This window comes from Leuciscus leuciscus (assembly GCF_965113295.1).
Source record: "Leuciscus leuciscus genome assembly, chromosome: 9".
Lineage (NCBI taxonomy): Eukaryota > Metazoa > Chordata > Actinopteri > Cypriniformes > Leuciscidae > Leuciscus > Leuciscus leuciscus.
This window is the reverse complement of record NC_138733.1, coordinates 25,673,867-25,813,866: the sequence shown is the minus strand read 5'-3', so window position 1 is coordinate 25,813,866 and position 140,000 is coordinate 25,673,867. Positions and strand designations below refer to the sequence as shown.

General features: G+C 38.3%; 1 protein-coding gene across 1 annotated transcript; it reads right to left on the bottom strand.

Moving 5' to 3' along the window:
• Positions 1–33,072: 33,072 nt before the first annotated feature.
• dchs1a (dachsous cadherin-related 1a) lies at positions 33,073–131,226 on the bottom strand. The gene is made up of 21 exons (XM_082179675.1): positions 130,599–131,226; positions 119,020–120,828; positions 56,732–56,920; positions 55,905–56,136; positions 55,212–55,448; positions 53,782–54,822; positions 52,931–53,118; positions 52,015–52,111; positions 50,591–50,748; positions 47,043–47,892; positions 44,036–44,275; positions 42,899–43,024; positions 42,563–42,772; positions 40,836–41,702; positions 40,391–40,504; positions 40,076–40,287; positions 39,596–39,747; positions 39,145–39,275; positions 38,560–38,846; positions 38,027–38,165; positions 33,073–37,538 (listed from the first exon to the last, which is right to left on the bottom strand). The coding sequence occupies exons 2-21, from the start codon at positions 120,805–120,807 to the stop codon at positions 34,954–34,956; spliced, it is 9,843 nt and encodes a 3,280-aa protein (XP_082035801.1). The 5' UTR covers positions 120,808–120,828; positions 130,599–131,226; the 3' UTR covers positions 33,073–34,953.
• Positions 131,227–140,000: the final 8,774 nt, after the last annotated feature.

The window sequence follows — 140,000 nt, the reverse complement described above, 5'->3', positions numbered from 1 at the left end:
CTGTCTCATTAACTATGCAAATTAATATATATGCCTATACACACATATTGCATAAATCAATGTTTTGTACCACGTAAATGATACTTTTTGATTTAAATGAAACCAGTTAATTAATATGGTAGGCCACATGAAGCACATTTTCAAGTAGCCTACCTGACAAAACATTTTTTTACAGTTGTAGGCCTACATTTGATTTTGCTTTTGCTTTATGCATTGGTTTTACATCTCAGAAGTCTCACAAAAAATACTATTTAGAGGCCAAGCTGAAGACGGAAGAAGCAGTTACTGAGACTCTTGGGAATAGATGTTAGGTGGTGTGTGAAACGCCTCACATGCTTCAACTTTACAAGCCAATATGCATCAAGCACGAGGAGGAAGTGAAAAAATGGAAAAGTGTGCTTTTGTTTGACCGTTTAAATGAACATCCTTTGACTTTTAACCTTTGACCTCCACATTCTTGCGTGCACCTAAAAAAATCATGTTAAAGCTAAAAAACTGTTATTTTGCCCTTTTGCACTAAAAAAAGCAGAGCCCTCTGTGTCTGCCAAAGAAAATAGTATTTTATACTTATATTTTTTATACTATATTTTACAGTGTCATTGTTACATGTTACATATGGTTACTACATTAATAACTAAACATTATGCATAATTACACGCAACTAACCCTAACCAAACCCCATAGTAAGTACATGTAGTTACTTAATATTACTCATATAATTACAATGTAACAAAGACACCTTAAAGTAAAGTGCTACTCTTTATTTTGAGGTGTCTGTGTTTAGTTAGCAATATGTATATATGTACTGTATGTATGTATTTTTAAAGGTCATGTACTGGACTTGGCAATCCATTAAATATCTTAAAAATCAAATAACTAGATGTTTATCTTTACTTTAAACATGAACTTTGAAGGATCATTCTGATTGGGTGGTCGCCTGTTATAATACAGCTGGGTTCACCAGGGGCCAACAAAAAAAACAAAAGGTTTAATGTAATTGCAATTAGGTTGTATTCCCAAACACATACCTTACTGAAGTCGTGTCTACGCCACAAGCCTTCTGTTTAGAGCATTTTTTTAGTCTGGGAACCTTAGGTTAAATTTGACAATGAGGCAGACCAAACCAGCCACCCACAGTGGACGTATTTGGATGCAAGTTTACTGGGACACATAAACTGAAAACAAGGCCTGTTAAATCTAAGTTCTCCATGTTTGAAACCTTTGCAAGGACATACATTACCGAACCATTCCGTGCCTTCGAAAGCTCTGCAGCTTCCCACTGTTTTCCTCCCATTCAGTAAATATCCCGTCACGCTTTTAATGATCATTAAATGCGCCTCCAGATGTTGGCCAGTGGTTCGTCCTCACACCGCCCTTTCTAAGTTCCTCGACTGCAATCAAGGCACAGAGACAAGGACCTCAAAGAAAAGCAAGAAAGAAAACATGGCAACACACCATGCTCTAGATGTCTTACCCGCTATGTCATTATTCCCAAGCAAAATAATTACAAACATTGCTCCGTGTTTACACCGTGTAGCATATGGACCTGGTCCTTTTATAGTTTTTGTAATGTGCCATTTCAAACAAACTGTCAACCTTTTTTTTCCTCCTGCTTGCTGTTGAATCAGGCTGAGTGCAATTCGTCACTGTTATGGATCCATAATATGCGTGACTGTGAACATCAAATACTAAACCTCTTCCTGAAAACACAAGGTGAAAAGAAAGAAACAACAAAGTAATCCTTAGAAGTAAGCGCAACATGTTTAAAGAAATAGTTATCATTTATTCACCCAAACCTGTGTGTTGTTTTTTCTTCTTCTCTGCAACACAAGAAGAGAAGTTTTGAAGAGTTTTTTTTTTCTTTTCTTTTTTTTTTGGGCTATTTGGTTACCAACATTCTTTAAAATATCTTTTTTGTGTGTGATCAGCTGAAGACAGAAATTCATACAGGTTTGGAACAACATGAGGGTGTAGACATGATGACAAAATGTTCTTCTTTGGATGAACTATCCCTTAAAGTGAACCTACAGTATAATAACAATAACAAATATAAAAAATATAATAACAAATGTTGATTTTCCAGCTTGCAAATTCTCATAAGAGGAAAGATCACTTTGATATTTGAAGAGCAAAGACTTCTCAGAGCAGCTGTTCTCTTTTTCAGATTTTGGCAAAAAAATTACAGTGATGTTATTTTCCATGTCGCCTATCATCCATTAAGCAACTATATTTCAGGGCTAAATTGGGTGGATTTCAGGCACTGTTTAATCCAGCTGGAATTAGCAAGAGTTATAGCCATGGTGAGGAAGAACCACAGCTGAATGAGTTTATGCTGGGAAGTTGGGATCATTTGACAAGGAAATTATGAAAAAGTATCTAGTGGCGTTCCAGAAACTGTCGAGTGTTTTGGCTTTTCATAACTGATAAACAATATTGGTTTTCCAGTTCTATGTAGCGCCATTTTTTCCATGATAATTCAACTTCTGCCTATTTAACATATTATACTGACACGGTGAAACAGTTTGAATGCAAAAAGTATATAAATGCATTACATTATACGCTACTTACAAGAAGATGGGTTTTGTATGCCACAGCTAGTTCCAAATCCACATGTCTACAGAAGATTTTTCCTCTATGTGAATATTACACTGCTCTCTGGCAGGAATACTTTGTTTATGGACAGCTTTTTTGAATATTAATGAAATTGGTTTTGGCTCAAAGGAAGACGACAGATTATTATCTTAGTGTGTCTTTTTATCTTTTCTTCTTTCTATTCTCTAGAGTCTCTGTAGAGACATACTACAGTTTAATAAAAAAAAAATGGGGGTGTGAAATTGCACAGCTCACTATCATAGACTGGTCTTTTGAAAAAGTTACTTTCCTCCCTAATTTCTAGTCTGGGACTAAAGATACTAAGAAACCACGAAAACTTTCACTTGGGAAAATGGTGCATGACCAGAAAACCATTGTCTCCTGCTTGTTAACTTGAAGCAGTTAACATGTTTTTGCTTGATTTTGTGGTTGTTTTGGAAGAAATGCCACCCACAGCCCTATATAAACTTTCATGTTGTAGACTTCCACATTGTCACAGAATTATTCCATATTATGACACTAAAGGGATTGTTCACCCAAAAATTATTTAAAAAATGCACAATTTATTCAGTCAAAGCTGCATGCTTTTGACAAATGTCTTCTTTCGTTTTTACGCACATGAGTGTGAGTAAAGAATGACAGAATATCATTTTTTTGGGTAACTATCACTCATTTTGACTAAATAGTCAAAAAAGAAACTTGCTTTATCCATTATCAAAAATCCTTTACATTTAAAGTTTCCATTGCCACCGTTTGACCCTGTGTCGTGAGAGCAGCTTGTAAAACCCAATAACAGCTCCACCAACCTGCTGGTAACACTATAACTCTTCCTGTTCATTTCACCTGGATAATCAAAAAGACACCCAAAAAGAGCCCACAAATTTGTATAAAAAAAAATATTTAAGCGGGGTGGTTAGCATAAACTCCAAAGTGTTAATTTAGTTTTCTGTGAATACTAGTTGTGGTTGGCTCCCAGCATCTGCAGACATGGCTTGCACGCAATGGCAGATGCAGAGAATTTAAAGGCCACGTCCTGTGAAGTTACAGGCAGTAATCTGAGCTCTGAATGCCATGCATTTGAACTATTTGTGCTGCTTCGTTAAGATTGCACACAATTGTTTCTTATATCCTTATGGAATTATATAGAACACAATACTGCCTGACTACCCTTTTAGAGAAGTAACAAAGCGAAGAAAGCCTGGATTTATTTTGTTTTCGGCTTATTTAGGATGTCTCTCTGTTATGTCCTTTGCTCATTTTCTCTGGTACTTCAGTGAAGAATCACATTCTACCCTCTTAACCCTCAATTTAGTAATAGGACAGTGCATAGCAATGCATAGCATTTCCCTGCTGATCTTTTCCAGTCACATCTAGAATCCTCACTGGAACAAATTTACCTCAGACCAGATGCAACCTGGAAGCAAAGAGAAAGGATTTTGGAAATGTTGGAAACAAAATAAAGTTATGACATAAAAGGAATAAAACATGATCAACAGGTTTTACACAAACTTGTGAAGTTCATGAAGCCCAAATACTGCTGTCATTATAGATAAAAAAGTGGAAAAAAACAAATATTATGGCATACAAAAAAAAATTGTTTTTATGCAGTCAAAATTTAAAATAAAAATAAATAATGACTTAAAAAATGATTTAAACAAATCAATAAATACATATAAAATAATAAATATATCAATAAATAAGCCAAATATAAATAAATATAGCCAAATAGATTTTTCCAGTCATATATCAGACTTTTTAATGATTAAGACACATTAGTTAAATCTAATTTCTTGACAATGTATGCAAAGATATATGACGTGAGAAGACCCTGTGGGTGAGAACACGAGAACTTTCTCACATTATATGTGTTATATCACACTTTCCTGTCTTGCGCAGTATCACAGCATCATTATCTTTGTGTTAGCAGAGTAAATTACATTACAGCACTACGGCTGATTTATTTCAGGCCATGACCCCTGAAGATCCAGTGCTTTTTGAGTCTATGTGAACATATCTAATATTTATTATTTCTCAAGCGCTGGTCTAAGACCAGTTTTCATTTTTTTCACTAAATCCTAAACCATTAAAAGTGGAAAAAGTAAAAAAGAAGTCGGCAGCAAGGGAATCCCACGAATAACCAGCTCAAGTATATTAATTCCAACCAGACAAAGGCTACATCTCTTAAAGTTCACCTATTTTACACACCACCTGCAGAAGCAGTTCTGTCTTTTTTGGATATTTTAAGATTGTTTCTTGCATGATAAAGTGCTTGAGACTTGCATAAGCATTTGCCATTTTTCACAAGTGACCTTAACAAGCCAAACACATGTTCTGGTGTGGACAAGGAGTTTATAACCCTCTACCTGGGTATGTCTTACAGGGGTGTGCACATGTTGTAGTTCCTTCCTTATTGTCTCAACTTAAGTCGCTCTGTCCACATTACCCTTCAGTTACATAGAACTGCTGTGAAATGCCAAGGAGGAGTATTTCTGATAAGCTATTGGGAAAATGGGAAATCTTTCATTTCCATCTTTTGGAGAGTTTTCCCATGAATGAATGCAAGGCACCCTGACAAGCTATTAATGGAAATGTCTGGCTCTTTCAGCTCAGACATGCATCTTCCTTTGCCTCGGTCACCTCATGCGATTTACATCACGCTCGGCTGTTGTGTTTGGCATAGGAGCACAGACACTTTCTAGACTGCATGCAGATCCAGAGAGCCACAGAGAGGACATCTCATTTCCACAGAACATAAAAGAGAAAATTATTCCTATTTTCAAAGTGGAGGAAAATACTTCACACTATCTATGCCATCTAGTCTCAAAACATGCTGTTTTTCTAAAGGATAGTGAGTGTCTTATGAACTTCTCATGTCCTAAAAAATATCACTTGGGTTGGTTTGTGCTGACTGATAAACACTGTAGATATGTGCAGACAAAGGATATAGAGAGAGTTGCTTACAGTCAGAGGCCAGAAAACTGTCATTATTAGGCTTAAAAAGATCTTTCTTCAAGCATTAATGCTTTGTATGTGTTAACCTGCTAAACATTCACTGAGACGATGCAGTAAGCACACTGTGGCAAGCAGGGCGGGCCGAAAGCAGTGGGGCAATGAAATTGTCATGTTTTGAGTTTGTTTTTGGTCTGTTTTTCATACTCTGTTCTAAGTTAGCTTTCCAGTTTGTTAATTAGCTCAGTTCCCCTCTGTTCTCTGCCCGTTTTGTCTGATTAGAATCATCAAATCCGGTGTACCTTGTTAATTATCTCTTTACCTCCTTTGATTGTATATTTAAGCCCTCAGTTTCTGTCTGTTCCTTGTCCTGCATTGTTTAAGTTCTATGTGTTATGTGGTTGTACATTCTCCTCGATTTTCTCCAATATGGTATGTAGAGTATTATATTGAAAGTCTCTTTGAATATCAATGGAGTCCCTAAAGGGACCTTTACAAAATTTGTGATGGGAAACGCCTCGGTTACGACTGTAACCTCGGTTCCCTGAAGAGGGAACAAGCGTTGCGTCGAGATTGACGCTATGGGAACGCATTGCGTGATTGCATCATGAATCACTTGTAAAATCAGTCCAATGGCGTATAGATAAGATACAGATTTTGCCATAGTCAGCCAAATTTCGAATCGTGTCATCTCCAGACCGTGCAGAGTAAAAGCTATGGATTTCGTGTCGATAGACGAAACCGTTTTCGTATACCAAAGCAGCAAATTTGAGGCATGATGCCAAAATGACTATTCAGGCTTTATATCTGCAATTCCTTGACATATTGACACCAAACTTTGTATGTGTCATTGTCACTTCACTCTGACCACATCACATCAATTTCGTAACTGTGCCACCTGTTGGTCGAAAGTGATAAACCATTAAATCATCTTATAAGTTACTGTATATATGATTTTTCAGCCATTTGCCCAAAATCCTCTTAAAATGTCTTTAATTGCTCCTTGCTGCAGTTGGTCTGACACTCCCAGTCATGTTGAAGTTAACTGCTTCAAGTTAACAAGCAGGAGACAATGGTTTTCTGGTCATGAACCATTTTCCCAAGTGAAAGTTTTCGTGGTTTCTTAGTATCTTTAGTCCCAGACTAGAAATTTGGGAGGAAAGTAACTTTTTCAAAAGACCAGTCTATGAGCTGTGCAATTTCACACACCCATTTTTTTTTTTTTTATTAAACTGTAGTATGTCTCTACAGAGACTCTAGAGAATAGAAAGAAGAAAAGATAAAAAGACTCTTATCATCTTCTTGTGCTTGGCCCCGATAATTGCTGCTTGCAGCTATATTTTTCCATTGTATTTGTCCAATTGTTTGTAATTTGCTTCTTTGTTCCTATTTTTATATATCAAAAATAAAATAAAATGGCCTGCCTTGCTTTATTACAGAAGACTGTGTGTATGATTTTATAATATTGAGTTGACTAAAATGGGAAGAAAAACTCAAATCGAAATTTGATTCAAAATCGAGAATCATGCAATATAAAATAGGCTCTACTGTAATTTACACAATAACCCTAACCCATAATGTCGATTTACACAAGGCTTTGAGAACCATTTCTTGTGACCAAATATCTTGCAGAAACTGTTTAACCCTGAAGCCATCGACTGGCTGTTGTAAACTCTCAGTTCATCCAAAGGATTTGTTCAGCCTTACTGTAATAGTTAAATTGCCACCTACTGCATAGTGTCTGTCGGAGCAGGATTTGTGCTTTGCTGGCATGTGCTCTTTGGAGTAATGGATGTCAGCAATAGCTGGAGAAGCTTTGCTGCATTCCATTCACGGATTCTGTCTGCTAAACCGATTTAACACCTCTAAAAACGAGACAGAATAGAATCAATTACTCCTCATGCAGGTGATGTTTGGCATGGGGTTGAAGAGATGTGACAGCCTTGGTTCTGCTTCTTAACAAAGAAGGACCGTAGCTCTAGGGAATCGTGAAGTGAGAAAGGAAGTTGGTTTAAACAAAACATTCTTGTAATTTCACTAGAATAAAACTATAGAACAAGAACGACAGGATGCCTCCCTTTAACATGAGCTGATAAATTTCATCTGCGTTATTGGTTTATTGGCATAAAAGATATAGCGCTTGGCCCAGTGCCCTCAGCCTTTGATATGGTACATACTAGCAGTGGTGGTGTCCAGGTTTAAAATGAAACAATTGCAAACCACATCTGCACTTCTTTATAGGTCTGCCAGATGCATATCAAGGCAATCAAACGTGGTCTTATGATCCTGAAGCACATGTAGGATACCAGTAACACTGCTACCCTCTGTGGACCACCAGTGGTGTGGAGGGATAAAGACACATTGGTGTTGTACGAATGCATGGGCTGTTAAAGATAAAGGCAACATATCATTTTTCTGAACAGACTCTTTCATTGATTTTGACAGATTTTGGGCTTTCTCTTCAGCTAGAACAAAGAACAGAACACCTTTCGGTTTTGGAGTGTAGCGTGAGAGAGAAAAACACTATGTTAATTGTCAGTTTTGCAAGAACACAACACATTAACTTCTCTTACCACATTATTATGTTTCATCACAGATTTGCCAAGCTTTCCTCTCCATTCATATAAGACCAGCATTACATTTACATTTAGTCATTTAGCAGACGCTTTTATCCAAAGCGACTTACAAATTAGGACTAAATTAAGCGAGTCATCATGAAGAGGCAAAAAACAACAACAACGCAAGAAGTGCTCAAAATACGAAGTTCAGGTATTATTCAGAGTAGCATAAGCCTGATAAGTGATGTTTCAAAGGGAAAGGAATTATTTATTTTTTTTTATGAGGTTAAGTGCTCACGGAAGAGATTGGTTTTCAGCTGTCTTTTGAATGTTGTCAGGGATTCTGCATTCCAGATGAGGGTGGGGAGAGCGTTCCACCAGCATGGAACTGTGAATGAGAATGTTCTGGAAAGTGATTTTGTGGCTTTCTGTGATGGAACCACGAGACGTCGCTCGTTGACCGATCGTAGGTGTCTGGTAGGGATGTAGACTCGTAGGAGTGAGTGAAAGTAGGAGGGAGCTGAGCCTGTGATAGTTCTGTATAAGCGTCAGTGCCTTGAACTTGATGCGAGCAGCGAGAGGTAGCCAGTGAAGAGAGATGAACAGAGGAGTGACGTGGGAGTTACTATTACTACTGCTCACACGTGTGTTTAAGTAAATATTACTTTATATTTACTATATATGTATGTATGTATGTATGTATGTATATAAGTAATTTCATTGGATCTTTGAGGTGTTTCACAGGCATTCTTCAAGCCTTGTTTTACTTTCCACTCACATGCTCTCCATATGCTCAAAGTCTTGTTTTTCCTCATCCTCAGTGCATTGTTTTAGTTGCCTGTCTTCATGTAAAATGATTTCCTTTATCGGGCAGATAATAAACAAATGTTCTGACATTCCCAAGTAATTTGTGAGCCCAGGCTACTTGTCAATGACAAACCAACCACCACCCAGCATTCCCTCACCTTACCCTGTTGCTGGATCGCAGCTCTGAGCTCCTTTGGGAATGGGAACTGTATGAAGCAGTATTAAATGTTTTTGAGAAGGCATGGAAAGGCCAGTGCACTGCTGGAGATGGTTCTGACTGCAATGGTGTCTCATCTCTATGTACACTGCATTGTGTTTGCCAAGTTTTACAAGCTTATGTGAGAGCAGAGTGTGTCTGACATGAAACTGGGATCAGTTAACAGAGTCTAGACCAAGGTGCACTATAAATCTCACCTCTTTTTCTTCTTTGGTGTTGGCAAGTGTGTATGTGTGTCTGTATTTGTGCACATAAAAAAAAAGCAGAGATTACAGATTTATATACGCATATACTGCATATTACATTATTTTGTTGGTAAGGTGCACTTACAATATTACAACTTACAATATTAAAGTTGCAATAATATAATATAATATAATATGTTTAGTTGTCCTGTATCGTTCCCGTGTTTCTGTTTCTTGTGCTTCATTGCAATTTAGTTCTGTTTCCTTGGTTAATTATTAGTGCTACATGTCTCCTATTATGTTTTATTTTTGTTTTGTTCTTCTCTGTTTGCCTGTGTTCCTGATCATTAGCTAATTAACCCACATCTGTTTCTGTTCTTCCGATTCGCTTCCTGTTATTTAAACCCTGAGTTCTCCTTAGTTTTGTCATGATGGAAACACGGAAGCAATTGCAAGTAAAAACTCTCTTTTATTTGAGTAATGTAATGATGGTTGGAAAGTGTCCAGAAAGAAACAGGTTAGTGACGCAGGGACTTCGATGGTCAGATGAGTGCCGTGATGGGAAGTGCTGAGGTGACGTGACAAATCCAGAGTGAACATCCACAGGAACACGAACAGGAACAGGAACGAAGAAGGCACCAGACTCGAACGACGACGGGAACAACACAACCGGGAATCACAGACAACAATCTGACAAGGGAGATGAGAAATGCGTGAGTATATATAGGTGATGAGATGAGCTGCAGCTGGTGATGACAGTGATGAGCGGGATCGCTGATGAGCGTCAATTAGTCGGCACGCCCACACAATCAGCACACACACACACAACAACAGAAACACGAGACAAGAAGGAGGCATAGGATTTATGAACCGTGACAGTACCCCCCTCCCTAGGAACGCCTCCTGGCGTTCCCAGACTCCCTTACCTGCCGATTGTAATCATCGATAAGGGAGTGATCCAGGATGTCCCTAGCAGGAACCCAACTTCTCTCCTCCGGACCGTAACCTTCCCAGTCCACCAAGTACTGAAATCCGCGTCCCCTCCGTCTCGAGTCCAGAACACGATTGACCGAATAAGTAGGTTCCCCGTCTACGAGTCGCGGCGGGGGGGGAACCGGGGCTGGCGGATTAATGCGAGCAAAGAAAACAGGCTTAATTTTGGACACATGAAAGACGGGATGAATCCTCCTGTACACTGGAGGGAGGTTGAGACGGACTGTCACTGGATTAATGATTTTAGTGACAGAGAACGGGCCAATGAATTTGGGTGCAAGCTTATTAGAAATGGAGCGGAGAGGAATGTCCTTGGTAGAAAGCCACACTTTGGAACCGACAACGTATACGGGAGGCCTACGCCGGTGGCGATCGGCTTTGGCCTTGGTGCGCGCCCCCACTTGGAGTAGAGTCTCACGGGCTCTAGTCCAAGTGCGACGACACCTCTGGACGAAGGCGTGGGCGGAGGGGACCGCGACTTCGGATTCCAGACTAGGAAAAATTGGTGGCTGGTATCCTACACTACCCTCAAACGGTGATAGGCCCGTGGATGACACTGGCAACGTGTTGTGGGCGTACTCCACCATAGACAGTTGCTGACTCCAAGAGGAAGGATTCTTGGATACTAAACATCGCAACGCTCTCTCCAAATCCTGGTTGGCTCGCTCAGTTTGACCATTGCTCTGGGGATGGAACCCAGAGGACAGACTGACAGTCGCACCCAGGCATTTACAAAACTCTCGCCAAAATTTGGACACAAATTGGGGTCCCCTGTCAGAAACCACGTCCGTCGGGAGGCCATGTAGCCGAAAGACGTGGTCAACGACTATCAACGCTGTCTCCTTGGCTGAGGGTAATTTGGGCAAGGGAATGAAATGGGCCGCCTTCGAAAACCGGTCCACCACGGTCAAAACTACCGTGTGACCCTGGGAGGGTGGGAGGGCGGTGATAAAATCTAGAGCGATATGGGACCAAGGTCTCGAAGGCACCGGCAGCGGTTGAAGTAACCCATCTGGGGGTCGATTGGAAGTCTTACCCGTGGCGCAAACTGAGCAAGCCAAGACAAAATTGTGAACGTCACGAGCCATGAGAGGCCACCAGAATCGTTGCTTGACCAAAAATTTAGTGCGATTAACTCCTGGATGACAAGCCACATTGGAACAATGTCCCCACTGAATAACGCTGGACCGTAAACCCTCGGGCACAAATAAACGATTCGGTGGACAACGGGCCGGAGGCGTTACCCCTTCTAAGGCCTTCTTGACCTTCGATTCGATCTCCCATGTGAGTGTAGAGATGAATAGAGTCTCTGGTAAAATGCACTCGGGAGTAGACGGGCGTTCGGAACGGTCAAAAATACGCGATAAAGAGTCGGGTTTGATGTTTTTAGAACCCGGGCGGTACGAAAGAGTAAAGTCAAAACGACCGAAAAAAAGAGCCCACCGAGCCTGCCTGGAGTTTAGTCTTTTAGCAGTCCGAATATATTCCAAGTTCTTGTGATCGGTCCAGACGATAAAAGGTACCCCCGACCCTTCTAACCAGTGGCGCCATTCCTCCAATGCTAACTTGACTGCCAACAACTCTCTGTTGCCAATGTCATAATTGCGCTCGGCAGGGGATAAACGATGAGATAAAAACGCGCAAGGATGCATCTTATCGTCTGAAGGAGAACGCTGGGATAGCACTGCACCTACCCCCACCTCTGACGCATCGACCTCCACCACGAACTGACGTGATGGATCAGGGGTTATCAGGATGGGGGCTGAAACGAAGCAACCCTTGAGTTTGGCAAACGCAGCCTCGGCTGCGTCTGACCACCTGAACGTCGTTCTGGGGGAGGTCAAGGCGGTCAGAGGTGCGGCTAGTTGGCTGAAATTGCGAATGAAACGCCGGTAGAAATTGGCGAACCCCAGAAACCGCTGTAGGGCCTTACGGGAATCTGGGCTTGGCCATTCTACCACAGCCTTGATTTTCTCAGGATCCATACGCATTCCCTCAACCGACACGATGTAACCTAAAAAAGGAACAGACTGTGCATGAAAATCGCATTTCTCCGCCTTGACAAAAAGCCCATTCTCTAGCAACCTCTGGAGCACTTGTCGGACGTGCTGCACATGTTCCTGGAGAGACGAAGAAAAAATCAATATGTCGTCCAGGTAGACATATATGAACTGATCGACCATGTCTCGCAGCACGTCGTTGACAAGTGCTTGGAAGACCGCTGGGGAGTTGGACAGCCCGAAAGGCATGACCAAGTATTCAAAGTGCCCCCTGGGGGTATTAAAGGCGGTCTTCCATTCCTCCCCCTCCCTGATGCGGACCAAATGATAAGCATTACGTAAATCCAATTTTGTGAAGACCGACGCTCCCTGCAACCTCTCGAAGGCTGAAGACATCAACGGCAAAGGATAAGTATTCTTTACCGTGATGCTGTTCAGCCCCCGGTAGTCAATACAAGGTCGCAGGGACCCGTCCTTCTTCCCCACAAAAAAGAACCCCGCCCCCGCTGGAGAAGAGGAAGGACGGATGAACCCCGTTGCTAGAGAATCAGAAATATATTTCTCCATAGCCTCCCTCTCTGGAGCAGAGAGTGAATATAATTTGCCCTTAGGCGGAGACGTACCTGGCAATAACTCTATGGCACAGTCATAGGGACGATGCGGAGGAAGAGAAGCAGCCCGAGACTTACTGAACACCTCCTTCAGGTCCAGGTACTCCGCGGGCTCGTTAGATAAATCCACTGCCTCCTCCTGAAACACAGGGACAGAAACAGACGGACAGGCAGACACTAGACAAGACTTATGACAAAAACTGCTCCACGCCGACACAGACTTCAATTGCCAGTCCACTCTAGGGTTGTGACGGGTGAGCCAGGGGTGACCAAGGACGATGGGTGCGAGGGGAGTGTCCAGTATGTAAAAGGAAATAGTCTCTGTGTGATTTCCAGATGTTATGAGAGTGATGTCCTCCGTGATGAGTGAGATGGTGGGAAGTTCCTGGCCGTTGAGAGCGTGTACTGAGATCTTATGTGTGAGGGGTCTGAGGGGAACTTGGAGTTTGCGTGCGAATGAGTGATCCATGAAATTACCTTCTGCCCCAGAATCCAGAAGTGCTCGACAGTCGTGAAAGTGAGTTGACCATCTCAGTCTTACCGGAAGGAGAGTAGATGTGGATGAGGACTTCTCGGCGGAGATCCCACCCGATAGTAGCCTCATACTTACTTTCGGGCTGGGCCTTTTAACGGACAGTTATAGGCGAAGTGGCCCGCTCCTCCACAGTACATGCAGAGGCCCTGGGACCTCCGCCTTTCCTTCTCCTCCCGGGAAAGCCGAGCTCGCCCCACCTGCATGGGCTCGTGATCGCAGACAGGGCTGACCGCGTCCCCGCCTCCAAATCGTTGGCCCTCGAACCCTCCTGTGGGACGACTGGGCTGAGTGCGGCGATCCAGTCGCGATAATCGAGCGTCCACTCTTAATGCCAACGCGATCAGGTCGTTGAGTGATGAGGGAAGGTCCATGGCATAAATCTCCTTCTGGACGCGGTCAGCCAGCCCATGCAGGAACATGTCCCACTGCGCCTCCTCGTTCCATTGACTCTCCGCCGCTAGGGTCCGAAACTCGATTGAAAAGTCCGAAACAGACCTCTCTCCTTGTCGCAGATCAGCCAGCATCCTTGCTGCCTCTCTTCCAGCGACGGCCCGATCGAAAACCCGTTTCATTTCGGCGGAGAGCTCCTGGAACGAGGCGCAGCATGGATCTTGATTCTCCCACACCGCTGTTCCCCAGAGTGCCGCTCTCCCAGTCAGTAGCGTCAACACAAAGGCGACCTTGGCTCGCTCATTATTGAATGTTCTGGGTTGGAGGGAAAAGTGCATGGAGCATCGTGTTAGGAAAGCTCGACAGAAGTTGGGCTCACCTGCATATAACTCGGGAACTGGTAGGCGTGGCTCCGACTGGGAGGGGTTTTCTGGTGGTGGTGGGGGAACCGGCGGTGTGGGGGGCGCAGTGGGAGCTCGCAGTTGTTGAAGCTGTTGGGTGAGCTCGGACACCTGCGTCACTAGAGCCTGAACAGCGCGCGCTGTATCGTTGAGGTTCTTCTCCTGGGAGTCCATTCGAAGTATGCTGCTGTTCACGAACTCTTCCAGTGATCCGGAACTCGCTGCTTCCATTGCTTGGGTCAGATTGTTCTGTCATGATGGAAACACGGAAGCAATTGCAAGTAAAAACTCTCTTTTATTTGAGTAATGTAATGATGGTTGGAAAGTGTCCAGAAAGAAACAGGTTAGTGACGCAGGGACTTCGATGGTCAGATGAGTGCCGTGATGGGAAGTGCTGAGGTGACGTGACAAATCCAGAGTGAACATCCACAGGAACACGAACAGGAACAGGAACAGGAACGAAGAAGGCACCAGACTCGAACGACGACGGGAACAACACAACCGGGAATCACAAACAACAATCTGACAAGGGAGATGAGAAATGCGTGAGTATATATAGGTGATGAGATGAGCTGCAGCTGGTGATGACAGTGATGAGCGGGATCGCTGATGAGCGTCAATTAGTCGGCACGCCCACACAATCAGCACACACACACACACAACAACAGAAACACGAGACAAGAAGGAGGCATAGGATTTATGAACCGTGACAAGTTTGTTCTCCAGTAATGTTTGTGTTTTCGTTAGTTGTGGTTGTAATCTGTTTCCTGAGTTTTCCTGTGCCTGTTGGATTTATTTATTAAAGACTGTTTGCTCTCTGAATCTCAATCGGCGTGCGCTTCACTACAGCCACTGACCATAACAATTGGGTCCTTGTTTGTTTACTTATTAGTTTCATCTATCTAGTTTGGTTTCCTTTGTTCGTACCTTTATATTGCCCTGTATTTTCAGTTATGTTTGTCGATTCTCGTCTTTGGTTATAGTGTGTATGCTTTGTTATTCCCCTACTAATCATAAGTATTCTTCTTTTTCATAAAAGACTATTTGTATTTATTATCCGAGTTGTGCGTGTTGGAATGCAACACTACAGATTCACAACACAACACAACACACTAAATAGACTAAACATGTAATATGCTTGTGCATCCTGTCACCATCTTCACAGATTTTTGTAGTTTACACAGACAATAATGGTATTGTTTTTGAGAACTTGCACTTTGAAAGAATTGCGGTTGTCATGTAAATGAATGGTCAAAATGCATAAAACGTTTTCTGTCTTTAACAGCCACAGCTGAACAGAATGATTAACAAATGAGTTACCAAGGAAACAAACTACAAAGTCAGGCAGGCTTAACAGGAACTAAACAGAACATGTGACCAGAACTCAGTTCTTCCTCATGTTTTATATAGTATATGAAAACAAGTAGGCCAAATTGTGGTCTATTCTACATATAGGTACATATTAAGTGCATATGGATCATTACTATTAACCAATATTGAGTAGAATATTGTTTTAATTTGACCTAATCAACTAGAAAGCTTAGTCCTCAAATGTCCTCAAATATCCTCACTTGTCTGAGACCTCACATTGTAATATATCTGAAAGAGTGGAAAACATCTCAGGAATTTGGCTAGCCAAATGTCCATTTCAACTGCACCCGAAACAGAAATCAGCCCACTAAGGGGTGGGTTTATCATTTTTGGGGCGGATTTGGAAGAGCCTTAGATTTGGGAGAGCTCTTCGTTGTGTCGTTGAGGTGTCTGTCCAACTATTTGACTGAATTATTTTGTAAGTAAATGCCAAGAGCGGTCTGGAATATCCATCTCAACGTATCATCAGGAACCAGGGGAAAAGGAATGATCTGAAAAGTGAAGAGGAGAGAATATAAAACGTATCTGCTTTCCTTGTGAATATTAATTATGAGACATTATTAATTACAAAAACAGCTAAAAATAGCTTAAAAAAAAACAGATGTTTGTAAGTAGGCACATAGTAGAATTACTTCTAACAATTTGCATTCTTTAGTCCATTGCCAACGCTACACTTTAAGCAGACTGTAAAAGGTACTGCTTTCTATTTTTTTCTGTTGCACTCGTCTTTATTATATGCATGCGGGAAGTAGCTCCTGTTCTTGTTTTCAAAGCATAGTTTAAAATTGATTTTGCATGCCATTTGTAGTCAACACCCTATTCATCTTTTTTGAAGCATAAAGAGTCTATAAGTGCTCCTTAAGAAAATACAGCATATTTGTGCAGCTTAAGCACTGTGTCAGTTGGTAGATGGAGAAATTCCTCCACAGTGGCCTTCTCTCCACTGGCTGCACCCTCTTGATTTTGGCTGAGCGATTCCACACATTAGACCTCTGACTCCATGGGATTTCTCTCACAGGGCCTTTCCAAAGACCAATCATATTTGGCGTCTCTCTTCACTAACACCTTTCTTAAGTTCAGCCCACCCTGCCTGAAACCAAGTTATAACTTCGATGCTGTGGTTGAGCCGATTTTTAATCATATTAAATGTTAGCCACCGTGGATACAAATAATTCTCCTTTGAGCCCTTGATTTTAGCGCTATTCTAACCTCCACGTCTCTGTTGCTTTTAAAGTGTCATTAAATGTTGGCTTTTCTCCAGCAGCTATACTGTGAAGTCGGAGCAGATTTATTTTCTTGAAGGGTTAATGTATTTTTTTCCCCTTCATTTTATCGTAAAACCATTTAAATTTTCACTTGTGAATTTGGTAATAAAACAGTCAGGAGTCGAGTAACCTGTTTTATGACTTTCACATGAGCACAATGAAAGAAAGAAAAAAACACCCCAGAGCATGTTTCAGCTGAAATGTGCCTTTAATTCATGAAAGCCATCAGTTTGACAGGCAAAGATTAAGAGCTCGGAGTATCTGATGGCCTTATTAAGATTTAAAGAGATGCAATCAGAGCTGCTACTTTTAGTAGTTTACTAAGTAATTAAGGCTGAAAAATATCATGAAGCATTGTAGTGAGTTTGCAAACATAATCCTATGATGCTGTGGGTTGTTGCCAGGCCGTTGCGAAGGGGTTATGAAGACTTGTGGTCTAAATTAAATCAAATTAAACTGGTTAAATAAATTATATAAAAAGCTGCACAATTTAAGGTATTATTCCAACGCTATCTCACGACCAATTCGAACAAATTCGTACGAGTGATAAAAAGGTGGCTAATTCGTACGAATTCGTACGACCTCACTCGTACGAATTTGTACGATTTGTCTAAACCCATGTGATGGGTAGGTTTAGGGGCGGGGTCAGGGGTAGGTCATTCGTATGAATTCATACGAATTGGGCAATTCGTAAAATATGTAAGATTTAGCAAAAATCGTACTAATTCCTATGAGTGAGGTCGTATGAATTCGTACGAATTAGCCACCTCGTAGAATTCGTACGAACTGCCGTGAGATCAGGCTGATTATTCACATCCATAGCACAAAATGTCAAGGATAAGTTACACGACGAACATTAATACTCAAGATTGGAAGTTTAGAACAAATCATTGAACCCAATTATGAGCAATAACAGACATTCTTGCATTAAAAACACCACTGGAGAGTCTTGGTAATTCACTCCTCATCTGAATATTGGTGTATTGCAGCAATTGAGCTCCTGTTTTTCCTTCTTTTTTTCTGTAGATTAACTACTGACAGTGTTCAATGGTCTGACTGTGATTAAATCAAGTTTGACTTGGCTTACCTTGTTTTATTACCAGTCCAAGTTACATTCTGGCATTGTTCTTAATTTTCCACTGTTGTTTTTCACAGGCAGCCCAGGGTAACTGTTCAGTCACACCCTGGAAAATTAGAATTTCCATAATGAAGATTCCTAAAACAATGATGTTGTGAGTTGAGTTAATATGGATAATTTGTTATCATGCATCTGAGTGTTATCATGTTATCATGGATCTCTCGCTCTCTCTTTCTCTCTGCCCTTTACCTTTTGGGAGGCCAGTGTGATGATAACCACATTTATAACAATGTGGCAACAGGAATAAAAGGCTTATTCTGTGAAAATTCATATTTAGGTTACTTCCAGTCTTAGAGAGTGTCTGGATTAAGTTGTCTGCTGAGTCACATGACCAGCTGTCCAGTGGAGTAGCTGGGATATCAGAGTGTTTAATGTCATCTTTCCTCTCTGTTTAGACTGTTTGCAGCAGCACTTTCTCTGAAGAGAGAACAAAACAATCATTCTCTTGTTTTCTCTCCTCTCTCCACGTCACCGAGGGACTGGAAGCCGTCCGCATTCACTCCATCAATCTCTCTCTCTCTCTCTCCCCAAACTAAAGCTCTGATCCAGTTTGAGACGCAAAGGTCCCATGGAGATAGAACTAAAGAAAATAACCCAACTTTCACTTGCAAGGTTAGATTAACATGGCATATGCTCAAGAATAACAATGCGACAATAAAATAACTTCTTTTTCAGAGACTCCGGGGTTTCATATTTTCTATAAAATAATTGTAATTTCTAAAATTATGCATATGATGCATCACATGCATGATTGATACATATACACAAGTGGGAAATGGTCCATTGGGCACATTGTATAGGACTGTGAAGTTTATTATTCCACTCAGTAATTTGTTTTTGTATTATGCCAATTGCTGATGTATGCAGCGCAGCCTCAGCGGCCTGCCACACGTACCAGGTTAATCAAGCAAACGTTTTTACAAGTCATCAGAGAGTACCTGAACTGAACCCATGGAGTGTTTATGAAAGGAAACGCATTTGAAAAGTTCATTTTTACCATACAAGAAAATTGAGCAGTGGTTTCTATCATTCAGCACAGAGGTTCTCAACTAGTGATTCATGACCCAAAAATGGGTCACAGGTCTGTTCTGAAAGAGTTGTGGAGGTGGGTGAAAAAACCAGTGCTAAATACAAATATCGACTTAGTGAAAATGTTCGACTTGGTAGATGCAAACAGGGCTTAAAAATTAACTCTTTTCTTTAACTTCTACCAACAAAGGATAAAGGTTTGGTTGAGTAACATGATGCTGTTAGACCCTGCTGGTAGATACTGTAACTACACCATTCTCCAAGTTAATTAGGCACAGGACCATTTCTGACCATGTTTGGCAGGAGTGGGGTTTCTCTTTGGTTCTCCTCTGCGGTCCTGGGGTTGGGTGGGTTTAAATTATGGAGTTACGACGCTGTCTCCACACATTGGTGCCCCCTCAGCTGAGGACGCATATAGGCAACCGCTTAGTTTGCCTATGCCTAAAAAGGCCTAGGTTTGCCTATGCCTAGTCACATGGCATTCACAGCTCAGGTGAAAAACAATCCAAAACAACTCCTCCTTTCCATTGAAATGTTAAAGAGATTCTTAAGTTATTTAAGTTGTGCTTATGGTGCCTTCAAGGGCACCTGTGAAACATTTATGCTGCCTTCACGTGATGTCGGAATTATCGTAAATACGAGTTTCCTAGTTAAAAATTGGTCTCATGTCGTATTGGAAGCTCAGGGATAATTTTGATACTCAAGTTCCCGAGATGGGTGGGCCACAAACTTTAAACATGGCGGAGAAGAGAACGATTGTTGCTGTGACGCCTATTCTTTATTAGTTTTTTTCCACAACAGCTACATCGCCTTGTCTTGTCATTAAAGTAGTGCATATTTATATAATCATTAGAATCTTATTGAATGAGTTAAGATAGCATTGTTCTAATAAATAGAAGAATAAACCTGGTGACCTACAAGATTCCTGTTCTTTCCGACAACAAAGCATTTGAATGTGATGAGCTCATAATCCCGACTTCAGAAGTGGGAAGTAGGACATTTCCGATAGCACGTGAAGGTAGCATTGTTATTACAGCAACACACCAGAAACATGTAAAGTCAGAAAAATAACATGGAAGTAGCCTAAACAAAACAATATTTACAGATTATGTAAGTAAATGTTTGTATTAAAGCAAAAAAGTTGAGTAAGTAACAGTTATGAGCTGTTCTGTATATCACACCTTTATTATATTGCATATATAGTAAATAACTTGCATTTATTATAATTCACTACAGACTAGCTTTTTGCTTACTAATCTCTACAGTATACAGATTATATATATATGATATGTATATATATTTATATTAGCCTATATGATATCTATATTATAATGTTTCAACAACGTTTCAAATCAACATTCTCCTTCCAGCATCACAACTCTGCGACTTGCGAGTGGTAAACTTGTAATTTTAGAAGAAACACAACTATGACTTTGCTCTGCTATTCATGTGTTGGAAACTTGTAATCACATTCTGACTCCACTTGAGGGGCACATAAGTTCATGCTTAGGTTATGCAAATACCTTTATTAAAAACTATTTTCTTCGAACACAAAAAGAAACAATGACCTCTTATACTGTTATTTCAGTTATCACAATCAGATCTGTTTTGTTTTCCTATAAATTTCTTATTGAGTGAAACCAAGAAATGCTAGATGAGTAGATATGACCACAAAATAGTGTCTGTGAGTTCAAAATAATAAGTATTGTCATCAATTAGTCCTTGTCAGCTTTGGACCCAGTAGCCACGCCAGACTCTACTTAATGAAAACGAATTGCGAGAGATTGAGGCACACTAAGAATCATATTTTCAACACGGCAAACTCTTTTCCTTCAAAGGAGAGAAACAAAATGAATTAAAATACAGTAAAGAGTGGAAGTCTGAAACGCAAGCAGCTGGGGCCACTAATGAGAACCAGCCGCAGGTGGTTGCTAAGTGACAGCGGCTGAGTGGCAGGCCTAGAGCCTGGGCCGCAATTGCTCACCTCCCGAGCCGGCCGCCTCTCTCTCCCCACCGCAGTGGCTCTCACTCTGGCAGCGCAAGACAGGGAAGCAGGGCGGCCTGAAATGAGAACCAGACCCCTTCAACCCTACAATTGGCTCTCTTCCCCTGGCTGTTTTTTGTGTGTGTGTCTAAAGTTGAGAGAAAAAAGGAACGTGCTCCAAAAATAGATTAGGGATCGCGTGCCAATGGGTTTTGAAGACTTCACTTTTTTTCGCTCCCTCTAGTCACGCAAGTAGCCTGGCAAGACTTTAGAAATCAAGGCAGGAAAAAACAAAAACACGCAAAAAGACAGAAGGAAAGATAAAAGGCCCTCTGGGGGTTGTATCTCTAAGGCCCTGTTTAAGCCTGGTATTAAGATGTGTTTTTGTCGATCGGATCACAAGTGTATGACGCTTAATACAGGTGTAAACGTGGTCTAAAAAGTTTCAGGCTTGTCCACTTTCAACCACTTCCAAAGGTAGTCGAAAACACATTCGACCGGATTGCTTTTGTAGTGTAAACGCTCATGTGGTCGAATGTGTTCGAACGGGCATAAAAGACCGACTACTGACTTAATGCGTAAACATTATGGGAAGCATGCTAGACTTTGTTGGCTGAAGACCCAAGTTTGGTTTGAAGACGAAAAACGTACCAAGCACAATTATGTTCTCTCACCATTCCTGATTTCTAACACTCACTCTCCTCGTTCAGCAGGATCTTGCGGATGTCAGAGCAGAAATGAAAGCTTATCAACTCCGTATGTTTTTCCATCGTCTCCGGGCGTGTTCATATGTAAATGTGCGTAAGCTTATTTTGTCCACTAGATCAAAAGTGAAAAAAAAACATTTACACACCATAGACCCTCTGCTTGAAGAAGCAGGACAGTGAAAGAGGACAAAAGAGACGGATTAAAACACTAGGTGTAATCAGGTAAGTGTCTGCCATGTCTACTTGTAATCCGATCGACCAAAACGCATCTTAATACCAGGTGTAAATAGGTCCTAAGGAGTGCACAAATATTGAAGTGGGCAGGATTACTATTTGAGACCCCACCCCACAATGAATTTACATCACATGACAGATGTAAAAGTGCATATGAAGTCTCATTTTGACTCAGCTCTCTTTCATAGGAGTAAAGAGACTTGAGTTGCAATCGGATGAATGGAAATCTAGACAATATTTAAAGAAAGCACATTATGGGGCCCTTGGCGACTAGAAATATCCGTCTTTGTGGGTCTGCCAAGCTTGGTCGGCATCGTTATGAAAGAACCCTTTAGACAAAGGGCAAAATAGACTCTCTTTTTCTTCCCCTTCTGCTAAAATCATTAAATTCAACAGTCGTTATTGTCATTACATTTAAAGACTCATGCCAGGCCTACCCAGCGAAGAAAGCCAGCGAGCCCCTTGGAAAGGTTGAATAAAAGGTTACTTACTTTGTTATGAAGGGCCACAAGACGTTTTTAAAGCCATCAAAGCAATATGTCAGAATAAATTAGTCTCAGGCCAGTTGTTCTAAGTGGCACCATCACAACAAGGCTTAATGTGTCTCCATTTTGACCCATGCAGACACAACAAACTGACCTCATCAAAGCGAAAAAAGTCAGATGCCATACACAAACATTTAGCAAAATTGATGATGCATCATCAAAAGCCTAACAATTAAATAACACAGTCATTCGAAGGTCTCTCTTGCTTTCGAATGAGAGTTGTTATGACCAGAAACACAGTCCACATGGCCCTGAGTAATTTGACAGTGGTGTTTAGCTTCAGCAAACACAAAGAGTGTGTCAACAGAAACTGGTGTAGAAAAAAACAATCTCTCCAACTGTGATCTTTCCATCAGACATAAAAATTTTTTTTTAAAAACCTTTAAACAGAGTTTCCACACAACTTCTTGTATGTGTGACTTAGCTGATGCACCAAAGTATGAGACAGACTCTCCATCAAACTCTTATGTAACAGGAGCAAATTAATCCTCATTGACCTTCAACAAAACGCCTCAATGAACTCTAAAATCAAAATGAAATAAAGCCTAGCGCAATTGCTGGCAGAAGCATAATATATTTTTGTAATAGTTTACATTAGTGAATATTCATACCTCGTTTGGTGACGTCAGCAAGTGTGGTTCCCGGTCATTACACAATGCCGGTTTAGCACTGCTGATGCAGAACTGATTATGCTGTAATGCTATTTTAAAAGTAAATTAAATGTTTCTCCTTACTTAAACTTAAAAAATTAGTTTCAGAATGCATGAATTTATGAACGAATCCTTGCAGTTTATATAGGCTACAAATATGTTTTTAATGCATTCATGATTTCAGAATGAAACTATCATTACATTTCTAATTTTCCTACTTTCCACAGAGCCCCTAAAGGGACATGGTGGTGGAAAAAATATTAAATGGGAGAAAATAAATATTACAAAACTTTTGCGTTCACTCATAAAGGACAAAGGCAAGCAAAAACAAAGTTTCTTTGCAAACGCAAAACATTTGTGAGTGTCAGCTGGAGTGATTCCCCTCTTGTTCATTGTCATTCCAACATGGACTACATTTCCCAGAACTCCCTAACCAGTCTCATCATCCCTGATTGTTCTCAGCTGTTTCTCATTACATTGTCAGTCCCTGCCAAAATAAGCCTGGTTCATTCAGTCACTCGTTGCGAAGTCTCGTATGTGTGTACACTGCATCTCTGAGCACTCTCTCTGGGTTTCTTTGTCTCATAGTTTGGATCTTTTACCTGATTTATTGTATTACTCTGTGTTTCTTTCTCAGTTTATTTGTACTGCTTGCCTTGGTCTTGACCCTCTGCCTGTTTTTGTACTACAATTCTGGATTACCCCTTAATAAAGACTGTGTTTGGATCCTCAACCCTGTGTGTCAGAGCAGATACAGTACAAGACAGCAAGAGAATGCAAAAGCGTTGATATTTTTTCCTCCAATCTCATATTTTTTTCTATCACCAAGTCACTTTTGGGGCTCCGTACATTTCTGTGCAGACAGAACACCTGCGAGAACTTAGACAACTGACTTGTTGCCATCACGGTCTCTACAGCAAATTGGAGAGAGCTTCTGTGATAACTAAGAAACTATTTAATGATTATAATAGTAATTTCTCACTAGAAACACTGACCACCAACCGCAACTTTTAGACAATTTTAGCTTAACTGTCACAGAATGGAAAGCACAGGATTGTGGGATATCAAATGCAGCAAAGGATCTATGCTGTCTTAAAAAAACAATCAGATTAAGGTATCTCAAGACAGGAAATTAAGCTAACATTGGATTCGGACGTGCCTTGCCTTCCTACTTTGCAGTGCGTCCTCTGAAGGCAGCATTGCTTTCGAATGCAGCCAACGTGATCTTGAGTTTAAAATTGCGATACCCCAACGATAACTTGCTGAGGAATAGAGTGGTGCAGGAATGATGTATTTTTGTAGGCCAACCCGGAAGTTAGCAATAGGTAACCCCAATAGGATTTTTCCATAGGTTTTTGGATTATAGCAGAAATTAAGCTCTGTAACTAACGGGCTGTTTACATGACACCATTTTCAAGTAAAAAAGTAAAACTTTTTAATACGTTTTGGCCGTTCGTTTACACGACAGCAGCGTTTTGGGTGCCTGAAAACGCAAACTTATGGAAACGTGTTTCAAAGTGCAAGTTTTTGAAAATGGTCTCCGTGTAAACAACAAAACAGCGAATCTCTGAAGACGATGACATCATGCACATGCGTATTACGTATTCAGTCTATAGTGTTTCATCGCCATCTAATGTAGATGGCCATCTACTAATGTTAGTAGTTTTCGCGGAGCCGTGTGAATGGGGATCGTTTTGACAATGGTGTTGTCTGTACGAGGAAAACTCAAAGGAAAAACCTCTCGGTTTTAAGCACATTGTTGTCTTTTAAACGTACCCTAAGTACAGCTTATGATTTTTACATGTTTTGTTCATATTCACAAATGAAGACAACTTTAATCAATTTTGAAGCGTAAATACAATCGGCAGAAGTCAAAAGCTAAATGTAGGATATAACCGGACTACACCATGGCCGCTCGACTACAACGTCATCATCACTAAGGCTACGTCTACATTAATCCGGATACATTTGAAAACGGCGTTTTCGTTTATAAACGCTCTCCGTCCACACTAGCGTTTTCAGGCGTTTTCGGACGTTTCAGTGTGGATGAGAAACTTTTGAAAAATGCCTGAAAGCGCTAAATTCACCTTACTGCGCATGCGTAAAACCCCACAAAAGATCACTGATATGATTCAGAGGGAAAAATAAATAATGAAGTTATCGCGCAATTCTTCTGACAGGATCATTTTATTTAATAAAATATCTCACCATTCAGTCCCTAGTCCCATTGTCCCAGTCCCTAGTCCCAGTCCCTAGTCCCATAGTCCTAGTCCTAGTATTAGTCTCAGTCCCAGTCCCTAGTCCCATAGTCCCATAGTCCCATAGTCCCTAGTCCCATAGAATGCAACTGTGCCTGCCCCCTTTTTCAGTGGCGCTGGTTCCGGACGTAATTTATTTAATTCATTTTTTCCCATAGAGATTTTAAAATAGTCTCTGTTAAAGAGTTGTAAGCCATGAACCAAGCCAATCATCTACAAGGTGAATCGCAACACTACAAACTTTGATTTGAAGCAAAAAAGGTTTTGAAAATCGGACAAAAAGATAAAGGTTCAAGACATGAATCATTGCGAACAGCATAATCGGATTAAAAACAATGGAGAAACATAAAACTACTCATTTACGAATGTTGATTATGTGTGTAAAAAAATCATTGAAAAAATAAAAATAAATAAATATATATATATATATATATATATATATATATATATATATATATATATATATATGTACAAACATTTCAGTATTTTGAGAATATAGGTACATCGACTCGATTCCTTAATTCGCAGTGCCTCATGGGAGTGGGCGGAGCTAAAGAGCTATTTTGGAGCGTGTTGCTGTTTTTTTTTTCTTTTCTTTTTTTTCTGTTGCTGTTATCGAGTCTCTTGTTAGTGTAATTTTCTGTATAGCATCATGGGTAACAATTGTTCACCAGGAATACCACTGTTTAACACGATTATTTAAAGTTTTAGAATGTGCTTCGGTACAGTATAAATGTTTTAGTCAAATCCACATTCAACATCTAGTTTCAGGGAGTATTTTGCGGTTTAATCCTAGACGGTTCTTTGTGTTTTCAAGGCAATATACACAATATTCACAGGAGAGTCTGCAGTATATGACATGTCCTGTAATCCAAGCTGTTTATGGCATGGCTCTAATGACATGTTCTGAAAGATCCACAAATCATTAAGGTCTGAATATGGATGAATAATGACTAAATTCTTCCTCTTGTGTGACAAGGTTTGTTACTGCCCCATTTTTTTGCAACTGTTATAGGCTCCATGGTTTAAACCCTTATTTTTTGGCTTTTTAAAGATTTAATTATAAGGCCCCGGCTGCAGTGTCTAGTGTGCTGTATATCTTTGGTCTCTATAGAGACAGTTTGGAAGAGACAAATGATCTGGTACTTCCTCTTCAGGACAGGTGGGAAGATTGAATTTTTCCCCTATCAGCTTGTGCATGAGCTTTGAGACCTGACGGAAATACATAAACATCAGCTAAACTAGGATTCTATGGTCTTTGTATGTCTGCAGTTTCATTCATGAACCACATATTAACTATCTCATATGTAAAGTATTTATTTTATTCAAGGGGGAATCACACATATTTTTATTTGACGTTCTAACAATAAATCTACATCAATATTTCTCCAATTTCTGGCTGAACATCTGGATTCTATTTGGAGTTCAGTTTGTCACTTTGACTTTGCATGTTGAAACTTCAGTAGATGGCCAGACTGCAGCTAGATCTATGCTTTATGAACATTCTTGAAGTTCAAAATACCATTGGCCTTTTTGCAATAACAGTATGTAATGATTCAGGGTCTAAGTGTCAAGTGATATATTTTTTTTTAATCTAATTAATTACATGGTGTGCTGATTAATTAATCACACATCAAATTTGGCAAAGAATTTACCCCCAAAAGATAATTTAAAGTCATTATTGTGATAAATGAGAAAAGCATGAATAGACATTAGAAAAAGTAATTTTAGAAATAAATATTTTACTTGATTCAGCATAGAATTTATAACACAAACTTTTTGTTAAATGTACATCTAAATTGGTATTTATTTACAGACTGTTTATTGCAGCTCAGAGGTCTCATGAATGTATTTACACTGCAATTACAATTGCATAATGCCACAATATTAATGGGTTTTAATTGGGTATCAAAATGTTTAATCACCCAAAAATGAAAATTCTGTCATCATTTATTCTCCGTCATGTCATTTCAAACCTGAATGACTGACTTATTTCTGTGGAACAAACAATACTATACTTACTTTTTTGGTTCATTCAATGGAAGTCAGTGGTAACCAAAACAGTTTGGTTACTAATATTATCTACCAACAAAATATATTATTTTATGTTCTGCAAAAGAAAGAACGCCAATAAGGTTTGAAACAACATGAGGGTGACTCAATAATTTTTTTCAAATAAAATTATACTCTAAATTAGAAATTAAAATTGCCAGTAAGTGGCGGTAAATTTCTAAATGAGTAAGTCATTGAGTCATTCATTTGATTAATAGTAATTTTTTTATGAAGTCTGAGAGATTTCTGTCCTTCCACTGACGGACCATGCAACTACCACTTTGTGGCTTCAAAAGTTCATAAAACTAATTGAAATGAAATGTCATGTCCCTCAAACCCTTCCTGAACTATTTTTGCATTGTGGTAGGGTGCAGTATCCTGCTGAAACAGGCCACTGCCATCAGGGAACACCATTGCCACGGTCAGCAACAATCTAAGGTAGGTGATACGTGTCAAAGTAACATCCACATAAATGCCAGGAAAAAGTTTCCCAACATTGTCCTGACCATCACACTCCCTCCTTCTCCCTGCCTTCTTCCCATAGTGCATCCTGCTGCTGTCTCTTGGTCGGGTGGTCCAGTCCTGACACTCACATGCCCATTGTAAGCAGTTTCGGTGGTGGACAGGGGTCATCATAGGCACTTTGCTGCAAACCAGCAAACTGCAATGTGTCTTCTGACACCTATCATGGGCAGCATTACGTTTTTCAGCAATTTTTTGAGCTACAGTAGCTCTTTTGTGTGATCGGACCAGGCAGGCGAGCTTTTGCTCCCCATGTGCATGTGTTAGTCTTGGGCGTCCATGACCCTGTTCACCTGTTGTCCTTCCTTGCACCTCTTTTGGTAGGTACTACGACTACAGACCGTAAACCTCCCACAAGACCTGCTGTTTTGGAGATGCACTGATGCAGTTGTCTTGCCATCACCATTGGCCCTTGTGAAAGTCACTCAAGATTTTTTCACTTAATCTTTTCTCTGCTTCCAACTCATGAAATTCAAGAACTGACTGTTCAGTTGCTTATATATCCTCTTGACAGGTGCCACTGTACTGATATAATAAATGATATTCATCACACCTATCAGTGGTTTAAATGTTGTGGCTGATCAATGTAATACAGTATAAACCTTGAATTTGTCTCTACCGCAACACAAAGTCTTTACCGCAACACCTAAAAATGCTGCGGTAAAGACGTGCTGTGGAAATGACATTTTTGCTAATATTGCAGATAACTGACAGCTAGCAAGGTCTGGTACATCAGTTTTGACTTTTAGCAACAAATATATGTATATACAGTATGTATTCATCAGTAATATAAATAAATTTTTAAAATGTAATTAAAAATACACAATTACTAAGCTGAATGGTAAGGATGCACAATAAATACTTAAAGGGGACATATCATGCTTTTAAATCGTTCCTTTTTACATATAAATCATACATTTGTGGTCTATATAAAGCGGAACTGCAATGCTTGGGTCTGAATTCCTTATTATTATAGCTCCACAGGCCCCTTTTCTACCCCTGATGAGCGTCTGAGAGCAACTCGTTTTGGTGCGGTCTCTTTAAATGCAAATGAGACACTTCATACCCCGCCCCCTCTCCAGGTTGCAGAGGCGACACTCGGTTCAACTCCACCCCGTTCGGCCATTTTTGTAGTTTGATAGCAGAGATAAGATTATCTAGTGGCACAGACATTTTTTATTCACACGTTATTAACAAAATGTCAACAATGGAAGACTTGTCCATCCAGCCATACATGTTCGAGTCAGAGTTGGACACGGAGCGAGATGAAAATGAAGACGACGAACCTGCAGAACAACGTCTTCATATGGATGTATCGCAATGGTGTGTTACTGTATTTACATTAACTTCTCTATCCATGCCCACTACTACAATACTGCCTGTTTTACACTTTCGCCTGGCTCCGAAGAGAGAGAGACCGGGTCTCTCTCTCTCTGCTCGTTCTTTCAGTTAAACATGCGCCCTGTCACAAGCGCAGCAGTTCATCTACATTACTCACCGATCAAATAAGACTTTGGCGGGACAAAAAAAATCGCTTAGGCGGGCATTAACGTCGAGGGCATACAATATCGAGTGTTCATAAAACTTAGAACCGGTTCTCAATTCCCATCCCTAGTCATGACACTCAACAACAGTAATTCTGCTACAGACGTGTACTTAAACAAACAAAAAAAGGGACAAAGGTACTGCTAAACCATGACCACTGTGTGTTTTAAGAAGTACTTTACTTTTTTTAACGTTATTTACAGCTTACCGAAGTGCTCTGTTTGTCGTCTCCAAAGATAGAAGGAATTGACCCCTCAATCAGACGAAGTCTATTGGCAAATCCTTCTTTACTGGCGGAGGTTGCTTAAGTAGTTGTCCTCGAAGTGCTTCGCGCACACTAAAATGACTTTACCCACAGATGTGGGTACATTTCCATGAAAAATAAAACTCAACCAGACGGTGTAATGAAGCGTGTGGGTTACTACATCCAACAACCGAACATTTTGACTTACTCTCTCGTAACTTTTGCATCCTTGAGCTTGGACTACAAAATCGCAGCGAGAAATCAAAATGGCGGATTGCTGGAAGTGTTGAGCCGGGAGTAGGTGTCCTTATTTGGCAGTTCCGCTGCAAATACTGTGACGTAATTGTTCAAAAAAACGTAATAGAGAATAGAAAAATCCGAACAGGTTGCAAAATATGACCAAAACAGAATATAAGGATATCAACGAAGCACCTGAAGAGAATAATTTCAACTTTTCTGTACTTCTCTAAACACTCCAAATATACAACAAAATGCATTTAAGGGCTAAAAAAGTGGATTTAGCCTGATATGTCCCCTTTAAGAAGAAAATATGATCTTTATCTTATTTTTTCTGGATCTTGTGAGTGACCTAATAGAGGTGGACCAATCTGTCAGACATGTGCTCACATGCAAATTTCTGTTTCCATAGAAACTAGATTTGTTTGGCTTTGAACAAATGTCATATTACGAGTCTTTTTCAGTGTTGCGGTAAGGACTCAAAAGTGTGGGACAGGTTTATTTAGATGAAAAAAAATCCTATAAACAATCAGTAAACAAAAAAATAACTTTAAGATGGTGTAAAGTCATATGTATATAAAACTAATTAATTTGAAATAATGTCATATTGTAAAAGAATGAGCTAATTTTAAGTATCTCAACATTGAAACCATGGGTGTGGGACATGAGCAAAAATGGTGTTTGGACCTATACTGTAAATGCTTCATAATTTTACATAAAATCATATTATTTATTCATTATTTGTATGTCAAGGTGTGTATTGACATACGTTTATATTTATGAAGCATCAAATAACAAATTTTAACATAAATCAAAAATTTCACTACTGGGACTTAAAAGTAGAAACACCCAAATATTCATCAGCGAACATAAACAGAAGCTTAAAGGTCCCATATTGTACACCTTTCTGGAGTTTCATTTTAGGTTTTGATGTCAAATATATATTTGCGGTACAAGTAATATTCATGAGCCTCTCTTCTGATTGGCCTTTTGTTTTCTGAGTGACACACGGCCAGGACAATCACAAGTGACTTTGGTCATGTATGCTACAGCATACTGTGGCTTGGTGATGCTCACAAGTAAGGTAAATAAAACACCTGTAATTATCATGGTGACAAATTATTTGTTATTAAAGCATAAACATTCACAAACCACTGTTCATTTAACATAAAAGCAAGCATAGGCTACTGCGTGCATGGTTTGGCATGACAGAAATAGCGCAAAGTGCGCTTTCTTAAAGTCCGCGTGAACCGGAAGTTGCAAACGACTTTTCTCCAGTGCTGTGACGTATTTCCCAGTGAAAAGGAATATTGAACAGAGGGCAGGGTTTTACTAGCGCTCCTCCTCTCCATCTCTCGCTCATTACAGACTAACGATTTGAGGGGAGTGGTTAAGCGTTTCCCAACCTAAGTCCTCAAACCTACGTCATCAGGGAAGGTCCTCCAATGCAGAGGGGAGGGGCATTTTCAGATTTTGATTAAAGATTACGAAGCCAAAACATTTTTTTGTGTGTTTTAACTTGCACGGATTAATTGTTCACCACAAGACTAGTAATATGCGCTAACAAAGTAAATAGTCAATTTCAGTTGGACTTTAATAATTACTAAAAAGCTGACATCTCAGTTCATCGCGATCTCACAAAGCTCCGTTATTATCAGTGAAGCTGACTGCACAATACATCTTCATAATGTCATCTCTTCGTTTGTTATAATCAGAGGATTTGCCAGCATGCAGAATTCAGCACTGAACAAAAACTCAGTGAGTGAGTGGATTCTATCTTAAATGATCTCATTGGCCATTGCGTTTAAGAAATCAACACATGTCTGTGATTGGCTACATTGCTCAACGCTGCAAATATATTATAAATAGAAACTCGTTCTGGCCTGTAAATCGTTTTGATTTAGTTTTAGTTATTCTTGTTGCTTTTGTGCAATTATGAATAACAATTTATTTGTTTTTAGATGTTTTATTATTAAGATGTTTCTATTTTGAGGGTTGGAGAAAGGACAGAGCCATTGTTTCACACCTCGATTTATTGGGAATTCATCTGATAGGTCACCATCAGATTGAACTCGGCCTTTCATTCCATTATGAAAAGATCTGATGAGTGATAGAAGGTGGGAGGACAGCCAGCCTTTTGCAGGACCATAAAAAGAGCTTCTCTGTTGACTGAGTCAAAAGCTTTGGTCAGGTCTACTAAAGCAGATTCTGTTGTCTTGATTTTTCTTTTAATTGTCTCACAGCAAATATCATGTCTCTTGTGGAGCCGTTGGGAACGAAAGCCACATTGGGCCTTGGGATATTATGACCTTAGCTAGCTGTTGAAGGCCAGTCAGTAAGATGCGGGCCAGGGCTTTTCCTGTGACACACAACAGTGAAATGCCACGGTAATTATCACAATCTCCATGGTCCCCTTTGTTCTTGTAGAGTGTAGTGATCTTTGCATCCTTGAAATCTTGGGTAACATGCTGAGAGCTCCAGCACTTTAAAATGAGTTGATGGAAATGGCTGGCTAGGGGTTCAATTCCAGCTTGGAGAAGCTCACCTGGTATTGCATCAGCCCCAGCGGCTTTACCTCTGCCCAGTCCTTGTACTATGGTAATTACCTCATCTAGCTCTGGTTCTGCATCTAAGCAATTTTGAAGTGGACAGCCTTGAAGGTTAGCTAAGCATGGTGAAAATATATATTGTAACTTATAGCTTTACAACTGAAAAACAGTTCAAATTTACAATGTAGTTCAAAAAAATTATCTTGTTTTAGATCTAAAAAAAATATGTAAACTAAGGCTCATTATTGGAAACACATTTTAATCAGGCACTTTGTCAAATTCACAAAAAAAAAAAAAAAACTCTTCAAAAGGTTTTCTTTTTTCTGGTCATCATTTACGATAAAAACACCACAACCTAACATCAATGCCCTTTGGATTAAATTGGGTACAAACGTAAGACAAACAGCTGGCCATTTTTTGGACCACAGTGCTATTCAAAATTAATGTAAACAGATTTCATTCACGTAAAACTCTATGAACAGTGATTCAAACATTATGAGAAACTTTTTAAATGAACACAGAACAACTGAACGTTATTTATTTTCCTTCAAGGCAGCATGAGTATAACATGTTCACAGTTACGAGTGAGGAATTGTTTGTGTACAAAAGTGAAGTATCTGCCATAAATATAGTATTCTTAAACAAGTAGAGAGATATCCTGTTAAATCAGGCTAACCTCAAAAAATTTATCTGAACAAAGCATAATTTTAACAATCACTCATAAACACAATGTTTTTCTTCAATAGGCACTGTCAATTTTCATAATTACAAGTTGAGCCTTTCAATGGGCATCAGGAAAAAAAAAAAAAGCATGCTGACTTGTTTTCAGCACAGTATGGTCATATGGCAACATTTACAATCATCTTTAAAGTATTAGAAAATACTTTACAAAAAATGATTCACAATCACTTATGCAAATTAAAAGGCTACAAATTAATCCTGTTAGGAGAATGTACAATGCTGCCATTATTTAGTTTGAAATATATTTTCTTTATCTTTTAACTTTAATGCAAACTGTACATTGTAGGAACAAATATGTCACTAAAATCAAATCACCAGTGCTTTTAAACAAATATGGGTGTAATTACATTATTGAGCCATGTAATTTACATACACAAAAACAAAGTAATCCAGCATTTTGTGGTATAATAACTTACCAATTGTTTACCCACTGCAATGTATGAACGATGCTACAAAAAATTACCTATACAGTACCTTGACTAGGGAGTAGTGGAGTTGTGAGAATCTTTTTGGTCAAATTATGTATGTTATTGGATAGCTTGATGTATTTATTCAAACATTAACATCCAGTAAAAATTAGTTTAGCATAAGCCTATTTGGAGCCTATTTATTGTAATAACAACATAACCTTTTCACTGGCCTGGAGGATATCTCTGTTTTCAAAATACCACTTGAGAACAAACATGAGAACAAAAAAGGACAACACGTTATTTCCAGTTACGTTAAGGTGGTTGTAAGTGTCAGGTCTTCAAAGGTGCTGATAAGAGCTGACATAAAAATGTTTAACATTTCTGTTACTGTTAATTCTTTGTAGTTTAAAAACAAACAAAAAACAGATAGCTTGTGTCCTTGTGTTAAAGTTGTTATGCTTCAACACTTAAAAACAATGAAAAAGTCCTTTAATGTGTTAATGAAGTTTTTAGATTTCGAAATCAAGTTTTTTGTTTTTTGTTTTTGATATTTAGCTTCATAGCTACAATTGTGTTCCCATTAGTCAGGCTAAGGGAGGGGAAGCAGCATGTAGAAATGAATGATCACTATGGTCTGCAGCATAACCTTCAAAGACTGTACAGTGGCATTTTGCAGACTGTAACCTTTTTTTATAAATACTGACAGCAAAACATGTTCCCCAAACATTTAAGAGCTTAATACCGAACATACTTAGAAGAACAATTTAGAATGGCAACCGTTAATAAACTAGAACAAGCTCTGATAACAAACATACTGTTACAGCCACAAATATACAAATATAAATGAATGTCAATAAAATCACAGGTTATAGCAACCGCTTGACATATGTCATTCTTTTTAAACAAAAAACATCAGTACAAAAATATAGAATACAAAAGTGTTTTCTCTTACAAAACATTGACATCAAACATAACTGTCCTTTAAAATGTGCAAATGCTGGGCTAATAAAAATGTCAGTTGATCTTCAGGATCATTAGAACAGCATTATAAAAAGTCATTTTTTACAACTCAAGTCAGTAAGTCTAAAGAAGGGTGACAAAAGCACCGAAACCTCTGGCCAGCCAGTGGGGCGACATTACATACAACATGATGTTGAGGACCATGCCAGAGAGGCATTTTTAGAGAACCTGAGTCACGTTGGAATCCTTTCGGGAATCCTTTGCTTAGACTGCACTAAATCCTCAGTTCTGTCTCCTCGTGTTCTAAGGAGTGGTCAGTTGTATTGATAATGGAGGACGAGTGACCACCAAAAGGAGCGATGGCAGGGGAATGTGCTGAAAGTGGTGAAAGCGATGGAGAAAAACTTGGAGACATGGCAATTGAGGAAACAGAGCCATCATGGTCAATAGGAGATCGTCGCAATGAGGAAAGGTGGGGAAATGTTCGGCCTACAGCAGGTTTTGGCAAAACAGTTTTGGCCCCTGGATGAGCTACAGAGGTAATTAGGGGAGGAGGGTCAATTCTGGGCTTGGGATCAGTCTTTGCTTTGGGATGAAATGGTCGCCGAGGGTTAGGTGGTGCGTTCTCATCTTTTAATCGTGCAATTTCTGTGAAGACATTAGCCAGAGGCTGAAACTGAGGGCACCAGTCGAGGAGGTAGTCCCAGTTGTAGCTGCCTCTCAGTTCCTCGTCACTAGCCACGATTGCTGTAAGAGAACCATCGACAGCAGGCTTACCATCCTCTGGGAAAGCATAATCTTTCGGATGTGAGATGTTAAGCCCCCTTCCAACCCCAAGATATCCACCTCCTTCATCCCGATAAGTTGGCAACTGGCTTGATAACATTGTCCCACTTAAACTTCCCAGTTTCTTCCCTTTAAACCATTGGTTTGCATCCATCCCTGGCTCACAGGAAATGTCAGACAGCTGATCTGCATCTTGCTGGATACCGGAGTCAGGCCCACGAGCAGCTATGTGCTCCTGCATAGAGGAGGAGACGCTAGAAACTCGTGGATATTCATTAATCATCCGAATCTCATCATCTTCTGCTGCTTCGGCTTCGGCAGAACCACGTCCACTAGAGTGAGATGGGTCAAGAGACCCACCTCGTGTGTAGGTACCTCCTCGGTTCCCAGTCTGGTCTGTTGCATAACCAGGAAGGGTCTGATGATATAGCTTATCATCCCCTTGAACTTTTGAATCTTCAAGACTCTCCAGAACAATACCGTTGGTGACTATTCTGGTCTCTTGTTTTTTGTACCTATGGGATCTCAAGAGGAATATCACCACAACAACTATGATCAGGAACACAATGGCTGCCAAGGAAGCTGTTATAGCACTGGCAAGTACCACATTAATATCTGTGTTTAAGCCAAAGGATGTATGAGTGACATCAATTGTGATCTGGGCAGAAGCTTTTCGGGAATTCTCCAAAGGACTGTGGGCAATAACATCCAACGTCATCTGACGTGTCTCTCTTTTAGACCGGCTTATATGACGATGATAGGCATCCATCTTGAGGGATATCACTCCAGTAGATGTGTTGACCTCAAAGTAAGGTGAACTGTTTGCGAGTGAATAGAGGACGATGCCGTCCACCCCTCCATCCTCATCATTAGCATTTACTTGGCCGATGCTTTGCCCTTTCTTGGCACCCTCAGGTATATGGAAAGTGAAATCTGAGTTAGTGAAAATGGGGTCATACTCATCTTCACCAGTCACAAAAACTTGCACTGTGACTGTAGAAGAGTAGTTGCCTGCATCCATTGCCATGGCAATAAAATTGAAAGTGTTTATCTTCTCAAAGTCGAATGTAAAGCGGGTTCGCACCTCACCGGAGGTTTGGTTCACTAGAAAGGAATCTTTACCATTGCCGGAATTATACATCAGGAAATATCTCAGTTCTCCGTATGCTCCTTTGTCATGATCAATTGCATGTAATATGGTTACTAGAGCATTCTGGGGCTGGTTTTCACGAATGCTTGCTGTAAGTGATTTAAGAGGAAAGTAAGGCCGATTATTATTAATGTCCTTGACCTCGACAGTTACAGGAGCAAGAGCAAAGTGGCCATGACCATCCGAGGCCTGAATAATGAACATGTAAGACGACTGTTCCTCACTATCAAGAGACCTCCGCAGACGAAGGGACCCAGTCCACCGATCTACAGAAAAGAGCTCAGATTCATCACCAGAACTGATTGAATACTGAACCTCTCCATTAGGTGTCGAGTCAGGGTCCACAGCAAAAAGCTGAAGTATTTCTGTTCCTGTTTCTGCCCTTTCATTGACAACAACTTTGTATTCCGCCCTACTGAAGGATGGTGGGTTATCATTGGTGTCCATTACAGTGATTAAAACTGGAACATTTGAGCTTTGTTGTGGTATGCCACGATCTGAGACCACAATAGTAAGATTGTAGCCATTCACAATCTCAAAGTCAAGCTTATCAACTAATATCAGCGTTCCAACGGTCTGAAATCCATGGCCCTCAAGGAAGCGAACACTGCTCTCAATTTGGAAGGCATTACCGATGTTCCCACTGGCGATGGCAAAATCAAAGCCACAGTTGTCCCTAGACAAGTCCCCATCCACCGCTTCCAGGGTTAGAATGGTCGAACCAGGAACTTCGTCTTCGGATACAGATGCTCTGTACTCAGTCTGGTGGAATACAGGGGCATTATCATTGACATCAGACACATGCACCTGAACTGTGCTAAGGGTGCTCAATGGTGGTGTTCCACTATCACTGGCTTCAATCACCACCAAAATGGAAGGGCGCTGCGAGTCAAACTCAACCTTCTGCTTGATGAACAGAGTACCTATGAAAAGAAATTGCAGGATAAGATTCAAGGTAAGAAAAGGGCTTTTATTATATGCTTCAAAACAGTGGTTCTTAAATGGTGGTTGACAACCCAATAATAATAATGAAAGGGATCCTGGACTGTCATGCATCTAAGTCTAGAGTCTTTAGGCAAAAATATATCTGTCCTTGGTAATATGGGTAATAGCAACACAATATTTGGTGTAGTGTTTGTTGAATGCATTAGGCTAGTAAATCAAACTACTTCTGTTGTTCCTAATTTACTCAGTGTATTCATTCAGTGTTTTTGTTTGACTAATACAATTGATATAGTGTTGGATTGCCACTTGTCTTCCTACAATGTGGGCCCTGAAGAAAGAACATCTGAGAACCACTGCATCAACTGTTTTGATCCTTACAAATAGATTCTACAAGACATCTGACAATGATTTGGATGAAGAACAATAAATACAAAAGGATAACAACAGGAATAAAAGGATAATTTACCATTGCTTGGGTCAATGTAGAACATGTCCTTTGTTGACACGACCCTGTATGTTATCCTTCCGTTCTCTCCAGAGTCCTTATCTGTAGCAGTTACTGTGATAACTGAGCTTCCTGCTGTCGAGTGTTCTGCTAGAGTCACCTGCCAAATACATAAATCGGCCTTAACACTGACTGCTTTGAGCAGAACATAGCATCAATTTATATTTCTTTTTACTTCAAGAAATATTTTTCAAATGTGGTGCTCACAGGGAAAATTTTCTGAATACAAATATGTCTCATTGCCATTTTAAATAAACTGCAAGTGCTTTTAAGGATGTTAACCAGAGGAACTTATTCATTAAACAGACAATAGAGTTTTAAAGCTTACGTAATTTGCTATTATTATTACTCTGGAGTACCTAATTCTGGTTGGTCAAATAACTGTTTACTTTATATTATTCAATTATCTTATATTGGGTTTAATTTCAAAGTAAACTACAGAAATGTACTTTTTCTATCAATGTTCATCCTAAACGTGATCTCTTCTGACGTACCTCGTAAAGGTCCTGGGAGAAGACTGGAGCATTATCATTCACATCCTCCACAAGCACGGTCAGATTTGCGTAACTCTGTTGCTTGGTGTCTGAGGAGCTGACGGTCAGCATGTACCATGTTCTCTCTTCAAAGTCCAGAGAGGCGGTCAAGGACACACCTCCTCCAAAGCGGTGTATTCCAAACTTCCCTTGAGTGTCTGAGTCCAGAAGAAGGGAATAGGAGAGAGCAGGCCCAGAGTCCACATCATTCCCTGTGACCTGAGTGATCACGGTTCCAATCAAAGTATCTAGAGAAAGAAATCGACAATCTTGATAACCCTGTGTAATAAGTAATTAACTTGTTTTAATTTGTGGCTGCACCTTTCAAAATTATTAAGTTTTGCTGGACAACGGCAATCATTATTGGACACATTGTACAACATCAGTGACAGGAAATAACCATTGAGGACTTTGGCGAGAAAAACGCCTGATAATTGAGTCAATCTTTCAGCACGGTGTGCCTCATTGTTTGTCTGCCAGAAAAAATAGGAAATTTAGTTCATTGATTACAGCAATGATATTGAGTTCAAACAGCAGTCAACTTACTCTCAGGGATCCGGACTTCATGTGGAACAGGTATGGTGGGACTGTTGTCATTCAGGTCTACAATGATCACCGTGAGAGTGGCAGAACCTGCTAACCGAGGACTGCCTCTGTCCGTTGCCATAATAACCAGGCTGGAGACACAACAATAAAATTAGTGTCAGAGTCTGGGCATTCTCACAGACTATTTTCATGTTGATGGGAAAGAAATGTAAGATGTTTTAAATGCAAATTCTAAATATAATTAAAACAAAGATAAAAAATTATTTATCAAGGTTTAAGCCACATCAGTGCATCTGCCTCTACAGAAGTGTATAAATATAGAAATATATATATATAAAACAAATTTGAATTTAAGACTACGTTTCAATCACACATTTTTAAGGATCTACAGACTCTTTGTTCTTAGTTAAAAGGAAACAACATAAACATAGTGGAAGGAAGAACTTAGTACTTAGTCTGTGTCCAGATCTCTCTGTCCATGATGGCAGCGGTGGATATACTGCCTGTGACAGGGTCGATCTTGAAGAGGCCACTCATGGATGATGACCTTATGGAGTAGGTCACCTGCCCATTCTGACCCTGGTCCAGGTCATTTGCCAACACCTGAGGAAATTACCGGTGAAATTGGCAATAAAAACACAGGCAGATTTGCAACAGCTGCTCGAACGTAACATAACCCTCTAAGCAATGTTGGCTTTGGAACTCAAATTATTAAAAAAAAAAGTTGAAAAGGGGAATTGGTTGTGGCTATGTTGGACAGCTAAGCCTATATTCTCACCATGGACAATGAAAACACTGTGAAAACGCAAAGGAAACTCTTCTAGCTTGCACTGAAAATATGCTGCATTTAGGCCAAGGGATGTTGTACTCCACAACTTTACACTTTAATGAACACTCAGACATTCAGAAAAAAGACGGGAGATTACTACACCTGAATGATAGGATGATCATAACCCTGGGCCTCACGAACATAAGCAACGTAATTGTGAAGTTGAAAGCGTGGTAAGTTGTCATTGACATCCTGTAGGAGAAGGTTGACTGCCATGAAGGAGCTGGAGGATGCGGTTTCAGCCTTGACCACCAGGCGGAGTCGTGGGGTCTCCTCAAAGTCCAGACCCATGGAACTTTCTACCCAAATCTCACCTAAAATAATGAATTTATTATGATTAATAGTGAAACATCTTTCCCAATATAAAGACTACTATCACAAAAATATTGATGCAAATACTTAGATGTACTATCATACCTGTGTGGGGGCTGATGCTAAAGGACTGCAGCTTGTTGCCACTGAAAATGCTGTAGTTGATGCCACTGCTAGATCCATCAGGATAGTGAGCCTGTATCTGAACAACTGCTGTACCTATGAAAAAGACAGGACCTTTGATGATTAAAGGACATTTTCCATCAACTTGGCATGTATGAGAGATTGTAGTGATGCACAATATTACTACCATAAAGGGTGTCATCCAATATTGCAATTTTTTATTTATCATATCGGACAACATTGGATATTTAACCGTCCAACTCATTTCCCCCGTTTTTATATTACACTGGCATTATGACTTGCATGCAAAATATACATTTTATCAGCTGGGAATCAAACCCATGACCTTGGTGTTGCTAGCCTCATGCTATACAGTTTGAGCTACAGCTGGATATCACAAATGAACAGCAATTAGACATTATCGTACCTTTAGCTGCATTCTCCTGCAGGCTCACATCCTTAGTGTTGCGCGAGAAGCGGATGCCCTGGTAACTCTGCTCTCGGATATACACAACCACCACTCCCAGAGAGGACTGCGATGGGTTACCCTGATCCATGGCCTCCACAATGAGGGTCCGCTGGCTCTGGGTCAGCGCATTGAGCTTCTCAGTGGCCTGGATGTCCCCCGTCAAGGAGTTTATGGTGAAGCCTTTGACAGGATTCGCAAACCGATAAAATACAGATCCATTTGCACCGAAATCCTTATCTTCAGCTCTCATGGTGGCAAGCACTTTACGGTTGGAGAGACTACTGCTGGAGACATTGATGATGAGCGGGTCTGTGATGAAGAAGGGGGCATTGTCGTTTACATCTAAGACCTGGACGGTCACTTCAGCGGAAGTGTTACGGGGATTGGCTGCTGAGGAGTCCATGGCGTAGACTTGGAAGCTGTAGGAGGCCACTTTTTCTCGGTCGAGAGCTGCCGCTGTAATAATGCGACCTGTGTGTTGGTCCACAATGAACATACCTCTGGATTCGCGGCTCAGGAAGTAGACCAACTGGCTGTTGGACCCTTCGTCTTTGTCAGAGGCTGAAACCTCCAAAACAAGAGACCCTTCTGAAGCATCCTCTGATACCTCCACAGAGTAGCTGCTGCTGGGAAACACTGGGGTGTTGTCATTCAGGTCCAGCACATTGATGTCCAAAGTGACAGTGCTGGTGAGGGGCGGTATACCCTGATCTTGTGCCTCCACGGTGAGGGTGTACTTTGCTTTGGACTCTCGATCCAAAGGCCTAGAGGTGGACAGCACACCTGATTTCTTATCCAGGTTGAAATCACCAAAATGGTCTCCCTCTGAGAAAAGAAAGATAAAACAATTATTTTGTCATCTGGCCTGTTCAATTCATCAGCACTGATCTGTGAAGTGTTCAATATTGCATAATCTCTTATTCTCATAATCTCTTATTTAAGAACTGCTATATCCTGTAATGTAATAAAGGAATGGATAAATAAATAAACTTATTTATAGTTCAGAAGATAGTTCACAATGTTTGGCTACCTTTTTGTGGAATAATGAATCTTTTCTGCAAAATGATACACAAGATATTTAACCAAGTGACTAAAAGTACATTACCATTTAAAAATGTGGGGTTGTTTTTGGAAAGAATACTTTTATTCTGCAATTTCAAATAAATTATATTCTTTCAAACTTTTATCAAAGAATCGTAAGTTTTAAAATATTAAGCAACACAAGTGGTTTCAACATTAATAATAATAAAAAATGTACTTGAGCACAACATCAGAGTATTAGAGTGATTTCTGTAGACTGGAGTAAAGGCTGCTGAAAACTTCAGCTTTGCCATGATGCCATCACAGGAATAAATTACATTTACATAAATATTAAAATAGAAAATTATTATTTTAAATTGTAATAATATTTGCGGTTTTCACTGTATTTTTGATCAAATAAATGCAGCCTGGATCATTCACTTCCATTTAAGCAATACTAACCTAGTCAATGTTGTTGTCTAGACAGAGTTCTGATGAGGTTGTACCAAATATTGCAACATTGGGGGAAGGATTAATGGGTATTTGTAGAACTGAAAATGACTTTGGGCATTACAAAACATGTGTGAACAATTAGCTGTTTGTATAAAATATATAATAATATTTAACATATACAACAACAATAATATTGCTCATGGCATTAATACCAGTGATTTTGTAGTGCACCACCCCACTGTCCCCGGTGTCTTGATCTGTGGCTCTAATTGTGAAGAGCGTCACAGGCTCCTGGTTCTCAGGCACCTCCAGACTGTAGTACACTCTCCCAAAAGCCGGCCTGTTGTCATTCTCATCCAACACTGTGACGCGCACTGTGGTCTTGGCGAAATTGGGAGGAGAACCACCATCTCTGGCATAAACTGTTTATGAGAAAGAGGTTATAAACTGGCTAAACAAATGCATGCCCAACCGTGACATGACATTGGCAGAAACCAAGATAATAAATTCTCTGTTGCAATTGAGCAGTTGCATTCTGCCGGAAGTACCTGTCACAGCATACACCCCTTGGGCCTCCCTGTCTAAAGCTTTGGAGGTGGTTATGACTCCTGTCACCGGATGAATACTGAAATCATCTCCTACAATGCTTCCGTACATCACGATTCCATTAGTCCCTATGGAAAAAGCATAAAGACATGACATTAGATGAATCTGCACAGTTTCCCCAAATGCAAGTTCAAATGATCACGTCTGAGGAAAAAAAAGCCATCATTCTTAAGAGGCTATGTTCACTTTTTACAATAGACTTTTCTCACGGAATGAATAAACACGGCAGCACACCCTGTTTTTATTTGTTTGTAGTTAATTCCGCTGTCTAAGCAGTTGGTCTCAATCGCCTTCCCTCTGGTATTGGATGGCAGATCGCGTGCAAAAGGCGAGCAAACTGGCAGAGTGTCACCTGTTTACCTCGCTAATTGTTCATGGAGAGAAAGTTTATGATCCTTCTGTTTTATTTGCCCCTGAGTAAGTCCAAGAGAATGCAGCCCTCCCCTTCCACCACCCCCCGGCTGGCACCAATTAAAACCACACACTTTTATTTGTGATGGGTTTGGCTGTGGTATCCAGTGTTTTTAGGGAAATGTTAGCCGTAAACAAACATTCGTGTCACTTTTAAAGAGGATGGTGTGACCATCACTAATCTCACAAGAAATGAACTTTTCTCACTCAATGCGTGCATTTACAGACAGTACCGTTTAATATCAGACATGTATATCTGAGTTGTAGTGTGGCAGAGATACAGGGGAATGTATACAAAATGTATTATTATCATTAATTTAACATGTACATTTTGTGTGATTAAAAAAAGACCATAACGGGGTACAAAACTACCGTAATTAATCATGCTCCTGACTCATATGTGCATTCTGTAATAAGGAATTTTCCTATCATCAGACTAATTCAAGATTAAAGTACCAACTTCATGTTTTTGTAAGTCTTATAAATGTGGCACTCATGGCGTGAGATGTGACATAACGGCCAAAGACATGGTTTAATTATATTAATTAAAATCAATAAAATATTTATTAATGAAAATTTGAAAATATTTAAGTATACCACCAATAGCCCTTATATATATGTCATATATATACTGTATATATATTGAGAGAGAGAGGAGTATATTTTACCTTGGTCCATATCAGAAGCTGAAACGACCAGCACAGTGGTTCCTGCAGGCTGATTCTCTGCAATAAAAGCTTCATATTCACTTTCCTCAAAGTACGGCGCCTCGTCGTTTACGTCAATCACCTGGATTGACAGTAACTGGGAGCTGCTGTGCTGTTGTAAACCGTGGTCTTCTGCCACTATGGTCAAGTTGTAGAGGTCTTGCTCTTCACGGTCAATTGGTCTAAGAATAGACAAAGAACCTAAAGAGGAAATAAGCAAAAGTGTTAGGCTACCATATGATGAATGTAATAAGCTTTGTGTCTGGTATTTCTTGTGAGTGATCGCCTGCTGAACTGCATTTAAACAATTACACAGTAATGAAGCCATGATGTAAATTGTTTAAAACAAAACCACTCGCGCTTAAGCAAAGCCTCATTCACACGCTCGCACGACGAATGATTTCCATCTTGTAGCACACTTTGATCTTGCATAAGCAACATCACAGCACGAAGAGTTGACGCCTTTCTGCTGTGTTACAAATGAGTGTAAGTCATGCGACGTATTTAAATAATATTTTTTTTCCCATGCGGAGCCCTCCCTACCTGAACACTCGCTGAGCCACTGTAACAGCTCAACTATCTGGCCGCAGTTTATGAGTTTTTTCCACAGCAAACACAAAGAGCGCATAAACAAGCACTCTAGACACGCAACGGCCCTGCCTGCCGTGCCCTGCTCAAATTTGGGGGTGCCAGCGCCCCTGTCGTTAGCCTACCACAAGCGAGCGGTGCTCCTATTGATCCAATCTCAATTTCATGCTTTTAAAGAACCAGACGAAGTGATTCAAAGCAGGCTGTAAAGGCATGATGGGAACTAGGACACTAGAGGGTGTTTTCGTTCTGTCTTGATTTATTTTTCCCTCTCTTCTATCTCCATAACGCTGAGCTAACATGCCTCTGAGGCTTTAATCTGGTTAGTATTACCAGCTTGAATATTTTCAGACAATTTGACTCCTCAACATTTGTGCTACGATAACGTAAGGAGAAACCAAGAGGAAGATTGGAGATGTTTTGCTTTTCTATTCTCATGTTAATAGCTGAGAGCATTAATAATGAGCTTCCAAAGTAAAAGAGTTTGCACAGAGGGTTTGTCATTTACAAAGCAGACAAATGTTATTTTAAAGAGACTGCTCTCCCCAAAATGAACATCCTATCATCATTTACTCAACCTTGTGTCGTTCCAAACACGTTTTTTTTTGCTTTCATGGATTACAAAAGTTTGATGAAAAGTTGATATTTTCTATACAATGAAAGTGAATGCAGACAAGCAGCTCTCAAATATAATTCACCTGTCTTGACTTCAGTTTTGACTTCAATGATGCCTGCCATTGATTCTCAAATCTGATGATCTCAAAACTCTCAGAAGAGAATAATGACTGTAATTTCACTCTGTTTCTCACACAAACCAACATATGACTTCAAAATATTTTAAAATACAATGCACTAGTAGTATGGACTAGTTTTATGGTGTTTTTGGCCTGGTATCAAAGACAGGGCTTGTTAAACTCGGATTAGGCCTTAGTTCAATTAGGACATTTAAGTAGCTTATGAATGTTCCTTAGAAGAAGAAAAAAACATTACTGGTGTGCATCTTGAGATAAAAAAAACAACATGCATTTTAGACTGGGACTAGTTTAAACCTTTTCTGTAAAACCAGGTGCAGCTTGACAGGCTCTGGCGACCATTTACTGTACTTTCACTGCATAGAAAAGAGGTTCAATCTCACTTAAAATCACTTTAAGCTTATATAATATTTGCCTATATTTCAATTTTTTTAATATTTGATTGCACTATATTTTGATACACAATTATTTCTGTAGTCTGTTATTGCAATTACCAGTACAACAGGTTCGAGCATTGTGACCACAAGCTAAAGTACAGACTTGATCTAGTTCAATAAATTTCGGATCCTTAATATTATCGAGTGTGGTATATCAAGCATATCAAGGTCCACAGCAAAGCTATTTGGAACTGAGAAACACAGCTCTTTCTGTTAGTGGCAGAACATGCTGTAAATAGCTACCAGTGTACTGTCTTACATTCCTGCTTTATGTCATGAATGATGCACTAATGCACAAACACACACACAGAGATGAGAGAAACTGTTCAGAACTCACAGCACAGGACAGCATTTCTCAGAATGGATGAGATGTTGAGCTGGCAGTTTTTAGGATTAAGAGAACTAAAGGGCATTTAGAGAATTCTGACTTGGGAGGAGAGGAAAGATGCGAGTCAAGCAGAAATGCAGAATCAACATGAAGGTGCGTTTCGCATGCGATGCAATTTTCCATGGAAGTCTGGAACGACATGAGGGTGAGGAAATGATGACAGAAAACTAATCCCTTAATGTCCTGTTCACACATAAATTCAATCCCTGCTGCATGTCCTAATGTTACTGGTAGGTTGAGTAATTGGCCACAGCATTTGAAAATCACTCAAAATGCAAGACACCTCAAATAACAAGGTTTCAAAAGATAAACAAACAATATGCACAATTATGGTTGCATTAGTGCTAACCTTTCTTATCATTTTACATACCCATCACAGCATCTTTGTGGTGTTTAGCATTGTTTTATAAATTAGAATGAGAAAATGTGCTTAAAACCAGTTATAATTTTGTATTGTTGTATTGTATTGTAAATGAAAAAGTGACAATAATAATTAGGGGTGCAACAATACATGGATATGGATCGTGCATTGATATGCATTGTGTACATTTTTTTTCCACAGAAATAAGCAGCACAACTGTTTGCAACATTGATAAAAATAAGGAACGTTTCTTGAGCACCAAATCAGTGTATTAGAATGATTTCTGAAGGATCATGTGACACTGAAGAGTAATGATGCTTAAAATTAATCACAGGAATATATTCAATTTTTATATATTTTATGTATGAAAGTATGAAAAGGGAACAAAAATATATAGTGAACATCACGCATTTCATTTAGACTGAGTTGCTGATTAGTTTACCTGTATCTGGGTTAAGGCTGAACTTTGCTCCGGTGTTGCCGCTCTGGATACGGTATGTCACTCGTCCGTTCTCTCCCTGGTCTGCATCTACAGCCATGACATAGACCAAGACAAAGCCCACAGGCTGGTCCTCCATCACACTCACCACAGACGGTGAGATGAACACAGGGCCATTATCATTCACGTCAGTGACAAATATGCGGGCTGTGACTGTCCCGCGGCGCCGCTGACTGACATCGGGTGCTGAATCAGTCGCCTGAACCACCAAGAGTAGTGAAGAGGTCCTCTCATGATCCAGCATCATTCCCAAAGAGAGAACTCCTGTAGTTGGATCCAGGAACAGGAGATCTGGGACGTTTGGCCACTGTTGAAGGATGGAATAGTGTACTTCACTGTTGGGTCCACTTCCGTCTTTATCAATGGCCTGGAAGGTGTAGATAGTCGACCCAGGATCTGCGCTCTCAGGGACGACTATGATGACGGGGTCTTCGGGAAACTCGGGAGCATGATCGTTGCTGTCCTCGACATCAATTACCAATGTTACAATGTGACTTTTAGGGAGGGGCATGGAGAAGTCATCCACCTCAACCTGGAGAGTGTATCGAGGAGCTTTTTCAAAGTCAAGCTCATGGGCCAGGTAAACGTCACCCGTCTGGCGTTCTACCACAAAGGTGCCGTCAAAGTCTGTTCCTCCCACCACCGTGTACGTGACCTGGCCTGCTTCAGGAAGGGTCTGAGAATCAGGTGAACGTACAGACCCCACGATAGAGCCGGGTTTAGCTCCCTCCACAGAATTCAGGGTTAATGGTTGGGAGTTAGCGGTGGCCGATCCTTTACTTGAGCTCAGAACCTGTAAAGAAAGACATGTATGTATTAGATTAAGACGCTGAAATGATGAAAGCAAAGCATTGCTAAATGTTCGGCATGTTTATTCTACAACAGGAATGGAGCTTATTGGATTATACTAGATTCAACTTTACAAAAAAAAAAATATATATATATATATATATATATATATATATATATATATATATATATATATATATATATATATATATATATATATATATATATATATATATCTCCTATTTAGCTTATTTGTCAGTTTTGCATCATGTTAGTCCTATGCTGCTGTGGTAAGTCAATAAAAACATTTTTGTAGATATTTTACTATCTGTATATTTTTACTATTTGTACTTTTTCCTTCTGTTATCATCATTAACTAAAACAATAAAAAAAAGTCACTACTTAAAAAAAAAAAAAAAAAAAAAAAATATATATATATTTAATTTCAGCTCGATGACAAGGCAACATTTTTGCATTACAAGTACTAAAATAATTAAAACTTAGCTTTGAAAAGCGAGTAAAATGACAAAAACACACCAGAAAATTACTAAATCTGTAACTAAAATTCAAAAACAGACAATATGAAAATAAAATCTAATTCTAAATATTGACAACTATAATAGTACATCAATGATACTAAAACAACACTGGATCTAAAATTGCGAACACACTGCCAACACTGTTTATAGTACAAATATATACAAAAAGGTATTTTGTTGACTTGCCTAAACCACACAGGACTGATACTAAGCAAAACTGACAAACAAGCCAAATGGGAATGAAAGTAAACAAAAATGTCCCATATTATTTTTTATTACTATAAACCACAAAAGATCTAACTTTTCGTCTTTTGGTTTATTATTAGATTTTTATTTTGAGTTATTTTACTACATATCAGAACAGACCTACAACCCATTAGTCCTGCCAGTTGACTACAAATCCAACAAAACAGAAACATATTGCAGCCCACATTCTCTATTCTTTTTACAGAGAATGAAAAATAAAGTTTTTTTTTTGGTGGGGGGTTACAAGCTCAAACAACAAACCTGCTAGCATTAATCAGAGTTAATTTGATGGGTCTGTGCCTGCCAGGAAAAACAATACTGGATTAAAGTAAACATAATCAGAATAGGAAACTGTTAGAACATTCAAATGTGCAAATATTCTTAATAACAATACAGAATCCTCATAGATGACTCACTTCAAAGCAAAAGAACCTCACTTCCTAATATGGAAGCCTGCACAGTTTCTTTTCATAGATGAGACATTGTTTTGATAGTTACTAGAGCCTGTGCATGTGTGTATGTGCACAGAAAGAAAGAGAAAGACAGATACAGAGAGATGGAAACAAACATTTACATAAGGAAAAACATAAACTCAGAGACATGCAAGTTACTAATCCTTAGAAGTTATGTGTTGAAAGTATGCACTGCAATACAGGTGCTCATGAATAACCTATTAATTTTTTACTATGCCTAAATCATCATTACGCAGCAGTCTGATTAGTATATTGGCAATAAAGAGATTCTTGAGGCCAAGTCTTCTAATGAAACATAATAGGACAGAGGAGTAATTAATCCCACATTAAGCGGTAAATGACACGTCAAAGCACGTTCCAACAAAAGATCAACTTTTTTCCCCTTTTTACGCACAGCTGCTTTTAAATCAAACTGTTGATTTCTAAAAGTATCAAAACCTTGCCAGAGCTCTTTTGTTTTTATTCTAATTAGATAGAAATTATAAACTTCATTATTTGTCTTGGCACATACATAACAATATTAAATAGTTACACAGCATAAATGTGTTTTCCAGGCATTTGCATGTTGGAATTTACTACCGTTAATGTCCGTTGTGTCTGTTTCCACTCTGTTGACTAGTTGGAGAAATATTAATTTGATCACTGGGGTATTTCACAAGGAGCTTTTCTGTTCTTCAAAGGGCTACTGAACTGTATTACGAGACTTTGACACCACATAGCAGAAAGCACAGCTGGCACTTGTATCGGTGCAGCTGGGAGACGGTCACTCCTACTTTGAATGTTTTACACCGTAATATCACGCTTAAAATGTTGCAGACAACAACGGCTAGAGGGAGAGGGGAAAAAAGTCAAGGCTAAGAAATTCATCTTTGAGCACCTAAAATTAGCCAGCTGAGAGTATTTTTCCCGGCATTGCTTGGGGAAGGTTACAAGACTTGGACTAGGAGAGATGAGCTAGCTATGGAAATTTGCAATGCAAGAATGTAAGCCTTGATTAGGCCAACTTGATCATTCCATATTTCCTTCACATGCTGTTTAACCTGAGAGTGGATGTAAACGGATCCATTCCTGTAGAGAATAATCTACAAGTTCATATTTTCATATAACAGTATTAAATAAATCATTTTGCATGTTATGAAAAGGTGATGAGTAGATCCATGTGGCGGAAGGTGTTATTTTTAACTTACAACTTATATGACCAAAGACCCTTGTATTAACTTCCATTTTTGAAGGTTTATAGCCATAACTAATCAAGGTACAATATACATTGTTAGGAAATTTGTCAGGAAACCTGCCAAAGAATGAGGGTCCAGAGGGGATGTTTAATCCATCTGTCTTCCAGTGGATTAAGTTAGCATGATTTGGATTGGTTCACAGACTCTAGGTGTATCTTCACCAAGCCACTGTTTCATATGTCCCATCTGATTCCTGGAGGGAGACTGACCTGTATTTTCAGTGTTATGGTGGCGCTCTGAGGGGGTGAACCTCGGTCCGAGGCCAGAACGATGAAACTGTACTCAGGCCGCTCAGAATGACTCAAAGGGGAAGAGGACCGCAGCTCTCCGGTGTTTGGGTTCAGAGTGAAACGTTCAGCTCTAGGACCTACGGCAAAGACAGGATGGAACGGGCAATCAAAGACAAGTTTGTGTGCATCACTGTATGTTCTAACCAGTGTGGGGAAAAGTTACTTTTAAAATTAATGCATTACAATACTGCTTTACTCCCTAAAAAAGTAACTAATTGTGTTACTTGGTTACTTTTTACGGAAAGTAATGCGTTACAGGTACATTACTTTCGCGTTAACAAACAAACACTTACTTCAGCAATAAAAAAATTAAACACAAATATGGTGTTTATCTAAAAGTCATTTTTGCCTATTCATATGGTTGAATTTGGCCATCAAAAGTCAGCAGCAAATACATTGGTAAATAAAGTGAGATTAAATACTTAAAGTATATTTGTGTTATATTTAATTATAGCAGGTTTGTGTAATATTCTGAGTTTGCATTTCACTGTTTTTATTCATTTTGAGGAATACTGAATCTATTTTTGTTCAAGTGAGAGGAGTAAATGCTCACATTCAGTCTAGAACTACAATAAGCATCATTTTACTCATAAGCAAGCATCAAGTAACTCAGATACATTGTTGCAAATTTAAAAGTAATGTGTTACTTTACTAGTTACTTGAAAAAAGTAATCTGATTATGTAACTCGCATTACTTTTAATGCATTACCCCCAACACTGGTCCTAACCAGATAAAGAATGATTGGATAGACCATTCCTCTACTGTACAAAGGCTGCATATGACTTCCGTGTTGTTCGAGATCCCATCTGGATTTAATTAATACAGAATGAAATAGTTATGTGTCAAATTCAGTAAATCTGCTACAAAACATATTTAATGATCTCACGCATCAACACATTACCTTCTACACTTCACGTCACGCTGCCTAAACTGATAAATAGCAGAATATTATTGCAGGGGTCAGGTATGATGTATTTTTGGTACCAGCATACTTTTAAAGTATCAGTATGCAGTGCAATCTTAACAACAAACTAAAACTGTAATATTTGTATTAAATCAACTGCAACGGAATTAATCATTTTGTTAAGTGCTTGTTTTCTATTTGAGCGGCATCACAATGGGTAACCCCACCCTGCCCCGTCCCGTCCGAATCTCATTGGTCTGAAATGTCTCTTCACAGCACATTTACCATTAAATATCCTTTGATTAGCTGGGACTGTGTCATACTGCATAGCAGTTTCATGTTCAGTAGTCAAGACAAAATGCTTATCGTTGTAAACTTTGCATGTGGTTACAAGATGTTTTTGATTAATTGATTTATTCACTTATGCATCGTTCTTACCAGACATAGAGTAGAAAATAGTTCCATTTTCTCCTTCATCAGGGTCTTTTGCATGAATGGTTCCCAGTAGAAATCCAGATGGTTGACCTTCTAGTGCCTGTACAGAGATTTCAGTTAACTTTTTTAATCAATGCAGCTCACTACTATATATAAAATCTGTATAATTTTCCCAATGTAGTAGTCTGTGTAGAAACATATTAGAACACTACCATTCAAAACTTTGGGAATGGTAAGATTTTAAAAATCATTTATTAAATTTTTTTTGTCTGCATTTAGTTGATAAAAAACTATTACTACAATTTCAAATAACCGTTTTCTATTTTAACGTATTTAAAATGTAATTTTCCTGTGATGACAGCTGAATTTTCCAGAATGATGGCAGCCATTACTCCAGTTTTCAGCATCACATGATCCTTCAAAAATAACTTTTATATGTTGATTTGGTGCGCAAGAAACATTTCTTATTTATCAATGATGAAAACAGTTGTGCTGCTTAATATTGTTGTGGAAAGTTGAAAACCATGATTTATTTTTATTTTTTCAGGATTCTTTGATTAATTGAAAGTTCAAAAGAACAACATTTATTTAAAACAGAAATCTTTTGTAACATTATAAATGTATTTACTGTCACTTTTAAACAAGTTTTCTTACTGACGCCAAACTTTTTAATAGTAAAGTTAATTCTTTTGAACATATTTGCCTATCTCATCAGCTTAGCAAGTTCTAAAATATCTAATTAAATTAAAGTTTTATTGCTATTAGTCCATGTTTATTAGCTTTAAGGCATCTACATGCTAGCGAACTCCTTGTTGACACAATGAACCTGAAGAACATATGCTGTACACATTATAATGTACAGTTTTTCTATTCTAGAAGATATAGCTGAGGATTATGAAGCTAATATTAGCTCTCATACCTGCAGAAAGAGCTCTCTTCCTGTGTGAGCATGGCTGAAGGAGGGTGCATTATCATTCTCATCCAGAACCGTGATGAAAGCAGTGCCTGTAGCGCTGCGTGCAGGGGTCCCACCATCCTGAGCCACCACAATGAGCTGGTAGCTGGACTGAAGTTCATGGTCCATGGAAAGCTTTGTGCTTATCTCACCTTTAAAAGAGCAGGACAGATGGAAAACACAGAAAAAGGGTGAGAAACTATTTCACTGCAGAGGAAAATGTCAGTGGCAGAAGGCACAGATGGCACATCCTGACATCAACAAGAGGAACCCCCACAGTTAGCAAGCTGCTAGAAGTCTGGAGCTGTGTGATGTCCAGTATGCTCAACAGCTCCACATTAAGGATGGGTCAGAATAGTCAACTAGCCGTTCAACAACTGACTAATGGATTACTGAGGTTGGCTAGTTTATATAGATTTTCTTGTTTTATTTTTATGTTAGCAGTTGTAAAACTTCTAAGACAGCATGCTAACAATCAGTAAAATAACTGTTTTTGTGAGGATTGTGATCTATAGTAACTGTCAGCATGCTAAAAGTCTCTTTAGAAAGCTGTTACTTAACTTTTAAGAAATGCTAATTGACATGACCCTAAACCAGCCAAATTATACAGTGCTTCCTCAAGACCAAATAGCTGACTAATTCATAAACAACTCACCAACTGGTCAAATTTGAACATATGTAGTTTTGGACATCCTTACTCAATACAGACAAACATGATACCACAAACCACTAGAGAACTTGTGTAGGTGCCAAGTTGACCTTGCCACTCAAAGTCGTTTTGGTCTGTTGGACTGTCTGCCATATTTGATTCTCACCTGTGTGGGAGTTGATTTGGAAGTGGTGATCCAGATGGAGCAGGCGGTAGCTCAACCGACCGTTGAGACCAGCATCTCGATCGCTGGCAGACACTCGGCCGAAACCAGTGCCTGCCGGCAGGTTCTCGCGCAATGCCAAGAATGCTCTCTCTTGGGTAAATCGTGGGGTGTTGTCGTTTTCATCCATCACTGACACACGCACTGTGGCACTGCCTGTCTTCTTCAGCTGTCCGTTGCCTGACGTGGCCAGTACAGTGAGCAGGTACATCTCCTTGGCTTCTCTATCCAAAGCACTTTTCACAAACAGCCAGCCGCTTTCGGACACAATGCCAAACCCTGCAGCATCACCGTCTGGGTGCAGGTGGTAGGCTAGTGGGGTGGAAGACGTAGAAGATGGTCCAGCGGTGATGCCGCCATCTCGGTTTACTGCACTAACCTGCAGGAAGCGTGTGTTGAGAGGTGTGCTTTCCTTCAGCTCTACTCGATACGTGAGGCTATCGAACATGGGACCTTGGCCGTTCTCGGCTTGTACGTGGATGACCAGGGTGAAGGTAGAACTTAGCTGAGGTGCGCCGCTATCTTTGGCAATCACCTGCAGGTCATAGCGGGGTATGGTCTCGTACGATAAACCGCCAATAAGGCGGATGTGCCCGCTGTTGCGATCAATGCTGAAGGTTCTCTGGGCACCGCCGCTAAAAATGTCAAAACTCAGAAGACCATTGGGTCCAGAATCACGGTCTTCTGCTTGGACCTTGTACACCACTGTACCCATCCGTGTGTCTTCAGGTAAAATCAATGACTCGGAGGATGAGGGCAAGAAGACGGGCGCATTGTCATTGACGTCGGACACTGTAATTCGTACCCTAGTCTGGCCAAAGGCCGGGGGGTTACCACAGTGCGCCTGGACTTCCAGATTCAAGCTGGGTTGGGCTTCATGATCCAGAGGCAAGCTTGTTCTTAAGGCCCCAGTCTCTGAATCCACGGTGAAGTAGCCCATTGGGTCACCAGAGCTAATAGTGTAGGATATATCCTTCGAGACACCTGAGAACCAAGAGGGAAATGGCCAGAGACACATCAATTCACAGTGTAGCAAGAAAGTAAGACAAAGAGTTATTTTTCAATACATGAGCCAGAATTTAGTGCCTCAAATATCCAAAGCAAATTGTTAAAAATACCAAGTGGTGAAACAGAATCAATGATTAATGTTGATTGTAAATGAGATATGTACAATGGTTCCATGCCTATTTGTACAAGTGGTGCACCATGGAGAAAAAAGCCAAAGACATCTGTCAGCGCACTTGAACACAGTCCAACATGACTGATAAATGTGGGTATGCATTGAGGTCTATTTTGTGTGTTTAAACATGTTGAATTGGGATTTTTATGACCAAAGGGGGGGACTGAAAAACCTCTGAGATTAGCTCACCCACCATTCTTAGTGCTGGCCCGCACAACTCCAACTTGTGTTCCACGCAGGGCATCCTCAGAGACCAAGAAAAAGTATTGAGCTTGTTCAAACACAGGGGGTGCAACCAGTCCTGCCACTATGCTGATGTTGACCCTGGCATTGATTGGAGCGGTAAGGCCCCCACCATCTTGGGCTGAGACCACCATCGTAATGACTGAGTTTGCCTTTCCATGTAGAGCGCGTGACAGTGAAATCACTCCTGGGAAATGCACAACCAAAATAAATGTTTATATTAAGTTGAAAGGTATCAGAATACATCAAACCATACTGAATACCCTGAAACCCATACGATTCAAAAGTTTGGGATCATTTTATTTTTAAAGAAATTAATACTTTTATTCTGACACATTAAGACACATTAAAGAGACAGCAAAGGCATTTTAAATATTTCAATATTTAAAATGCCATACATATTTAATAGCTACAATATTTCAAATAGATGCTGTTCTGTTGAACTTTCTAATAATCAAAGAATCCTGTAAGCATAATAGACTTCTTTAAAAAAACAATAAATAAATAACTGACCTAAAAATATATTTATATGGTTTTAAAATCTTGTATATGATAGCAAATGTGGCTAATGTTGAAGTGCACTGATTATGGTCCTTGAACTTGTACTTTGAACTTTTAATGAGGGTAGATCTAATCTTCTCACCAGTATCTTTATTGAGGGTGAAGAAAGGTGAGCTGCCTCCAGGTACAGTACGGTACGTCACTCTGCCGTTCTCCCCAGCATCTGGGTCATGAGCAGTCACCTTCAGGACGGAGGTCCCTGGGGTGCTCTGCGTACTCAGGCTCACTGCATAGCTCAGAGGGTAGAACGCTGGTCGATTGTCATTTATGTCTATCAGGTCCACCCGCACGTATGCCACTGAACTTAGTCCACCCTAGAATAAATCGGTTAACACTTGCTTTAATGGTCATTAAAGGTCTGATTGAAGAATATACAATCAAATCTAACTTTATAATAAATTATACAACCAACTGATGGAGGCTGGCTACATAACAGGCTTAAAAATCAGAAAACATTCACTAAAATATCTGTACAAGTAAAAAAATTACAGAGTTAACATTTGCGAGGGGAGGAAGTAGATTGATTATACTCCCTGTTGAGAACTGCAATCTGCCGAGGGGACAATGTACACATGGGATACGGTTCTTGTCACTAAACATCTTGCTCACCAGGCATCCCATATGGAGCAAATGGCATGTCAGGAAAAAGCCCCAACTTATTAAATATTACAAGATGGTGCTCTTTAGGGCCCAGCTGCCTCTGAGCGCTTTAATGTGTCTGCTGAAATTTCCTTTAAAGTATTTAAGTATGCTTTAAAGTATTACTTAGGCACAGGATGCTAAACCACTACTGACGAATTACTATGCATGCAATTTTTTTCACTTGCTGCCAAAATGGACATAATTTACTGCACCTCTGAAAACAGTCCAGTCATATTTGATGAGGGATGTGGCTGCTGAGACACTCACCCCATCCACAGCTGTAACGGTGAAGTCGTAGTTGGCTGGACCCTGGTCACGATCCAGGCTGGTGGTAGTACAGATCTGTCCATTGTGCTTGCCAACGGTGAACTGAGACGGGGTTACTGAGCCTGGACCAGATCCCAGAGAATAGGAGATGGAGCCAAAAGACCCACCATCAGCATCAGTAGCTGTAACCTGGAAGAAGAGAGAACACATTAGATTAAAGTTCATCCAAATGTAACAAAAAGCTTAAGCAGAGAAGCCAGGCTCTTTTAGTGTTTGGGACCATGGTTCAATGGGATTTAATCACAGGTCCTGATCTTTGTTCATGTTAACTAGTAATTGTTTCTAAACTCAGTAGGAATAATTATATAAGTATCAATATCCCTTTTTTGGGGGTAGGTTAAAAGTAAAATATTTTCAGCCCTTTGATGGTATCCGATATACATATTTATGCATTTTCTTGGAAATCATTTAAAAGGGTGATACTTTTTGTGAACAATAATTTAACAAACTGTTGCCAATTAAAGGTATAGCGGAGGATGTTTTACTTCCTGGTGGGTAGTCTAAACTATTGGTCCTCCTAATTGTCAATCATTCTGGTGAATCAATCAAACTTTTCAAAAAGTGGAGAGGGCGGGTCTTATCTAAAATTTGGAAAGATCCTCCGCTATACCTTTAAATTAAAAATGTAAAAAGAGTAAAGCATAATAAAGAAATATCTACTTTAAAATAATGAAGTCATGTTTACTGTAAAAAATAATAAATAAAAAAACACGGGAAAATTATATTAAATGATTTTCATTTAAATCCACCAATATGATAATAGTTTGAACATAAACATCAATATTTACCTACATATATTTTTAATCAAAACATTTAGGTACATAAAGTGTCTCAAAGAGACGGAGTACAAACGCAAACCAATAATTTAATCTGATTAATTTAAAATCAGTTCATTGAAACCACTTGAACTGATTAGCAGAAATGAAACATTGCTACTGAAATTGAAATGAGAGACTGTTAAATACATAAGTTGAGACATAAATAAAACTATATATTAAAACATCAGTCTTAAATGCTGTCATATTCGAAAAATCGCAAGCCAAAGACAGATTGTGAAACATCAAATGATGTGATAAACAGGAAACATAATGTCCAAATAAAAAGTGCATTCACATTACTGCAATACTCAAAGTTAAAAAAAAAAAAAAAAATAGCCTATACAATTATTTTTATTATAAATATATAATCATAGTTATAATTATTAAAATATAGAATCATTTTTAATTATATATAAAAAAAAAAATTTAAAAAAAATTATAATATATATATATATATATATATATATATATATATATATATATATATATATATATATAAAATATTGTGACTATTCAATATACTCCCCAGCTCTAGTTTTAATTTACATGTTCATATTCCAAGACCACTCAGCAGTTTCCTGTCACAAATAAACCTGAGACTCCACTGAGCAATACCACAACACATTTATCTGACTTGGTTCACAGCCCATGGCACTCAAACACAGCTCTGGTGCTCTGCAGCAGGTACATATACTGGGGTAAACTAAGGGAGCACATGGAGAGCTCTTCGGCTACAGTTGGGTTTGATCAACCAAGCCAAGAGGAGGGAAGCTACTGGCAGCTTGCAGACATAAATACTTTCCCAGCCACAGCGAACAGCTCAGGAGAGAACGACAGACAGATAAACAAATGAAGAGAGAGAGACAGACAAAAAGAGACTTGTATAGAGGTGATGACTATCTGGGAGAAAATGTATTGCCATTCAATGCAAACACGGAAAGCAAAATTACTTTCTATACAGCTTCTTATTCATCAAATAAAAGGAAAAATACTGCTTCAGCTTCTGAAATTTACTCTCAAACAACATTACACCTCGACCATGAGCCGTCTGGAGTGGATGACGGCTGTAACAGATTCTAATGGCATTGAGATGAGGGCATCAGAGTCTGAGATCGGGTCCTGGCAGAGGCTGTGGAGCAAGTGTAGGAAAAATAATCATCATGAATACAAGAAGTTCCAGCCCACAGCGGAGAGATGTTCCACCTTTTAACCATCCAAGGCCCTGAAGCAAACCCTGACATTTTACAACCGAGCAGGAGGGGGGGGGGGGGGGCATGATTTTCATAAATACCACACTACCTATCCTTATTCCCTTCACGATAGCTTGACAGAAGTTGGACGCCTGAGGCCTGAACAGCGAGAGTTTGAGGTAACAAACCGTGGAAGGGCGGTTTGACCAAGGATCTGCTTCATGGACAAAGCCATTTTCCATGAAAGCCTGGCTTGAGCAGAGAAAGCAGGGAAATGTCTGGGGGACTTGTGGGTCTCAATATAGTTTAAATAAAGAGCTCCAAAGCAGCACTGTAAGATAAATATTTCCTCTCGGTCGATGCGCTGTTCGTAGCAGCTATTGAATGGAAGATGTATGAGAAAAGGAAGTAAGTTGGTCACAATAAGAAATCATATATATTTGTACTCAAACATTTGTCAGGTTGACTATATGCATGGTACATGTAATAAGACAGCAGAAAACAATCCGTATTAAGCATGTAAACCCTTCAAAGGTGGAAGACTGAAACCAGAAGAGGGATTGAGTTTCTTTTTCCATCTCTCCAACAAAAAAGGATTTAAATAAAGTGGCTTCTCAAAAATGGGGAGAAACCCAAGCTCATAATTTCTAGAGTGTGTTTGAATATGTGGTGAGATGCCAGTAATCATGATGACTGATTGAATGATTGTCTTTTCGGGTCCTAAAGGGGGCACCTAAAGTGCATGCATAAAAAAAAAAAAAAAGAGCATGTACGTGTTCACACACACGCACACAGAGGAGCCGAGGGATTTGGAGATGTACTGTTTAAGAAGCAGTTTGCCTTTGCCAGTACAATAACAGTTCATAAGAAGTTTAGTGGAATCTCAATCTTGACTGAATCATAAGTGGGTCAAAGTGTGCTTGAGCTGCTTTCTCAAAATCTCTGCTAAATCCTCTGTGCTTTTCCTCACCGTAACTCATGGAGACACGCAGACTCAAGACACGCCAACTGTGCACAATGCACGAGATGACCTCAAAAATTGAATTTCACCTAATAAATTTCTCAAACAATCTCAAAAGCTACATATATTACATCACAGTTGTCTAAAAAAGTTAAAATGTAAACCACCAAAGTGAATTACAAACATTCAAACATATTCTCCCCATCTGCAATAGGTTGGACAAACAGACAGTGCCGCCCCAAAACTCACACTATTGGTTGACCTCCCAACGTAAGGATGCTCAAACAAACAGAGGTTTGGTGTTTATGTTGAGTGTGATTTAATCGTCATCCATAATTTATTTCCAGAGTGTGAAAGTGAGACAAGAGTGAGAATATTGGACACGTTCTGCAGCTCTTACAGTTCCCTCGTCTCTCTCTCCATGTGTGAGTGAAAGATGCGAACCGCCCTGAACGAGCCAAGTGAGACATTGGCTGGGCGAACTGTAACTGCAGAACAAGCCAAAGGAATCCAATGCTAACTTGTGGAGTTTTGTGGTTCACCCACCATTCCTCTTGACTCCTTTTTTAGGGGAGAAAAAGAAACATTCAAGTAAGCGAATACAAGATTAATAGGGAGAAAGAATAAGCTTGTCCAGATCTCGTTAGTTTGTGCTAATGCAAGGGATCTGGTTTCACTGGATTGGGTTTCCTCAAGGCTACACAGCTCATTTAGTGGGTAAGCGACCTGGCTGATGCTTTCCCAAAAGGAAATGCTGGGTATGATAATGAAGTTTTTGATTTGTAAATTGACCACCTTGGAATGAACATGCAAAACTTTTACTTGGATGTCTGTAAAATGTCTGTCGACAAACCACTGACTCAAGGTTACCTGTAAGTTGGCCATATGATCACAGTATTGCATGGAACAGTGATTGATAGAGGACTTTGAAACTGTTCCGTGGGACAATTTCCATGCAAATTATGTCTAATATCTATGATCCAACAACAATGCAAGATGTGTAGATTTGCTAAGTGTAGTTCATTTAGCATTCAGGACTGCTTCATCTAAATCTGTGGCACGTTCCTAGTCAAACAAACCATCTTACAGAATTCAAGACCAAACCATCTGATCAGGAAGCTTTCGTAGCCAAACTAAACATTGCAGCCGACAGAACAGTTTGTGAACTTGCTAACAAGCCAATCAGAGTCTGTTTAACAAACACTTTTGTAAGACCCGTTCTGTACTACTGATCTTCTCAGTGAAGACATCAATAAACATAAAACCAAAGATATCACAAACTACATCACCCGAACACAGACAAAAAACCCAAATAACAGCAGTACAAGGCAGCAAGTTGGTGTAACTTGGCACTGGGGTCATTTGGACCCATCTGGACGTCTCTAACACAAACATGACATGGAGAGAGTACAGTGGGGACTTTACTTAAATAACAAGAAACCTACAGAGTGATCCAACTGAAACAGCATGATCTCACGCAAAAGAGAAGCTCAGCTTCAAGCATCTTCTTTGCAGCTAATGTTCAGAGTTTTGACCGAAAGCAATGGTTGTTTTTATTTCAATGTTGCAGAAACTTGCAACAAGTTCCACATATGGGAGCAATGGATTAGTTGGGAAACTATAAAAGAGCAAATGCAAAATATTTCCTTTTTTCATGGAAGAAAGAAAGTTATAGACATTTCTAGATATAAGAGTGAAATGACAGGGTTTCAATTTGGGGGTAAACTAACCAACTAAGGCCTCTAGTTCAAAAGTGTTTAAATACAGGATAAAACTCCTGTCTAAAATCTAGTGTATCTCAGTATAATCCACAATATGGCTTTCATATTTTCAATCTGGTGCTATATCTCATTTCATTCCATAGCGGGGGAGATAAGAGATCAAACAGAAAACAGCACATTCTTTTCTCAGAAGGATACTTACAGACAAAGCCAAGCACACCATAAACATACTTTGCTCCCAATAATTTCAATACAGCATTTTATTGAGGCTATCATTCACATCACATGACTTCAGACAGACAAAAACAGCACACTGATGGACGATTTCCAAACCCATGGGAGGACACGCACAAACACTGACTGATGGATAAATACAAATATGAAAGCAGGCATTGAGTGAAAATAGATGGAAGTGTCAAGAGATGTGTGCAACTGACAGACAGCGGTGAAAGGTGACAGAAAGACATGGACTGATATATTGAAGGACATGCTATGAGTTATTACAGCTGTTTATTGAGAGATCGCTCTCTTTCTTTCTCTTCTTGGCATCACTTCAGAGAGCTGAGGAAGAGGGGGAAACTGGATACCTCCTACTACTTTCTGGCCCTCTTGACTGGTGGCCGAGTAAAAGGCGCACATCCCTCCGGCTCATTACAGCTACAGAGCTGAAGCGTTTGACATGTAACATGTCTTGCCTGTTCAAGACCGAGACTAGAAACACAAATCTACTAGTGAGCATGAACAATAGCTATTTTTTTCTTCCAAGTTGCACATTCGTTTTTTGTGAAAATCAGAATATCACAAAAATATTTACAAATAAAGCAGCGTTTCCATTCCAAAATTACCACTGGATGAATGGATAGATAGATAGATATACCATTGTATTAAATTCACAGATGTTCTCTGAATTATCTCCTTTTATGTTCCAGAAATTCATATGGGTTTAAAATGACATGAAGGTGAATAAATTATGACAGCATTTCATTTTTGGGTGAACAATCCCTTTAAATACTTCTGTTTATCACAGTCTTTTTTTCTCAATCACATCTTCCAATATGCTGTCAAAATCATAAAACATAACAGATTCACTGCATTCACTCATTGCATTGTTCCACAATCACCAATGGATGTCCATTTGGACAAAAACAGCTAATAACATAACACAGACACGTGTTATGAAACATACCAGATGCATTCTCTACGTACTTTTTATGATGCCCTTTCAAGTGGCTGGCAGAAACCCCAAAGTCACCGTGACCTGCATCTACTGCAACTTTACACCAAAGAACAAGCTGTCAATGGCCGCAACATGGCGATATCGTATTAGCAAACATCTCTTGTACATATTTTCTTTGAGTAATGGATCAGCATGACATCATCGGAGCGCTCCTCCAGATCTGTGAAGTATGCGGCACTCTCCAGATGTCCATTAAAAGGGATCTGCAGTATAATGGGATGCCTGTAAAACATCATATACATGTCAAGATCACTGAGCACCCTAATTATTTCTTCATGCAAGGAAGCTTGGCTTCATCCTAGGAGCTGTGCCGGTATGAGCCGCCCGCCAGGACACTGTCATCAGGAAATGTCCAGAAAGGGTCAAAAAGTCTTGGATTGACACCGACTGGTCTTGTTTCACGTTTTTATCAGATGCAGACTTGTATTCTGGTAGTCAACCACAATTTATGTCAGGTATGGTGTAAAGGCCTGAGTTTTGGATGTAAATATTGGGGTTGGAAGACTTTTGAAAGGTGTTGGTTTCTAAAATAACACAGCTTTGAGCTTTTCATCTCTGGCCTTGACGGTGACGGGGAGGGGTAGCAGCAGGTACTTGCGGCTGGGGTAAGGTGCAGATTTTTGGCAGGAGATCACAGGACGGCCAATTCAGCATAAAGAGGACTAATGACACCAGGAGGACCGGTGCAAAGGGACTATAGAGTATGGTTTCCCCTTTTTCTCTCATCTCTCCATAACTGTGAGTGCTTGTCTTTCATCTGGCCCTCACAGCTGGAGGTGATTAAGGCATCAAAATATGTACAGCGAAAAGTGATAGATTGGGGATCTCAGCGAGGAGAAGCAGAGACAGAGGGGTTAATGGCTGCAAGAGGAATAATGGGCTCAAAATGGACTCTGGGTAATAATAACTTGATATGCTTTCTGAGAACTCGACAGTCAAATAAATGTTTGAAAATGCATTTGAGTAAACATTGATGTGTTGACAATCTCCGAGCAGTTTAGTCAAGAGATCAAATTAAAGACTTGAAAATGAAGATTCTGTCAGTAATTACTCTCCCTCAGGATGTTCCAAACCCGGAGGCGGTTATTTTTTCCGTGGAACATCGAGCTCTTTCTATACAATGACAATCCATAATGAGCATGTCCATTAGGTTAATAAAAATAGTCCATATGGGTGATGTGCTACATCCCAAATAAATAAATAAAAAATATATACATTTAATATACACCAGTCAAAACCCAAATATAGCACAAAGAACGCAAACACTGCATCTCTCATCTTGGGCTCAATGCTTTAGTACGCATATAGCAGGCAGATCATTGCTTTTGATTATAATCTGTTTACAGGCAGGTCATCCACTTGTATAAGATGTTTTTAAGAGCTGACTGTGTTTACCAGTGACCCCTAAGGTCTACTGAAGCTCAGAGTGAACAGGAAGCCAACCTAACAAAACTAAGACTCGTGCCACCTCTGACAAATTTTACCCATGAGAATTTAAAGCCCAAGCGTTTCCAGTGGTCATTTTAACAGGAACAATAAACATGCCAAAAGCACCTCTGGAAATGTAAGCCTGGTGACCCTTTGCACTGACCCCATCACGCCTTACAGAATAAGCTCTATGCTGGAGTCCCAATCACTGTCAATTCAATGGCCTCACTGGTTATTTTTGAAATGCCACATACAGTAAGAAACATGTTTTTTTGTGTGTGTGTGAAAGCATAAAAGAGCCATGTTATTTTTCATACAGAAAAGGAAATGGCAAAATCATATGAGAATATTAGAAGGTGATTATTTTGGACAACTTGAAAGCGAATGTGGACATTGATGTTATAATACGTGCATAGAATAAAATATAAAAAATAATAAAAAATAAAAGCATTAAAAAAGTTTTTTTTTTCTTTTTTTTTTTTCTCTCATTTAGAAAAATGGACCAAATTTCGAAAAACAAATAGCTTTGGCTATTTATTTCCGGCATACTGGTGACCATTATTGCCTTTGAAGCTGTAAACCAGCTCCGCTTTTCAGAAACTTGAACGAACCCAGATGAACTGCACTGAGAGTTTAGTGGGATGCTGAAGGGACGTCAGCAGAGACGGAATAATGCGAACCATGCCCGCTATGGGATCTAACAGTACTGATGTGGCTTATGGCACTGCTCTGCTGGTCAATAACTCCCTCGCAGGACTGCATGTACAAACACAACACGCACACGGTAGCAGATTCCACCCGCAGCCCTGCCGCCTGGCACCAGTGTCGGATGGGTTGTTGAAAGGCCAGTTGCAGAGAACACCAGGGTTTTTCCGATACATTGTGGCCTTTGAGTGGTCTCCTTGAAAAAGTCAGAAAGCACGGCTTTTATACGGGTTAAATGTAGTATGGTCAGTGTTTTAAAGTATGAATGTGGTAAAAGTTTCTGTTGCCTACATGAAAATACATGGAATGTTAGTAGACTTGACAGTATGTCCACATCATTTGACTGCTAGATATATTGCTTTCAGTGAAATGTCTATTTAGACGTGGTCAGTAGAAGTCATTGGCCACATCACTCATAAATGTCCTCAAGGCAAAAGCTAATAGCCATTCTCCTGCGCTCAGTCTTTTAATGCTGTTTTCGCAGCCAGATGTCTTTGATTTGTTCATGGTAGCTTCCAATTTGTAAATCAATGTTCAAAGCATATATTTATGAGAAAACAAACAAAATCAACAATGCCCACAAAAATTAGGCCCATGCCTCTGTGGTATGGATCTTGTATTTATTGAACAACTGCTATTATGAGTTTAAAGGAAACCATAAACTTGCCAAGTAAAGTATGCATTTAAACATTTCAATCAAAAAAGATCTTCTATAAAAGATCTGTTGTTTTGACTTTACAGCTGTCATCAAACACATAATACATGGCATCACTATGGTGAGCACCACTATTGCTCTTACTTTTGAACAAACCTATTACCATTTAACCATTTAATATAATTCGTCCCACATTGTGAGATGAAAGTTGGCACTAAACTCCTGGATTTGGTACCTAGCAACCACCCAGAACTCCCAAGAAACTGCATAACAACACAGTAAAAACCTCACAGAAAGTTTTATAATTGTGTTCGCAAGTTTTGGACAAGCACAAATCACATTCTCTACAGACAATGTAAAAATGTAGCTTGAAATACCTGTTGATTGAACTTTTTGCCACTTTATTGCTAGAAACAGTGAGAGGGGAGACATGAAACAAGGAGAACTAGATCAGAAAAATGACAAGATGAACTCAAACACACAATGTGTCATTCCACATGCACAAACCTCTAAGCTCAAAATACTGTGTTATGTCTATTCTCTTCTGACTGAATAGAAATATTCAGATCATAAAAATCCACAAGATCTCATCAAAATTTCAGAATGATCTCAGCGTATTTCCATTGTTTGTACATGACACTCTGAAACAGTGTCCAACAAGCTCCCAACATGGAACAACGTAAACGCTTTCTCTCTCTCTTTCTTTCTCTCTCCCTCTGTGGCTGCAGGCACTTCATGGTCCAGATACAGATGACAATGAAAAGGTGCTTTACTGTTGCGCAGGGACCCAGGAGACACTTCACAAACATGCTCTTTAATTTCACTAGGCTTTAATCACAGTCTCTGCTGGAGAGCAAAGTACTTGCTTGCCTCAAGCTCATCACAAGCTGGCACACCGAGTTCATATTTGCTGCATAGTATGGGAATGGAAACTTCTATTTACACAGCATTTCTGTTTAAAAGCCCATTTGGTTTTGGTTTCTGTCTTCTGTGAAACCCAAAAGACGACTTCTTTGAAAAATGTCAGTTTTTTTGTCCATACTATAGAGTCCAATGTTGTTTAAGACCTAACTGACTTTGATAACAAGGACAAAAACAGTTGAAAAATTATTTAAAATATATTCTTTTGGGTTTCACAGAAAAAGAAAGTCATACACCGTTAACATGGCATGAGAAATCAATGTGTGCAGTATATGAATTGAGCATGAAAGCTAAATTAAGTACCAACAGCTAACAAAAATTCAAATTATGAAATTGAACATATTCAATATATTCATAACGAACATATCAGAGTTAATATTGTTAACAAAAAATACAAGTATTAAAACATTCTGCTTAATTGAAATAAAATATAAATATTATATGTTCAAATTAAACTGAACATGCGAATAAGTTCAAGCATTAAAAAAATCACTAACTGGAAATAAATGAAAACTGAAACTATAAATAAAAATAAATAAATAAACAAATAAAAAGGTAATCTAAAAAAAAAAGTATATAATAATAATAATAATAATATATTATTATTAACAGTTATTTTAAAACGATAGCGTCCAGCCACGCTACACACAATAAATCCCCTCTGTATTGAATGTTGCTACATTTTTACATTGTATGTAGAGAATATGAATATATATATATATATATATATATATATATATATATATATATATATATATATATAAATAAATAAAGTACCATATTCTTTAAATAAGCTTTAAAGTCTCATAATGTCTGGTATTTCTTGTCCTTCATTAAGAAAAGTTCTCATAACCCTTTCTACAGTTCTTTTATTCTGCCTGTCCATTTTTTTCCCACTTCTTTTTATCTCAAAAATAATATATGTTGGATTACAGTATAGGACGACCCCTAAACAGTTTAAAAGTTGAACCAGCAACATTCAATATAGAGGGGCGTTATTGTGTGTGGCGTGGCTGGACACTATCGCTTTAAAATAACTGTTTAGGTCACACAGTTAATATCAGCTCTCTGGAGCCGTCCCTATAAACACACATAGGCCCGTGCCACTGGCCGATAAACACGGCTTTCTGTGAGGCCCGCTGGGGCTGGTTACCGGCGTGTGCCAAACCGTGCTACGACGCTCTGGGCCGCAGCCCTCAGACTTCTGTTTTTAGAGCAGTGGGACGGTCCCGGCGGAGGTCATTCCTCCTCCGGTTCAAGCCGGGGTCGAGTGTAGAAAAACACACAGTTTAGTGAAGGAGACGGCACAGGCCAGAGAGTGTTTAGATCAATTTCTTCGGTTTCGCTGGCACTTGTTTGCGCAAGTAAACAGGCTATTCATTTAGCAGCCTACACACTGTCACTAGAGGAATAATGACCTCTGTGAAAAATGACAGTGGACTTGCTTTTAAAAGCGAAACAGAAAAACAGAATCTGTTTGGGCCAAAAGGATTACAGTCGGTAGACATCCTGTAATAAAAAAAAACATGTAACAGAGATTCCCAGTTTCTTAGAGCTTGGAAAGTATTAATGTTTGGCATATTATAAGGTGTGACACGAATCTGGGTGGTGAACGTTATGATAGATGAGGTGACTAATGCACATTTGTATGTACAAGGCGAGCACAGCTGCAAATGCGTTTGAACGCTTACAAAATGAAACCTCGCTTCTCAGATATAAAATAATTAAGCCGTCTGCATCAATGGACCCATTTATGAACTTTTGCATGTATGTTTGCATTGTGAAATATTTAACTTAAGCATCATTTATTATGATGTTTGTAATTTATGTAAGTCACTCTTAATACAGGCACACGTCTTTCAGTATACTGTAGTCTTTTACCTAAAAAATTGAGTTAACTGCATAATGATATTATTCAAATAAGCTATACATCATATATAGCATTGCGAGGGGACAAATAAATCATTCTCTTGACAAATAAATCCATTAAACTGGATGTAGCACATCAACAACTGTGCAGTTTGATGCATTCTCTCTTATTTAAGATCATGTTTTACTCATTCATGTTACTAAGTCTCACTGTATTGACAGGTGGAAAGAGTTTACGGCCTCTGCTGTGTGTTAACTTCTGGTTTTGTAACCAAATTGCTATTTTTAACACTCATGAAGAGCTCCAAAAGCTCCAAGGCTCAACTCCTACAGAGTTTTTGCTCCATCATCTGCAAATTATTCAATCTTCTTCTAAAAAAAACAGCCTAAGCAGGATTGGTGGTCTTAAGCCGCGTTTCCACCGAAATTACCCGGAACAATTTGTCCCAGGAACTTTTTTTGCCCCAGACCGGTTGCTTTCTGCGTTTACACCGCGGTCTAAAGTACCGGGAAGGTAAACTGCGCGCAACTGCTCCTCCCAGTCTGCGACGGACAGTAATCAGTTTTGAGCGCCACACATTTATAATAAGTATGGAGGAGAGTCAAACTGTGCTGCAGTTATGTATTGGTTTACTAACGAGGTAATTAACAAAACAAAATAGATGAGCACTGATACTAAAGCGTGTTCAGAAAGCTCGTATGCGTATAAAATTAGACAACGTACGTTATCAGTTATTGTGAGATGCCTGGGACGAACGCGCAAAAATGTCCTCTTTCGCAAATACGCTTAAAAAAAGGCCTGAACCCCGTCTATCAATCATAAATAGTGAATAGTCTAGTAAATAGTTGTTTGTTACTAACCTCAAAGCGCTATATTTCAATCCTGTTATAGTAAATTTGTAACATGGTTTGGAGTGCCTTGCAATAGATGACAATGTGTAAACATAATGACTTAATAATAAAAGCTGTGGCAGAAAAGAGACGAGCACTGATAAAGCGTGTTCAGTAGCTCGTAATGCTAACGTTAGATATAAAATTTGTATGTTATCAGCTTTGCGGACATTGACCGTGAGATGGCTGGGACGAACGCGCAGAAAGTTTCCTCTTCCACAAATACCCTTAATAAAGCCTGAAACTCGTCGCCAGTCCACCAGTTTTTTTATTAAATTCCATATTTGCAGACAGACAACTCTTACTGCATGAAGCCACGACACGAACCGCAATAGATTTTTTAAAAAGGGAGGTTAAAAATAAATAAATGCTGCGTGGTGTCATCCAACCAAAATGCGGCATGAACACAACCAATCAGCTTGTGCAGCGCACAAGTCCCACCCCTGAAAGTTCCTGAACTTTGAAAAAGTACTACCTCATGAGCAGGGACTATCGGAGGGGGAAATATTTACCCGGAACTTCATTTAGACCCTGGTTCCTGCGGTGTAAACACATCGAGTACCAGCCCAAAGTTCCTAGTTCCTGGGGAAAGTTCCTGCGGTGGAAACGCAGCTTTAGATGGTCTCTCAGTTCTGGTCCAGGTTCTGGCCCAGGTTCAGTTCTGGTCCAGGACAATCACCAGCTGATAGTCAGGCTGGGAGACGATCTGACAAGGCCTGGGGACCACCTAGACCAGCTTAAACCAGAGCAAACAAACCATCTTATGTTTGGTTAAGCATGTGTCATGTGACGTTGAGGTGCACTTGCTGGTTGAAGACGTCAACATTACATCACTGGTGAGGAAAACTAAATGTTTAGTGTGATGAAATGAATAAACCAAATATTCTGTTTTTTGTTGTCCAGAACAAGCCTTCAGGCCGATCACAACAGCCTCCTCAGTGAGAAAACAAAAAAGAAATGCAGTGTGTTTTCTTACGAAACAACAGCTGGTGCCCAGATATAACTGCTATTTCCAGCCACTGCGCTCCAGATATGAAATATTTAAACAACTTTTGCACAACCTTTGAGTCTTCCTGCCAGCTTTACACTTATGTTTATATTGGGGTATATATATATATATATCTTACCTTAGATAAATACAAAAGCAATTCAGGAGACTTTGGATGGTGAAATCCAGGAAACCCAGAAATGTTTTTCTATGTTATGGGGATTTTTGCCATGGGGGATTTCATTCATAGTATGAAAACAGGTCTTTCTTATAAAGATAGTTATTAAAGCTGGTCTTCATTAATTTTATTTGTTATTAAATAAACTTGCATTTCGCCGAATTCAGGCCCTCATTTAAGTCCTCGGTTCACCTGTGCTCATGCATCAGCACAGCATGCAGTTGGTCGAAAGAAAGTTCGGTTCAGAGACGGTACTATCACGCATGCTTCAGTATCTCCAGCTCATCGGTTCTCCGTAACGAACGTGTCCGAAAGAAACCGTTCTCGGTTCTGTAGTGGTGATTCAAGAACCGCTGCCGCAACCAGTTCTTGACTCGAGAACCGCTGAAGTAGGCCTGTATGTGCTGAGCTTAGAACTGCTGAAACCTAACTATACAGTCGACAAAACGGAAAAGTCGATGCATGTCTCCAGTATGTTTAATACGTTATGTTTTGATTAACACATTATAAACATTAACTAAGCACCCATAAAACCTTGGCAAGAGTTTACGTCAAAGATTTATATCAACTTAGAAATTAAATTAGCTGTTCCTGAAAATAATGTTTTAGTATAATAATAAATGTTTAGTTTTACAATCCATTCATTGTGTTTCCAATTTTTTAAATAATACAGTGATAAGACAACATGTTTTATATTGTTACACTTATTGATGTTCAACAATTAAGAAACATGCATTTCATCCCTCTGAAAAAATTGCACGCATGCTCAGCTCATCGGTTCTCAGTATGCTGAACGTGTCCGAAAGAAACAGTTCTCGGTTCTGTACTGGGGATTTGAGAACCGCTGTACCTGTACGTTCGGTAGTGCGTGCATGCTCAGTATCAGCTGCTCGTGCTCATCACTTCTCTCAGCACAACATGTCTCAGTTCAGCGAACTGTTGGATTTACTGGAGTAAAATATACTCCGGGACATTGGTTTATTTTGAGTCGGAGGGACTATGTCAGGCATGTCCAAAAATGAGTAACTTAAGTAACTTGTGGATCAGCACTGACGCAAGACGCGAACTGTTTTGAACGATTCAGTCCGATTTAGTGTACTGGTTCGACCGGTTCACTAAAAGAATCGGTTCAAAAGAACGATTCGTTCACGAACCGGACATAACTAACAAAAAGCCCTACCTGATAATTCACTTTCAGCCACGTTCGTGCTGATCAGTGTTATTTTAGTAAGCTAAAACTACAAATAAAATTACTACAAATGCTGATTTTGACCATTTGAACCCTTTCAGGACTGCTTTCACACATCTTATTTGGTTCACAGAGCAAACTGGTGGAGAATGCTGTTAGGCTTTGCATGCACTTCACCCTAAATCAACTAGACAAGCCCATCGAACTCTCTACATCTCTTAATTCACCCCCTGTTAATTTACAGCACAGTTATAGTTGAGACACTGAGATGATGCACATCTTGAGGCATTTAAAAAAATAATCATCTCTCCCATCCTAGTCCAGATCTACATAATACATAAAACATCCTCAAATCTTCAGCATCCTCCCATTCCATCACGTTATCACTCCAGGGGGATTTTCTAAATATGAAAAAGTATCACTAACATATATTTTACACTTAGACGGAAATATTTTTTTTTCTCTGTAGCACTGTCTTATGTTTTCTGTCTGTATATAGACGACACACAGTAACATGCATGCTTTTCTTCCATTGATACTGATGAGTATCCTAAGCATTGACCCACATCTGATGTATAGGCCTACTTATACTCAAATAAACAGATCTGATTCTGATTCATGATTCTTGTGGATATGGAATTTGTACATACAAACTGCCTGCTAGTTTTTCAAAAACGAAGCCAAATGCACTTAACCCGAGGGTCAGCCATGAGTACACGATGGCAATAAATACTTTCGAGTTCAACTGTAAAAGGATATGACCGTTATTATGGGTCTGTCTCTTCAATATCCAGGAGATGTCTTAAAAGATTATTTATTTAGCTGCAAAAACAATTAAAAGAAAAAGAAAAAAAATCATCCTTTTTTCATTGTTTTGAGAGTTAAGGTTCACAAAGAAAATGAATGAATGAATGACTGAATGAATTAATTAATATACTATTATACTTTCTGTCAGCTTCAATAAAAGTAGTTTGTTTCATTTACATACACTAATCATTTTAACACTTCTTCACAATTCTGAAAAAAAATGCTCAAATTAAGCTTATCCCATTTCTTGTTGAGAAAAGTCTGAGAAGCAGATCATTACAGTATCCTTCTCAGAGGAAATCTTTCGGGATTCATATGTTACAAACATAAGCTTATCTACAGCCTAGTGTTTTCTGCTGTGTGTTTCGAGGAATGTCACACACTGTACGCTTTAACACTGCTTCCTCTGAGGTTCAGAGCTGCCCGCAGTGAGAGGTGTAACAAACCTTCAGCATAAGTTTATTTAATAAGAAGTCTGTGCGCTCTGCATCATTTATTAGGTTGCTTAATGGTATATACAAGGGGCGATAACAAATTCCCTATGATAAACAAACTGAGGCACACCAGGGCGTCCACACAGTCAAACCTAATTTATCACAGATCGAATGATATAACATTTATCTGATCGCACATGGCCAGAGAATGTGTCGGACACAAGTGGGGATTGTGATATCACACATTCCCAAGATAGAGAGATACGTCACTAAAAATGTTCTGGTTATACGTGCAGACGGAAGAATAGGAATGATCTGTGACTGTGAGTTATCAGATTGGCTGATGAATATCAAGGTGGCTGTGTTCGCTTTTTTGCTATTTCGTGAGCTTAGAATTATAAGGTTCTATCTCCACTTTTGGTCGAAATTGAGTTTGACTAAATCTGATCCATTAGGTGTTTATTAATGCCTGTGTGGTGTTATTTTTGTAAAAAAAAATATTTTGTTAGTAGTTATTAATAAAATAAAAAGGTTCCATCTCTCCATTGCCAGCTGGGATGTAAAAACTTTGATGCTCAATATCTCAGAACTACCCGAAACGGAGATAGAACCTTATAATTCTAAGCTCACGATTTTGCTAAATAGTATATTATAATTTTCAATCATTATTGATAGAATATATGTATGTGTGTGTATGTATGTATGTGTGTGTATGTATGTATGTATGTATGTATGTATGTATGTATGTATGTATGTATATATATATATATATATATATATATATATATATATAAAATATATATTTTAGTATTTATTTAATCATATAACCCTAACCCACAGAAACCACAATCTCATCTAATACTTTTAAAAAGACATAAATATTACGTGACTGTTTTTGACCATTTATTTATTTTTAACAGATAAGGCATGTCAGGGAACTGAATAATGAACCCATTTAATGATATAAAACTACTTAGCTGCCACACTGCTAAGGCTAAGTGCTCACAGTTATGTTTTATATTCACTCCTTGTGGCTTTTGTGTAGATTTTCTAGCGGGGTAAATTAAGTATAATCTGATCAGTCAGTGGGTGTGACTGCCATGTGAGGTCTGCGATCAAAGGTCACCTAAACGGCCACCTGCCCCTCTGTGACCTTTCACCTCAAACACTATCCATTCTGTCTTTTATGTGTGACCCAAGCATGTACCACATGTGGGCGTCTATACCAACATTGAGATGGGATAGTTGAGACGTCTAGATCAGTTTATACAAATGAAGGTAACACACACACAATAAAGTAATATTGTGAAATATTATTATAATTTAAAAAATAAAAGTTTTCTACTAAAATATATTTTAAATGTAAAAAAAATATATTAAATATATATTTTATATTATATATATATATAAAATTTAAAACATAAAATATATTTGATTTGGAAAAAAGTTATAATAGGATATATATAATATAATCAGCTTGTGGATTTGTACTGGGTTACACTACCCATTTTATGAGTTTTTTCCAAATCAAATGTTCTTCCATGACATGCAGCAAGCAAATCCATGGTCATATAATGATTTCTTTTATCAAACTTTTAATTTTTGCAAAAATGCAATTTTCACAACCTTGTTATTTCCATCTGCCTCTGTAATTAGGTGCATGTAATATCTCATGCCTCTAAATAAAGCAAATGATCTTCATTATTAAAGGAGAGACCCGGCAATGGAAAGTTTTCAGCGAGCACAAATATAATTTTTCAGCCTTAATATGAGACAGTGCTGTTTAAAGCCTAATCCTATGGTGGAACCATCAGAACGAATTCAGAATCCTTGAGGATTGTCTGAACCACACAACCCCATCCCAGGCTGGGATGAGATTCAACTGTTGCTGTGCCATTTTACTGAAGTGGCTTTTTTCAGTCTAAAAGCATTTCTTTTTCAATGAGCCTTGTGTTTCTCATAAATCAAAGTCTCTGTCACAGCCTGCTCTATTGTTATGAGTGATTCGTCACTCAAATGACTTTAGGCAAGTCACAGTTTTGAGTAAAGACATCTGGGCCTTTTAATGTCAGGGCATATATTGTTATCTCCAGGAAAATATTAAATGCAGCAGCTTAGGCATATGAAAGAGATGACCATACAAATCAAGTCAGGACGCGTGCGTTTGATTTTCAATGTTGACAGTGTGCACGCAGTGACCCATGGCATTTAAGAGAGGACGGCTGAGCAATTTGTCTTTACAACCATATCTGTCACAAAACACTCAAGCATGTACAAGGAAAATAAACATGCACAACACACACCTGCATATACATACAACCTAAATAACCAATTTAATTAATTGACTCTTTCCCCGTTAACATTTTTTTTTTTTAAGTTGCCAGCCACCGCCAGCATTTTTTATAACTTTCACAACATATTCAAGGCCCTCAAAATATTTTGATGTATGAATATTTATTCAACTTCACGCATTCTTTTTTTTTAATCAACACTTGAATGTGGGTAGGCTTAATAAAAAAAAGCAACATTTTGAACAAAAAGCTGAGAATCGCATTTTTGTCAGACTACATGTGCCTAAGCAATGCTTCTATCTTGTTTCTGCTTCTTTTCGCCTGTGTTTTGACCCTGAGATTCTCTACTCTTTCAGAAGAAGCAAAATTACACCCCCAACTGTACAAAATGGATTGCCGGAAAATTCTGTCAATGGTGGGGAAGTGTTGTGACAAATTATGGAAAATTCTGTCGATGGCGGGGAAAGAGTTAATATGTCAACCATAAACAACAAAAATTGTGTGTTACGTCTAGTTCTTCCTCATCTTGACTTGGCTAGGACACATTCTACTCTGCACACAAAATGAATGGCTTACCTTTCACACTTTCCCATCAAATGATCGTGAGCGTCAAATGATTGTGAGCTCGCGAGCGTCACTTTCCCATCAAATGATCGTTTCCCATCAAATGATCGTGAGCGTCATCTTCTCAGTTCTCACGTCAGAGGCCCACACAGAAGAAAATTAATGGTTGAATAAAGTCGTTATTTTAGGTTTTTTTGCACACAAAAAGTATTCTCGTCGCTTGATAAACTTAAGGTTGAGCCACTGTAGTCACTTGGACTATTTTAACAATGTCTTTACTAAGTTTTGTTAGTAAAGATGAAAGATGAAATTACCTAGAAGCCTATGGAGGAGTGAGCCAGCTCTCAGATTTCATCAAAAATATCTTAATTTGTGTTCCGAAGATGAACGAAAGTCTTACGGGGTTGGAACAACATGAGGGTGAGTAATTACTGACAGAATTTTCATTTTTGGGTGAACTAACCCTTTAAGTTCAAAACTAGTTTATTTTAAGCATTGTTGCACTATTTTCATCTTACTTGTTTAAATGTGTCTTTGTGCTAATGTCATAGGATGTGACGTTTTCTTGTACCATAGTATATCGATGACTCAACTGTGTCTCAATTATTCATGAGACTGCGTGTCCTTATCCTTACCCTTAAGGACTGTTCACTGAAAGGTTCTTTGGGGCACAAAATATGGTTATATAATGACGTTACTTACCACCCTTTGGAACCTTTATTTTTAAGAGTGTATGGAAAAGCTGAAGTTAAATCTCTACCGGTTGACACACACACATTTTCATACCACCCAATCCAGCATACACACGGTCAAAAGCTCGCTGACAGCTGGCTCGCAGCTCTCCAGGGACTTGACCTGTAACTTGACTCAGTGGCCTATTCCACTTCTGTTTAATTGAGTCGAGATCCAATAATGACAACATGTCCATGAGGTTTATGCTGACTAAGACCACAATAAATACCTTCTGTTTGCTTCAAAGAAGCTTTATATGAAAGTATAATTCTGAATCGCAAGAAATCCTTGTCTTACATCATAAAGACAACAGGAAATGTAATTTAACTTGCATAATGAGACGTATTTCCAAATGAAACAAAATAATCAGTAATGAGTAAAGTTATAAAGACTTATTCACTGGGATTTTATTGGAATTGGATTTATAGGCTACGACATTGTTGGTGGAAAATGGTTATTGGTTAATAATATTAGAAAAAAATGGCTTCAGAGAAAGTTATTACACTTTGATGAAAGAAAATAAGCATTTTTATTTAATTTACAATATTCACAATTTTGATTTCATGTTGTCTTTAATGCTATGTCTTCACCAAACGTGCACAGCATAGTACAACTAGACATAAAAAAGGGAAAAAAAGTGGCAAAAGTGCCGTTTCTTTTGACGTGCTCCATATCCACCATTTTTTGTCTCTGTTCTACTTATTTAAACCATCTTATTTCTAACCACATGACTATGTAGATATTACAATGTAAAAGCAATTATTTTGCTAAAATAATCTATGAAGATTATTACATTTTAATACCAATGGATTTCAGGTGAAAATACATTTTATTTAAAAAGAATTAAAAAAATATATGAAAGAATTTTCCATATAAAAAAAATAATATATTTTAAAATAAAATAAATGCAATTTTCAACTGAATTTATTTGCTTTATTTTTCAACTTTGAGGGGTCAGTAGGTTCAGCTGAGACCACATTCCTACAAGATCATCCTTTTTGCTTCCTCTTTCCCTTTCATCCTGACATCCATCCATCTGTTCTCAGGTTACGCAATACTGTGAATTGCATTTTAAGACTTCAAGCACAAGCATGAATGTGCATAACAGAGAACGTGGTCTCAAGACAGGAAGATTTATGCCATCTGTAATACACCTCTATATGGACATCCACGTGAGGCCACATATGGTCTTCATATCAGTAGCGGTAAACAGGCTAGATTTCTAAAGCACCTGTAACATGAAAGGCGTCCACATTCGCGTGTGTTTTGCTCTGGCTTTGTAGGGGCAGCTTCTCAAGCCTCTTTCCAAAGCAGGCCTCTCAGCATAAAACTGTCAATATGCTTCAGCCCGGATGTAGCCTTGCTATAGTGCAATATTCAAAGGTTTACCAACCCAAACCATCAACAAGCAGACACAGATGAGAAAAAAAAAAAAAGGATGAAGGCATTGTTTTGTTTTTAAATAAAAGCATATATAATTTAAATACTTCTGAATACTTTTTATAATATATATATAATTTAATTGACTATTTTAAACAATGTATAGGCATAAGTTTCTTTTTGGTAGATCAGTATAATTTCAACAAACAGTAGACAAACTCTAAAATATGAAACAATAAAGGAAGAAAGCTTCCAACTTCCACTTGGCATTGCAGACATTATAGTTCTTATGGGAAGATTTGAGAGTTTTGGACTGAAATCTACAGAAGCTTTGCTACACTTTAGGGAAATTATGTTTTTTCTATTTTTCCGGCTTACTGGGGAAATCTGCTGATGGGGCAGAGAAAAGCCACTAGTTACAGGCACTAAACCACATTAAAACGCAAGAATGTGACCCTAAATTACATGGAGCCAATATTAGGTTGAGGTTCACTTTAATAATTTAGCAGAAATTGCAAATCTACAGCATTGCATTTTCCAAAAAACAGAGCAAGAACCATTTATGTAGACTACTGTACGCATTACGCTGCATTTAATTGCAACTTTAGCAGTGATAATCATCATAGGTCACTAACCACCACCTATAAAAACATGGCAGATCAGTGAACCTGGGAGGTCCAGGTCTGTCCTTAATAACAAGCATCTTTTTTCTTTCTTTTTTTACTAAAATAACATGTTGCGAATAACATAATTTTGGATTAGTTTATTAAACCCAAAGCTTCACCAATAGCTAGTCGCTTCTTATATTAAAAGTATGATTCTGTTCCAAAACCTTGTGAGCCATGCATGTGCATACAGAAAATAAACATTAAAATACATAACATACATAACACAAAGTGGGTAAAACAGTAAATTTTCAACTAGATTGAACTATTTTGTATTGAAATGTTTTAGTACTGAATTAAATGCGTATTTTTATTCTTCAAAAAACAAAAAAAAACACCAATATTTCTCTTGACTGATCTCATTACAGTGCATTCTGGGATTGTTTTCTTAGCAAAAACATGCAATTCTGTTTTAGATATTTGCCAAAAGGAGGTTTCTTCAGGAACAGCCGTCGCATCAGGATTGCTTCTGATGATGCCTTCAAGGGACAGTTCACCCGAAAATGAAAAGTTGCTGTAAATTTACTCACTCTTAGTATTTTTTCTTCAGTAGAGCAGTAAAGAAGATTTTTAGCCAAAAATGTGGGCCTTGTTGATTCAAATAATGCAAGTCAATGGCTACCGTCACTTTGAGAGTAAAAAAACAAACATATACAGGCAAAATAAAAATGAATTCATAAGATTTCAATGCGTCGTCAGGAGCTACAGGTATTCATTTTGTTTTGCATGTCTATGTTTTTTTGACTCTCAAAGTGACGGTAGCCGTTGACTTGCATTATATGAATCACCAAGGACTACAGTTTCAGCTAGAAATCTTCTTTACTGTATTACTGAAGAAATAAAAGACACCTACACCTTGGATGGCCCAAGGGTGAGTAAATTAACAGCAAAATTTCATTTTTTGGTGAACTATCCCTTTAAATGATGTCTAAGTTGGCAGCTCACTATAGGGCTGAATTTGAAACAGCATACTATACTACCACTGCCATATAAAGATATGGTAGTATTAAAAGATTTAGTACGATTAGTATCCCAAATTCAGTTTTTTGGAACGACACTGGAGGGGGTCAAATGTTATGAAGGTAATGTCAAAATACCTGCTATTAAATTTAAACTGCTCTCTGGAAGCATTTTCCAATCGATTAGACTAACTTTTTAAGTTTTTTTCTTTTTACATTCTTTCTTTCAGCTAGATGCAAAGTGTGTTAAAATGTTCAATTATTCTGCATCTATAAGTAGTAATTTAAAAAAAAGTTCCTAAAATGCAAACAAGTGGAATTAAGGTCCTTATCCATATGAACAGCAGTATTGGGGCTAATGAGGGATTTGAACATGCATGCTGTAAGACCGAGGGAGCGCTCAGGACAGGGGAAGTGTTAAGTAGAAAAGCTGAACTTGCTCAAAAAAATGTATTGTACTTGTGAGAGTGAGAGAGTGAGAGAGTGAGAGAGAGAGAGAGAGAGAGAGAGAGAGAGAGAGAGAGAGAGAGAGAGAGAGAGAGAGAGAGAGAGAGAGAGAGAAGAGAGAGATGAAGAAAACGAAAGGAGAGGCGGATTTATAATGAATCATGGGATCTAGCGGACTTTTCCTCACCAGTAAAACCTAAGCTCATTTGATGGGTTAAAGATTCAGGTTTCACATGATAGCTGATGTTCTTAAGGTGGAAAAAAAAACAGTAGAAAGTGTGTAAAGAGTATGGAGAGGGAAAAGGGGTCCAATCAATGACTAACCAAGAGGATTACGTCTCATTTCTAGTACATGGCGAAGGGCTACAGGCAGCCCGACACCACCAGATAAAGGCTACGGGGAGCTAAAGAGTTGAGGCTCGACTTTTATAATACATGAAGACAGAATGTAGGACCACAGCTGTCATCCCGAGGCTCTGGTTGCATTAAAGATGGGTTGAGCTGACATAAGACCAAACTTTTGAGCCTTCACTACAAATCTTAACTTCAAAACCGCACTATTTAAAATCCAACTGTGCCGTTTCATGAGCTACAGCGAGGTTTTTTCATTTTTCATAATGGCATAAAGACCTAGTTACATTTGAATTTGAAATAAATTCAGCTTTTGATGATCTGCAATTTGCAATACGGTTTTTGCAATCCCGAGAGCTAGCTCTTTGTTTTTGAAGACATAAAGAACTAATTAGAGCCAGTAGAAGTGTGAAAGTACTGTTTGAATGCATCTGCTGTACTTTCAACAGTGTGTATAACACATATTCAAAGCAGAATAACAACATCACACCTCAAATACGAGTTGCCTTATTTTTAAACCGAATATACAGTTCTTTCTCAAGATGTTTTTTCAACAAGATTTTGTGGGTGGTGTGGATGGAATGTTTCTAAAAAATGTTTCTCCTCATCAATCATGAACACAGCTGACACCACACTTTTGTCCATTCACGAATACATCCACAAAGAGTTCTATCCAAGGAACGCAACATAATGTGAATAGAAACCGCTAGGGTAGGGAAATCACTTTAGTTCTGTTCCTTCGCCTTTTCTTGACAAAGTCACAGAAAAAAGCACTTGTCCTGATTTATCGCTGCTTACAGAGACTATTTCTGACAGCCTATATCTCACATTTAACTACTCATTTAAGGAGGCAGGACATATGCGACTGTGCTAGCAGTCCTCAAACAAATCTTTTGTACGCAATAGCCAAAAAACGAAATTCCCGGGACTGCCCAATATCCACAAGTGCAGAGTTAAACACGTTTCCCATAGAAAACAGTAGTTTATCCACTCTTCTTGTTCCATGTTCAAAGTTCTCTGGTTTTACATGATATATTTAAAAAAACTTCAACACCATTTGACACATAATACTGTTTTCTTGTCATTTGAAACTGCCTATACCAAACATTGTTTTAAACTACATAGTTAGCGGTAACACGCTTATGTAAGACTAGACTCCATTTACATACAATACACTGTACTAAAATCTGTTGTGCATCTGTACATTTAACTGTAAAAATAATAATAGTAAAAAAATATGCATCCTATTGGGAAATTTTCCTTTCATATTTTTTATTTGACACATAAAATGATGCTGAACAAAATCCAAATTCAAGTCTGCCACAATATCTATGAATTATCTTCAGTGCGGCACTTTCACATCAACTATTGTGATTATAAAAAAAATATATAATAAATTATAAAAAAAATTATATATATATAAATAAAATAATTATATCTCTCTATCTCTATATCTCTCTCTATATATATAAGGTACTTCGTAATTTGATTCAAATTGTTAAAATAACATTAAATGACATTTTTATTTATATTTTTTCGCTACATTCAAAAAGAACATCTAAAAGATATACAGAATTTGTCAGTTAAAACTAACCTTTGACAAAAATCTTCTCACCTGCAAACATTTATATAATCATCATTCCTTCATGGCTTTTGCAATCTGTCTTGTGCAATCTTCATATGCTTTTTTCTTGTTTTCTAAAGCAACACTGTGTTGTTCAAGATCAAACTCCTTATTAAACGGGCTTTTGAGAAGCAGATGAAATCACAAATTGGCAGAGAGCACTGGGTACAGCGGTCAGTGAAAACCAACAAGAGATTTGGAAAGAGCGTATCGGTGACAAACGAAAAGAGTTGCAGGTACACTAATAAAAGCCTGTGTAGATATGTTATGACAGGCGAGATATATCTACTGGGAAACAAACCTAATACAAATGATGCAAAACATGTCATAACATCTCAGGAATATGAACTAACCACAATTTATTGAAACCCTTGAACCTGAAACATGAGCGACTATAACCTGAATGTGGTACAAATTAGATATTAAATAGCCCTTACAAATGATAAATGAGTATTTACATCAGCTCCTACACGTTTCTAAATCTGTATGGTATGTACTCAAGCTATTGAAAGTGCATGATGTAATCTTTACAAACAAAACCACGGTAAACCCAGCGTAACCTTTCCTGAACTATCAAGCCAAGTATATTCTCTAAACAACTTCCCCTCCGAAGACAACATGACCTCTTGCAACCTTTCTAACAGGAATGTGACTAATGTTCACTTAACTGTAATCAGTGACGTGCAGAATGAAGATGTATGCTACATTTTGTATTAAAGCCTATGCAAGCATATGCCTTTCATAAAGACTTGGGACAACTCCATGAACACGGTGATCCAAGATTGGGTTCACTCTGGGTTCAGGGAGTCTTGCATTGTAAATAATCCACATGTAAAATAAGGTCAACGTGAATGGAAATATGGTCCCAAGTGTACTTGAGACACTGTTTGTCTGTACTCCCAAAGATCCTGGAGGTAAAATGGGAGGTAACTGAAGCTTGGAGTAAAAAGGACAGTATCATAAAGATAAATTCAGCTTTTAAGTAACTAAATAGCTAAGTTTCTGGATCTGTGGTACACATGCATCCACGACAAGCAGCAACAAACCTGAATGTTATTTTGACCTTTCTGTACAGTACATTAAAGAATTCTCAACCTTTTTCATTAATAAGAAATGTTTCTTGAGCAGCAAATCAGCATATCAGAACAATTTCTGAAGGATCATGTGACACTGAAGACTGGAGTAATAATGCTGAAAATTAAGCTTTGTCATCACAGGAATAAATTATTCACATATAAAACAATTAGCCTATTTTAAGTTGTAATAATAATACTTCGCGATTTTACTGTTTTTACTGTATTTTAGATCAATCTAGATTAAAAAAAAAGTGACAAAAGAGAGACAAACTTTGAAGTTGGCTTGAGAAAGCCTGACCAGAAAGTTTGAAGAAATTTTAAAAGCTTTGGTTTTCAAAGGTTTTCAGTTTGAAATAGTTTTAAAGCTTAAAGTTTGACGGACGGACAGACGATCAGACAAAGAAATAATAGATTTCAATTTTTAGGAAAACTGCAAGTCATTTTTAGGAAAACCATAAGTCGGATCAGTTAGAAAAGATCAGAACAGTCTGAAGGTCTGAGCCGAGTTTGGAGGTTGTAGAGTTAAAGATCTAGGAGGAGTCAGAAATGTTTGACTCAGAAGAATAACTAAGTTTAAATAGAATTTCAGTAACTTGGCTTTCTCAAGCCAACTTAATAAATGCAACCTTGGTGAGCATAATATACTTAATAGAACATAAGAGACGAAAATATTTTAAAAATCTTACCAACCCCAAATTTTTGAACGATAGTGTATATTCTTTTGTGTTCTACAGAAGAATGTCCAACAGGTTTGGAATGACATGAGGCTGAGTATAACAGTTTAAGGAAACAGTAGGAAACATCATTTCAGAAGTTAAATTTAAGAATAGTCAATCCAAAATGTGATCATGCGTGAAACCACATAGTCATAAAATTTTGGTGGTGATGCCGAAAATTACACCATAGTTCTCCTATACTGTAAAGACCGAATTAGGTTATAATTACAGCTGACTGACCAGTCGTTGAACTTCAGTATCCTTGATGGCCGTGTACAGGAAGAGGGGCTCCAGATGTCTTTGGCTTCATTGATTCTCCAGATGTTACATATAGAATGGATTTGCTGGCCCTGAACGAAAATCTTCAGAATTTAAAGTAGGAAGCATCTAAGGGCATGCGAATATTGACCTCATGCAACCTCTCCAAGTGATGGGTTTTAATAACATGCAAGTCAAAAACTTATTTCCAAGAAAACACTGGCGCTTTGGTGCTAACTTACACCTACACTGGCGTGCATCAATTCATATACATTTGCATATGAACTGAATGTTAAAGCAAGGCCCTTTGAAGCCAACTCTCAAGCTAAAGTACACAAGGGACTGTTTAAGAGAACAGAAACTCCTCTGTCTTTCTCCAAACCCTGGGAAACGGCCTTCAGAAAAGGCAGATATCTACTGTAGCATTACACCAAATTCTTTTGATGCACTCAACAATGTCTGTATTTTCCTTCATATCTCTGTCCTACTCACACACGTGCACACAAACAAGACCTACTCATCTGCTTATTGTTGACTCTCTTAGCAGAGCGCTGTGAACTCGTGGTAAACTGCCCAACCTATATATAACACTTAGGACCCTCATTTCGTTACACTGTAAAAAGTGAAAAAAGTTTAGTTGTGACCTTTAAAGGGCCATTTTGATCCAATCCGACCCATGACTTCTGTTTGTGTAATCTAATGCAGTTGGATTGATTCTTTATGAATGTTCGAGGTTATATTTGAGTTAAGCTCTATCAATCAATCATTTCAAACTGTCTCTCAGTTTGGAAAAAACAAACAAAATAATGTGTTGACAGTTACGTGGTTACAATGGAAGTCTATGGGGCAAACGTTCAATAGACACAAAGACTTCCATTGTAAATGGATTTCTGTCAACACGTTGGTTTGTTTGTTTTTACAAACTGAGGGATTATTTACTGTGCAGTCGAAATGAATGCATTACAATGTGCAACAGCAAAGTATGTATTTGATCCTCAAATCATTTATAATGGCCATAATAGCTCTTGTCAGAACAACGACAACAAAAAACTTCAAAAAGCTTTCTTTCAGTGGTTACATAAGAAAGCACACTCTTTATTCTACCAAAAGTTGGGTACTTATTTTACCCCCCAAATGCACTTATATTTAATATGTTGTGTCCTGAATGCATCAAACCCTACATTAGCTGTGTAGGGCCTCTTTATAGCAGTCATTTTACACTATCAATGCCAAAGAGAAGCTTATCCCAAACAATACAATATTCATTCCTGAAATGTTTAGTAACCATTTTGAAATGTCATTAATCTGTGTTCTGAGAAACAGCAATGAAACCCTATAACCGCAATACATTCTGGAAGCGTGAAAGCGCTTTATGCAATTATAATCTCAAATGGGAGGATTATCTTAGAAGAACTAATTAAAATGCCTGAGGAAAGACCTTGATTTGAAGTCATTTAGAAATATAAAAAAACAAGGCAGATTAAGTCCAAGTATCAAACTACAGGAGAATGTTGAACAACTTCACAGAGACTTGCATTGAAAATGGGGTTGCACTTGTCGAAACAAATGTCAAATAAAGATTAACATCAGAATCTGACCCTCAGAAGGTAAAGTACTACAAAATGGTTTCATGTCACAAGTATCTGTATGTCCTGTATGTCTAAATATGAAGTTAGAAAAGTTCATTCAACTGGTTAAACAAGAGTCTGCCCAAGTGTCTCACATCTGTGGTAGTTTCTTGTGTGTTTATGGGACTCATGGGAAATCTTTGGATGTGATGTAGCCTCGTGTCGGTTTGAGGTGACTCACAACTGTGTTACATCAACCAGCAGGAGGAGGCAGGGGAAATTTAATCCAATCAGTCTGGTTTATTTTGTGTGTTTTTAAATAAACTTAATTGTGTCTCAAACATAAGTCCAAAAGGAACAAAGAAATACAGGGTAACAAAGTGTCCTTACCAGACGCAACATGAAGTGATAAAAGTTTTGTCTCTACCAGCAGCAACCAAAACAAGTGAAATGGACCATTGTAAAAGGAGGAGATAAATGTAAAAATGGTATAAATGTGAATGCCTGCAGGTTTTGTGACATCAGCAGTGAGTTGCTGTGGTAATCTGTCAACAGTTGCCAGGGCGATGGGTTGTCATGCAGAGGAAACCGGCAGGTCTGCCCAAACCAGTGAACCATGATGATGAACACACACAAAAGCACCTTTTTTTGCAATTACTTCAATGAACAACGCAGATTCCAAGAATTCCTCGGTGAATGGATATCATCTTGATGGACATGTAAACGAAGTAATTTAACCCCATAAATCACCATAGCAATGTCCATTTATCACAATTAAAAGATTTTCAAAATAACCATTGCAAAATTCAAACCCATATTTGCACAGCCCCTAAATATCTATAGAATTAAATTTAGACTTTCAATGAAAAAAAAAAAAAAAAAAATTATGTGGTTCACCAGTTACTTGACCAGATTAAATCACAATAAAATAATATGAACTATATCAATATTACTACCAAACAGATCCTCTAAAAAAAATGAAAGCATTTAATATACATTAAATCCTTTATATTTAGTACAGGCATGTTTTTTATCACATAACTTTAATGATAAAAAAAAAAAAAAAAAAAAAGCTATATTTCTTCAATGTTTTCTATTTGAATATATTTTAAAATGTAATTTATTCCTGTGATGACAAAGCTGAATTTTCAGCATCATTACTCCAGTCTTCAGTGTCTCATGATCCTTCAGACATCATTCTAATATGCTGATTTGATGCTCAAGGAACATTTCTTATTATTATTTTTAATGTTGAAATGAGTTCATATTTTTGTGTAAACCTTGATAATTTTTTTATGATTAAAAAAAAAATGAATTTATTTGAAATATATATTTTTTGCAACATAAATATAAATGTATTTACTGTCACTTTTGACCAATTTAACGCATCCAAGCTGAACTATTAATTAAAAAAAACAACACACAAAGCTAATCCAGCCTATAAACATCCTCATATATGTAAACCGTTGTGTAATCATCTAATAGCATGTGTTGGGTAACATTTTGAGCTATTTCTGTACTAATGTTGTTTATCAACGCCTTACCTGACAGCCTTGGATATTTAGTTGCTCTTACTGCAGGGTTTGTGGTGAGATGAGTGGGTTTAATTGTCAGGTAATCTATGGTTACAGCATTCCACCGAGATGAATGCAACACTCTGGAAACCAAGCAAGCCATTATTCTCAGGTCAGAAGAACTCTTTAGGGCTCCATTCTCACACGTAGAGCTCTAGAAAGTGTGTGTGTGGTAGTGTTGAGTGGGAGAGCAAGAGAGAAAATGAAAGAACAGAAAGAGCAAGATCTGAAAAACATCATCTATATTGCAAATACATCAACATGTCTAGCAGGCAAATCAGCTCTTTTAATTAATAAAACAACATCAGAGAACGCATTGTATGTGTGTGAATAATTGGTGTGATCAGAAACCTTGGGGGTTGTTAAATAATCATGACATTACTAAATCAAAGGCTCAAAGAGACCATATAGAAGTAACAGCACCAGTCCAAATCACAAGTCCCATTTGTTTTCAATCACATAAGTCAACTTTCCTTTCATTGCATTTACACTTAGCTTTTCGGGATTGGCAGCGGCTGATTAATCTACCACAGTAAAACCAGAACAAACAGCCCGCTTCCGAGCTTGCTTCCAGCGGACTTTGACAGTTTCCCGGGCCAACAAATTAGGGATGGATGGCGTGTGTGCAGAAATCCTGTTAGGCTCTCTGTTGATGGCTTGAGACTTTGTGACAGCGGAGACAATGGCTCTGCTCTCCGCACCGGGGTCATTTTCATCAATTAGCCCACGTAGTGCTCAAAGGCTAATCCAATAGCACGCTAAAAGTGTTCTCACGGTTACAGGGGGCTGTCTGAATTAGCCCGGTGGGCTGGCGGCCCAGGAGACGCAGACACACAACAATGCAGTCTTCAAAATGAGAGAATAAATGAGATTTGGACAGAATGAGAGAGCACTGGAGAGGAAATACAGTGGCCACAAAACACATTGGGCACTTAAGCCACAATTAACAATAGGGCTGCACGACTAATCAAAATAAAAGTCAATTAAATATTACAATAGTAATATTTATTATTTTCTGTAATATTATAGTAGTAATAATTTTTTTTAAACAAATTACAGCTTTGCCGCAATTACAGCAAACCTGGAGCTTAAACACACACACTGGATTTTCATGGTTTTTTTGCATAGACAATCATTTTTATACTGTATATTTTATATTTGTATCATTTAAACTGTATATTCTATGCACTAACCCTAAACCTACCCATCACAGAAAACGTTCTGCATTTAAATTTTTTCAAGAAACATCACTTAGTATGATTTATAAGCTGTTTTCCTCATGGGGACCAAAAAAATTAAAAAATTCCCACAAGGTCAAGGATTTCACATTTTTTCCCCCCCACAAATCGTGCAGCTCTATTTAACAATGCCTGGATCTCACTGGATTACGCAAAATGCAGATTTTGTATATTTAATGTTATATTACTTATAATGAAAAGGCATTCATGCAGTTTTAATTGTGGCTTTAGTGTCCAAATACTTTTTGGGTTGTGAAAGAAAAAGAGCTCCAGAATGAGTCACACAAACCACTCATGGTTTCTTTATATGAGGATTGTGCAGAGGTCAGCCGGGGTCAGGCTGACGTTTGCCTCCAAGGATATAACTCATCTGCACAGTCAATATAATACATTGAATTAATTGATTGAAAATGATAGAAAACTGAAATCTGCCAATGAAAATGATGCTTCAATGTCTACTACTTTTGAAACAAGGAACCAGTCATCATGAATGTCCCAATTGTCCTTTTTTTGGCTGGCTAACGAGACTCTATTTACAAAGGCTGTGGAAACAGAAGATAACTTTTGGAGTAAAGCCAACTTTTTTTGGAAAGACGTTAGGTATAACACTGAGTCACTATGTTGTATCACTCAAACTGGGCCAATACCATATTACTTCACTTTTGCATGAGCAATAAATACATTTCCAATCAACACAATTACAGTATAGGAGATTCTAGATTTAAACCTGTTAGCATTTGGATAAATATCACAGACAACCTACCAGAACCAGTATAGTAAATAACTTTCAATGATTTGATCACTGATTCACATAACAGCTCCAGATTGGAGCAATGCATTGAAACATACAAGGCATGCAAGAGGTTTTGGTGGAAATCTTGCTAAAAACTAGCATCACCGCTAAAGCTGGCATTACAGTGTGATGCACTCCCAACTTCGTGCAAAGGGCTCGACGGATCCGCCAATCTGGACCAGAATATGCAGGCAGCTGGGTCTGATTGCGTGACTGCCAAGCTAACAACAATGCTAACTGGCAGGCAAAACCGCACAATTCCTTCCAGGAACTGAATAATTTGTGTTACTCAACAAGTGTCGTGGCATTCAAGGCCAGGTGCTTCTTTCCAAAGGCCGCAAAATTAGGTTCGACTTGGGCGAGTGAATGAATCAGATTCTGTGATTTATTAACAAAGCAAAAGAATATCGGGATTTGGCAGTCAACACGTGAAGCTCAAAGGATTTTGTTTGAGAGCAAACAATGCCCAAATCAGTGAGCTAAGAAATTGCATCAGTCTGTTATTTTAGAAATCTAATTATTACTGTTACTGGGAATATTGATGATCTTATTTATTTCTCTGCAGACATCTACAGGAGGTATTTCATTCAAAACTTTTATTTGAGTTCAAATAACAACCAGACTGTTAGATTTACTAAAGGGAATGCAAGTAGTTAAGATCAGTGGTTGCTAAAAACACCCAGATCAATATATTAAGTTGCTATGTGGTTGCAAGAAGGTTCTGGATGGTTGGACATTACTACTATATATGGTCACTAAGGTGTTCTAAATAATTTATTATCATGTTGTTTTGCTAATTATTCCAGGTGGTTGAAAGGGCATTGCTATGTGGGTGCAAAATATGTTTTTAGCAAGTTGCTGTGCAATTGCAAAAGTGTTATGGTTGCTTACCGGACCATATCAAAAGCAGCATAATTTGAGGTATCATTCATCTCATTGTGGGAAAGTTCCATGCTGAAATGTAATATTTAAATACATTTTTTTTTTAAACATGAGTATCAGTTATAGTGATGCTCACTGTAGCAAGCACCAACAAATAATGGTGCACTAGGCAAAAAGGTGACGCCTTGACAAAGTGAATTAAGATTTGTGAGGGCAACTACGATGTACTAAAACGAATAAAGCAGCAGAAGTCAAAGACTTCTTAGATAAGGCTGGAAGTTATTGCAGTGGCTGCACTGAAAAACCTCCCACACACACACACTTTATCAGACTGGTGTATCCTGAAGATACCAGTTACAACTGAATAATTTGTAAACAAGCTGAGAGAAAGCAGAAACAACACATTTGCAAAAGTATCTTGATGGCGAAAAATGTGATTGATTTAAATTTTGAACACAAACATTCAATATTATTTCTATTTTGTAATCCAAAGTTCAGTCTGGGTCATGGGAAGCCCTCTGTGTGGCTCTCAACCGAAGTGTTTGAGAAAGACGGACGCAACTGCCAAGCAGTGAGAGTGAAAAGATTAAAATCAGCAGAATCCCAAGCCCTGTGGAGAGCCTCCAGCGTATCACGCTGGATTTGGACACGATTTATAGGAATGTGAGGAAGCGAACAGACCAACTGAACCTGTCGGACAATCTTAGAAAAATATTGTTCCCCGGTCTAGTCAGACCACAACAGGCAACTGGACTAACTCACTCTGACATTCGCCGCTTATATGCCCGTTCATCCGCTACCCCCGCCAGACCACAATTTGAACCTGTGGGATGATAGTTGTGGGTCGCAGACATCCCTCCTCTCCATTTCAATCCTCTGGGAGTCGTGCTCTCCTAGCATTTCATAAACAAGCTCAAGAAGTGTGATTCAGGATGTGGGGGTTGGGAGGTGAATGACACCGTAGATGAATGAAGACTAAGAACGGGAGGGCAGCACGGTTCTCAAGACCCAGCGACCCAAGAGTTTGAAACCCAACAACAATCTCTCTTTGTTAGGCATGAAATGCAAAGAAAATTCAAACAATTCCCATTCAATCTATACACTCAAGCTGTTGACTGATCTGTTTGCACACTCATTAACACACTCATTTGTAAGCGGCTTAGCAAAGGTGTGACTGAAGTGTGTGTGTGTATGTGTCTCGGGATGTGTGAAGCCGACCAAATGTGCCACTGTGTGTGGTCATATCGGCTACAGCATGTGTGTGCGCCTTTGTTTGGGTGTGGCAAATGATCTGCGCTACATAATAGTGCAAACATCCCACCAGGCTGAGCTCAGACGACCAGACACAACTGCATGAGCAGGCCAAGCACTGCGTGATGAGACTCATATAAAAAATCTGAGCTGAGGGGAAAACACATGCCTGCTGGGGGAGTAAGAGTCCGGACAGCTGGCCTCGAAAAGCCTTCGGACGCTCAGACTGTGTTTCTGTGCAATCGCAGAGAGTTATGCTAACCTTTCCCCTGAACAAACAAAATGAAAAAGAGGTCAACACTCTTGAGGTTGACAAGTAGAGTATGTTGTTGAGGTGTTATCAAGTTAAAGGGATAGTCCATCCAAAAATGAAAATATTGCCATAATTTAACTCACCCTCATGCCGTTCCATATCTGTATGACTTACTTTCTTCTAAAGAAGATGCACAAAAAAAAAACACACAAAAAGAAGATGTTTTGTAGAATGTTTTTTTCATATAGGCTAATGAATGTCTGAGGCCTACAAGACAACACCGGACCCCACTGACATTGTATGGATGACAAAAACAACAACAATAACAAAAAATCTTAAAGAATCTTTCTTAGTGCATTTATTCTTTCTTATTTGAAAAACTACTGGTCACAAAAAAAAACATACTATAAATGCCCTACCAACCTCACAAAATCCCTAGAAACCACATAGCAACATCCTGGCAATGCACTGGCAATCACCAGAACACAGTCTGTTTTGTAAATGCATGTTATAGATCCTATTGTGAACGATTCCCTCATGTTTATGTTTCATATTTTAACATTTTCTTTGACCTCGTCATTTTTAAACACAATGTCCACATCCTACATCTTTTGGATAATCCATTACACTCCGTTTTACATCACAATATGTAACACAATATGTCATTACTTATATATAAAGACATTTAAGATCTGTCTTAATCACACACACACAAAAATTCTTAGCAACCATCTAGAAAGAGCTACGGTAAGGTCACTAAACTTGTTGTGAAATGAACTGCAATTATGCATGCTGTTTGCTGCCTAAATTCAATTCAGTTGGAATTCTCAATTCTATTTTGAATGGCACATAACTCTACACTGTAACATGAAACGTGTGATTGTTTTGCTTTAGAGGAAGGTAAGAACATATGCACTCACCACTGAAAAACCTGACCCCTGTCTAAAGGAAGTTCACTGCTTCCATGGAAGAATTTTGCACCTCCTTCATCCATAATTACTCATGACAGCAGAACCACTCAAAGCTGGGTGAAAGTGGCCTTCTTGACGCTGTACGATCTGGAAAGTTCTCAGAGGGTTGAGTATCACCCTGGCTAGTATAGGAAACAGTATAAAGAAGAGTTTCACTCCACGAAGGAGTGTGGGAGCACACAGATATTATAAACCAGAGGGAGATTTTTGTGGTACACATTGGTGCCATCTCACATGATGTCTGTCACTTGGAGGTCAAGGCCTTTAGCGAAGGATATTAACCTCTGGCACTGCCTGGCTTTCCCCAGGAGATATTTAATAAGGGAGGGGAAATCTGTGCACCATCTCTAGTTTCCATGCCAGGCAGCTGAGTTTCTGACATGGCTCTATACTCTCTAACTAATCTCAGAGGACCATCTCTGGCCTATTGACTCTCAGAGCTTCGGCGAGGAAAGCCCTTGCATGCTCGCTTTGCCCAACTCATTTTGGGCGGCTTTGCGAAGAGACTCTTAATTTCCTCCCAAGTGCACAACTAAGAGCAGACGTCCAGTATCCCACAAACCCCAGGGGCAGGACTGCACTAAACTTCCCCCGTTCTCCTTGATGAGAAACTTTCGAATGGCTCACATCGGATGTATTTGTGAGTGTCTCAGACAGATATTAAGTTCAGAGATGGACGTTTTATCTTCACACAAGACCCGTTAATATTACTTGGGATCCTGGTGCTTTAGGTCTTTCGGGCTAAGCGGATATGATTGGCTCATATCTTTTAGATAGCTACAGTCCATTTTAAACTTCCACAATCCCTTGTGGCATTAGTTTTGACCCAGATGTTGAACTTTCTTCCTCCGGTTTTGGTCCATTGGAATTTCGATGCTAATGCATCACTTTGATGTCAGTTATTGTGTTTTATTTTAAAGCTAGCGTACTATTGATTCTATAAAACGTTCTCTTTAAAAACATCCACATTTAAGATATTCACAGACATTCGGCTTCTATTTAAACATTCTGGAAGCTAACAAAAGGCTGATAATAATATCCTATAAATGGATGATATTAAAATCTCATATATTCATTTATCATTACTTAAATGATACTCATTTTGAGATTTGATATTTAGTTTTTGTATTTATTTGTATTAATATTAACTAATAATGGTAATAATCTTAATATTTTAAAATAAATTGGTGTTTTTAAAGATTAAGTAGGCGTTAGATGACCGCAAAGGTAATTGCAATTTAAAAATAAAATAATATAATATTTTAGGGACTTAAAGTATAATGTAATACATCACGGATGCATGATATTAGTACCATGTCAGTTACTGGTCAATATTACAGATACTCCTTTCCCCTCTACACATTTGCCATAATCTAGTTAAAAGATCATATTAAAAACACAAAAAATTCATTTTAATACAATATTATTATTATTATAACGGAATATCAAAAATAATATTAAATTAACAAATGAAAGTTTATTATCATCCATTTATTGGCTTTGGCATTATAAACAATAGTCTATATTTTAGTGTTTATGGCTAGACACACTAGCAGATCAAAAACAAAAATCTCAAAGTACTGCTAAAGAGCAATACTGACCAGGATCTCTAAATAAGGATCCCATCTTTGATCTTCTGTATGCCATTCATCACGGCTTGCACCTATTCACACTGTTTTCTCAGGAGCCGCTGCAATCCGTGGGCAATTTAATTCTACTCTAACCAAACAGAGCATGGTGACAGCCTGTCCAACATGAAAAGGCCGACCCAATCAACTCCATGCTCAGTGCAGGACTAAATTAGACTCATTACCCTCACAATCCATTGTTTTCTTAAGAATAATGAGCAGACAGTTACTGCTGACCAGAGGTTGCATGTCGCATTAAAGAGGTCGAGTTCGTCTTAAAATAAACGCACTGCATTTACAAATCCAGACCTGCATCTGCTTCATCCTAAAGCAATTACATGCAAATGGCAAAGCTGAGTTGGTGTTTTTCCATTTTAAAAGATCATCTATTTCTCCCCACGCTTACACTCAACGTCCTGCCCCCATCCATTGGCTTTTTTCACTATTCCACGGGCAGATGACAGTTTCTGATGAATTGGACTGTGGTTGGCTGAAGCGGGCTCACGGAAAGATTGCTACCAGATGAGAGGGTCTTAACTTCTGCCTGGAGATAAAGTCATCGGCCCCCTGCTTTCCTTCAAGAGATGGTACACTCAACTCTCAAATATCAAAATGAATGGTGTCCCGACTCAGAACTGAGGTCTCGCTTTAGTAATGAAATATTTAGGCAAACAAAACCCCCATTTTGGTGGAGCCATGTCTAGTCCACAAACTCAGACAGGCTTCCAGGGAAACACATTATGTGGCAGCCTTTACAGCATATATTTGACTGGAATAGCATGCTAAATATTCATAAAGCTCATTCAAGAATTTGCAATAATGAAACGGACTACCAACCTGCGGCTTGAGAGGATTTTTAGGAAGGTGTTAAGGAGAAAACTGAAAGACAGTGAAAATAGTTCACTGTTTGAGTTGGAGAAGTCAATAAGAGAGGTGGCAGAAGAATGAAGATGGTGACAGATATTCCAGAACTAGACCAACAGTGTAAGAGAGGATACTGGCCAGGGGTTATAAAGTAAAATGAAGTAAGTGCTTCTTGGAGTATGTGAAACAACCAAAATTCTCCACATTAATCAAACGACCCACAGAGGAAAAACACCACAGCAAATCAAAGAAAGACACAGAAATGCAGACACTCTACGTAATGAGATCCAACTGTTCATAGGACTGCACAAAATGTGATTAACTGAAGAAGAAATCTATAGTTTTCAGGTCAGATCGTAAAGAATACATTTGGAAGAGCAATGATTTTGGGTTACTTTTTGATGTTTAGCTTATGAAACAGAGTAACATCACTTTGATAACAACTGGGTATGTAATACATAATTCTCAATGGCTTTAACTGCTAGCTAGCAGTAGCACACATTGGCATTTATGTATTTTTTATATAAACGTATAAATTACATGTTCAATAATTTTGTTGCATAGCGTGTTTTAAAAATTAAATAATTCTCCAGTTTATACTTCCCTTCCTTTCAGAAAAAAATAAATAAATCCTTGTGTTTCACAAACACATGTTGTAAAAACCCAGCAGTCCTTCTTGAAACATACAGACAATAAAAAAAGCAGTGTCAAGATGACACGCGGAGAGAAATGACATATTGTCCATAAAGAGCTAACGGGATCCAGATGTCCCTTGGAAAAGAGGAGAGAAAAACGGCATACAGCCTCCTTAATCCACTTAAAATCTAAAATTTCCAACTGTTATGAAAATATTTTTCCTTTAAATGCATTCCATATGAGGAAGCATATACAGTTCGGTTGCATTTCCCAGCTGCATTGAAGTTAACTGCTAAAATTCTCTAAAGCTACCTGGCATGCCCTAATGGAGTAAACAAGTGACTCAAGCCACTCAAATCTAAGTGAAAGACTCTTTTCTACTCATACACAAAAACCTTTCTTTTCTGATTGAAAGTTTATCTAATATGACGTTTCCTTAATGCAAATCAAATGATGCTTTCCTTCAGCTGTTTCCTATGAGAATATCCTAAAAGCAATGTTGTAAGTGATGAAGTCATCAGCTGAAGGTTCACTGCATCCCCGCTGGGTTGTGTCAGGTGGAACAGGCCCCTCAGTACAGAAACTGATGCTACGCTGAGTTTTTTTTTGTTGCCTGCTTTAAGAGCCATGAGTATCAGTCTGACTCATTTTATCCGTTCACAGCCTGCTGGGTAGAGACTCTTTAATCAAATGTTGGACCGTTCCTCTGTGACGTCTCTCTGAACCGGGGTTAGGAAGACTTTCTGCTCTGCTGCTATCTTAGCCATTTACAGAAGTAGATACGACACTACACCCTTAAAAATAAAGTTTCTTTATTGCCACCTATGGTTCCATGAAGATCCTTTTACATCCATGGAACCTTTCCAGCTTTTTCTTTATGGTGGAAAAAGATTCTTCCAATTATTAAAATGTTCTTCACACTAAGAACAAATAAACTAGGAACCCAAAATGCTTCTTCTATAGCATTACTGCAAAAAAACACCATTTTGGATTCCCCAAATAACTTTTAAGTGAACCGGTTTTTATTAATAATCACTTTTTTTCCCTAGTATGAAGAACATTTTAATATTCTGAAGAACCTTTTTCCACTATAAAGAACCTGGAAGGGTTCTATGGATGTAAACAAATCTTCATGGAACCATAGAATCTTTATTTTAGTGATATCTATTGGGTGTAACACAAGCAAAATACCCCTCTTCAGTAGTTGTAGACCCCCAAGTGCAAGTACAACAGCCTCAGCAACTAGATGGTTTTGTGGTCTGGCCCCTCCCGCTCCTGGGGCCCGCCTCAGCCGGGGAGTGTGGCGCCTGAGAGGTTAGCAGGCGGCCCTCATCAAGACACCATCTCCATCTATTTTTATTTCAGTTGCTATCAGACCCCATACCCCTCCATTTTCCACTTTTACCCCCCGTTCTTCAGTTCTCTGCAACTTTCTAGCTCTCTCATTCCTCTTTATCCTGATCTCGTGAGTTGGGATTCAGTCTCTGGAAAATGAAAAAAGCCTTTTCTGGATCCCAATACATTTTAGCAAGTATTTATTTTCCTTGCCAAACTTTCTCTCAAACTATCTTGGCAGCTGTAGCTGAGTAAATACATTACACAGAGTTCTGTCGCACTGCATGCGCTGATGACTTTTCTGTCCCGTCTATGCTCCACAATGGTGTGCATTCACCAAACGAGGGATGTCTCGATACTTCCGCATGTGGCATTTTAAGTGTACGCTTTCAGGGTTGCCAAGCACGCCAGTGTGATCGTCGCAGTGAATGGTGCGGGGAAACTGAGCTGGCGGATACTGAAAGGACCGTGGTGGCCTTTTTTGAGACCCGCATTCAAATGCGTTAAATGTCATGATTGTGCGTCTGAGGGAAAGGATCACTGTATTTAACCAGCTAATCCAACATGAGGAGTCAATTCACGTACAATGCGGTTATGTGTATGACCCCAGTTGGGGGTCCCTCTGCTTTCAGACGGGATGTTTACCATCACAATATGGCTGTCTTACATCCATTCGCCTGGGAGACAGAGACAACCTGGTGTTAGTGGTTCAAATATAAAGGTCTAAACTAGAGATTTACCTCACTGAAAATGATTTCAGAGTTGCTCATGTCATAGTTTGTTAAATGATACGTTTCGACAAAATTTGTTGAGGTAAATTTCAGCCATTTACAGGTCAAATCAACTTTTTTGTATGAGAAGTGGATTTGTCACAGCACACTCTTTGTGCCAATGAAGTCTTAGAATTAGTATTGTGTGTTTAAAGGATCATGTACACGTAACATGCAGCTCAGGATTTAAAGTTCTCATTGTTTGCAACAGGGTGAAAGGTCATACTTGTGAAGCTCAACAGGGAGCATTGGAAGTAAAAAACGGTCCAATCGACAGAAATCTAAAATCTTTAGAGTTTTATTTGAAATTATTTATTTATGAAATGGTCTCAAAATTATCAAAAGCAGCAAAGTAATGAGCTCAGATCAAAGAATGTAAGATCTTGAGATCTTCTCGCTGTAGCTTGAGAGACAGAGATTTTTTTATTTTTTTTTAAGAAATTAATAAAACTGTTCAGCAAGGAGCATTAATAAAAGAAAAATAAAGACTTTACATGGTTACAAAAATCCATTTCAAATAAATGCTGTTATTTTAAACTTTCTATTCACTAAAGAATCCTGAAAAAAAATATGAAGGGATGTTTCTTGATCCGCAAATCAGCATATCAGAATGATTTCTGAAGGATCATGTGACACTGATATCAAACCCAAACGTTTAAAAGGTAGTGGACCTTTAACATACATACATAAAAAAAAATAGTAGTGAATAAGGAATTTATCTGATTCCATTGATAATGTATCTGGACAACCTCTAAATAAGGATTTACCACTGATTCATCTACACAGCCATGGTAAATAATGCAAGAAGCCAAGAACATTACTCTCCAATGCTCACTTGCATTAAACTAGCAGACTAACACTGAGCTTATACATGAGGAAAGACCAATGCAAACAATTGAAATGTAGTTGTTTGCTCCTCATCAAAATAGTCTCCATGGTAACCTTGCCCAAACAGACTCTCAACCTCGGAGAGATTTTGAGAGTGGAGCTAAAGAGAAGGGGTTTGGGTTCGGCTGAATTCATTTGAATTAATTAATGATGTTGTAAGAAACACTTGCTGATTGTTCTATCTTCATCACGAATAAAACAAGTGAACAATAAATGCAACAAATATAGGAAGAGACTGGGGATAGTTGTCACACTTTTTACTCCAGTTAATTCTCAAGGTGAGTTTATGTTTGAAAGACCATTTCTGTGTGGCATATATCTTAAAGTCTTGTCTACATAAAAGTTAGTTTTTAAACAAGTATTGCCCACACAACAAGATAACCAATAGCTGGGTATGTTGTCGGATTATATGGAGTAAGTTGTCACAATGAGAAACTTAGGCAAAGTTTAAATAAAAAATGTAAAATGCACAACAGAAACAAATAAAAGGTTGTAATGTAAAAAAAAAAAAAAAAAAAATCTGGCAAACAAATATTATAATATTAACATAATATAAAATATATTTTATATATAATATATGTATTAATATAAAATAGTACAATATAATAATATAAAATATTTTATTTTTCATGTTTATTGTGTTGAGCTAATAGCAAATAAATTATAAAATTCCCCAAAAAATATTCTATTAATTGTTTTTTTCTAAACCAACATAAATATAGTTTTTCTCTAATTAGACTTGACAACTTATGTGACAGCAAGCCTTGGTCTCTCCTATATGGAGTCAAAACCATGCCACATAGATTTGCTAAAGAATAAAGTTTTGCAAAACAAAAATAAAGTATTGAGCAAAAAAAATAAGTATAAAATAAAGTAGTGCAAAAATAAATATATAATTAATACTTGCAATACTTTAATCTTTTGCAAATCTGTCAAATCTGACTCATCCCCTATATTTATCAAATTGATATAAATAATTACAAATAATTGATATACTCTGTTATTTAACATGCCCAATTACAAGTGCTAACACTTGCAGTGCCTATACCACTGAGATGCTTGTCCTTTGAAGATGAAGAGTAGCCACTAATAGTGTCATACTTACTACAGAGAGAACGCAATTCTTTCCATTGTTGATCCTCTGATGTAACGATAATACCGTCACCACACCACCCAAGCTTTTCTCAAAGACCACACCAAACCCTGGTGTCTCCAGCATTACAGAATCTAAGCTACCAGTTGAATTTAATGAGCTCTATTATTTGAGCCAGCGATGGACTGTGATATGGAAAAACGATAGGCACTTAGCAGGAGAAAGCGGCCGCTACCACCACCGCAAGTCATATCAAAGCACCGACAGTGAAAGCAGAGTATGAAGTGTTCATTAAAACTGTGCTAGTCTCAGGACTAAGGCCTCTGAGGCTAATGAACTCAACAGGGAGCATATGTGGAAAAAGAAAGTGACATTTTCTTAAAAGCTTCTAAAGCAGGACTGCATTTCTTCTTATATCTCAAATAACATTAGCATTCACCAATAACATTCACCAATAGTATGCACTTCAAATCACCTGCTTGCAGGAAACAAAGAGGCAGCTTCTGTAAATGAAATAAACTAGGGCATCTTCAAGTAAGAATGAATTAACTAATCTGTGGTCATTAGAGGGAAAGTTTGACTTTAACGCTCTTAATATCTATCTCCGAAAAACGTCTACTCATACAATGGGTATTAATCAACAGTCTGCATTTTACTTGCAGGTCATAACAAAAAAACACAAGAACTAATCTTCTACAAAACAACAATTTGCCTGTATCAAAAGGTAGCTTGTAATTTATTAGCTACCAAGTGCTATAAATATTTAAGAACATCTCTTATTACAATCATCAACACTTTCTCTGAACAAATTAAAACAGATGGTCTGTCTGATGATCTGTGCGAGTTTCTTTTCTACTTCTAAATGTCCAGTGCAAAAAGAAATGTCCATGAGATAATGTCGGATGGATTGTTTTGGAGACTTCTCTGTCTTTATTGGACTGGAGAGCTTAACTTTACTAAGGAATATTGTCAGGGTCTCAGGCCCGTATTCAAGTCCTTAACTAACAAAAGGTGACATATAATCAAATCACTTAAGCTTCACTGGTTTCTCTCCAGGGAGAAAATCAGAGAGTCAATTAAAGGATGGATTGTGAGGTGTTTCTAATGGTCTGCAGTTCTATAGCCACATTGATTGACACTCTAGTCAAGTGTTTTTCATGCCAAAAAGTCCTCACAGGTTGTGTGTTTTGGCCAATCTTTTGACAATGTTCACTTATGAACCCAATACATGCCAAATCCTGCAGCAAGGAAAAAGCATAACTCAATGCAAGCTATGGTGGAAAACAAAGGTCTAGCTAACAAGTCAATATTGAATTTGGTGTGCTATTGAATCAGCCACCAAGAAATATGAAATACCATTATTATTGACATATGTCAAAAAAAGAAAAAAATCTTCTTGATAGCAAATTTTTTTCAATTGAATGACTCTAAAAGTATAATATGGTGTAACCATCAAGTAAAAAGTATCAACATATTTCAAAATAAATAAAAAATCAAATAAAAATAAGCGTCATGACTTTGTTTGACCCATCACCAACCCTACAGCTGGCAGTGTCTCATCAGTGGACACGAATAAGAGAGACTACATTATTTAGGTGTGAGATTAGTCTCTTTCAAACATACAAGTGTTGTCTACTCCAATAGTGTCTCATTTCTTCCATGTCTGGCGGAAAACGGATAATAAATTTAATCTAATCACGCTGGCACCTCATCAGACCACCCAGATCCCTTATCAGGACCCCAGGGAGACAGATCCGCCGAGACAAGGAAGTCGCCTCGTATGTACACAAACCAGAAACAAAGAGGAGAAAGAAGCAGAGGAGGAAGAGAGGGGGAGGATGAGTCTGCCGGTGTGTCCTTTGAGTTTGGCTCTCAGTGACCCGTGCCCTGGTGCTGCCACTGTCGGCCAGGCATACATCACACATACTAGATAAACACACAGGGCTCTCCAAACGCAGCAGGCTTTCCTTCAGACAAACCTTCAACAGACTCAACAAACGTATCTGCTCTTAAACAGCTCATTGATTTTCTGTAGAATAAACTCACTCACTTAGAGACATAATCCACTAATAGCAACCTTTGATGAGTGCACTGAATTAGACAAAATGATAAACTCCACAAAATGAGATGCTATATCTTTTTAACTAATAAGTCTAGAAGTGAGAGTAGCCACAGTGAAGCATAACTAAGAAACACAATCACAAGAAATGGCACTCTCAAACTAAGAATTAAGTCCCTATCATTCACACTCAGTAGGTCTGCATTTATTTGATCAAAAATACAGTAAAAACAGTAATTTTACAACAATAACCATTTTCTATTTTAAAACATATTTTAAAATGTAATTTATTCCTGTGATGGCAAAGTTGTATTTTCAGCATCATTACGCCAGTCTTCAGTGTCACATGATCCTTCAGAAATCAGAATCTTCTTTCACAAACTTTTGAATGGTAGAGATGAATCCTGATTTCTGCATGAAAAACACATACAAATAGAGAACGAGTTCCAGTAAAGTATCAAGCAAGTGGCAAAATGGGCAAAAAAGAAAAGCTAAAAAAGAAAAACCTCCACAGGAATAATTTGGTTAGCAGAAGACACAGACAGAATGTCTGTTCTCATTGTCATGGCAACCAATATTTCAGCCCATCATTTCTCATCACAGTGAGAAGTACCTCTACCTTCTTTTCTCTTCAATTCTCTATCTGTGCCTCCATCAATCAGTATTGATCCTGTCTTTTTGGAGCCTTCGTGACTGTGTGCCAATCTCCCTTCTTCCTGCTCTTTGTTCTGTTCTCTCATATTTTTGGACATCCATTTTTCTCTTTGTTCTCTTTGCCTTCAGCGGCCACTCCATGAACTGCCGTTGCCAAGGTACGTCATGTGCTCGTGTGCCTCTTCACATGATGAATAGCTGTAGTTCATTTCATCGGTGGAAAACACAGATTAATGGCTATATTTAAAGCCTTTACTTGTGTTAAAATCCATCGTGAGACACCAGCAAAAACACCCATGAGCTTCTCTTTTAACCCACGTCATTAGGCCCAGATTCAAACATCCCGCAGCGGCACCTCTCACTCAATCATAAACCTTTTCAGCAGCCGCCAATGGTCATTTTTCCTCCAGGCGTGCTAAATGTGACTCTCTGGGAAGACGTGCTGACAGAGCTTCAATTAAGAGTGGAATAAAGGCTGAAACGTCATGTTTTTAAATCTGTATACCTGAACATTTATGTGCGTGCAAATCAGCAACTATAACAAACCTTTTCTAATGTCGTTCAAATGATCTGGACATTTGAATTGCAACCCAAGGTTCATATTTTCCTTCTCAGCAATGAAAGGAAGCATGCATGGAGTTTCTGGATGATATTGGATAAAGAATAAATGAGAAATAAATGCCTCTGTAATGGATCCTCCAGGATACTGAACTCAGAAAGCGAGAGAGGGAAAGCCAGAGAACGAGGTCATAAATAATCACATTTGAGTAAGCATAGATGGTGGTTAGCAGTGTTAGAGTTGATAGACACTGACACCAGTACAGATTTATGCCACACTGACTTATAGAAAAGAAAACCGGTCCCTCTGCCGAAGAGTCCAAAGCTTTCGAGTTGCACTGCACTGGTGTGTTTACTGTAATACAGTTATAAGCAGTGCATGTTACCGCACAGTCACAGCACTGAATGCATCTGAAATATTGAAAGTTAACATGAAACGCCATTCATAATGTGACATTTTAGACCGAAGCAAGACATTAAACAAGAAAAATGACTAGAGGTAAATGGTAAATGGACTGCATTTATATAGCGCTTTCACAGACCCAATGGCCACCAAAGCGCTTTACAATATTGCCTCACATTCACCCATTCACTCACTCATTCATACACCGACGGCGGTGTCAGCCATGCAAGGCGATCCAGCTCGTCGGGAGCAGCTGGGGTTAGGTGTCTTGCTCAAGGACACCTCGACACTTGGTCAGGTGGAACCGGGGATTGAACCACCAACCTTCCGGTTTGTAGACAATCTACATGAACCACTGAGCCACTGCCGCCCACTGCCGGATTTTACTGATAACAATAACCAGGTTGGCTCATGCTGGATTAATATGGCCCCATATTGGATTAATCATTAATCAACCGATAGTTTTTTATTTTTATTTAAATGGATACTGAATAAAAAAAAATAAAACATACATAAAATAGTGCTGAAATTATTTCAAAAAATTTAAAAACAGTACAGAACCATGAAAATGTACTGTACTTTTACAAATTAAATAAATTAAAAAAATTAATATTAATAATACTTATACCTTGATCATTCATGTTAGTTCATTGTGCATTAACTAATGTTGAGATATAACTTTAAAAATGTATTAGCAAATTTTAGTAAATGAAATTTCTGTCATCATTTAGGCTACTCACCCCCAAGTTGTTTCAAACCTGCATGAATTTATTTCTTCTGCTGAACAAAAAAGAAGATATTTTGAAGAATATGGGTAACCAAACAGTTGATGGACCCCATTGACTTCCATAGTATGGAACAAAAAAATTGTACGGAACAAAAAAATACTATGGAACTGACATTCATCAAAATATCTTCTTTTGTGTTCAGCAGAAGAAAGAAATTCATACAGGTTTGGAACAACATGAGGGGTGAACTATCCCTTTAATAAATGTCTAAATATCTATTTGGCTTTGAGTTCACTTTAAACAAAGACACCATGCTGGGCTTTTCATGTGATGTCAATGAAAAAAGAGGTTATTAGTTATTAAATTTTGATGAAAGATTACAAAGACAAAATTGTTTTACTTTGAAATGAAGAATTGTGAGCAAAAACACCAGAAATGTGTATAAAGGAAGTAAACAGGGTCTGTTTTGATTTCATGTTGAGAGATTCTGGATGTCATCCAGGAGATGAGGTGATCAGGTTCGTGTCTTGACTTAAAAACATTGAGGATGCTGCTAAAAATGTCAGAAGCACTTCTCAAACAGAAAAGGAAGGCTTTGATAAAGCAGTCAGGTTTATACTTGAACCAGACTTCAAACGGAACGAAGAATCGCTATTGCATCAGAACCCTGTAAGTCTGCTTTTCCATCCCTGAGACAAACATTCTGAAAGCATTAATGTTTTTGATTAGAGACATTTGAAAATCTGTGCCATGTACAAAGTCCATTAGCTATGCATTAACCATTTTGTGTGGGATACCTCACACCTCTGATGTGGGAAATACATTTGAATGAAAGAGTTAGGTTGATCAAATAATCTAAGAAAAAGCTTCAGAAGATGACAGTGCACCGAAAGATTTTAGTCTTTGAATTCCAGTGGGGCACCTGATGGAAATAAATTAGTGTTCTCAAACACATTTCTAATTTCAAAATTATATGCAATTTTAAAGGGTTAGTTCAACCAAAAATTGACCAATTGTCATCAATTACTCAGCCTCATGTCATTCCAAACCCGTAAGACTTTTGTTCATCTTCGAAACACAAATGAAGATATTTTTTATGAAATCTGAGATATTTCTGTCCCTCCACTGATGGTCCACGCAACTACCACTCATTTCAAAAAGTTCATAAAGAGATCGTTAAAATAATCCATATGATATGTTTTGAGCAGTTTAGTCCAAACATTTTTTGGATTTTATATGATGAACAGATTGCATTTAGGTTTTATTCAAATACAAACATTGATCAGCGAACAAAAACAGAAGCTCAACCATACTTGCTTAACGCACGAGAACAAACAAAACCCACTGGTTCTTGCAGAAGCTCAAACGTGCTGCGTAACACGAGAATGAACCTCATTGGTTCTGAAAGAAACTCAAACGTGCTGCGTAACACGAGAATGAACCTTATTGGTTCTTGCAGAAGCTCAAACGTGCTGCGTAACACGAGAATGAACCTCATTGGTTCTTGCAGAAGCTCAAACGTGCTGCGTAACACGAGAATGAACCTCATTGGTTCTGAAAGAAACTCAAACGTGCTGCGTAACACGAGAATGAACCTCATTGGTTCTGAAACAAAACTCAAACGTGCTGCGTAACACGAGAATGAACCTTATTGGTTCTTGCAGAAGCTCAAACGTGCTGCGTAACACGAGAATGAACCTCATTGGTTCTGAAAGAAACTCAAACGTGCTGCGTAACACGAGAATGAACCTCATTGGTTCTGAAACAAAACTCAAACGTGCTGCGTAACACGAGAATGAACCTTATTGGTTCTTGCAGAAGCTCAAACGTGCTGCGTAACACGAGAATGAACCTCATTGGTTCTTGCAGAAGCTCAAACGTGCTGCGTAACACGAGAATGAACCTCATTGGTTCTGAAAGAAACTCAAACGTGCTGCGTAACACGAGAATGAACCTCATTGGTTCTGAAAGAAACTCAAACGTGCTGCGTAACACGAGAATGAACCTCATTGGTTCTGAAAGAAACTCAAACGTGCTGCGTAACACGAGAATGAACCTTATTGGTTCTTGCAGAAGCTCAAACGTGCTGCGTAACATGAGAATGAACCTCATTGGTTCTGAAAGAAACTCAAACGTGCTGCGTAACACGAGAATGAACCTCATTGGTTCTTGCAGAAGCTCAAACGTGCTGCGTAACACGAGAATGAACCTCATTGGTTCTGAAAGAAACTCAAACGTGCTGCGTAACACGAGAATGAACCTCATTGGTTCTGAAAGAAGCTCAAACGTGCTGCGTAACACGAGAATGAACCTCATTGGTTCTGAAAGAAACTCAAACGTGCTGCGTAACACGAGAATGAACCTCATTGGTTCTGAAAGAAACTCAAACGTGCTGCGTAACACGAGAATTAACCTTATTGGTTCTTGCAGAAGCTTAAACGTGCTGCGTAACACGAAAAAATTTGCCTCATTGTTTTTTGATGAAGCTCAAATGTGCTGCGCAACACGAGAATGAACCTTATTGGTTCTTGCATGTCAAGCAGGTATGCTTGAGCTTCCGTTTACCATATCTGATGTGTGTTGATGAATGTTTATATGTGAATAAAAGCCTAAATTAAATCTATTATTCATATAAAGCGATGGTGTCTTTTTAGAAAATTTGGACTAAACCACTCAGTTCAATTAAATAGTTTGCTATATGTATTGGCCACGCTGCTCTCTAAGATATTAGTTATTAAAAAAATGCATATTGGTTGACCACTAATTCTGATTTGATCACAGGTGGAAAAGTTTGGAAAAACACTGCATTAGACAGTTCATCTACTCTCTAGCACTCCATCACAAAGCCCCAATGGACTCTGACCTGAAAGTTGTTTCGGAGCTGGAAACCCCTGTTACCCTCTCAGCAACACTGCGCCTGTTTTACAGAATCATTGACAAGCCCTCTGCGCTCTTGGCTACCGCCTCCAGCTTCCTTTAATGGAGCCGAGGAGGTTTCGAGGAAGATGAAGGTGCTGTCATTGAAGACAACGTTTCTGGGCAATGCACCATGAAGTCCTTCGAGGCTGACTGCACTGCCCTGCTCCAGAAAAGGGAAGAGGGAAAACAGTTACTCAAACACCTAGTAAAATCTCATGAGCGGAAGGTCAATGGTTTTCCATTCGATCGGTGAAAAGTCCTAAAGAACCTTCCACCACAAGGGGGGACGGTTTAATTCCCCTTGTATTTATGAGCTGTGAGGGAGGGCGGATGTATCATCGCTTTCAAGAGAGAAAAACCTGAGCGGCTAAAATCACTAAGCTCGACGCTAGTTCATTTGCAAGCTTGCAGACTATCTGAGGAGGTTCCTCGTTTGCATAAATCCAGTTCTCTCCAGGAGTCCCACAGGTGCATTTGAGTCAATCTACTGAGGAATCTAGGGCAGTGATTATGATGCCTCTTCCCACTTTTATACCCCTTACGATTATACAAAATCACTTACAAAGAGACCCTTAAGATATCTTCTAATGATTTATAACACAACAATGATTCTTTTCACTTCTGATTTACTGTGAAACTATATGCAGTTGATTTACAGCACAATTATATGTGGTCTTCGTGGATTCACTTCTGCTATGTCAGAAACATCCAAGGACACTAGCCATTTGGTTTCTGGAGCAGCAGATAGACATTTTTATTAATATAATCAAAAAGCAATGTGAGCTGTGAGTGCACAACCTCTAAAATACATAAAGAAATCAAGTGTAAACTACTGAAATGTCAAATTTCCCGTCTTGAGTGTTCTGCTGTGTGTATATTAGCCCTAATAAACTTTTTTCATTGCAGCGGAGATTTACAGAGGTGCTTCGCCCAAGTAAGCAACACATTTACAAACATATTATTCTCAGCATTATTCAACATCAACCTTAACTCATAAATGAAGCAAAGTCAAACAAAATTATGTTCTTTCACCTTTACACTAACAATTACTCATCTCACTTAACTCCAAGTAATCCTATTCAGAATGAGAACCAGGAACATCTGACTTCGGTTCAGTTCCCGAGCGCCGCCTGCTTGGTAGCATTATTGCATTCTCGTTATTGCAACTGGCAGAGTTTAATCAGGGGCCTGAGGTTGCTGGCAGACATAAGGGATGCATTCTTTAAAGCAGCGATGCTCTGAATATGGAGACAATTTGCTCAGCGGTTATGATGTTTAGGCCGGAATATATATAAAAAGACAAGATGAATTACGAGAGGGCACTTCCATAAAATTACAGAGCAACAAGATGTGCCTAAAATGTAAGGAAGCCTATTTCCGCCTCAGAATGAAATATAAAACAGATAATTGTGAGATCTTTTTTTCTATTTTTGGTGAGATAGAATAAGAAAAAAAACGAATTATGAGTAACATTTACCAGTTTCATTTATTTATTTTATTTCTGAGGTGGAAACATGCTTAAAAAAAAATATATATATATTATCCATCATTAACAATTCCTTCTTACATTTTTTTTTTTTTTTTTTTTATGGAAAACAAGACAAAAATATGACCATAAAATATGATTAAGAAAAAGATTTTTCCTCTGACAAAACAAAGTTGGTGAGTGAAAAAAAAGGACATATAAATAGATGCCACACAGACATTTAACAAAGGAAGAGACATCATTGGGAAACAGTTTGCAGCCAACTCCAGCTGCTGGTTTGAGGCTTCCCTCCAACTGCTCAGACACCACTGTCCCTCTAGAGATTCCTTTCCCTCTTTCCTATCTCTCTGTCTCTCATCCATCACTATTTTTACAGAAACGTGGTGGTGATCTTTAGAGGTGCTGCTCACCTGCTCACTAGACCATCTAATACAAGCAGGACAGACACTCACCACTCAAACAGCACTACCATGATTCCAGATGTGAGCACTGGACCCCCAAAACCTTAAAAAAAATCATTTCAAGAAAACTCAGTCAGATATGGGAGGAAAAACAACTGCAAATCACACTAGTTTAGTGGTACTCAGTAGACCTTAGTCTCTGGCTAGACAGCATATTTAACTTGATGTCAACAAAGCTGTGAGGGATAGAAATATAGTTCGTTCAATTGGCTGTAAAAATTCTGGCCAATACGGACAGGCCGATAATTATTTTCATGTTATGGCTGAGAACTAATAAAAATATGGTTTTAAATGCTACAAGTAAGTTTAGGCATCACAACATTATAATGTGCAGTAAAAAAAATATATTCATTTAGATATTTGCTCATTATTACATTAAACTTTCAGTAAATTATTAGTTTTTAAAGATGAACTAAGTTTGCGTTAATTGATGGTAAAGATCATTTGAATGTAAATATAGGAATGAGGAAATGAGCATGAACAATATCAACTAAAACTGGAAACATTTTAAGAAAAATCACTAATACTGTCTTCTAACCAATATGGTACCAATATATTCTGCATCCCTAAATGTAATATTGGTCATCGTCCATTTTGAAAAACATTGACAAAACAATGAAAATGTTCATCTTCATTCAATTTCAAGGGATTAAAAACATATAGGTTGTAAAAACTAGACGTTAAAAAGAACCATAAGACAGTACAACGATTTGAAAGGTACTCCTATCCCTCACAGCCTCATTTTCATTCGTGTCAAACTAAATATGGCGTCTACCCTGACTAAGGCCTAAAGCCTGACAGTGAATACCAAACAGATTTAATGAAAACACAGAACAAACCACAAAACTAAGAAAGACTTAATTTTTCATCAACTCACCCCAAGTTACTGTTCAAAAATCACTAATACCAAAACCACCACATAGTCCACAAGTCTGTCTTCTCCCTCTTTCTCGCTGTTGTCTTACCACAGACACACATCCTAAATTTGTCACTGTTAAGCGATGCACTGTGAGCACTTTTCTTCACACCCTAAGTCACACATTTCCCCCCCACCCTGCTACAGTTGGACAGATGCATTGGATTTGAATTGATGGGCTCTGCGTGCTATAAAAACAGGCAGTTGCCTCAAGTGGAGCAACTCTGACCTGGACACCCACAAAATGTCCAGATGTGCGTCCATGTTTATATTCGCTTCAGTGCGCCCGCTTGGCCTCAAACGAAGTGCTCGAGGAAGTATTATATTTGCAAACACATTAAGTAGTACATCTCGTTTCCTGCAATTTGGCTGCTCTGTGTAAATACAGTGCTAAACCACAGAGCCGGGGTAGCAGGGGCACGGCAGTTAGCGGCAGGAAAGAGAAGCACGGAGGAGAACTAAAAACAGCGGAGGCTTGGCCCAGAGCAATAGAGCTCCTGCAGGGGAGAGGACAGAAGTATGCCACCAAGACTGTCTGACTGGCTTTCCCTCTTCTTGTATTTGCTTAGCTGGTTACACTGATTGCAAGGTATGGCTATAAACAATTGCAAACAACTAAACAGGGAGCTCAAAAGTTAATATTAGCAAAGCAACATACAACATGAAGAAGAGCACTTGGAACTGTTCGATGGGCCGTTTTTTTCTGTTTACGAAAAAGTATCTACAAAACTTGCAAATATTTGGAGGCTACTTGTAATTGTTTAAAAAATGCCTTGTTTAACCTGCATTTTAGCTATGTGCAAAATTGCAGCATTATATACACACAATAAATATCAAAACAAAAAAAGCATGAAATAAACAATCCAACAAATATTGAATCAAAAAAGCATAATACAGAAAGCAAAACATTAGATAAAAAAAAATCTAAAAACTTATTTTAGAAAAAAAATATATAAATTGGTCCGTCAAGTAGTTGACCGCTAGATTCATCATTATTGCATTTAAGCAAATAAACGGCATTCAAATGCGTCAATTCAATATGAATTTCTTTATTCTTAACAAAATGACTCTATAGTAAACTTCTATAACCAAAAGCAGTCATGTTGAGCTCCCCAGGCATTTTCTACACAGTTTCTGCTTCAGAATCCAAAGAAATGATATCCAAAAAAAAAAAAAAAAACGGTTGCTATGATTCGCTTATTGAAGGCCATTGTGAAAAAGAGCACAAACTATGCAAAGTTGTCTGGCATCAAACCAGACAGGAGAAATGATCGCCTTTTGTGTGCACTGAAGCAGTGTGACCAAGTCATTTGAAAAGTGGAGAATGGCTTTTGGAGACTTGTGGAAAAAGGCAGCATCTGAGGCATATTCTGAAACAAAAAAACTGGACATCTGATCAAGAGAAAAATGCCATATGGTAGTGTGTATGCAGCTTAATGAGGCATGCAGACATCCACTCCTCCTCAGACCAGGAACGAGGTCCATGCAAAGGCCTGCTGAGCTTCGCTTGTTGATGTTTTGAGTCTCGCATTCAAAGAAGAAAAACTGAGCCAGTGAGTAAAAGCACAGCAGTAACATCAATGTAAATTTGCTCTAAGCATTAATCTTGATGCAATACAACAAAATAGATTACATTTAATATATATATATATATATATATATATATATATATATATATATATATATATATATATAAAGCATTTAACAACTTTAGATCATATTTCCTCCAATGCATATATGTATTGAGTACTGAGTATTCATTTAGAGTGCCTAAACAAAATGTCAAATTAATTTAAGGCCAATACTGCGAAGATTCAGAAACAGACACACACACACACACACATAAATAGATAGATAAAGAGATAATAAAAAAGGTCTTATTTTATGTCCTCTTTATATGTTTGTTTGTAAATGTATTTATGTTTCGTAGTCCAGATGCATTATGGATCTGCACCGTGTTCCGCTAATTGGTGTGTAAAATAATCAGGTATCAGGTAATATCAGGTTTTTGGGGGGCAGATGCTGTCAGTATTCGGAAACCTCTTTCTGCCTCCGACATTTCAACAAGTTGGGTGATTTAATGTCTAAAGATGCAGGAAAAAAGGCACAGCTGGAGTGCACTTGTCTGATGCTGTGATACGAGTAATATCCCCCAAACTGTCCCGAACACGAATACACCTTGGCAATGAAGCAGAGAGATATAGTGCTGCCCTTGACCAAAGAAAGCCCTGCGAGTGTATTTTTTAAAGCACGGGGGCAATCAAAGACTCTGGAAGATAAATGGAACAATATCAGTGATGTCTTTTCAAGGACATTGCAGGACTTGGAGTTCACTTCCAGCAGAGAGTTGCCAAGAAACGACTGAGACAGGAAACGTCTTTGAGGCTAAAGGGAAAACTGATAGACGCACAAGTTGTACTCAGAGCTCTGAAACGGGCAAATGCCAAAATATTTTGGTTTGGCTCAAATATTCGGACTCTTCTCAAGTTCTTAAAGAGCCTCCAGTGTTGACAGATCTCTCTAAGAAGGTAGGGGGTGGTGTGGTTGTACTGACACCCTCTTAATGAGCTGTGAAGTTAGATCAGATAAGAAGCTGCGGAGGTACACAGCTCCCCATGAGGAAGGAAGAACATCCCTAAAAGTCAAGTTAACTTTTGCCATTACATCTCTTTAGATGACTAGGGCTGAGAAATCAAATCAATACTAATGATGTCTTTTTTTTTCTTCTCTCAATCAGAGGAATAATCATTTTTAATTTAAATTTCAACCAGACATTGCAGCCAAGCTCAAAACAGTGAAAAATCTAGTTAAAAATAAAATTAAGACAAGTTTTACACAATGTTCTTTACTGATTGAACACGGGAAGGAAAATTCTTTAATTATAATTATATATATATATATATATATATATATATATATATATATATATATATATATACACACACACACACACACCTATTTATATGAAATTTTGAAATATGACAAATGCCACATGGATGTTTCCATAACATTTTTTAAGGCAGTAACTCTGGAACGAAGCTGGAACCAGATTTTGGACCGATTCACTGAAATTCACAGATTCTTTGTACCAATTCAGAACCAATACCGATTCTAACATTGTTTTTGCTACTGAAGTTTAAATCTGAGATTTAGGCCTATTAAATATGCCTCCAATACTTATGAATCATAAGAAAAAGAATTGTGAAACTATCTAAGTAGCAAGTCACTCACATTTGTGACTTAATCTTCACTCTGGGATACAAAATAATGTCTATCATTAGCCATTGGCTAATAAATTCTTAGATTTTACTCGCCAGTGTGTGTTAGAGGCTAAATATAAGTTTAGCATAGATATATTTTCACTTACTGAACACTGACTGAGTGCTTGAGAGTTTTGCTCTCCGTCAAGTGATCTGTACTAGTAATTATATTAATCTCGATGGATGCGTATTTGACATACCGTAAACTCTAGTGTGAAGGCGCACTACTCGCCGTCGCTTTGCTGAGAGCGTTGTGCTTCTCACACACACGCAAATTCAGTTTAAATTCAGTTAAAATGATAAATATGCATACATATTTACCAAGTTTTAGTTTTAGAGTTCTATCATTAAATTATCAGTCTGGCGAATAAACTAAAAAATGTACTAGCCAATGGGGATTCTATTATCAAGGTGTGCGTAGCGGGTTGAGTGGTCTTTAGGAAAAATGATGGCCAAACAAAAAGTGCAATCAAATCATTGCAATCATAATAGGGCTGCAGCTATCGATTCTTTTTGTAATCGATAAATCTAGCACTTAATCGATCGATTAATCGAGTAATCGGATAAAAAAAATGTTTGTGTACAAAGCTTACTTTGGTTTAAACAACCAAAACAAATAATGCATAACGAAAATGATGTGGCTGGAAAATGATCAAGCATTTGGCTTTTATTTCTCAAAAAAACAAGAGGTATTTATTCCAACTCCAACATTTGGCTCCAAAACTAAGCCTATTTATTGCAATTTTTACCCATTTAGTGTTTATAAGTGCCAGTGCCAACAATTATATAACAATACAGTTGTCAAGTTGTCAATACAAGTCAACTTACTGTAAAACATGTATAACATGTAAAACTATATACAAACTTAAATAGTAAAGGCCATTTGGCCTTAGTTTTGTCTTCTTAATTCAACGTTAAAAAAAGGATTGCATTTAACTGCAATTTAACTTCAAATTGCATGCATTGGAGACACCTACACATAGTGTAGCTTTGAAAAGGGGAATGTTTTATTGCAAATATGCATTTTGTTAAATAGAAAAAGAACAGCATTTTGTTTTTCACTTAGGCTAAGTATATTAGCACGTTTTGTAGTATTATATTTTTTGTTAATTGAAAATGTTCTATGCTCAATTACTTTGGTAGCCGATTATAATGTCTTCCCCAAAAGTACGAGTGGATTTGGAGAAGCAGGCTGGGGATTTTCATTTTATGTTGTTGTCTGTAACTATTTGGCAGACGTGATGTACAAACAAGGTCTCGCAAAGACTGCAATACAATATTTGTTCCTCCATCACATCCCGGTGTATACAGTGAATGCATGCTGAAATTATTGTTGCGTGGCTACATAAAAGTTTAAGCATGTGATGCATTGCCGCAACGGATTGAAGCGCGCGTCCGAGTGAAAGATAGAGCGGTGTGTGCGCGAGCCACACGAGAAAACACTGTATCCGCGCCACTGATCGCAGCGGCAACGAGCACTTTGATCACTTGATTTAAAAAACACATTTCAGTGACATGATGGGTTTTAACTTCATTCAGGAGATTTTGGGTAACTGCACAACTGACAGATGACTTTGAACGCACCGCCACCGTGTGTGTGTGTGTGTGTAACCATAGCGACAAAACGACCAACTTTCGGACCCTGCACTTAAGCCTATAATTTTGTTTTTAAAAATTTAATTATGTATTTAAAAGTTGCGTTTATCTTTACTCTCCGCCATCACGCCAACTAAATTCAAAATGTATCACGCGCTATGGTGTGCTTCCTGAACATTGAACTCTGCCTCGAGGAATTTTTGTAATCGAGTAACTCATGGAATCGTTTCAGCCCTAAATCATAATATTGTTTAATTTTATAACTCCTGCAAAATATAATATATATAACACAGCTTATATATTGTAAATAAATATTCAATATATCTCCTAGCCCTACTGTGCATGAGAACAGTACTGTTTACTTGAGCCCATTATACAGTCACAGAAAAATAGAACAAACAAGCACAAAGATGAGTGTTTCAATGAAAAAAAAGAGAAAAATGGCTTTAGAAATAAAATGCAGCGCTAACAAGACTATGCTAACAGATGATTGTTCAAGGCGTTCAATGAATCTGAATGGGACAAAGGCCTTTCCTGCCTTATTGTGCTGTGGAGACCTGTGGAGCAACCACACTCCATCTTTTTCACAGCTCTCTCAATTCAAATCATGAAGAAAAAGGAGACTTGACTAGATGTACCAATTATGCAGCTGCCTCACACAGAGTGAAAAACTGTCGTCATCCCGGTGGTGAACATGTCCAAGACCGCAGTTGGAGTGTGTTGTGAATAGCCTAAAAAAGTGAAGTGTCCTTGCAGAAGAGACAAAACAGCAGCTGAGTTCAAGCCATTCTTACGCATGTACCAAAGAGAAGCCTTTCATCTGGGTCCTCCATTACAGCTCCAAACTTTCCAAACGGTTAGAGGGTTCACAATATCACACAATAGCAGGGATGGATAGATAGTTACCAAGATTTGGGATTTGGAATGATACCAGCTGGGACCAATATTTAGGTATTAATAAATTACCTCGGTTGATGAAATGACTGTTGAAAAAAAGTTTACAAAAGTTTGTAAACTTTGTATTAATTATTACAGCACAAAACATAAGAAAATATTCTACATGATATAAATAAAAACAAAAACTAGCATAATAACTAAAATAAGATCAAAATAATTTTAGTTTTGGATACACAATATATTATAAAAATGTATAGGCCTAACGCGCCTCCCTTTAAAGGTAGGGTAGGTAGGATTTTTCTAAAAAACTTTTTTTCAAATTTGTTTAAACTGTCTTTATATACCAATACATAATTAAAATGTAAGTGCTCTGAAAAAGAGAGTATAAAAATCGAGTGACTGTAGACCTTTTAATCTGCAATAAACACAGCTCATTATTTCCATCCGGGACGAAACAATTGATTGGTTTGGGCGACTGTCACTCACTCTCGCAACCATGGCTACCACCACTGTTGCTACAAGATCTGCCCATATGTGTGCACCCGTTTGATTTGAGGAGTGCAAGAGAGGCGCGGAACCTACGAAGAGTAAAATTATGGCAGAGAAAGAGCATTCCAAAAGCACCTGCATATGCAGTCAACGAAGGCAAACAAGGCAAAAAAAGAATCTTGAACGACCTCCTCTGCTTCGCCCTCGACCCCGGACCTGTCCTCGAACCGACGATGCGGTAGCAGCTACTTGTCTCCGGTACTGTTTTCATCATGGAAACTCTTACATGCAAAACACCGTATATGTTATGAATCTTACACGAAATTCACCTTCATCACAGTGTAACTGATGGTAATGGAAAAACGTGCATCAATGCAACCTGTTTTTAGCTTTGCCTTATAAATATAGCTCGTTACCGAATCAAACAAAATATATTTTAAACTTTACCAGTATCAATATGCTAGCTTGATAGTGAGTACTAAAAGCCATCTTATTTGTTTATATTTATAGTGATAAAGTTAGGTATTTTATTACATGTGATTCTGACATGGATGTCACTGCATGCACTGCGCTCCTTCCTCTCCACTCGTCTCAGGTAAATAAATGCGTCTTCCAGCTGAGCATGAGCGTTTGGCGTCGCGCGTTCATGTGTTTTGGGGGCGTGGCTTTGGAAGGAGCTCAGAAGGGAGGTGGTGGAGTGAATGGAAATAATTAGCTGTGTTTACAACAGTCGTGAGAGGTCTACAGACACTCGATTTTGATACTCTCTTTTTCAGAGTACTTACATTTTAATTATGTATTGGTATAAAGACAGTTTAAACAAATTTGGATTTTTTTTTTTTTTTTGAAAAATCCTACCTACCCTGCCTTTAAACATGAAAATGCTACTAGATACAAATAACACTAGAAAAAGCTGAGAAACTTAAATTTAAACATTTTTGAATGATACAAGTTAGCACATTAACTTTGGCAGCCCTAAAATTCTGAAACTAAAATAAATACTAAACATAAGTATAAAACTATAAAACTAACAATGATGTCATGAAAACTAATTAAAAGTAACTTGGAGACAAATTTAAAATTAAATTAAATTAAATTAACTAAAACTGACTTGATAAAAAAATTTAATTAAAATTATAAACTATAAAAACCCTGCCCAACCCAACAGCCAACACTGATTATCAACTCAGTTTTATGCCTTATAAATAATAGAGTAATAATTGAAAGCAGGGTTATGGTCATTTTAAGAATTTAGTAACATGTCTTATTTTAGACACCCTTGATTCCAATGCCACAAGTCTTTTGCGTGTTATCTTTGCGGTTAAAACAAAACTGGAGAGAGTAGCTAGAGTTTTCACACTACAAAGAGTGGAAATTCCACCAAAAGAGAAATAAAACCAATTTAATTATTCCTCAACCCAACGGCAGTGACGCACAAGCAAAGTGACAAAAAATGTAAATGTAGTAAACCACCAGTGCCAGTACACATTAAACTAATCATGCTCTGCTGAGGGATACACTGGAAAAAATGAAATCAAGCCCGGTTCAGATGTTAAATGAATGATCACAATAGACCCATTGTAATGGCATTTGGACAGAAGCTTTGATTCAGAAAAAGGGAGGCGGTGGGAACTCTGTGCACAGGGATCTATGATGAAGGGAAAAAAGCAACTCATCAAGTGCCGTGCTGTGATGCTTGGATGTGGATTTGGCAGTGATTTCTGCAGTCTGTGCATCATCAAACTCCCAACTGCTCTTGAGTGGCATGCCAGCTCCCATCTACAGCAGTCATTTGTGCCACAGCCTGAGAGACAGTTGGTTTGGACCTCGTCCTTGGCAAGTTTGCTTTGATGGTTGTAAGGATAGACTTAGTAACTCCTTATTTTGTTCTTATGTTGAAAACTCAAGTCTTTTCGCAACTGTCTGTGAACCATTTGCACTCATTGAATGAGGATGGAAACTGACAGCAAGACAGGAGCCACAATCAGATTTGATTTGCACTTGATTTGTAGACCTGAGTACTGCTGATCCGATTCCTAATTCCGAACTTAAGTAATACCACTATAAACTTCTAATTTTACTCCCAGACCTCCCACTTGACCCTATGCAGCTCCTATTCCCACTCCGTAGCAGAAAGCAGTCAGTCAGTCCCAAAATCTCTCCCAGGCACGATCCTCCCTCTCTCCGGAGAAACCCCAGAGCCAAGTTCCCGTCTGCTGGGCCCTCTGTCAGCTCGCTGGAGTGTGTCTCAACCCCCGCCAGCACAAATCCACCACAGAGAAAGCATTAATGTGCCTTCACTTGATATGTGACCATGTGAAATTACACGTTTTGATTTACTAGGAAATGTATTACGAGCTTTGTATTTGCCTGTGGAGAAACTTATTAGAAAAAAACCTTGAAGTCCCTGTACAGACATTGATAAAACCTAGAATGTGCCTTTTATAGTAAGCAGACAACAGGGACTATGAATTCTTGGCCAGATGAGACCAAAGTCCAAACCTCAACTGACCCCTCACACTTTATCCGATGTCATTTTCACATGAAAAGTTAGGTTGTGAATCTAGAACCGGTTCTTTGTAAATACCAGAACCAGAAGTCTTTTGCCTTCAAATGTGCACTTATCTGAACCACCTTATGCAATACAGTGAAAACCATTGAGAAGTGTAAGTAAGAACAGCTAGTAAAAAACAATCTCCCACAGCCTGAGGAGAGTAACTCCCTACTGAAGTAGTCCAACCCAAACAAAGCTTACTTAAGCTCACTCTTCAATATCTTACAATTCATCATGCTGGTTTCCAAGTCAATTTCCTAAAACGACTGTTTCCATTTACTCATTTTACACACTTTAAAAGAGCACTCTAGCAATATGTCTTAAATATACACAAGTTATCCCACATTGGGGTTTTCACACAGGTCATTCTTTAAAAAGCCCCCAAATTTTGCATATTAATCAGTATAATACAAATTCTGCATTTGAAGACAAAGAAATGATAGTCCTACCTCCATGAAACAGGTCCCTGCTGCGGCGTTCTCCTTGATGGATGCATTGTAGAACTTGCTGCCAAACACAGGTTCGTTATCATTAATATCCTGTAGGATCACTTTGACCACAGCTGTAGAAGACAGTGGCGGTCGACCCCTGTCAGTTGCAACAACAGTTACACTCGGTATAGGGTCAGTTTCATAATCAAGCTGGGTCAGGGTGGTGACAATACCAGTAATTGTGTCAACACTGAACCAATCTGAATGAGTTCCTTCAGTCTGTAGGATGCTGTACTGAACATCCCCATTGGGTCCCTGGTCTTTGTCCCGTGCTGTAACCTGTACAACAAAACTTCCCGGAAAGGCCACCTCTGGAATAACCTGGGTGTATTCCTGCTGGTCAAACAAAGGTGGGTTGTCATTAACATCTGTGACCTGAATGGTAAATGAAGACTCTGCCCGTAACGGAGGAGTGCCAGAATCTGTGGCCATGACTCGGAGTTCATAGTGGTCTTGCTCCTCACGATCAAGTATCTTATCCACGCAGATGAGATAAATGATGCTGTCTTTGGTGGTCAAAGCAAACTTTCCATCGCCCCCCTCCAAAGATACATTCACATTGGCATATTCTCCATAATCAGGGTCCGTGACTGAAATCCTAGCCACATACTGGCCTGGCTGTGCTCCTTCAGAGATGCGTGGAGAACCATCCTCACTGAGAAAGATGATGGTCATGGTGGGCTGGTTGTCGTTGTAGTCTCGCACCTGGATGGTTACAAAGGCATTGGTGATTTCTGGTTGACTGGCATTGTCCCGAGCCTGTATCACAAGCTCATGAACTCTTCTCATCTCAAAATCCAAAGGCTTGTTCAGAGTGATAACTCCAGTTCGAGAGTCAATGACAAAGTAGCGATCAGGATCACTCTGTCTTCTGTTGATGTCATAGAGAACCAACCCATTGTCACCTTCATCGGCATCTGAAGCAAACACCTGCAGTATATTGTTCCCAGGTTGAAGGTTCTCAGAGATCATTGCATGGTAGCGACTCTGGTTGAAGACTGGGGCGTTGTCGTTGATGTCCTGCACAGTCACGTCCAGGATCATCTGTCCTGTCCTCTTGGGTGAACCACCATCAAATGCTTCCAAGAGTAGTGTATACGAAGATCTTGTCTCTCTGTCCAAAACCGCATTGACCACCAAATCCAAGTAAAGGACTTTGTTGGATCCTCGTTTGGTTTCAAGAAGAAAAGCTTGTCCTACATTTCCATCCGTTATGATGTAACCTTGCGTAGTGAGCTGGTCCTCATCTGCATCCACAGCCGGATCAAGAGGAAACTTGGTGCCTATGGTTGTCTGCTCTGGGATTTTAAACGTGGCTCTTTTTCTGGGGAACACTGGTGCGTGATCATTGATGTCATTGACTAAGATGGTGACTTCTACTGTTATACCGGTCATGGTGACTGCTATGAAGCTGTAACGGTCACGTACTTCTCGGTCCAAGACCTTTGATGTTTTTATGATCCCTGTACTCTCGTCAATATCCAGATCGATGCCAACACCTGTACCCTGATGATCTGAGATGAAATAGTGGGTTGCAATCATGTCAGGTGGGAGGCCAGCACTGATGTCACCTACTACAGTTCCTGCAGGCTGTTCCTCATCTAGTTGGAGCTGCAATGTTCCTGGCGCCATAGATGATTGGATGGTCATGAGGTGTAGTGCCACATTGAGGATCACCAATATCCACCACTTCAAAGTCCTGTTTTGATGCAATGGATCCATAATTGTCCTTCCTTCTCTCTTCATTGAAAATTCTTCTTAAAAAACCTGACAGGACAAATGGAAAAGGACATTAGTCAGAGAAACAAGCATAAGTGAACTAAGAGAAAACAGTCCAACATTATAAAAAAAAAAGAAGCATGCATTACAGAAAGATGGATTATACAAGCAGGCTCGGTTACAAATATGACAAGAATGCTTAAGTGGCTTTCCACATGTTGCATGGGTTCTCTTTTAATAGTGCAGCAGCACACCATGTGCACACATTGTTCCTGCATTTTACTGTCAGCTAATAAGTCAAGACGTTATTGCTACAGCTTATGCGAAGAGCTTCTCTAGTCTGTACTAAAATTAAAAGAAATTCAAAGTCTTATTGTTTTAGTCATAGTTTGTGTGTTTTGATGAACATAACCTTTGAATTGAGTCAATATTTCATCCTGTTATATTGATTATTTTAGTCAATTTTGGCATGTATGTAAGAGAGGTCCAAGCTTGAAACCCTCATTGAAATACTCAATACATCAGCTCTCATTTCTTTTGGGGTGTAAACTTAAGGAATGTCCTCCTACAGCAAAATATCAGTGCAGTAATGGACAGGAGCTTAAAATAGAGACTGTGGCTAACATGAGCCCCCCTTTTTTAGTAAAACTATACAACTGCAACCCACATTGATGCAAAAGAGAGCCAAGAGTACCCTTTAAAGCCAACTCAGTTTTAACCCTGTCGTATATTAATGCCAACACTAATGCACAAAATGAAGCAAGAAAAACGCTGGTGGGCCAATTCTAATATATTAAAACCACAAAGGTCTCCTCTGAGTGTTCCTCCAGCTCCTTTTTAAATTAGCAATTCCTCATCCATAAAATTGTAGCTTGTGGACCTGCAAACTATGACGACCTTATTGCTGAAATTATGAAACAAAATATTTTATAGATGATTCCTGGAGTAGGATCTTTCTGGGTCCAAATGAATTATAAACATTCGAGACACAGCTTAAATATGTATGTATGCTTGTTAGAGGAACTTGACTCATCTAGGCCAGATTCTCAAGTATTAAGGATCTGCAAAGAAAGGAGATGAAATTTCGAAAGTTATGACTGAGAGCTTATTATCCGAGGAATAATGAATTGAGTGGTTTTCTGGTTCCTTTTGTGGAATAAAAGTACTACAGGAAAATTGTATCCACATCCAAAGATACAACACTGTAAATCACATTGACCCCCTTTATTTTCAAAAGCAAGCTAGACAGAGGTTACCAGTGCCTTTTAGATTTAAACACACACATTAAGGACTTTATGCACACTTGTTTTCAAAAGCTGCATAATTTCAAGCTACTATGTGTGTGTTTATACAGTATGTGAGTGTATATATAGATAGATAGATATATAGATATAGAGAGATATAGATATATATATATATATATATATATATATATATATAGAGAGAGAGAGAGAGAGAGAGAGAGAGAGAGAGAGAGAGAGAGATGATGAGCAGTTTTAAGATGAGCCTGTCACCATCTGCATTACTACCAAAAGCCACAAAATTCAATTTCAGGCCAAGGAAAATAATCATGTCATTCTCAATCACAGCAAAATTCTTTACTATAAACCACAGAATTTCACATGTTTTCATAAAGTAAATAAAAACAGATTCACAGGAAATACTTTTGCTCTGTCATACTGTAGGAATCAGACAGGCTCCCTCCGGTGGTGGACTCCAGCTATATATCGTTTCCCTTCTGCAAAATTCTAATGCTAATTCTTTTCACTTTCTACCCCACAGGGTATTTGTTTTAAGTAGGTAAGTATGTCTCAATGTGTGTGTAGGTTTAACTCGATTAACTTCAGAATAACTGGTGATGTTGATTCTTGCACACAGCTGCACATGTGGTTAATCTAAAATGTGTGTGAATGAGTCTGATGATGCAGGTGTCCATATAAAAGTGCGTGTAAGCGCCAGTGTGTGTGAGTCAGATCAGTGCGTGCTGTGCGCCTCATTGCGGTAGTCTGTCAAGTCTGTGGTAGTGACAGTGTGTGTGTGTGTGTGTGTGTGTGTGTGCCTGAGCGACGGAGCAGACCAGGAGGGCTCCACACAGTCTGCCCTGCACCCTCTCTGGCTTTGCTGCATTGTAATTGGGGTCTGCTGGAAGCCTGCCCTGTGCATATGGGAATCCAAAGCTAATTTCAGTCTGTCAGCATCACAGGGACTGAGAAACACACACACACACACGAGCAGGAACACTCTCGTATGTTTAAGAAAGTACAGGCAAGCACACACACTCACACACACAATACCTCCAACGTAGATTATGTGCACCAAACCTCTAAATACAACGACCATAAGTCTGTGTGTGTGTGGTCCGGGTAAACCCTACGTTATGGGGACAAAATATCCCCACATAGATGGCAATATCCGAAATCCCTGTCCTCGTGGGGACATTTTATGGTCCCCATGAGAAAAACAGCTTATAAATCATCAAGTGATGTATTTTGAAAAGCTAAAAATGCAGAAAGTTAGCTATGATGGATAGGTTTGTTCTCCAGACATTGAGGCAATGTCCAAAACATTGTCAAAGGCTGAAAGAAAGTTACACAGATGTGTTCAACGGGCACTGCCACTTTTACTAACGGCTGGAGTAGACCTCCAAAGGGCTGGACATGTACCACAGCAAACGAACCTAGACAACTGCTATTTTGTCCAAGATAAGTTTCTTATTCTTGCATTTAATGCCTCTGAATCCAAGAGTATTTCTCTCTCCTCATAAATCTAAATATAAAGGTTGACTATAACATATATATTATTCATAAACTATATTTATATAGGGTGTATACAGATCAAACCATTCAAGACGTTGGCCATATATCTTAATATTTTGCTACTTTTATAGCATGTTAGAGGTGTTACATCACTGTTTCTGACTTTCCATCTTTGGGCATCTTTCCAGCGCTCTGGGTCATGTGTTTAACCCAGACCACTTAATATGACAAAGGGCTCATGGTTTAATTATAGAAAATGGCCCATTTGAAGAAAAAAGAAAACACTTTGTGTGCAAGGCACAGTCTATCCCTTGACAAAATCTGACACAGATGAAGTGAAAACAAGTCTGCCCTATCTAATTTAAAGAATTTCCACAATGACATTTAATAATGGTTTACAAGCTGTTCACACCTGCTGATTCCAAGCACCTCAGGGCAGTTTTGTACGTAAAAAAAACAACAAAAAACTTCCATTCCAAAGAATAGAAGATAGCAGATTTGTGGGTATCTAGACCACTAATATTTCTGAGCAAGTGTTGCAGCCTTCCTCCATTAGCCAGAACTTTCATTCCACACAATGGTTCCAAAGATCTGACAGAGCAGAAAACTGGAGTTAAACAATCCCAAAGAAGCTGCTCTGTTAAACACTGAAACCACTTTGGCCAAGACGCTGGGGATGAAAACAACCACAGCTGGCCAGACCAACACTGATCATCTATCACTCGATGTCCAAAACGTTTTCCCAACCAGTGGAAGAAGTCCACGTTGCTCACGACACCTCAAACAACACTCACGTTGGAAGACTGTAATGACTGCAAACACGGCTTTAAAGAATTATGTTTTTTCTAAAGTTCATTTTGGTTAGATTGAGAGGGCGAATGAGGTAAAGACAATACAGTATATTGGCCCCTTCAGTGTAAATGATGAGTGAGAAAAGACCCTGAAAGCCAAAACGACCTAAAAAAGTAACCCTAAGCAGCCATAAAGTAACACAATCAATCTCAACATTGGGCAACTCAAATATTTCCATTTTAAAGCATGTTTAGTGCTGGGCCAAATTAACTTCACGTTGACTATCATTTGATCTCAAGCAAACATGCTGTCACACTGGGATTATTTTCCTAATATTTTATTGCTTTTACAAGATAACCAAAAGAAATCAAAGAAAACAACCAACCTGGCCAATCGTGATCAATTCCAATACAACTTCTGGGTGTTTGAGAAAATCACTCAGATCCAGTGAGACTTGGCAAGAGAAGCCTCATGTTGAAGCACTTATCTACAATAATGGAGTATCTTAAAGATCTGCAAACACCACCCACGCACACACTGCGCCTATAACTAGGGTTGGGAACCAAGAACCGATTCTTATTCAGAACCGGATCCTTATAAAACAATGATAATTATAATGCAGGAACCGACTCCCGAACGAATGACTCTTTATAGTTAATAAAATACAAATAGTGCAACCTATGTAGACCGATTAAAAAACAAATAAGTCTAATGAATTGATTCTTTTTTATAGCCAAAAACATACAGCAGAACCAGTACACTCCAATTCCAAAACAAATTAGTCTTTTTTTTTCTTTTTTTTTTAGGTTTACTTTAAATAATTTTTTGCGGAAATATCTATTCCTTGCAAATACTATAAGAATCGTGAATATAGCCATTAAGGAACCAGAATCATTAAGGCGAATCAAACAATCAAAATACTTTGAAAATGCAGATGGGATTCATTAAATGCATTTCAGTGATTCCCATACATTGATTTATTTGTGGCAGCCGCCATTGCTCTCAAATAAACTAAAATCGAAAGTGCGATAAGGCTTTGTGTCCTTTTAAAAAAGACTGTCAGTTTGCGCTGCGCTAAGAGAAGTGTGCACTTCCCTGACGTGATCAGCTCGGCATCTCAGTTCACAGTGAATGAATGCAGTGAACTCTCTCTGTGCATGTGCCGAGTTTAGCGTGCATTTGGAAACGCAGCAAGGCACCAGTTACGCATTATTTTCACGTTTGCATAGTTGACGATTGCAGCATTTCACTAGATTTGTAATGAGACGTGTTTTTAAGCTTGTTTTCCGCCAAAATAAAAGCTTGACTTTTGACGGCAGTTTCCGTTAAAATAAAAGCTCACGTGTTTAACTCTTTCAAGTATAGAACTTTGGACAAAACCAATTATGAAAGTTTCATTTATTTTTCAGTGCATTTGTTATACAATGTATGGCTATTACTGTCATAAAAATTATAATAAGTTATAATATTATTCCTATGTAGTGTAATGTAGACTGATACAATATCACAACTAAAAAGAGGTTTGAGACTCCTTTTAAAGTTCAGGTACACGTCAATTACTTTTTCTTTGTTCAATTTGCACACTAAATATGGGTTGGAGCTCTTAATTTTGAACTACCAAAGTGCACAAGATTGATGAATTAATTACATTTTTTACAAAATGTTTTACTTTAAAATTTGCACAAAAATTATACGGGGGGCATGCCCCCGGACCCCCCTAAAGGTACCAAGGTCCACCCACCACAGATTCACAAAATCCTGTGGGAAACACTGCATTTTGTGCCACCATCCCTTTACCTTTCCTCAATGGTTGAGCTGATCCCACGTTCTCAGTACAGTAGTCCAACATAAGCCATGGTAGATGTGCACCACAGGAGCTGGTGGGAAAGAAGAAAACCACCTGCAGGCCTCAGATACGTGCACTGCTAATCTACATCAGATACATTTGAGCCATGGGGGGAAAAAACAAGGCCCTATCAGCCGTGGTTTGGCCAGCATTTAGGATGTTCTGGCTTCAGGGGACCATCTTTTTCCCACACCCTCCAACCTGCTGAGTGTGTTTGTGGAAATGTTTGTGGAAGAGGTCTGCGCGCTGAAGAAAACAAAGAACCACACGTGCTGCTGGGTCCTTTGAACATGACACCAGCTGATACAGCTTCGGTTACGGTGCGAAATTGGAAACATCTGGCTGCAGCGGAGGAGTTCAGTACAGAGTTTATGAAATTTACTGTGTGTAGTTTTAACTGAACACAGACTGTACCATCCCATTTGCGGATCATTTCAAAGAGAGGTATCATGTCCGGTATGCCTGTTGCCATATGGAGAACCATATATATTTGAGTTGTTGAACCCACAGTCAAACACATCCATATCAGGTTGAGACGTACAAGCCATAGCTGCAATATTTTGTCTTCCTCTGTCCCTCAGGAGATTCAAGTTACGCCTATTACAAATGCTACTTTGACAGTTATCCATTTTATGTTTATGTACTATCTTAGGCTAAGTCTTTGTCTCTTGGAAAGACAGCTACAAAATACATTGTCTTCAGATTTTTTTACACTGATTTTGGGGGCAAATCTGCGGAAATCCACAGAAATCAACACGAAACCACATTCACAAACCATTTTACTTCTGAAACCTTATATATTTCATGGTGAAAGTGACGTTTCAACAAGGAATTAATTAGAGAATCATATGAAGTCATAATAATTCATAAGAGATGGCCTATAATAGTGTTGTCTGTACCAAGTCGGTACTGAAAATAAAAATGTGACGCTTTGAGCACTGTTGAGTGGAATCGTAAACGCCTCTGATTGGCCATTGTGCTCACGCGCTCATCAAATATGTCTGTGATTGGGTACACTGATCAGCGCTTCAAAAACGTGTAAATATACATCAATGACGCTCTTCACCGAGCGCTTACACAGATACACACGGGAGCGTTTGAAAGACTTTCTCTTTTTTTTAATTCTCCTTTTTTGGTCCGAAAAAGACAAGGAATAAGGCACCAGGATGAGTAAATAATGCTTTAAAATAATGAGTAAATGACTGACATAATTTTCATTTTAGGGTGAGCTATACCTTAAATAAAAGTTGCAGGGCAGCATTGATAAGTTTCTGTGCTCTTGAATGTTTGTGTGTGCACAGCATGATCTCCCATCTCTGTGTTTCAATGAATGTATAATTCATTCCATAATTATTAGGCATGCTAAGGGCAACAAACATGTATAACTATGCAAAATCCCAGCTACAGGTGTTCATTATCATATTACAGTTGTCATAAACTGTACACTTACTACAGTAGCAGTCCCCTTAAAAGCAACCAGCAGCAGGGCACAAAGGAATTTTTTCAGTAAATACAAGGAGGTCACAAACTGACCCTACATGGCTTTATAGGACATGTGTACAGACACACCGCCCTTCAGAACCTAATGAGAAATGCAGATGAGGGGCAAGAGCCCTCTGGCATGCAATCTTTGCACACTACTCTGGAGACCAGATGCTGCAACTGCTTACGGTTTTAGAGCTCCACCAGAGACCTGTAAGGATGGGTTTAACTACACCACAGCAGAGGTACTGGAACTGTCTGATCATCAGAGAATCGTTTCCTGAGCCAAAAGGATGAGATCAAGAGTGATGTAAAGTTGTGAGTGTGTGACTGCGCAACGACCCCGCTTTTTTCCCCCAACATCCGAATGGATCTCAGCTCACCCGAGACAGTCCGAGGTCAGGGACGGAGCTGAGAAATTAACCGATCGTCCATTGGGACGAGAGTCTGGTGACATAATCCCTGGAATGTCTTGAAAGCCCTTCAGCATTCGATCTGGTTCTGCTCTGTCTGAGGGTCAGACATCAATTCTGCTGCTATTTTCTTAGCAAACTTTATACATTTCGCTTAGCCTAGAAACTAATAAAAAATGGTTCAAGCTCTAAACCTTTCCTCAGCCCGGCTTGCTCCAGAATCAACTACACTTCCTGTCTAGCACAGTCGCCTTCTAGTTTTATCTTTGATTTATTAGATTCTCAATGTTTCATTGTGGCTCTTGAATCAAACATGTTGTTCTTATTTAAACACCATTATACTATAAACGACCTGATGCAGTCTGCTTATTTGCGTGAGGAACACGGTTCATTTTCAAGCTCATGACTTCACCTGAACAAACTGAAACACGAATTAACTTGGGATGTGACTGACTAATCTTATGGATAGATCCCAAAACCGTGAGTGCGAACATGTGGAGTTTAGCAAACGGATAGTGATGGGCGGGGCGTTATAATCTAATAGCCTCAAAATTCAACGAGAGAGGTGGAAACAGTAGCTTTATATCTGCAGTATCACACTGGCAACCAACGAACCAGAGAAATGGAAGTCAACTGAGCTGAATGAGTGAAAACAACCTTATTATCTTGTTGAATATTAATTATTCTCATCCTCAGAGGGAGATTTGGAATGCGGTCTAGATGAACCCCAGCCAGTCACCAACACAAAAGCACAGCACTTCTCTATGGCTAACAAAAGAATTCCACTGATCAACCAATTTAAGAGGAATGTCTTGCAAGGAGAGAAAATCTATATGCTCTGCCGTGTCAACCAAGTTAAATAAATGACCACTGGACATCTGCCCCTGTTATTCTGCAACTGATTTCCTCTGAGGTCCAACACATTGCCAAAAATATTATCTGAGATACACTGGCCAAGAAAGGTCAGGCTGTGGGTGACATTAATAAATACATTAAAACTGTAATTTAATTGGAAATGTTGTATGTGATATAGTGGATGCAACACTTTTATTTGTTGAATTTGAAATCAGATACATTAATATTGTAGGGATTATTCTTTGATAAGTAACCTTCCGTTTTCAATAGACTGGAGGCGAGATTTAATAAGCTCACCTCTCAAGGTTTTCACACAGGCTGCCACAGCTGCTCCTCTGGCATTTTATGTATTCTCTAATTCATTCTCAAAAGCAAAGAACTAAAGTTATGCAATACAAATCACCCCCTCAATGAAAAGAAACGTTTGGGAGGCTTTTGCGGCCCGCACATGGGTTACACCAATACAAACCTAGATTAAAAACAGCAGTGCAGAATATACAAATAACTGTAGCTCAGTGGTCAAACTGCAGCAGTGAACCACAGAAAATATCTTAACCAGCCGACTTCTACTCTGTATTGTGAGTCATGGTTAAGAAATATAATAGCTCTTAACTTAGTATTGATATTAATATCAGCTGCATTATGACAGATTGTCAGATTAATTGCATTGATTCATTACTAACAGTATGGTGCAGGTCTGATTCATTCCAAGATTTTTTTTTTTTTTTTTTTTTTTTGAGTTGCCTAACCTCCATTTCTACCCCGTCTACAAGAAACAAAAACTTGAATCCAAAAGCTTTGGATTGCACATGAAACACTGCAGTAAAACTAAATGCATGGCCATGGACTTCTAAACGTACGACAATGCTCAATAACCGCAGATTTCATTGTCTATTGCAATGAGAAATTCAAAAATCTTTGTTAATGTATATGACAGGTACCCAACATGCACAGCGACAAAATTTGATATTATGCTATGCTTCCATTCTAGCCCACAAAGTAGCCTATACACTGCAAGCGACTATGGCAAGCTGTGTTAACATGTATTCCTTAAAACTCACTAGTATCTATCTTTAAGTTACTATTAATTTAATAATAGTAAGTTAGTAGTCCAATTGCACCAAAAATCTTGTAATTTTTGTACTAATAACATATTCCAATTGTTGACCGGACCGTTCCTATTTCCAGTAACTAATCATGAGGTCTTGTTCTTCAGTTAGCCTATCTATTCGTTATCTATAGGCCTACTCTTCTACACTATCAGACACTAAGGTTTTTCCAATTTTTCTAGTTTTTTTTATTTTATTTTATTTTTTTATCTCAGTTACAGTTGCTTTATTTAATACTGATATTTGTAACAGTAAAACTGGAATAGTTATGGAACAGTCCAACTGTCCAAGTTAATAAGTAGCGAGTATTGTCCAAATAGTGTCCAAAATAATAAGTGGCTTATTAGATAGATTGGGTAACTATAGGCTTATTGGGCTATTTATTACAAGTCAAAATATAAGTAGCCTATTAGTGATATCAAGATAGGCTACTAGTCAGTTTTTAAGGAATAAATGTTAAAACGGCTTGCCATAAGCGCGCGCGTTGACTAAGATGAAAGCGTTGTAGTTTTGTCGCTTAATTATGTGATATCAAATCTTAGTTCAATGTCTATGAAACACTTACACTCATCTGTTCGTGCTTTTCAGTGAGAGAGATCCAGTCTGTTTCAACGTTCAACTGCAGGAAAACCACCAAAAATGAAATGTCGTTAAAAAAAAAATCCGTTTTAGATTATATCCATCTTCCCACAAGTTAACTTTCGCGTGCCACAATAACTTCCACTAGTATATTTCCAGTTTTTTGTATTTCCCCTGTTGTTGTCAAGCTCAGAATACGCTGCACCAGTTCAAAAGGGCTCTGTCCTCCGAACTGAGCGCAGCAGACAGGATGAAATCAGTCCGTCAGCCTCGACAACAGCATCCAACTCCAGAATCCACACTTCCAACACACGCTCTCAACCTCCTTGAGTGAAACTCGACACCAGCCGTCCCACTCCCGCGTGAATATTCATAAAGCACGTGCAAGAGCGTGGTAATAGCGTGACCTCACCGAACAGGGGCGACAGCGAGCCAAAACATTGTGACGTGGTTTGCTCAGACTCTGGTGCCACCAGTCTTTTTCAGAAGGAATTGAATTTATATATTTTTTTAATTTAATCTAAATGTAAAGTACTCTTTTTAGTGCTGTTTATTTGTTCAGAAATATTACCAGTGAGAATAAATTAGTTCACCTTCTGATTTATAATTAATTCAAACCATGCAATCTATATTATATAATACACAGTCATGACATGACAAAAATAAACACACATAAAAAAAATTAAAAAAAGGTGTTAAAAAAAATGTATCTTGAGAAAACTGTCATACAGGTTTGCAAATTGCGATGTGGTCTGGGTGAGAGTGAGCGAGCGAAGGCCAAGACAACAGTCAGGTCATGTAACTTCCTCCCATCTGGTGGTTGTCTAAGAGAAGCATGCTGAACGCCCTGGAGGATGTTTACTTTCATCTGCTGCAGAGCTGGAGCCATAACCTTGAATCACTTTCTGACCCCATCAATCCTAGGAGACAACAAAAAGTACAAATCACTGTCTGTTTGCATATAAATCCCTTTGACACAGATAAAGGCAAAGTACTCCTAAGGACCTTGTACTGTACAGAACTCAATAGTTTCATTATGGTACAAAACACCTTTCCAAATATTTGTATCAATACATATCAGAAATGTATTTTAGCCTCCTATAGGAAACCTCACTGCAGTCTTACTTGGATGGTTTCCCATTCAGTAAGAAAAAAAAAAAAATTATGGAAAGTTCCATTCATCTTTTTTAAACTATAAATTGACAGATATTTCGTTCCATATATTAGACTGTGAGTGATCAGTTACTTGACTTAACTTGAAAAAAAATTTGGAAACCCGTTGCCTTAAAATGATTAAGTAAATAAACTTCATGCTTAATCAAAAAAAGTAATGTGGAATTGTCAGGTTCACATACCTTAATTTTTTTTCAATTAAGCATTACGTTTATTTACTTAATCATTTTAAGGCAACAGGTTTACAATTTTTTTTTTATTAAGTGAACTCATTCTATATTATAAGTCTTTCAAGAATAAATAACACTAAAGCACATGCAACAAACATTGGTTGTGAATTTGTATAAAGCCTCTTTAAGAAATAACGGTGCAGTATTTAAAACATGAATGTATACATAAATAGTTTGGAATCAATTAATATTTCATATTTCTCCATTACTAAAAGAGTATAAATAAACCTTGACAATGACCTGAATGTTCAGAAGCGACATGTACTGCAGTCTACATGGTATATCAAGTGATAACGTTTAAGAGCCCATGGGATCACAAGGCCATGCCAAAATCTAGATACAAAAATACATTAGACAGGAGATGAAGTTTTCCTGAAAAATATACTATATAGTTTATTTATATGAAAGGAGTTTAGGGAGAAGACAGGCTTGGCAGTCAGTTAGGCTGAAAAATGAAGAAAAAATCTGTCTCATACACCCTCGAGTCCAAAAAACTGCTGATGGGAAAGAAAATAAAGATACAGATGCTCTTCCTTCGGTAGCACATGGCTGAGAGACATCTGACTATTATGGGGACAGGAAACTAGGTCACAAACTTTTGTATGTTTCACTCAGTTATACTCCTAAACAATATGTTTACTTAGTGATGATGTAACTATTATCGATACAAGGTAATAGAGCTGTTCAGTTTGTAGATTTAGATAAGAAAATAAGTCTGTGGTTAACATTACTTCAAGAAACTTTCCTGTTTAATCTACAGCTTACACAATCATTCAAAAGTTTGGGGTCAGACTCTTATGCTGACCAAGGCTGCATTTATTTGATTAAAAATAGTTAAATTGTTAAATATTATTACAATTTAATATATTTTAAAATGTCATTATTCCTTTGATGACAAAGTTGAATTTTCAGCAGTCTTCAGTGTCACATGATCCTTCAGAAATCATCCCAATGTTGAAAACAGTTGTGCTGCTTAATATTTTTTTGTGTGTGTGTGTGTGTGTGTGTGTGTGTGTGTGTGTGTGTGTGTGTGTGTGTGTGTGTGTGTGTGTGTGTGTGTGTGTGTGTGTGTGTGTGTGTGTGTGTGTGTGTGTGTGTGTGTGTGTGTGTGTGTGTGTGTGTGTGTGTGTGTGTGTGTGTGTGTGTGTGTGTGTGTGAAAACATGTATACATTGTTAAATAGAAAGTTCAAAAGAATAGCATTTATTTGAAATAGAAATCTTTAGTAACATTATAAATGTTTTTACGGTCAATTTTGATCAAATTAATGCATTCTCGCTCAATAAAACTACTGTTTTTCAAAAATAGAAAGAGTTGGTGTACTGTTAAAAAAAAGCTGCTGCCTTAAATTTTTAAGTACAATCAACTTGGATGTTTAAGTCATTTCAACTTATATTACATTAAACTGACTTAAAAAAATTAGTTGAATCTTGTATAACTTATAAAAAAAAGTAGAAAATTGCTTAACATATTTTGATGAGTTAAAGCAATGTAAAAACATAGTCATAACTTACAGATCATATAATCTATTAACTTGGTCAAGCACGTAAATGCATCCTTGTGGTAGCTGTAGTCCTTGTTAGCATTTACATTTTTAAAGCATAAACCGTTTCAAAATTCACATTTACTGTATAAATAGGTGTCATTTATTACTATATCTTCAAGTAAGGTTAACCACAGACCTTATTTTTTCTATAAATTAAAAAGTGGTATGCTTAAAACCCATTATAAACTCCCAAAGGAACAAAATAGCTTTCCAAGCTAGCCTACAAATTGACGTCAACACTGAAAAGCCCTAGGTATGTGCACCAGGTTAAAAATGGCCTCCAAAACAGCTATGAATGTATCTGAGCTAATGAACGTTTGCCCACAATTTGGTAAACTCTCAATTAAATGTTTACAACATGACTAAATGTTATTGGGATCTGCAGAGAAACCAGAACATTTGTATCTGGGTGGAGCGGAACCCATCAGGCAAACAAGACCAAGCAAACCCATAAGCTCATTTTCAACATGTAGTTGATTCACGATGTCTGAGTGACCACAGTTATTTCCTGTTGAATTCAAAACTGTCATTCTGTTGTATTTATTTGTTTGCGGGTAAATATGTTAAAACTGAGGCGGGGCGGGGCGGGGTCATTCTTTTACTCTGTATGATTCGGATTATGACTTTAATGGCAGTTCGCACACTACACTTTGCACAATGAGGTCATGTTTACTATGTTTATTACATGTCAGCTTGATGCATGCTAGAAGGGAGGGTAATGGGTGCAGAGAAAAGTACTTTTAGTACAACATCTTTGATTTGACCGAATAAAATGAAGCGGAAATTAAAATGTATAATTTAGCAGACATTTATCCTAAGCAATTTACTGTAAGTCAATTGCAAACACAGTCCCTCTGAAGCAATTTGGGGTAATAAAAGTCTTAGTTGTTGGACTATCGCAAAATAAATCCCCACCAGCACTGCACAAACCGCTTTAATCAGAAGAATTCAATCCAGGCCCTCTGTTGACAGGAGAAATAAATAAATAATATAGACTTAATATAGATTTTTTAGATAGATTGTCACACCAATTTTAATTCAAAGCTGAACCATCATAAACAGGATACTATGAAAAACCGAAAAGATTCGTCAGTCTAACGTTGCCGCCAGCAAACTACAGCAAGATACAAAACACACACTGAAAGATTAATCTTACGTTGGAAATGTTTACGGTCTGCACAATGCTAACACTGATTAGGATGATCTATCAGGGGAGCATATGTAGCCAACATGTCAGAGAAGTAGTGGAGACGGCCGAGCTCTCGTGAATCTGCACAACTGTCTCGAAGCTTTTGTGTAAACCACAGGAAAACACAGTTAAGATGCTTTGAACACATTGCAATGCCACTGTCATTCCTGGAAAAACATTTAAATTACTTTCCACAAACACATAAATATAAGCAAATTCCTTATCAAATGTATAAAACCAACTCATATTCAGTGAGAATTCTTTGCTATCTGTATAAATGTGTTTATATTGGCTGATTTACATCTCTTACTGGTTGTCAACAACATTTTTCCATTGCCATCTTGGTTTTTTTACTGCAAGGAATCCAAACAAACTCTGTTGCTTATTTCGAATGTTCACATCTCATGCATTTATCACCCAAACATCGAGACTTGCACAGCACAATTGTTTGTTAACTGAGGGATATTGCCCGTTTTAGCTTATAAACCACTCGAGTGGAAAAGCCAGGTAATGTTTTGAAGGATCTGGTGCAGTACTTTGTGGTCGGTCCTTTGGCCACATCACACAATCACAGACTTTGAAATTGCTCCACCATGGCTATTTCAGTGACAGTGGTCTGAATTATGCTGGTGCGCTTATGCAAGGGTCAGTTGTGATCGGTGGTCTGGCCTATTGATTTGTGATGATTTGCTGAGAGATTTATTACAAGGCAACATGAAAAGTCATTTTGCTAATTCATTTGGCCAATTATTTCACTCTTGTTACATCGCTGTTCTAGGCCTGGGAATTTTTTTTACAAATCACAAAAGTTCAAATGTCTGTTTAGAAAAGCCTCCAAAGCACCTGCTAGTCGAGTCCCTTCACATAACATCAAACTGTCACTTACCTCATTCAAATTGGCTCCCTTTACTGAGTGTTTTTCTCTTCTCTTGGCCAGCTTCCCTGCAGTCCACAGCACTGCCGGGTGTGTTTGAGACGAATTTTCATAAGAGAGTGCTTGAAACCTTCCCATCTTGCTGTGAAATCACAAGAGGCAGATTTAGATGTTACTTGTGAACATGTACAGAAAAGGTAATGAACTAATGTTTAAACATATCAGACTTTTTAACAAACAGTTCAGTTTTATTCTTTTTAATATTACCTTAGAGAAAATGGTCCTTACATGCTGCTTGAGGCCCTTATTTGACGGCTCTTCTGTCTGTTTACACAATCCCTGTCATATCAGAGAGACACATCCCTGGCAATCTCAACCGGTCTGTCTGCAGTGATTTACAACTCTGTCAAAATACTGTAGCTTAATTGATGTAATGGATACAGTGTGATCCAGACAGGCTTGATCTTGGTTTATATTTCATTCTTTTCTAACTATACAATAATGGAACGCACCAAAGTCTTGCCAAGCACCCATCTAGTAATATTGCATTCAACCACAAATAGCCTAGATGTAGACTTCAACCTTAAATAGTGGGGCACAATGTCATCATGTGCTTTTCAGCTAAATATAAATAGGTAAAACAATTATGAATCAGAAAAGAATTTATGAGACAACACATGTGGCCAACACATAATAAAATTAACAAATTATATAAATCATAATATTCAAAATAGATGTGACAACTTTACTATTATTATAATATAAAATATAATATTGAAGTTTGATTTTGGAGAGAAATAACAAACATGTAACAAAAACAAAAATGTTTACAGTTAAAGTACAGTTTTAAAGTAGCTTGAAACATACAAAACCACTGCTAGCAAAGCGAGGCAAAATGAAAGCAAGGCTAGGCAAGGTAAAGCAAAGCAAAGCAAAGCAAAGCAAAGCAAAGCAAAGCAAAGCAAAGCAAAGCAAAGCAAAGCAAAGCAAAGCAAAGCAAAGCAAAGCAAAGCAAAACAAAAAACGAAGCAAAAAAATCTAAACAATGCAAGACAAAGCAAAACAAAGCAAAACAAAACAAAAAACAAAGCAAAAAAATCTAAACAATGCAATACAAAGCAAAACAAAGCAAAACAAACAAAACAAGTCTAGGCCAAACAAAGCAGAGCAAAAAAAAAAAAAAGCAAAGCAAAACATTTTTAAAAAATGCAAAACAAAAACAAAGCAAAACGCAAACCAAAAACAAAGCAAAACTAAACAAAATAAAGCAAAGCAAAACAAAACAAAGTGCAAAGCAAAGTAAAACTAAACAAAATACAAAGCAAAACAAAATGCAACACAAAACAAAATGCAAAACAAAAATCATGTATCTTTGTAAAATCATATCATATAAAAAAACAAAAAAAAAAACAACAATGCAAAGCAAAGGAGAACAAAACAAAGCAAAGCAAAACAATGCAAAACAAAACAAAACAAAACACGTGTAGTTGGACTTTTAACTCAAAACTGAAATATAACTATTATTAATATTATTAAGAAATATAAATTATTATCAAATTATTTCTAACTCAAATCATTACTGAAATAGCCAAGTGTGACAAATAGCCCTGGTGCTACTGTAGAAACTGGCAACAGAAATATAGTGCATGGTCAAGCATACCATTTTAGTAACAAAGACAAAAAAAAAACACACAAAAAAACAGCCAGCTGCAGTTTGTACCTAAACATTATTTATGACAAGGAAATTTGAGCTTGGGTCCATTATTTCTACACACTGAAACCAGGAAACACATATTTAAACATCAGTATGGTGGCCTGGGTAGATAAAAAAGGCAACACCTGCTCTTTTATCTTTACATTAGTCTTAAATGGGGTCTAAACAGGGTACTGCATTCAACCACTGATTGAACACAAATGGTAGATTCCATTTTAAGTAAACAAAGCCATTCAAATGTATATTTACTACCAAATTACCAAGTAATGGTGTATGTGTGCGTGTCTGCATGTGTTGACAAAGTACATTTAAGCAGGGGACAAAACCTTAGCCAGATCCCAAACGGCACATGGGTTCACAGCTGGCTCAAATCAAGGGGAACCATATACCAGCCCTCGTGTCATCTTTTTGTTCTCCGTCTTTAGAAGAGAGCACTTTTACAGACTCCCTGTTTAGTGTTGCTTTACTTTGGCTCTAGAAATTGAGGCACTAAAATTGAGCCGCCGTATTTTCTAAAAGCTATTACCGGGGTAAATACATATAATGAATGACAAATGACAAGTAATCATGAATAGACAAAGACTGCCTAGGATGAAAAGGGGTGGGGTGGCTTAAAAGCCTGAATATTGCACTTGAATACTGTTATTTCCAGATGCAGTTCATGATTAAAGCAAATCCTCCATTCTGACCTGAAGGCCTGATAATTTGCCATCATTTTGCGAGTGCTGCATGGAATATATTTAGGTATGGATTTGATTTGTAGCAGGATTAAAGTAAGCAAAGAACAGGGTATAAAATTAACACTGCTTGTTTTCAATGCACATGGTGCAGAAGTGCTTAAAATGTCCTGGCCTAACATGAGATTAGTTTGTCCACTTTAATCAAGGGCTAAATGTTTTGCTAACCCTATGAGAAGGGTGAACCAAAAGCGCTTTTACATTTTGCCTGCCAAACCAAAAATGTTCCAGCAAACATGAAGGATAATCAAAGTCATGTAACAAATGACATATGACATATATTTTGTCTTCACTGGTTTCACAGACCTGAAGAAAATATTCCGACTGTCCTTAGGCCTGATCTCGGCCCCTTCTAGTTATTCCAGAAAAACAACTAACTTCATTATTTTATTCTCAGTTATCTTGGGCTGTTGAAACGGGAGAGAATTATTGTTTCCTCAGTGAGGGCCAGGCTAGGGTTCAGTTACGTTTGGATGGAGATGTAGAGATCGCCGTTTCACAAACCCACGAGGGCTTTGCATCACTTCAAAGCGTGAGGCTTATCGAGTGTATGAATCGAATGGCCCTTCCTTATTTTGTTAAGATATACAGTAGGTTAATACAGAACATATAAACAAACACTGTAGCCAGCTGTTATCAATGTGTTACAAAAATACTTTTTCCTGTATGTTTTTCTTTCCACAAAAAAAGTTTTTCAATACAACATATATGATTCCACATTCAGACATTGATACCACTTTACAATAAGGCTCAATTTGTTAAGATTAATGCATTAGGTATCACAAAAAAACAAAACAACAACCTTAAGAGCATTTATAGGTTTATGTACATTTTTACATTCTCTATACTAATAAATTTGTAATTTTTCAAGTTGCATGAATTATTGTGAATTGATTAAAGTCACCATGAAATCAAAATTGACCATTCTTTTTCTCTATTTTTATGGAATATTGCAATATTTATTATAATTTAACTGTGCACACTTTATTTATTTATTTTATTTGTGCCTTTGTGATATTATTGTTTCCTGGATATTATTGTTTATATGGATTTTATTATTGTAATAATATGGATATTATTGTTTCCATACCAATGCAATTAGTCAAAATAACTTCAACTCCCTCTTCTCTGCAACTTCTCTTCTCTGATGACCTATTACTGTTATTCACGTGAGATGGACCAATAACAAACCACAACCATCCAACCATCCAATCAATTCCACATGGACCAAATCAAGTCCTGCCTTACATTTTCGAGAATTTCACTTGGAATAAATAGGGAAGAAATCATGCAAATTTGAATTTAATATTTTTAAAAGAAGCCTCTAGATCTGCAGTACAGTAAAAACAGTAATACGGTGAAATATTATAATATAAAGTCATATAAAGTAACCAATGTAATTAAATCCCCATTATTCCTTACAACAGTTTACGAGAAGCCAGTGTCTGCCCTCATTCCCTAAAGTCAACAGGTAAATTACACTGGTTCTAAAACAATCTAAGAAACTAAATGGAGACAAGATCCTCAAGTACATGTTGATTAAAGCGCATTTGTTCCTATATTGTGCCTTTCACTTAATTTGTATTCTAAACATACTTTTCTCTCTCTGGGTTAGGATTCCTATACAGGACTCCCATCTGTTTGTGACTAAATGGATTGCAGAATTGGCATTACAAATGGATGCCTGTTATCCATGTTGGATGATCATGGAAGGACTTCAACTGATCTTTCCCGCTGTTGGCTCATATAATCCCCTACCATTTCAGTCATTGTCTTCTCAAGTGTTCTGTTGGCTGGACAAACAGACCTCACAATATCTGACAAGGCAAAAGGAGTGTTTCAGAATCAGCAAGATACATCATCCAGATGGCTGGATTGATTCAGTGCAACTATATGCTCTTGATTACCACATGAACAATGCCATCA

What these genes read in the sequence shown, in the direction of transcription:
- dchs1a (XM_082179675.1), bottom strand. Translation starts at nt 120,807, where the DNA reads ATGAAGAGAGAAGGAAGGACAATTATGGATCCATTGCATCAAAACAGG. An exon ending in CAGCCTTAACCCAGATACAG is followed by an intron (nt 44,276 to 47,042) that starts GTAAACTAATCA and finishes TTTCCTCTTTAG; the next exon opens with GTTCTTTGTCTATTCTTAGA. An exon ending in GCAGGAGAATGCAGCTAAAG is followed by an intron (nt 40,505 to 40,835) that starts GTACGATAATGT and finishes TCTTTTTCATAG; the next exon opens with GTACAGCAGTTGTTCAGATA.